Source organism: Polypterus senegalus, chromosome 8, assembly GCF_016835505.1.
Source record: "Polypterus senegalus isolate Bchr_013 chromosome 8, ASM1683550v1, whole genome shotgun sequence".
Classification (NCBI taxonomy): Eukaryota; Metazoa; Chordata; class Cladistia; order Polypteriformes; family Polypteridae; genus Polypterus; species Polypterus senegalus.
Window position 1 is genome coordinate 11,250,016 of NC_053161.1, and position 122,470 is coordinate 11,372,485.

Genomic DNA, 122,470 nt, shown 5'->3' on the forward strand with positions numbered 1-122,470 from the left:
ATCTAATCCATGCGATTTACAGGATGTAAAGGATCTGCTAACATCTTGATGTCAGATACCACAGGACACCATTAGAGACCTTGTGGAATCCATGCCTCAATGGGGTACAGCAGTTTTGGTGGCACAAGGAGAACCTACATAATATTAGGCAGGTGGTTTTAATGCTGTGGCTGATCACTGTATAATTTAACATAATTAAATCTCTTTTAGGGTCACAGCCTACCCCAGCCGCACTGGGCAAAAGGACAGGGTGCCAGTCCATCAAGCACACATTCACACTCACATGTCAACTTAAAAGTCACATGTTAGCCTTACCAGTGTGTATCTGGGGATGAAGTGGGCAAACATGAGCACAGATCTGCAGAGGTGAAAAGACATAAACATCCTGGCAGCTGGAATGGAATCGGTACCGATTTGTGCCGAAGAGATGCTATTGTTAGAAAACACTAAACCCCCACGAACACACACACACATTTTGATTAGGTGTGTCAAGAAGCCACAGGTTTCCTTCTAATTAATTAAATCGTCTCGTTATCTCTTTTCATCTCTCTGCAGCTCCTTTCATGCCGAAGGCCACTCCATCCAAGGGCCATGCTGGATCACATCAGGCAAGAGGCCAATCAGCATACTAAAATAGTGAGCTACCTGGTAGTCTAAGAAAGACAAAGTACTTATTATCCAAGTTGTATTAACATTATTTTGCCAGCACATTTATGTTATGGGAATATTATGTTTAATAACATGAAAAAATGTGTAACTTACTTTCCTGTCTGTTCTGGTACTCTATCAATGTCATTTCCTGGGGTTACAGGAGGCCGTATTTAATTTCAAAGCAATCAACAGTGAACAGACTGGTAAGAGAACACACATGAGCTGTAGCCAGGACCCATGGAGAATGTGCAGAAACCTTCAGTGAAGGACTCCGGAGAAAGTTGTGTGGTGTGAGAACCAGAACAATTTTTGCAGTTTTTTTTTTCCAACATTTTGGTAAGACCCTCTTTATAACTATTTAGTCCTTGTATTTGTATAGCACCTCTTTTTAGGATGAAATACCATTTCAAGGAGGTTTACAGAAGCTGATTTAGCACATGGGTGAGTAAGTCCATACTTTCTACAACTGGACCACAGGCAAGTTAAGTGACTGACTCAGGATTAATGAGGACCCAAAGCCAACAGGCTGCACTCCCTTCATGCAGATTTAACAAAACAAAAAAAAAACCTTAATGGCTGCACAAGAAGAAAGATTTCCTCTGCCAAGTTACCTTTAATTAGACTTCCCTGCTTTGAATACAAAAGCCAAAGACCAGTTTAGCCTAACTTACTGACCTATCTGTTATAACTCTGAGATGTGAGAGGAAAAGCTGAAACCTAGAAAAGAACTTGCATAGACAACCTGCAAATTCATCCAAGGCAGTAATTTGTACCCACAAATCTAGAGTTGTTCCACTGGGCAATCATCATGTTCAACAAATATTGATCATTACAAAAGCTTATTGAACCTGAAAAGAGACAGCAGTTTAAAGTGCAAAAACACAGAAGATTTGTTATCTGTACATTATGAGGGATTACAGTAGGTCAACCATTTGGACTGGCCAGCAGTAGTGTCACATCTGTATGTACGGTAAAATTCTTACTTGTAGGTCGGACTTGATTGCAGGGCAGAGTTTGTTGTCCTTTTCTTGTGCTTTGGTTTATCTGAAACTCATTACAAAAACTGAGATAGGTCTTGTCAGTTCAGGCAAACTACTGCTGGCTTCACTCATTAATGACAGAGGCACACATATACTCATGTGAAATGCTTTATCATCAGGTACAAACTTTACATTTTGTAAGTCCAATTCCTGAAAAGTCACAAACATGTTTAGTTTGAAACATAAGTAGACACAGCACAGTGATTAGTACTGGTGTGACTTATGTTAGGTAGATTGCCCAGAGGGGACTGGGCGGTCTCTTGGTCTGGAACCCCTACAAATTTTATTTTTTTCTCCAGCCTTTGGAGTTTTTTTTTGTTTTTTCTGTCCACCCTGGCCATCGGACCTTACTTATTCTATGTTAATTAATGTTGACTTGTGTTTATTTTTTATTGTGTCTTCTATTTCTCTATTCATTTTGTAAAGCACGTTGAGCTACATTTTTTTGTATGAATATGTGCTATATAAATAAATGTTGATTGATTGATTGTTGGTGTTGATTCACAACTTGAGGAAACTTGGTTCACTTGGTCAATGTAGCTTTTGCATGTTCTCCCTGTGTCTATCTCTTAGTTTTTTCTCCCACATCCCAAAGACTTGCAGGACAGCAAATTCACAATGGTGTATGTGGGTGGTCTGATGACACTGGTTTGTAATGATATTTGTGAAAATGGTTGCTCATTCATCTAAAGAACAAGCTGCCATTTTCAGAAAACACCTCACTGTCGCCTGCTCTAGTCTATTTTAATTAACATCAATCAAGCTCAACTCGCCAATGTAACCGACACAATGTGGGCAAATATAAAATTAGTTTCACATTTCATAATCATGTGAGGAAAGGAAGCAGAAGATTATGAAAAAAAGAATCAGAAAGTGGCATTACTGTTGCATCATCAAGCCAGACTGGAACTGGTTGCCCAGGGTGGTGTGTTAGTTAAAAACTGTTGTAAAGTATTGGCTTTCATTTCCTGGTGGGCTGGGGGAAGGGTGAAGATGAACATTTTTTTTTTTTTTATAACAGTACAATATTAAACAATGACACTGCCATTTTAGGATTTACCAAACTTTGGAATATCAAGTAGACTATCTTGGCCGAAGGCTATTGCAAAGCCACCCGTTATAATTGGTTTTGTCAAACTGAAAAACTGCTGCAAAGCCACCCAAGGCCCCTCAGAATGAGGCCTTTCAGTTGCATTTCAGATAGATTAAACCAAACAAGAAAACACATCTGACTTTAAGAATCTGAGATTATAGCACTGCAGTGGTTCTCAAACTCAGTTCACAAGTCTACTGCAGCTGCAGATTTGTGCTTCAACCCGTTTTTCACAATCAGAAAGTCATTTTACCTCTAGCTGCTCTCATTATCTTGTTTTGTTCTCTTAATTTGCTTTCAGCAGCAAAACCACTAGCAGAGTGACTTGGACAGTTATGGGCCATTTAGTATTATCTGTATTTTCTGCTATAGCTTTAAATGCTTAATTATTTTTTCCAGTTAATGCAAGTTTTTCCCTGCGTAGTCTACTCCCTTAATTGTATCCAAATAATGACAATTAAGAATAAATAAAGCAGACACCCAATCAAACAACACTGAATAATGAAAAGGCTACAATATTTTAATGTCAAAACCATTAGTGGGCTTATTAGTACAAAAATAAACACAACATATGAACAAGCAAAACTGAAATTATGGTGAAGATAAAAACCTTAAAAAAACAGATAAATTATCCCATTGTATGTAAATGCTTGTTATACTGTAATACAAATTTATCAAACTTAAGTTATGCAATTTCTACACTGCCCCCAAAACAGAAAATAGGAAATAACAGCTTCCTTAGTTGGTTTTAACAAAAATCTTTGGCCACAGTGGATCCCAGGACTGAGTTTGAGAACAATTTTACACCACTTACAAATGAACTCTATCCAGCATAGAAACAAAGTGGCGGGGAAATAAATGTAAATTACACATTGATAATATCTGTAGCTATAGAAAATACTGCACAAAAACAAATATTACAGACACAAGAAGGCCTGTTAGAATTCCTACCACAACTACTTGCAGCATGGCTGACGAGGGACAACACTCAAGAGACTTTAGAGGAGAAAGGGGCCGTGATGTTCTTTCAAGACATGAAATTTTAAGACCTGGTGACCTTTTAAATGCTACAGAGGGATTAAGGGTAATGGGACATTTGGGACACCTGGCACTCCTGAAGCCATAAAGTGCCTTCAATGAGAACACAACTCTTGGCTGAGGTGTAAAGAAGTTCTATCCAAAAGCAGAGAGAGAAGCTTAACACAGAAACAGAAGATGAGACAAAGCGAGATGGCAGTACTGATAGGTAGGAAAGTGGAGAAGTCACTCCACCAGACAGGCGGGGCAATTAGCCACAAAGACCAACCCAGCATGCAGTCTGCTTGGTTTAAAACATCTGTCCATGTTATATAAACTACATATTTTATAATTTACTCTGCAAGTCTAAGATTACTCTGGGTGTACATACACACAATAGGGAATTCTATTATTAATTATTATTAATAATTCTATATTAATTATTCTTGCTAAATAATTCTATTTAAAATGTTCAAAATAAAGGTAATGTGGACATGGCATACCAAGGGGGGAAAAACAAGTATGCAGCTCAAGCTTTCCTTATTAAAAAAATAAAATCTGAAGCTGAATGTAGAGGTTCATTTTTTTTTTTTTAAATCTGATTTTTTTATTTTGCAATCCTAAAGTAGATTTTGGCTTCAAAAAGCAGTATGCAGTATATGGCTAGCTTCATATGGGTGTGTGTCAGCGACTGCCACCAACCCCCTAAGATTATGTAATGAAGGCCATGATTTAATTGCTGGAAAAGTCGTGTAATGTGGCATGGCCTAAAGCTGCTTATTTTATCAAAAGAATTTCTAATCTGAACTTTGCTATTGATGATACGCTTTTTTACATTCAAATACTGACAAGCAGAAATCAGTGCAGTTAAAGAAAGAAGAAGTTGTTTGGATTTTAGTTATTTCTTCCAGCCTTCATGCTTTTTGCCATTCTTGTGCAAAGACATCCATCTATACCACCAATATCATACTTGCAATATGAAAACCTGTTTAAGTATTTGGTATGTCTGACTTAAATGTCCGGTTTGTCCAGTTATCATAGACCTTGCAGATGGACGTTTTGACAAAACAATATAAAAAATGAAACAATCACCAATTTACCTTTTTTTTTTTTTATTTATCTACGCCATTCATCTTAAATGAAATGAAGATTAGTGACTGCAGCAGCCATTGTTAGTGCTGAATTAGATGTGGGCTGTGTAACTATTCAGAAGACGACATTGATTTTTAGGGTTTTAAATGCAAGTTATATTTTAATACAAAACAGAAAGGCTTAAGATCACTTGTAGTGCACTTTTTGCATTGTTTTTATAGACATTCAGTTCATGGTTAGCATCATCTTACATACTATTTGCCACCACAAAGAGCTGCATATTTGACTGTTCACCATTAGGTACTATTTCAGCAGTAACCATACACTTAGTTGTGGTTTAGGAAGAACCCAAAAGGACACTGACAGTTGATGCATCATCCCTGTATCTACTTACTAAGTCTGACGTTTGTCACATTTGTTTCTAGAAAATAAAAATCAGGTGCAATGTCTACAACAGAGTTAAAGTGGAGAGGTTAAAATGAACATATAAATGTCAACCATGATCTTTACGAAGGGATACCTTACTTTTTTAGCACAGATAATTAATTCAAAATTTATTTTCAAACACATACACATGTAAACTTTCTTAAAAAGAAAAACATAAGCAATACACAAAAGAAACAACTTAACAACTTTGCCCTGGTCAATAGTAAGCAATCAAATCCCACAACAGCATCTGCAATGATTCTTCTGTTAAGTTTATAACTGGAAATCTACAAAGGCAGCTTCATGTAAAGGCCACCAGTCCTCTGGGAATTACCCATACTTTTCACTACAAAATATTGTAATTATTTAATCTCTTAAAATTGACATGATGTTCCTTGAAAAGAAATAACAGGACCAGAAACAAAATAATTTTTAGTGGAGAGACCAAGTAGTGTCTTCTCCTTTAGGATATGCAACTATAAGGGATATTTGTTAACTGGAGGCCCTGGTACAGAATATCTACATGTACAACATTAAAAGAATGATTGCAGCCTAATGGGTTATAAAGTTATCCAAAACTTTGGTGAGCTTTTATTTTTTTCACACTATGAAACAGGAATTATGAACAACTTATATATATATATATATATATATATATATATATATATATATATATATATATATATATATATATATATATATATATATAGATAAGTCACTTAAAATAGCTTTTTCCACCATTTAGAGTCAAAATGAAATCTGGGATCAAGGCACTGCTCTTCTGCTCCACTTTAATGACTGGTGATAGCTGTGAGTATATAAAGAATCTTAGACTGGTGGAGTGTTAAACTAGATACTCATCGTGATCAGTTAATACTGGATATGGAAATAAAAAAATAAAGTGTTCGGCAAAGAAAGATTTTAAATAAAAAACAGTTCTATTGGTCTAAATGGCACAATTCAACTTTACTAAGTCTGTGTCAAATCAAATGCACTTTTCCACAATTTTGACTGACCACACCACTCAAATAGTCAGAATACACAAAATGCTCCTTAGCACAATCTGTTGTGGTCCTTGGCTTTCTTTAAGACAAATTTCAGCCCAAAGGTGTTTTCAAGTGTTTCGTATTCAGTAAGGAAACTACATTCAGTGCTTACACTGTACTTAAGTTGTCCATATACTGTTTATCGTATTTACAGTTCGGGTCCAGTTGTGCTCAGTCCAGCAAAGAAAGGCACAAAACGAAGCTCTCGCTCTAAACTAGCCACCACTTCACTAAAGGCAGCACACATGAAAACCATTTTCTTCACAGCACTGCCATCTACAGGTCATTTCAATTTCTACTTCTTATCTCTCCTTACGTGCATACACTCTTTCATGCAAAACTTTCAGCTTTGCCAAAATGAGATTTCCCTAAGATAATGTTACCTAACCAGTAATGAAAACTCAAGGAACCAATCTCTACATACTTAACAGTGGAAGTATAATGTCTCTCAGTGGCTTCAACTGGGCCCCACATTCTTCTTTTCCAGATACGGTTGCAGTTAGGTACTGCACAGTGTCAACAAATTGCTTCAAGTAGCACAATACATAAAGGAGAATGGAAAAAAGTGTGTAGGCCAGACCAAATAGTGTTATTTATGGCTCCATATGGCACCAAACTTATGAGCTCATGCAGGGTCCATGCCGATGCCTTAAAAGAGAAGACTCTGGTGCTGGGATTTGCACTGTATCTGTAGTATATGTTGGAGACTCCTCATTCTCTTCTTCCAAGAGGCTTGAATCCAGCATAACAGGGGGTTCTTCAGAGGAAGATTCTATAGCTTAAAAAAAGGAACATGATAATTAAAACAATAGTCATTGAGAAACCAGAGGCTAAATGGTGTAGTATGAATAGTATAACGTACAAATTCTGTCAGTAGAATTATAAATTAATCCAAACCCTGTTCCATTACTATTTCAAGACACATCTGGAAAAAATACATACTCTATATACAATTTCAAGTATTGTAATCAGAATACAAAATATGAATTGCTGCCTATCAGATTATACAGCAATATAAATACAAGAGATGTATTTAACAGTGTGATTTCCCAATATGCAAGTGATGAGATTACTAAAATTAGTAATTCTAATGTGCAGAACTAATTCCTTGGGAACAAATTCTATTGGTGGTTTGTTGTTCTGTTAACTGTGCTGAAGTTTACTGCAAGTACTAAATATCCAAAAATGTAATATGCATTTATTTTAGTACAACACCATAAACTGTACAGTTTGAACAATCAATGGAAATAACAATCAGATTATAAAATTTGGTGATGATGTAATTATCGTATAATTCTGGATTTGTATGTGTCACTGTAACATATAGAATGATGCCGAGTTATTTCCTTAATTATAAAGTGGTAATGCTGCCATTTCTCAAACTGTATAGCTGGTCACATTGCCACCTACGGGTAGCCAGTGAGTTTATTCTATAAAGAACACGAGAAAAGGCAGTTGTGATCTTCTTTACAATATACTTTTGATATATATTTATGAAGCTGTAAGGTTCACTGTGAGTTCCTAACTGTGTAACATGTACAAGAGAACACTCTTTTTATGTGCCTCTTAAATTTGTTGAGCGAGACTGCTCAGATGGATATTTGGCGTATATAGACTCAATGTCATCATGGTATTCTCAATGTCTCTTGCACTTAATCCAAACTGTGATCTGATTGTGATCCCATAAAATTTACAAAATAACATTCACCCAACTGGTAAATAAAAGGAAGTTCACATTAAAAGGAAGAACCCACAAATAAAATAATTAACTATATGTATTTTTAATACCCTTTGTTTTGGGTACTTTTTGTGTAGTGATCAACTGATCAAGCATTCGTATAAAAATGGGTAGAGATATCCTTGGTTACTGATATGCATGCCTAAAATTAAAGGGATGGTTATTCAGTTGGGCACCATTAGGTGTCCATGTTTAAATACATAATATCACCTTTGATCTTAAAGGCAGCAAACCTGACATGATCATGCAGCAATGAGACAATCTGCAGCCTGTAAGTTTAAGGTAAGCACAGCAATGCTTTCCCCATATCACACAAATGCCAATTACATTGGGACAAAGCACTGTAGATTCCTGGTTTCAAAAAACAAAACCGTTCATTATTCATTTATTGGGTACTCTGCTGATGGAGCACTATAAACGGTATACACACCATCTCTCTTAAGCAATAAAGAAGTACTCCAGCACTGTACTATTTCCTAAACATAAACAACCTGAAATATGTCACAAGAATCAAGATTTTGATTGTTCAATGATGATGGTGTCATTTATCTACGTGCCAAATTTTCAATTTAATTAAAAATATGATTGAGTTATGGAAAAAACATGGGAAAATTCAAATGAATGGAGATCACATAAGGTGAAGTATGTAATAAATCCAACACATCATTTTACTTAACCTATTGAAAATGTGACCTTTGTTATTTCACAAACTATGCACCAAACTGCCTTGTAAGGTATTTTGCTGTTAATCCCAGATGTCCTGACATCAGTTCAGGGACAATAGTACAGGCTGTGTGTGGGACAAAAGACTCAAAATCTTGAATTTTTCAAGAAAGAAGCATATATATCTCAGTGACACTTGCTGTTTTATTGGAATGACTTTGGTTCTAATTACCTGAACTGTCATTTTCATGATCATTCATGTTATGTGATCCCATAAGGGAACTAATAGTTTCAGGTACATCTTCATTTTCAGCATCAGTTTTTTCTGAAAGGAATGTAAAATATGATTTGATCATGTCTTACATAGCAACATAACATTAAACAAACACAACAACAGAAAACTATAAAAAATCCTACCTGCTTCATTAACTTGTTCCTGGAAAGATGGCTCAAGACACCCTTCAGCAAGTTCAGAGGCAGCTTCACTTGTGCCAATTTCACAGACATGAGCTAAAACATTACAGTTTTAATTATACTAACTGTATCCATTCAACAACACTGTGCCACACATTTCAGTAATAATTACATAAACTGAGTAACACTGTGTTAATGATTTTTTCTTTTCAGCATAAAACAGCCTAATGAGGTTAAACACCAAATGATTTATATTTTATCCTAGAAAATTAAATTGTATCTAAAGGGAAAAACAAGCAAAACATGACCCTTCTACACCACAGTGCATCTTGACACTATAGTCAGTATTGGCATAAACATAACAGTGCTTATAAAGGAAATTAACTGAACTAACAAAACTGATCAGTATAATACAATAATGCTCTAAGTTTCTAAATAGTGCATTTTTCACAACAGTCTTATCAGAGAAGTTGGCAAATTACATATATAGGAGACCCTAACTGTATACAACACTCACTGCGGTTTCTTGATGGCTGTGTCCTATGTCTGTCATCTCCTCTTCTCTGCTGCTGTTGCAACCTCTCAGCAGCACTCATCTATGCCAAAAAAAAACAGAAGGATGCAGAGTTATGCTTCTGAATTTGACAAACAAATTAATAATTTCAGCAGAATTTTAACAAGATGCATTACAAACAGGTTTAGGCCAAAATGCAATTACCTGTACTGTTTCAGACATGAAAATTCTAGTGGGGCTATACCAAAATGTCCCTTTATATGTGCAATTTTATTGTAATCAACATTCCATACAAATAGATCCATTTTTACAAAAATAGGATTGAAAACAAATCAACCCCAACCCCTGAGAAAGAGAGCATGGCCAGCAGAGTAAAACTTAAAGCTAGTAAAAATAAGTAAATAGATGAATTAATAAGTAAATAAAGATAAATGGAGAAGAAAAAGAAATGGGGAGAGAATCTGCTTCCTCAGTGCTTTAAAAGCTTATTCTAAAATGTTATTGATCAGATCCTGCCATGTTTTGAAAAACTTCTGCACAGATCCTCTAACTGAGAATTTGATTTTTTCCAGTTTCAAATAACATCAGCTGCCCAATGACTTAAAAGAGGTGGGTTAGAATTCTTCCAGTTGAGCAAGATAAGTCTACATGCCAATAGTGAAGTGAAGGCAATCACAGTTTGTTTGTCCTTCTCCATGTTAAGCCCATCTGAAAGTACACCAAACACAGCTGTTAATGGATTAGGAGGGATTGTGACACCAAGGCTGTCTGAAAAGCATTTAAAGATTTTGGTCCAGAATGATGTTAATTTGGTACACAAACAAAACATGTGGCCCAGTGAGGCTGGAACTTGATTGTAATGTTCACAGGTTGGATCTTGCCCTGCAATTGGATCTTTGAAAGAGAGGGACTATGTGTGCAATTTTTGAAGACTTAACTTACCTGAACAGTTTGCTAATGACCAGTGAGATATGCAGGTTCACACAAAAAATAATTCAAATAAAGGGATGCTGGTTCCTGGTCTGTCTGAATTAGCATCATTGTAATATCCTATGACATTGTCATCATCTGACAAAATATAGCCATAGAGCCTTTACGATCATCATCTGCTCAGTAAAAAATATTGGCTATGATCTGCCACAATTGAACCAGCAACAACTCAAGATTAAAGTCAAACAGCCTTGGGCTGAAAAACAAGGAAAGAACGGATACAACTTAAATCAAAGACTCTGGGATAATCTTGTAGTAGGGCTGCTAACCATCGTGCAAGCCAGGTATTTGCAGGACAGCAAGAGGCTGGCAAACTGAAAACAATATTTACATACTTGTTCGTTTTACACTAGAAACCAGTGTTTCTTTGAAAGGAAAAAAAAACCCTCATATTATTGGCTTCTTTTCCAATGAAGAAGCAGCAGCACTACTGTTAAGGCTTCTTTGATGGCTGTTTTCAAGTTTAACACCGTCTGGCTGTCCTCCTTAGCAGTGAGTGAAGATCAAAATGTTGCTTGTAACATCACGCGCTTCTGATATGTTTCCTGGTTTTTTTATTCTGATTACTGTGGCTACCTTTAAAGGAGAAAAATTGTACTGGATTTTCATGTCTCTTCCCTGGCTTGCACTGCATACTCCTAACTGTGAAAAGCATAAACAGGAAGTAGGATTTTAAAAAATTGCCCCTCATTTTAATACGAAGAATAATGGGGCTGCTAATGCAGAAATATAACCAGAAATTACATATTAAGTGACACTAAACCTTTAGCTTTTGATTTTCTGGGATTTCAAGCTCATTTTCTGTCATTTGCTATTCAATTAGTCAGACACTTTTACTTTTTATTACAATTTGTATATGAATTTGAAAAACAAATTAAGTAAACTGCATTAGTCAGTGGATATGTGTTTTAAGTTTCTAATACTTAATATTTTGCTGGAATACTGAAGGAAAATAGAGGAATACAACAGAATGTGATGGGATGGACTACATTATCAACATATTTGAAAAGTGTACATTGTAGTTATTTCTTGAGATAGGTTAGAACAGGAATATATGACAGAAAATTACGCAGCTTTCGAGCTCTCATCACCTTGTAGTTAGGTTGGAATCAGTTTCTTACAAAACAAAAATAGGAAAACACAAACATGAATGATTTTTCTTTTATATATTTCTATTGTCTATTTAGCATCTAAAAGCCAAAAGAAAAAAACAGCTGCACACTGCTGCACTGTGGTCTCACAGCTCCAAAAGTCCTATACTCAAAACTGTGTAACAGTTCTTCATGTGGTTTTTCTCCATGCACTCCAGTTTACTCCCACACTCCAAAGATTGGTATATCAATCTATCTGTTACGGTTTAGCCAGGGTTATTGCCCTGATATATCTTTATTTTTGATGTATTTCATATTTTTTTGTTATTTTGTTCCTTTTTGTTATTTTTTTTATTATGTTTACTTATTTCAATTTCTTGATTTCTTTTATGTAAAAATATTTCCTTGATGATATAATTTGTAAATACTGTGTTTGTATGTGTTGAGTGATGTTCTCTCATATTCCTTGTGCTTTGTGGGTGGTAACCCAAGTGCTGGGGCGACCCCTGCATTACTATTCTTGAGACTCCCCTCTGGCTGTTTGGGCTAGAGGGAAAAGGAGAATTCAGGAGTGGTGCACTTAACTCTTGTGGAGTCATTGTGAGCATTGGGTTTTAGTTAGATTTACTAATTATGATCTTCCTTTTGCTCTGTATCTTGAAATTCTAATCTGGTTATATTTCAGGAATATTCATATAGGACTGCCTTTTAGAAAACTCCTTTTTGTTCCTTCTGAGCATTTTGCTTTATTTCTCAAAAATATTTACATTAATAAAGATTATTTGGTGGACTGTTTCCAGAAGCCAAAGATTTTCTTTTTCCTTCAGAGGTACTTTGAGATAGTATTTTTAAAGCTATAGTCCCTTTAAACATGCAGAGGTTAAAGCAGACTAATAAAGTTGGGGTTTATAGCTATTTGAAACAAGGCCTATTCTAGGCAGGCAGAGGAGGTCTACCCTGGATTGTGAAGCTTTTAGGAGGCATTACACCCTCTGTTGCTATGGTTCCGATTCCAAATCATGACACTACCATCAATTATATACCCAATTAATCTGCAACTGTGGAACTGCAAATGGAGACCAATGAAATTTAAAAAAAAAAAAAAAAAGCTGTACACATTTGAAAAGATATAAACTACGTGGTTCATCTAGGGCAAATACAGTCAAACTCGGTTTTAATGAGCTCGGTTATAACGAAAGAGACATTTTTTTTTAAATATATACCAAATTTGCCCTGTTATAACGAGCGAAATCTCGGTTATTACGAACAACACTTGACCACATCCTGGACTTTTGCAAGCCACTTAGTGGAATAAATTTCAATATGCAATAAATTTTTTTTTTTTTTTATTTATTTATTAATTTTATTACAATCAATACATAGCAATCAAGTTTTACAAAAAAAGAATTATGCTAAGAACAGATCGATCCCCACCCTTGAGAGAGAGAGCAAGCCAAACGGTGTAAAATTTAAGGCTTTTAAAAATACCTAAATCAACAAATTCTCTGTGCTTTATAAAATCATTTCAAAATATTACTGATTAGATCCTGCCATGTTTTGAAAAAAGTCTGCACAGATCCTCTAACTGAGTATTTGATTTTTCCAATTTTAAATAATATAACACATCAGTTTCCCACTGACTTAAAGAGGAGAGTTTGGGTTCTTCCAGTTTATCAGAATAAGTCTGCGTGCCAACAGTGTAGTGAATGCAATCACAATTTGTTTGTCTTTCTCCACTTTAAGACCCTCTGGAAGAACCCCAAACACAGCTGTTAATGGGTTAGGAGGGATTGTGAGTCCAAGACTGTCTGAGAGGTAATTAAAATTTTTGTCCAGAATAATGTTAATTTGGAGCAGGCCCAGAACATGTGACCTAGTGAGGCTGGGGCTTGGTTGCAGCGTTCGCAGGTTGGATCATGCCCTGGAAACATTTTGGAGAGTTTTAGTCGAGACAGATGTGCTTGATATATAATTTTGAGTTGTATAATTGTATGCTTTGCGTATATGGAGCTTGAGTGAATTCTCTGCATTGCTACTTTCCACTCCTTTTCTGATATATTAATTGAGAGGTCATTTTCCCAGTGTCCTCTTGGATCTTTGAAAGGAAGGGATTGTAAAAGGATTTTATATATTGTAGAGATGGAGTCTAACTCCTTGAAATTGAGCAATAATTTTTCCAGCGTGGATGAGGGTGCAAGATGAGGAAAATCTGGAAGGTTCTGTTTAACAAAGTTCCTGATTTGAAGATAGTGAAAGAAATTTGTAGCTGGAATGTTAAATTTGGAATGTAATTGTTCATAGGATGCAAAGACGTTGTCTATATAAAGATCTCTAAGCAAGTTAATTCCAAATTTTTCCAGATATTAAAACTGCATATGTTTGTGAGGGTTGAAAGAGGTGGTTCTTTTGCAGGGGTGCCACAGAAAGAAGCTTCTCCGTCTTAAAATGCTTTCTACATTGGTTCCAGATTCTAAGTGAGTGGAGCACAATTGGGTTATTAGTGTATTGCCGATAGCGTGTGTTTATTGGAGCACAAAGCAAGGAATACAAAGAAGTACTGCAGGATTTTACTTCTATTGCGGTCCAAGCCTGTGTATGTTCTTCTATTTGTGTCCAGGTTCTTATCGACTGTATATTTGCGCCCAGTAATAAAACTGGAAGTTAGGTAGAGCCATGCGCCTTCTGCCTTTTGTCTTTGTAGGGTCGCTCTTTTGATGCGTGGATGTTTAGAATTCCAAATAAATGAGGTTATTGTTGAATCTAATTGCTTAAAGAACGATTTATTAATGTATATTGGTATGTTTTGAAATAAAAAAAGGAGCTTAGGAAGAATATTCATCTTAACAGTGTTAATTCTTCCAGCTAGTGTGAGATGAAGGGTTGACCATCTATGCAAGTCTTGTTTAATTTTTTCCATGCAGACGACGAAATTTTGTTGATAAAGAGCTTTATGTTTACTTGTGATGTTTACCCCGAGGTATTTAAACTGTTCTGCAATGATAAAAGGAAGGGTGTCTAATCTAATATTATATGCTTGCGAATTCACGGAAAGAGTACACTTTTATTCAGATTAATTCTGAGACCAGAGAGCTTTTGAAATTCTGTGAGTGCTGCTAAGACTGCAGGCACAGAATTTTCTGGATCGATATATACAGTACCATGTCATCTGCATATAATGAGATTTTCTGTTCCAGTCCTTCTCTGCTAATCCCCTTTATCTGATCAGTATTTCGACAATGTATTGCCAGTGGTTCAATGGCAATTGCAAACAGCAGTGGTGACAAAGGGCATCCTTGTCTTGTGCCACGTTCTAGTTTAAAGTAGTCTGAGCAAATGTTATTGATGCAAACTGAAGCTTCTGGGTTAGTATACAGTAATTTAATCCATGCACAAATGTTGGGCCAAACCCAAACTTCTCCAAAATAGTAAAAGGTATTTCCATTCAATCATGTGAATGCTTTTCTGCATCCAATGATAATAATATTTCTGGGGTGTTTGATTTAGTTGGTGAGTATATTACATTAAACAGACGTCGAAGATTTGAAGATAAGTGTCGGCCCCTAATAAATCCAGTTTGGTCTTGTGATATTACTGAGGGGAGCACTTTCTCCATCCTTCTAGCTATGATTTTAGAGAGTATTTTAACGTCGTTATTCAGAAGTGAAATTGGTCTGTATGATGCACATTGTAATAAGTCCTTATTTTGTTTTGGGAAGACAGTGATTAGTGCTTGGCGAAAGGTTTGTGGAAGAGATTGGTTATCTCTGGCTTCTGTAAATGTTGCTAATAGGAGGGGAGCTAGCTGAGCGGAGAATTTCTTGTAAAACTCTGCAGGGTAGCCGTCAGGGCCTGCTGCTTTTCCACCTTGGAGTGACTTTATAGCATCCAGTAATTCTGATAATGACAGAGGTTTATCGATATATATATATATAATATGCAATAAATTTCTTATCTATTGCCTGGAACAATGTGACGACTGTTACCATACAGAATTGCTTCAGGAAATCAACATCTGATATTTTTGAAGAAGAGTTATCTCTTCTACATGGATTGAACATGGATGGACGTTATCTACATGGGTTCGCTAAAACAATATTGAAATTAATAATGTAAATTATTAAGACTATCACAAAGAATTGTTTACTAGCGGAATTCCTACTGAAAACGAAATCATAAACGCGTTGCTTCAAAAAGAAGACGACAACGAAGATGACAAGGAGGAAGACGCTGTTGGCATATTGGATTTACCAGAACACACCTTATCAACATTGTTTCATGCTGAAATGCCTACAATAGGTTGATGGCATTTTAAGAAGGGACTGTAGATTACAAAGTTTAAAACAAAAAAGTATTTTGCACTTTCTTAGAAAATAGTACAGTAATCCCTTGCTATATCGCGCTTTGACTTTCGCGGTTTCACTCTATCGCGGATTTTAAATGTAAGCATATCTAAATATATATCATGGATTTTTAAGCTGGTTCGCTTTCTGGACAATGGGTCTTTTAATTTAGGTTACATGCTTCCTCAGTTTGATTGCCCAGTTGATTTCATACAAGGGATGCTATTGGCGGTTGGCTTAAAAGCTACCCAATCAGAGCATGTATTACATATTAACTAAAACTCCTCAATGCTATAAGATATGCTTCCCGCGTGGCGCTTGTTTGCTTCTCTCTATCTTTCTCACTCTCTCTGCCTGACGGAGGGGGTGTGAGCAGAGGGGCTGTTTGCACAGAGGACACGGACGCTCTTCTACAAAATGCCGCTTTATCTTGGTGCTTCTGTATACTTAAAAGCATGTATTGATTTTTTGATTGTTTGCTTTTCTTTGCGCTCTCTCTGACATTCTCTGCTCCTGACGGCGCTCCTTTAAAGATAAGATATGTTTGCTTTCTTTTAATTGTGAGAAAGAACTGTCATCTCTGTCTTGTAATGGAGCAGAGTTTAAACTTTTGACTAAAGGGTGTTATTTCATGTCTAGAGGGCTCTAATAATGTTAACAGTGTGGGAGAGTTTATAAGGGCTTAAAATATACAAAAATAAAACATATGGTTTCTACTTCGTGGATTTTCACCTATCGCGGGGGGGTCTGGAACGCAACCCCCGCGATCAAGGAGGGATTACTGTATACAGTAATCCCTCACTATATCGCGCTTCAACTTTCGCAGATTTTAAATGTAAGCACATCTAAATATATATCACGGATTTTTGCTGGTTCGCGGATTTCTGCGGACAATGGGTCTTTTAATTTATGGTCCATGCTTCCTCAGTTTGTTTGCCCAGTTGATTTCATGCAAGGGACGCTATTGGCGGATAGCTTAGAAGCTACCCAATCAGAGCATGTATTACATATTAACTAAAACTCCTCACTGATATAAGTTATGCTTCCCGCGCGGTGCTTGATTGATTGCTTCTCTCTCTCTCTCTCTGCCTGACGGAGGTAGTGTGAACAGAGGGGCTGTTTGCACAGAGGTTGTTTGCCTAGAAGATAACGGACGCTCCTCTACAAAATGCCGCTTTATCACGGTGCTTCTGCATACTTAAAAGCACGTATTGATTTTTTGATTGTTTGCTTTTCTTAGCGAGCGCTCTCTGACATTTTCTGCTCCTGACAGCGTTCCTTTGAAGAGAAGATATATTTGCATTCTTTTAATTGTGAGAAAGAACTGCCATCTCAGTATTGTCATGGAGCACAGTTTAAACTTTTGACTAAAGGGTGTTATTTCATGTCTGGAGGGCTCTAATAATGTTAACAGTGTGGGAGAGTTAAGGGCTTAAAATATATAAAAATAACCATACAAACATATGGTTTCTACTTCGCGGATTTTCACCTATCGCGGGGTCAAATTCGTGTTTTCCGGTTATAGTGAATTCCGCTAATAACGAGCAAATAGTGTCGGTCCCGTCAAACTCACTATAACCGAGTTTCACTGTAATTGCAAGTTTTATTAATAAAAACTAGATAGCATAAAAGATAGTTCAAAGAAGTCTAAAACACCTCATTGAAGACAAACGAGTGCTTCAAAATCTTGTCAGAGCGTGTGTACAATGATTACTTGCCATGTTTTAATATGAACTTAGAGTACCAAGTCTTTGTAAAAAGGAAAACTTTACATATTTTATTTAATTCCTGATTGCCAGGTACAAATTTACAGTTTAAACACTATTACTTAATAATAGATTCACATAGCTGTACAATGTGTTAATTGCGTTGCCTTGTATTTTCTTATATGTTTTACCTGTTCTTTAGAGCAATATAGTATTTTTTTTACTTTGTCTTTCTTTTCACTGACTGTACTTTAATGGTTCATCTTTAAATAAAAATCCATTTATAGCCTTTACACTTTTAAACTCTTGCTGCTATATCAAAAAGAAAGATACCTTGAATACCTATACAAGACCAATAAGAGTCCAATGGTTACTTTAAGATTTTCAGATAACTAAGTTTTTGTGCCAAGTTTCACTTTTGCTATTGATAACTCACCTGTGCCCTGCGCTGCTCCAGGGGCCAGATTCCTCCCCACATGAACTGAAGGTAGCTGAATAAGACGATGACAGTAAGGAAGATAAAGTTACTGGCCACACCAATAACAGCAGAGGTGACTGGGAAATTGTACAGCAGGTACCTAAAAACAAACAATAAACACAAAAAATTCATATAGAAATAACCAAAATTTTAACTTGTATTTATGCTTCTGAACTGTCACACATCATTGTACTTGTATCTTGTCAATGGATTATGATCAAAACATACACCTTATTTTTAATATTTCTATATAATAGTATTTGCCCAAAACTAAAATTTAAAGCAAAAACTTTGACATTAAATTTGAGTTTGGTTCACATATATTTACAAATGATGATTAGGCATTCTTAACAGGAAGCTGACCCAGACACAAGGTTAAACATCTATGAAGCAAGAAATAAACTTGTGGTGGGATGTGTGTTAAGAGATCTGTAAAGCAGCAGCGCTGACCACTACACCATTCGTATGACTTTCTGCACAGAAACAAGATAAAAATATTAAAGACTGAACAATTCACTTAGGGATTCAGTAGTATAATATTGCATTATGGCACTACTTACACTTAATTTAAATAAGAACATTTGATTCCTAATGTAAAACCTAGTTCCATTTCTTTATACCCAGCTAGTTTTTACGAAAAGCAATTTACACTAGTTGTACGAACAATATTACATATTATTAATAAATCATAATTAAATGCTATTATGTCTGATTTTGTCAAACTACTTATTTTTATTTATTTATTTATTAATCCCCAAGGGGAAATTGTCTTTTCACATGACCTTTGGAGGTCAGAGCACAGTCAGTCATTGTACAGCGCCACCCCGGAGCAATTTTCAGTTTAATGGTCTTGCTCAAGGGCCCAACGGAGTGGGATCTCTTCTGGCAGTAGTGGGATTTAAACTAGCAGCCTTCCAGATATAAGTGAAGATATATTGCCTTGGAGCCACCACTCTGATCTCAATTAAAGACCTCCCTCAACTAAAGAAATTAGGTGGTCGCCAGAGACTTTTTAACAATTATTGGCCAATTTCCAATTTGCCTTTACTTTCTGAAAATTTAAAGAAAATTGTTAACCATACATCTTGAATCCTCTCTCAAAAATATTTACAATCTGGCCCTTACCCTGACCATGACAAAGAAACTGCTTTAATGCATGTTATAAATGATATTCTATTCTTTTCTGATAAAGGATATACCACCATGATTAGAACATTAAAAGACCAATCTGTCTCAGTATTCAAATCATGACTAAGGACTCCTATTCAAATGGCATACTCAATACAGTTAGAGCTACTGCTGAGGTTGCTCATATTGCTTTTTAATAAGTTACAGCAATCATTCTTATTGGCTGGTACAAGGTCTTTCCCAGTTTATTTCTCTTCTCTGTGTTCATGAAGACAGTGTGTTGTCACAAATGATGGATGTCTTCTAAGACTTTTGGTACAAAACTGAAACTGTCATTTGCTCTTGCAGTGATCTATTTTTTGTGATCAAAATACTATTAATATAATCAAAAATGATCATTAAGTAATGACAAGAAATGTCTATGTAAGAAATAATAAACCAAAACAGCAAAGACCAGACCATTGACAAGTAACGAAAAGAAATTTTGATTTTGAATATTGCTAGACAGACCCAAAAAGCCAAGGGAATATTCTGCCATCATGGTATAAATGACTAGATGTCCACAAATGTACAATGGAAGTCTGAAGTGATGATCTCAGATACTTATGAGAACATGTTAATGCCTAAATATTTGAACCACTCACTAACAGTAGCTGTAGAACTATTTACTAAACAAGATCTTATCAAAATTATAACAGGAACAAGTTGAGAGAGAAAAACAATCAATGAGTTGTGGGGGAGACAATAAGCATATCCACAACTGCACTCACATTAATACCGATACATAAGTTGTGGCCATGAAAGGTAAGTAACTGGCCACCTACATCAGTCTGAATTGAGTGCTTATCCTAATAAAGTTACTTATGTTTACAGTCAGGTGGAGATTTTTAATGTTCAGATGACAGCCACAGACTAGCCCCTGATAAAACTGTTAAGAAACCTTCCACTATTAAGAATAAAAAAATAGTATCTAAACTTAAAAGAGAATGTTGGAAGAAGCAAAAATGGAGGAATACTAACAGTCCATTATGAAATAATTTAGGCTCATATCAATAAATCCAAAACATTAGTCCAACCTGACAGACAAGTCTACTTTTTAAAATTGTAAATGCTAATGTGGCAAATTCATGAGCATTATTTTCAGCTACTGATCATCTTTTAACACACACTTCTATCCATGGAGCTGGCTCCTGAAAATTTAGAAAAAAAAAGGTTTTTGTGAATTATTCACTAAATTAGTTCCACCTAAACTTAAATAGAATAATCACTCAGGTGTCGATCTGTGTCCTTGATCTAGTCCCAATAGGGTTTTTCAAAGAAGTTTCTGATAGTCATATTGATAATGTGGTAGAAGTAGTTCAAAGTTCATTAGATACCAGTGTTTTCCTAGAGTACTTAAAGACTTTAGTTCAACTTCTACTTAAAAAAAATAATCTTGATATATTTGTTTTTGACAATTTTTGATATCGTCTCCCACCTGCCTTTTTAAATAAACTTCCAGAAAAATTTGTTTTTCAGCAGCTAAAGGATTACTTTAATAAAAACTCTACTCTAAATAAGACTCTGTCATGTTTTGCAGCAAATCACAGCAAAGAAACTACAAAGGTTATGCATGTGGGTTAACACTGATACAAGCAACATAGCTGTTCTTTTTTTCTCTTGGACTTGAGCACAACATTTGACACCGAACAGTACAATTACTAATTGCTTTAGCCTTAAACTGGTTTCAATCTTAAATAAATGGAAGAAAATACTTTGTAAGTTTTGGCTACTAAATCTCAGAGGTAGAGCAAAGAGCTGTTTTCAACATTACAGAATAGATGAGTAGTAATTTCCTCAAGCAAAAAAAATGAAAAAGTGAAAGTATTAGAAATAAACATGATCAAAATGTAACGAATTCAGAATGCAGCAGCAAGAAGAAAGAAATGCAAGTAAATCTTACCAGTCTTAGCATTGTTACACTGGTTAACTGTTATTTATAATTAATTTTACAATATTTTTAATTATATATAAAGCTCTGAACATTCCAAGATGTGACAGATATTTCAGTCATATTAATGGAAAACATAGAACCAAAAGAACCAGACCCAGCAGGGGCAGTGTGGTGATCAGCACAACCATCACGGTACATAGAAGCACAACAAAGGTCTCAAAACCCCTCCAACACATCCCAGGAAAGTGTTAGGGAAACCAAGAAACCACACAACTGACATCCACCCACCCCACCCCACCCTACCCTACCTCTGACAAAGCCATCAAAGTGAGTTCAAAACTAAACGAAACTGTATATATACTTTAAACATCATGTACATGTTCTTGTTGCATGCCTTTCAGCAAACAATACTTTTTATGTAATGAATAGCACATTGACAACTTACCGTACATAGATAAACTTTAAAATACATTCCATATAGATGTTTCAAACTATGAAGTCATTTTGTATATAAGCTGTGAGATCTAAATGTTAATTTATATAGTGGCATCTGCTGTTCAGGTTTTTTCCTGTTGCTATAACTGACTCCATCCTCTGTTTCTAAACATGTTAGGCAGGAGACTATATCTAGAGAACCATTATATAATGGCTTGAGAATTTTTACTTTTCATTATGCTGATCCCAAAACATCCCAGAAAGACAATCGAAAGTACAGGTTCAACCAACCCTAGTCCAGTATGCTCAGAGGGGAGAAAAAAAACATCTTTTCTGGTCATTGGCTCCTAGAGGAGCCAAATACGAATCCTGAAACTAAGGAATAGGTCATCATAATTTGTATATTAGGAAAGAACACTTACTGGAGGCTGCTGCTGGCATCCCAGAAGTGAATTAAACTCAGCAAATGGTGATTAATAAAGTAAAATAGGCCCACTGTTAACTGTGAAATAGAAAATACCAATGTCTGGATTTCAAGCATTACTAACACATATTAGGTATCATACTGTGCATCTGTACTGTACATCTTTGTGCTTCCATGCCTTTAATTTTATTATTTTATTTATTTTTAGATTATAAGGAGCCATGCTTAGAAGTTGGCCTTTCTTGACATATACAGCCCTGTTCTGTGAAAGTGTCTGTAATCATCAGTGTTCACATTGTGACTTGTGGCTTATAGTTAACCTCCTTGGTACCATGAGTGCAACTTGGGCTTTGAATTCTATATAACTACGGTTAAGCTTGAGTCAGATGTTGGGTGATCGTAATAATACAATTTTAGAGAGTTAAGCCGAATAACTTTCAAGACAGCATTCTTGCGTATCATGAATATTTCAATGCATTCTGACACTTTAAGGAAATTCATTGATATTCATGAGTGTTGCCGAGCTTTCAACCAAAAACAATGGCATATGAAAAGCCATAAATCTAGTTTTAAAACAAACTGAACCACTGCTTGTAACGATCGTCAGATGCTGATACAGACAGTAAACCTAACATCTATTCAGTATATTTCCCATTCTGCAAAGTTTCACTGATGTTTGTGTTTGGTTTCAGCTTCATACTACTGCTGACAATAGTGCACCTGAAACATTTATGGGTAACCACCCCCAGCCTAAATATGCCTGTTGATCACAATTATATGAACTATGTATGATTTGTTTACTATAGTCTGGTGGAGAAAACAGTTGTTGAAATGATCAATTGTGCTGAGCAGTGCCAGAAAAGTCACAGTGAACCATTTACTTATTGCAGTTGCTGGCAGCCAGTCACAGCAGAAGACATGTGGGTGGTTGTCACTCTTCTGATAATGCAGGGCCATATTCAGTAAGCAGGTCCAGAGACACCGATTTTTGGTGAAGATATGAGGGGCATTTTTCACTTCATATGGGCAAGAATCAATATCAAGTTCAACATGTTGTGTGAAACAAGCTTTGGAACCAAGTGGGATGGCAGGTACGGTCAATATGGCATCCCCAGATCAACTGTGTTGTCTTTGGTGCCAGCTGAGTTTGGGGAAGTGAATGTGTCAAGCAAAGTGGTGCAGTTGCTGTGAGGAAAATAGGCAAAATCATTGTAATCGAGTGAAGGACAAGAATGACATTTACTATAAAAAATATCTTTTGACATCTGCTCAAAAAGTGCCTGTGTATTTGTGACTGTTTCAAAACATATAACATAAAGCATATTTACTACATCTGTATCAGTACAACAATGGATACTAGACATAACTTTCTGACTGTGATTATGCTGATGTTTTGGTATTTACATGTTTCTGTTTGACAAAAATTATTATTGTTGAAAAAAAAGTTCAAAACTTTTCTCTCATTTTTCCAGGGGTAAAACAAAGTCATGAATAAAATACAGATTGTGATTTTGAGAATATATATTTACAACATGTCCTGCAGTAGTGTGATTAAATTGTAAATCTATTTTAAAAACAATGCTTTTAGAGCTATTTTGAAATATGGGTTGAAGACATTCTTATGAGTGCTAACTTCACCTAAAGTGTCACATTTTATTTTCTCTTCCCTAAATCTAAATAGGCACTTCTGCTTTTTTATGAATTCAGCAAAAGCTGTCTTTGTGATGTTGCAGGACAGAGCTGAGAATGTGTCTCACTTTCAGTGTCTGCCAAAATTAGAGTTCAATTTCTTAAAACATTTTCAGTTTTTAACTGGATTTCAATTTTAGGAAATAATTTTACTGCGGTGGGCTGGCGCCTTCCCCGGGGTTTGTTTCCTACCTTGTGCCCTATGTTGGCTGGGATTGGCTCCAGGAGACTTCCACGACCCTGTAGTTAGGATATAGCAGGTTGGATAATGGAAATAATTTTAAACAATGATGGTGATAAGGGAGCTGAAGGTTTGGATGAACATTTGGGGTAGTAACCAAAAGAATGAAAACATGCTAAAACTAAGTTTTCTGTATTGCTAATAATATGGCGAGGAACTCAGTAACACTGCAAGGCCATAGAGTATACCTGCTGCTTCTCCAGATCAACTAGAGTGAGATGAGAAATAGTGTGATGAAAAAGTATGACCAATACTGAATGTAAAAGTATACCTTTTTGTAATGTGACATTGTTTTATGTTAAAAAGAATCTTGTGTAAAAAGAGAAAAAAAATGATGCACTCTTGCACATTCTAAGTTTACATAGGACAAAAACAACTGACCAATGAGGACTCAAATGCCTTACATTGGTCTGCCATATTTTCAGGCAGAAAAAAAAAAAAAGGTACAGTATATTGAAGGCTGAGTGCACATGAAAAAAAAAAAAAAAAGACAAAAGTACAGAACATACCGCACTCCAGTGAAATGGGCATGAATCCTCAGCTGAGCCGAATAGATCTGGATACGTCGGGTCTGGATCTCTAGTAACACTCCAGTAGTAGGCACATACTAACAGCAAAGCAGAGAGATGAAAAATATTTACATTCAGGTAATTTCATAGTTTCACAAATTCAATTTGAAAAAATTAATTCTGAGCATCCCACAATACTGTTTGAGCATGATAAACCTTCAAACCATGGCTATTCCAGCCACCAACATCTCAGCCCTATTTAGCATTTAACATTCCGAAATGGAGTAGGAGACAGTTATCTCCAGTGCCATTTTTAAAAACAACAAATAATTGAATTTCTTATGGAAGAATGGTGTTGTACCCATTAATTTTGATTTCAGACAATCTTAGAATTTATGTCAAAAAACAGTGGAGTTGCTCTGGCAGCCTGCAGTGGAAGGAAGTTTATATGTTTATTTCTTTTAAGATAGCTGAACATGTACAGTCATGGCCGAAATTATGGGCACCCCTGGAATTTTCCCAGAAAATGCACAATTTCTCCCAGAAAATTGTTGCAATTACAAATGTTTTGGTATACACGTTTATTTCCTTTATGTGCATTGGAACAACACATAAAAACAGAGCAAAAAAGCCAAATCTGACATCATTTCAAATGGGCTTGACAAAATTATTGGCACCCTCAACTTAATATTTGGTTGCACACCCTTTGGAAAAAATAACTGAAATCAAGCACTTCCTATAACCATCAACAAGCTTGTTACACCTCTCAACTGGAATTTCCGACCACTCTTCTTTTGTAAACTGCTCAAGGTCTCTCAGATTTGAAGGGCGCCTTCTCCCAACTGCAATTTTGAGATCTCTCCATGTGTTCAATCGGATTTAGATCCAGACTCATTGCTGGCCACTTCAGAACTCTCCAGTGCTTTGTCTTCAACCATTTCTGGGTGCTTTTAGAGATATGTTTGGGGTCATTGTCCTGCTGGAACACCCATGACCTCTGACGCAGACCCAGCTTTCTGACACTGGGCCCTACATTGTGCCCCAATATCTTTTGGTAGTCTTCAGATTTCATGATGCCTTGCACACAGTCAAGGCATCCAGTGCCAGAGGTAGCAAACCTTCCACAAAACATCTTAGAACCTCCACCATGTTTGACTGTAGGTACTGTATTCTTTTCTTCGTAGGCCTCAGTAGAATGTTGATCTTTACCAAAAAGCTCTACCTTGGTCTCATCTGTCCACAAGACGTTCGCCCAGAAGGATTTTGGCAAACTCCAGTCTGGCTTTTTTATGTTTCTGTGTCAGCAGTGGGGTCCTCATGGCTCTCTTGCCATAGCATTACATTTCGTCAGATGTCGATGGATAGGTTGAGCTGACACTGTTGCACCCCGAGTCTGCAGAACAGCTTGAATATGTTTTGAAGTTGACTGGGGCTGCTTATCCACCATTCGGACTATCCTTCGTTGCAGTCTTTTATCAATTTTTCTCTTCTGTCCATGTCCAGTGAGATTAGCTACAGTGCCAAGTGTTGTGAACTTCTTGATTATGCTGCGCACAGTGGACAAAGGAACATGAAGATCTCTGGAGATGGACTTGTATCCTTGAGATTGTTGAAATTTTTCCACAATTTTTGTTCTCAAGTCCTCAGACAATTCTCTGCTCTTCTTTCTGTTCTCCATGCTTAGTGTGGCACACTCAGACACACAACAGAAAGGTTGAGTCAACTTTTCTCCATTTTAACAGGCTTCAGGTGTGATGACTATATTGCCAGCATCTGTTTCTTGCCACAGGTGAGTTCAAACAAGCATCATATGTTTGAAATAAAATGATTTACCCACAACTTTCTGTTTTTTGTGTTGTTCCAATGCACATAAAGGAAATTAACATGTGTATACCAAAACATTTGTAATTGCAACAATTTTCTGGGAAAATTCCAGGGGTGCCCATAATTTCGGCCATGACTGTATAACTACAGTTCTTATCTTTTAGCAAATATAAGTTGAAATATGAGAAGAGCACTTCTCTCTAATCCAGACAGAAACATATTTATGAACAAGTACAAAGCCTCTAAATAGAAAGCATCAGCTAGCTCAGTAAAAAGAAAAATATGATTTATGTTTTCAAACATCTAGTCACTGAATACTGGTATTACTTTATAAATATGTGCCTCTTGGCTTTGTGTGTATCTTCTACAGAAATGAAAGTGCACAATTTTAACTTCATGGAAGCAATACCAAATCAGATGCATGCATATATAGTTTTGGGCAAATGTTTTGAGAATGACACAAGTATTGGTTTTCACAAAGTTTGCTGTTTCAGTGTTTTTAGATCTTTTTGTCAGATGTTTCTATGGCATAATGAAGTATAATTACAAGCATTTCATAAGTTATAAGCAGGCAGGTGTGAGTGCATCTGCACGCACAGAGGATCAGCTGGTGTCAGGAAGGGCAGCAAAGAAGCCACTTCTCTTCAAGAAAAATATCAGGGACAGACTGATATTTTCCAAAAGGTACAGATTTGACTGCTGAGGACTGGGGTAAAGTCATTTTCCCTGATGAATCCCCTTTCCGATTGTTTGGGGCATCTGGAAAAAAGATTGTCTGGAGAAGAAAAGGTAAGCACTACCATCAGTCCTGTGTCATGCCAACAGTAAAGCATCCTGAGACCATTCATGTGTGGGATTGCTTCTCAGCCAAGGGAGTGGGCTTACTCACAGTTTTGCCTAAGAACACAGCCTTGAATAAAGAATGGTACCAAAACATTCTCCGAGAGCAACTTCTCCCAACCATCTAAAAACAGTTTGGTAACAAACAATGTATTTTCCAGCATGATGGAGCACCATGCCAAAAGGAAAAAGTGATAACTAAGTGGCTCGGGGAACAAAATATTGAAATTTTGGGTCCATGGCCAGGAAACTCCCCAGATCTTAATCCCATTTAGAACTTGTAGTCACCTCAAGAGGCAAGTGGACAAACAAAAATCCACAAATTCTGACAAACTTCAAGCATTGATTATGCAAGAATGGGCTACCATCAGTCAGGATTTGGCCCAGAAGTTGACTGACAGCATGCCAGGGCAAATTGCAGAGGTCTTGAAAAAGAAGGGTTAACACTGCAAATATTGACTCTTTGCATAAACTTAATGTAATTGTCAATAAAAGCCTTTAACACTTAGGAAATGCTTGTAATAATGAAATATACCAGAGAAGTGTCTGACAAAAATATCTAAAAACACAGAAGAAGCAAACTTTGTAAAAACCAATAATAGTGTCATTCTCAAAACTTTTGGCCATGACAGTACAGTCTTCTGTGTAAACTTTGCTTCTCAGAAACCTGTTCTGACTTACAGTTGATAAAGAAGAACACTTTTTTAAATAACTGACTCCAGCTCACCGAATTCTCCCTGTAATCTCCAAATAGTTCCACCTCCACAATTTGCTTCTGTTCAGACATTCCTGAGAGGAAAAAGGGTGAGAAGACCAGAGTATCCAGAGTCTGTAGAAGGTTGGACTTGTAGTGAAGCATTGCCTGAGAGAGAAGGACAGCAATTGTTTAGAGTAAGTCCAACACTCTAGTATTTCTAAAAGAGCAGTTTTTCATACAGAACATAAGCCTATACCAAAATAAAGCTACATATACAGCACAGTACCTGGTATTGGCATAACTGCCAAATAACTACCTAACAACATTTTAAACACTTGGTTTCCACTAAACTCATTGCTACACTACCGAAGGCACACATTGTTTCTTCAACTATAAAATGTGTTGTAGGTAATCAGTTATACTATGTCACGTTACTTGTATAAAGCCATAAAATACTGGTGAGTATATTTATGCTTAAGTAGTGTTAAGAATATTCACACTTAAGAAAATTAAAAATCAACCCAAATCATGCAAGACACACACTTTGGGAATATTCTCTTAGTTCATATTTATTCCCTAACAAAACAATTTGTGAAGTTAGAACAAGCAATCTATTTGATGAATGTGCAATCACCAAAATACTGCATTTCTTATTAGTTTGTTGTTCAACCAAGAATTACGTTTCTGTAGTTTTTTCCATTTGGAAATTATACTGACAAGGCTTTCTATAGTCTGCATGAATCATTAAGTATAAATTAAGTCACTGATGAAATGAGACTTTAATAATAAAAACAAGGTAATGAAAATTTGACATAAATAAAATAGCAGCATCATACATTTCTGTTATTTATTTTTTGCATGGGTATGTTTCAGAATTAGTCTTTCATTGCATTTGCAAGGCCCATCTATCCAAGATTGCGTGTTATAGGCAGGCTGAATGGCTCAGAACATCTTACTCTGTTTTTACAAGTTCAAAATATTCTGGACAGTAATACTGGATAGTAATAACTGGATATTCTGCACAGGAATACTAAGTCTGATATCATAAAAGCCTCATGAACAAACAATAGAAGACATTTTTTATTTTACATTTTATACATATTTACTAAATTAACTCAAGTGAAAACACCAGGGGCCTCATGCATAACGCCATTATAGTGCGTAGAATTCACACTAAAACATGGCATAAGGACAAAAGCGGAAATGTTTGCACATACAAAAAAATCCATGCATAAATCTGTGCATTCGCCAACTTCCATCTTCTTCCGCTCCATAAATCCCAGTCAGTGTGAAAAGTAACGCACGTGCAGTGCCTGCTGCCACTCCCCAAACTCCTCCCAGAACTACGCCTCTTTGAATATGCAAATCAATATAAATAGTCCTTAAGCTCAGTGTTCTGTGTAAAGGCAATGGCAAAAGCAAGGGGGGAAATAGAAGAATTTCAGCGAACGCCAAGTGGAGGCAAGGAAAAACGTACTATTTGTTGGTTTAAACAGTGGTATAAACAACAAAAGGAAATTGATCGAGTGACAGAGAGTGTCGGAGAAACTTGAAAGCTCAAGTTCACAAAGATGCACAGTGCCCGAAATAAAAAGTTGTCAGTTATTAAAGTCGCCGTGAAAAGGCGAGTTGTAGCCCACTGTCTTAGTGTCATATGAAAGCTTATCAGGGTACGGGGTTGAAGGCACACAGTGGGGAAAAAAAGCAAAAAAATGTCAACTTTAATCTCGAAATTTCCACTTTAATCACATAGTTTATTTTGTCATTAAAGTAGATCATCATAAACTTCATCTAAAAATCGTTTAATTTACTAGTTTCTAAAATCCCATCGTAACTATTGTAGCACATTAAATGTTTTGTTTTGTATTTGATCTTCTATGTGCTCTGTGTGTGTGTGAATCACTACATGCTTCTTAAATGGGCTTTCTCTTCCTCCGACAGGAGACAGAATCCATTACATTCGTGATATTACAGTTCTCTGAATAAATAACATACTGAAATGTATACTTGATATCATTTTCATGATGATAGGAGTTAAACCATGTTATTAAACATGGGAATATGGCAGCGCAGTGATTGTTCATGCCTCATGCAATATGCTTGCTGCACCGTGCGTGACCTTTGATTAAATAATTTATTACAGCAGTACTGTCTCTTTCAAACGTACTAACCCTCAATTCCTGTCCTTACTTTTCTTTCTCCAAATACCAAATTGCCACACAATCATCTCTGTAATAGACATTAAGCCATCTGTAAGCTTAGAACGCCGATTCCTCAAAACTTTGAAGGAACACTGAAATATCTTTGTAGTACAAGTTTCATTATTCTATTCATCTATCCTTCCAGTGTCGCGCCAGCCCCAGCAAGAATACAAAGCGAGGCAGGAACAATCCGTGAACAAAGTGCCAGCTCCATGCTAGCGCTGCAACACCATGTCCTCACATGTTTATTTATTAACAATATAGATTATTTAAATGAAGTTAAAGTTTAATCTGTATAATTGTGGTATTCCTGCTGTGTTCAGTAGAGGGCAGTATGAATGAAAGGAAGAGGGTGAGGAGAAGAGAAAAACTAGAGAGAGGATCGTTGGGTGGTGGTTGAGTTTGTGAATAAAAGAATTTTAAAAAGGAAACTACGTGCTGTTTGTACTGGCTGAATACACAACAATAATAAACATATTTTACTGCATTTCATCTTAAAAATGATTTCGTCATCATATGTAAATACGCACTTTATAAAGTGGCTCAGGTTGTGCAATATTATAACTAAGTTTACAGTGAGGTGATTGTACTAATAAGTACAAACAGTTCTACAAGGAGCTCTTGATTGAGTGCGTTTATAGTTCTTGGGATGAAACTGTTTCTGAACCGCAAGCTCTGTACAGGAAAGGCTCTGAACCGTTTGCCATGTGAGAGCAGTTAAATAGACAGCATGGCTGAGGCAGCGTGTGCTTGATGCTGTATAATTCTCTTTTCGGTCAGCTGCTGTAGAGCTGTGAATCCCCACTCAGATACAGTAATATAAATACTCTGAGTGGTGCAGTAAAAGTAATATGGAAAAAGATGATCCGCTGTGGCAACCCCTAACGGTAGCAGTTGAAAGAAGAAGAAGGAGGCGCAGTGACAGTAACAACGCTAAAGCAGCTATTGTATTTATGTTTGACCATTCTGTGGACCATTATATTGCTACAGGATAATTACAATCAGATGCATTAAACTAATAAACAATATGGGGATAATTTCTGTGTATTTATAAAGCCGCATCAGGGATGTAGGTCTAAAAAAGAAAGGGAAACCACACTCGAACAGTAGCACTGCTTTGACGCTGGGTGCTGCCAGTTTACAAAACTGAGCGGAGAACTTATGTACTCCAGGGTTTTAGCTAGCGTGAAAATGTGTGTGGCTTTACGCCAAGTTTAGCTTTTATACATTGAGATTTGAGCGCGGAAATGGGCTTACACAACATTTTTGTGTGTACGCACCATTTATACATGAGGTCCCTGGAAAGGATAGGTGCAGTACTTTTCAAGATGAAGTTATTTCTTCACAATCATGGTATATAATAACTTGCCACATAAAATTACATTATAAAGTGAAACATATCTTGCACATTTTAAAAAATGAATTCCTGTTCTTGCATTTTAAAATGGAACTAAAGGGTACTCTTATCCTTTAACAGTGACATGTGATGGAGTGGGTCAGCTCTTTGCTCCTTCTTCCATAATCGGAGCCTCTTGAAACAGACATCCATCAGTACCATAACCGAAATGAGCATGGATGATGGGGACAAAAAAATGCAGTTGGAGGGTTTACGTTTTACCGTAGGATTTTGGCATATCATTCATATTACTAAGCTTTCTTGGAAAAATGAAACTGAAGTATCCAGCACCCTTTCACGTATAAATGACTTCCAGAATATCAATAACACCCATAAAATGCTTTACAGAACATATGTTTATTACATACATATATAATTGCTATTTCTGTATAATTATGACTTAGACTGTGTCAACAATTATACAAAACGTTGCTTAAATGTTTACCATTTAAATGGGAATATTTCATAATCCTACTTTAATAAAAAAAAAAAGCGGTTGCAATTTCTAATATTGAGCATTAAAGTTCTTTTTTATGATTGGTGCAATTCTCAAAATGGGACCGAAACATCTGGATAGCTGAGACTGGGAGGGATGACCTCGTAGATCTGAACCCCAACTAGATGCTACTTTATAAATTTGTTCAAAAATATGGAATTTCAACATACAATACCATATGAAAAGGAATGTAATTATCCTTTTTACACATGGCTTGACTGCTTCTCATAAGAACAAACTCCTTGGCAAAAACATTCATGGATTAATATGTATTGGAATGTGGAAAGAAGAATGTCATCTGCACTTATCAAGTTATTTCTACTACTCAACTCAAAAGGGGTTGGAACCAGAGCCACATTAATGCACGAGTCTGGTCCTAAGACGTGCAGGAGGGAGCAACATGGATATAACAAGATTGAAAACTGATTCATATGCAACAAAAAAGACCCAAAATAAATCAACAGAAAGATCTTGTCATCTTTAAGTGAAGAATCTAATAGATGGCAAGAAACTGCAAATGTCAAGCTGATTACGTACAGTATAGATTTACATGCTTCCTTACTGAAGGGGAGTCCTTATTCACCGTGTGCTTTATGTTCAGAATTCCTTGTTTACAGCAGCATCAAACCTGTTACACTTAGACATTTAGAAACACTGTTGCACAGTTGGCATGAAAAAATAACTAAAGAAAGGAACATTTTTGATAAAGAATAAATGGTATACTGTATTTAATAGCCAAGTGCAAAAAGTCTTTCACACTTAGTAAATAAATGTCTTGTTCCCCCAAGGCCATTTCAATGAGTAAAGCTTTGCACAGTGATGAATTTACTTGTCAACTTGAAACAAGAGATACTTATGCAACACATTAACAACTTTGCAAAAGAAATTAAAGCTCAGTTGATTGACTGTGTCTTGTAAAGTGAAAAATGTGCACTCCACTTAAATGAATCAACTGATATAAATGTGTCTACCCAGGTGCTTTTATTTGTGAAATACCGCTTTGATAAATTTCAATTAATACATTTCTTAAAAGAAACTGCATATTGAGGGATCCCAGGTATAACCTTCACACTATAAGGTGGTGCAAACAGAAAAAAAGTTTGAGAACAGCTGGATTAATAGGCCAATTTGAAAAGAGTTCCTAAAGTCAGTTCTATGATATTTATTTGTCCTCTGTGGCATTTTGTCATGTTCTTCCTAATTTAAGTGTCTTGTAACTGTGTGCCTATATGTAGCTTGCAAAGTGAAATGTTGTTTAGGTTTGGACTTAACAATTTTTTTTTGTTTCAGTCTCATTTGATATCAGTTGTCCCCTTGTTTTTTTCATCCTATTACTTTTTTTCCCCAAACTTGTGATGTTTTACCAAACAGTGGTGAGTGTAGGGAGCACAGAAATATCATAGCCTGGGGGCCCCAATTACATTAGTTTGGCCATTGCTGGAACGTACTGTAGATGGATAACAAGAATAAGAATAAAGCCCAATTGAGTAGCACATTTGCACACCTTATTCACCAACTCCCCTCCATCTTTTTTAATCATACTAGGTATATTTTTCTGGGATATGTTTACACAGTAAAAATGAGACCAAACTTTTCTATGTCCATAAATAAAAGGTTTACTTAAACTTATGTGAATTTCCAGAACTCACTCAATGAACTGCCATATTTTCAAAATGCTCCATGCATAACCCAAGCACCATATCATTTCTCTTAAATGTGTCCGTTTTCATTTTTCACTTCTACAATTATTTTAAAAACTTTTAAAATTATCTTTTAAAGATTTTGTTCACATTAATACACTCTAATAGAAAGGAGATAGTTTGAAAGTCAGCTGCTGGAAGATCAGTGATGTTTCATTAACGGGACATGAAAACCAGAAAGGGTGCAGTGACGTGTGTAATAACTCATTTAATGATCTTCTAAGGGAGAAAAAAAAAAATTGGTAGCCAACATGTTGACTTACCAGATGAGAGCGTGTGCCACGTGGGATGAATGACTGAAAAACAGCAGGCACATAAGTTTCTTTTTAGAAGTTTCTATGACAAAACTGACTCAAACAAAGATGCAGAGAATCTAACTTACCGATCGTGAAGTTGATAAGATGACCTGACCTCCATTAGTGTAGCAGGATATCTTCACCATGAACATACCCAGATCCTGGTTCACTGGGGACTCTGGCATTTCTAGCTCAAGTGAGATTCGATAGGGCTGACCATAAATCATTACCTAAGAAAACACAAAATTTCATCCAAGGTTTATCAGAACAAAAACCATGATGCCCTTATTAACACTTGAGGGTAGAGTTATGGTGGGTAATAGATGCAGTGCACAAAGCTTGTAGATGTAGAAACCTTTTTTGCCATTTTTCTAACAAGTTACAGTATATGTGATATACATTGTGTCTATCATTCTATATGTTAAATTTCTGTTGGGCTAAGCTTCATCCTTCTCAAACCTGGACAAAGACGGTAAAGATAGTGAGTGAGTTAGTGAATGAATGAAATGTAGATATAAAAACTGAAATTTTAACAGGGGTTTGATTATACCTATATATAAAAAAACGCACTCTCTATAATAAGTTTAAACTGGTAAAATTTATAAGTTCCTTGCATCTTAAGTATAAAAAGAGAAATATTTACCTATTAAAAGATTACAATTATCTCCATAAAATTTTAACAATACTGTAATAATATAAAAACATCTTTTGAGAACAGCAATCTAATTTCCACTACTCAAAAATTAATTTATATTTTATACAAAGTAGTATATATTCAAAAAAGATAATCTCATAAGAATACCACATCTGGTTTAAAAACCATATAGTCCAAAAAGACACATTAGAGTGCAAAGAACTAATGGCAGTAATGAGCAGCTTACCTTGTTTCCTCCATTCTTTATCAAAGAGATGTTAGCAAAAGGAAAGGAACACAACTCTGACCGAGGAATTTCACAATCTGTCCTGCATGTACAATAAAGTCAAACAACAAAAACAACATTCTATCATTATTCAGTGCATGCAAATTTTTACCAAGTTTTAACTTATTTTCTTTACTAAATCCACATATAAAAGCAGGAAGCGCTTTGGTCATGCTTTCATTATTTGCACTGTTATGTACAGTGGAATGCAAATGTTTAAGCACCCTTGCTTAAAATGTCTGTTATTGTGAATAGTTAAGACAGCAGAAGATGAACTGATCTCCAAAAGGCATAAAGTTAAAGTTTCTTTAATATTTTAAGCAAGACTAAATTTTTATTTCCATCATTCACAGGTATAAAATACCAAAAGAAATAAAAAGGGCATGAAGAAAGTTTGGGTACCCGACATGGTCAGTACTTTGTTAATACCCCTTTGGTGAGTATCACAGCTTGTAAATGCTTTTTGTAGCCAGCGAACAGTCTTCATTTTCACTTGGGTTATTTTCCCCCAAAATCCTAAATCTTCAAGATTCCTGGGCTATCTTACATGCACTGCTCTTTTGATATCTACCCACAGATTTTCAATGATGTTTAGGTCAGGGGACTGCAAGGGCCATAGCAAAACCATCAACTTGGGCCTCTTGTGGTACTCTATTGTAGATTTTGAAGTGTGTTTTGCATTATTATCTTGTTGTAGGACCCATCTTCTTTTTAACTTTAACTATTTTACAGATGATGTGATGCTTGCTTCCAGAAACTGCTGATTATTTATTTGAATGCATTCTTCTACCTACCAATGATAGGTTCCCTGTGCTACTGGCCGCAACACAAGCCCAATGAATGATCGATCCAGGCACATGCATTGCTCAGGTGTGATTTTGGCCCATTCTTCCATACAAACCGTCTTCAAATCTTGAAGGTTCCGGGGGCCTTTTCTATGAACTCTGATCTTCAGTTGTTTCCATAGATTTTTAATTGGATTCAAGTCAGCTGATTGACTGGGCCATTCTAGCAGCTTTTATTTCTTTCTCTGAAACCAATTGAGAGTTTCCTTAGTTGTGTGCCTGGGATCCTTGTATTGCTGAAATGTCCACCCTTGTTTCATCTTTTCATCTTCAGCATTCTGGTAGATGGCAGCAGATTTGTATGAAGAATGTACCGGTACATTTCTTCATTCATCCTTCCTTCAATTATATGAAGTCTACCAGTATTTTCAGATGTTTTTGGGGTGATGTGCTGTGCCATTTCTCCTCCAAACATGGTGCGTGCAATGACATCCAAATAGTTCAATTTTGGCCTCATCTGACCAGACGAAATTCTCCCAGTATTTCATTGGCTCATCCAAATGTTGAGCAGCAAACTTTAAACGAGCTTCAACATGGAGTCTTGCGTGGCGAGCATGCATAGAGGCCATGGCGGTTGAGTGCATTACTTATTGTTTTCTTTGAAACAACTGTACCTGCTAATTCCAGGTCTTTTTGAAGCTCTCTGCGAGTGGTCCTTGGCTCTTGGACATCTCTTCTGATTATTATTTTGAGTCCTCGGACAGAAATCTTGCAAGGAGCACCTGGCTGTGGTCGGTTTATGGTGAAACGATGTTCTTACCACATCCAAAAAATGGCCCCAACAGTGCTCACTGGAACATTCAGAAGTTTAGAATTACACCTGTAACCGGTGCCCGCAGTATGTTTTGCAACAATAAGGTTGTGAAGGTCCTGAGAGAGCTCTTTGCTTTTACCCATCATGAGATGCTTCTTGTGTGACACCTTCGTAATAAGAAACCTTTTTATAGGCCATCAATAGGACTAAACCAGCTGATATTAATTTGCACTGATAGGGGGCAGGATTGGTTTCTAAATACTGACAGATTTCAGCTGGCTTCTTGGCTTTCCATGCCTTTTTGCACCTTCTTTTCTTCATGTGTTAAATAGTTTTTCCCCAATGGCATTATACTTTATTACACGTAACTTAATTTGTGGACTTATTTGTTTTCATTTCTTTGTATGTGTGTATTATTTGGGTTGTTACCAACATCTGGTATAAATGTCATGTCAATAGCCCCATTAGAAATCTATTTAATGTGTAAAACTTTGATGCATTCAATACTTATTTTATTTTCCCCACTGTAGATGTTCTTTTGAAAACATCAGGCACTGAATTTTGTGGCGAGGATGCAGAAATGTTTTTTTTTCTGCTGATTTTACCATAATGGTCATATTTATTCAGGTGTTACTGCACAGTAGAACAGTGCACCGCCACCCCAAAGTCTGCAAAATCTTCATGAAGTTCTTTTGCAGTCAAATGGTTTTTTCTTTTGTTGCTTTTCTAGCATTTCAACAAGTAGTTCTTTCAAAATGTTTTCTTGGTCTTCTGGACCTCAACTTGGCCTCCGCTGTTCATATTAACTGCCATTTATTAACATTATGAACTGAGGAAACAGCTACTTATAATGTTTTGCTATCTTCTTGTAGCTTTCTCCTGCTTTGTGAGCATCAATTATTTTATTTTTCAGAGTGCTAGGCAACTGCTTAGAGGAACCCATGGCTGCTTATTGTTGGGACTGGGGACGGTTTGGGGAGTCAGAAAACTCCCTGTTATGCAAATTGCAAAGCTTTATAAATTCTCAAACAATAACTGTGAACACACCATAGCCCTAACAAGCTAATTAAGGTCTTAGACTTTGGTAAATGTTATCTGAGACCTCAAATATGTTGGGGTGGCCAAACTTTTGCATGGTGCTCCTTTCCTTTTTTCACTGTACAATTGTACAAAACAAAAACAGTACAATAATCTTGCATAAGATGCTGAAAAGAAATGTGTCATCTTTAGCTTAATGCCTTTTGGTGATTAGTTCATCTTCTGCTCACTTAACTATTCCCAGTAAAAGACATTTTAAACAGGAGTGCCCAATCATTTGCATGCTACTGTAGGACATTGCAACTTCAATTAACATAAACACTATCCTTCTGGACCTAGAACTACTTTGTACATTTAACTGAACAACATTACTGAACTCTGAATTAAAGGGCATTAGTTGCTAACAGTTAGTAAACCAAACATCAATTAATGTATTGGTGTAAGAAAATGTGAGAAGAGAAGGAATTCAATATTTAAGCGAATCATGATGTAAAAAATATTTTTAAAAAATAGGTAACATTTTCATGTTGTAAGCCAAAAAACAGAAAAAGCAGCTTCTAAATCCTTTGTATGCATTTGAAGTAGGCACTATATAAATAAAATGTATTATTATTAATATGATTAAGTTATTGCTTTATGAAGATAAACAATTACATATTTCTCTTTGTTTGCCTAATAAGCCTGTAGCCTTAAAAGAGGAGTTGTAATAAAATGGATTAAAATATGCAGTTTGAGTTGTAAACAAGATCCACAGTAACAGATGCTACCAATATTACTGACCTGTAGGCATAATGGACAGGTGTAGTGTAGCTCACAGTGGGCATATAAGAGTAGTAGAAGCTTCCATACAGAAAGACTGACACCCACAGAAGTAGGACCAGCACACATACCAAGATGGCAGCCTGTAGGAGGGTGCGGCGTACCCTTATAAGAGAAAGGCTTGCAGTTTCCTGAAGCCATAAAAGAGTTGGAGTCACACCACTCCCCATGGTGTCAAACAGAAAGCAATTTAACTTTTGAAGTTGGAAAATGGCATAAATTCAGTCCATTTGTTTCTTTGACCTCTTTCTGTTAAACTGTTCACTTTGAATCATCATCATCTGAAAACAACAACAACAAAAAAAAAAAGCATTTATATGGTTAAAACCAAATCTGGAAAATTAAAAAAGAAAAACTTTCAGTAGAATGTTAGTCACTTCACTGTACCTGGATGGACCTGAATTAATGCCTAAACATTTAACTTGATAAAATAATGATTACTAATAAACAATATCTTGGAAAATTACATAAATCATGACATAAATCAATAAAGCTCCAGACTGATAACTAATGTAATTAGGAATCAATTAGTAAGATAAATAAACAGAAATTTAATCTCAAAAGATGATTGGAAATTAAAACATCTAAAACTTGATACTGCACACCAACATTCTTTATAATAAAGCATAATTATATTTTGTACTAAGTAAATTTTCTTGCTTTTATCCTGCTAATTAAATGAGATGTGATGCGAACATCAGTAAGAAGATTTTACAAATGAAATTCATATCTGCTGACCATACTTAACTGGTATAAATTTCAGGTCTACTCTAAAATTTGGACAAGTGTTCATTGTCCATAACTTCCACCCAAAAGGAAAAAAACAAAGCAGCTAAGAAGATGCTTATATGTATTACGATATTCAATTCAATGTAATACTTATTTTTTGATTAGTCATTAACCTAACTACTTTCACATTTAAATAGACTTAAGTGCCTAAACAAACAGCCAGTGCAGTGCATTTTGGGAAAATAAACTTTCACCCATCCAGGACACTAGCTCATCACAAGTAAACTAAATTCCCAATGAAGGGTTCTACAATGACATACTATCCAGCAAAGCACTCTACCATTCCTCTCTGAAATTGGGAAGTAGAAACTTGCTATGAACTTTGAATGCATCCTTGCAAGCTGAAAAAGATTTTTATAATGTGCTAATATAAATGTGATAATATAAAACTCAATTCTGAACCTGGTAGTATTACATCTATTCATTTATCCATTTTCTGATCCCACTTATTACACTTTAGTCAAGATTAATTGGGGACTAATTATAGCTAGTATGAATGAGTATAGGACCAACAATATATATGAACTATATTCCTGCTAACACTCCATTCAGTTCAATAGCCTTGCCGTGACTGCTGTTACTACTTACTACATTAACATCGGAGTTGAGTAACTGAAAAACCTATACTGATGAATCACAGTGTTACCTGCAAAGAGGTAATACACAGTTTAGTATTTTCTAACAGAGAACATACAAAGGTTAATTGATTCTTAATCACTGTATGCCATATGCACCACATGTGTAGAAAAATACATGAACATTTTTACACATACCAAGTAAAATCAGGTTTAATTACACAACCGGGAAGGGGGAATTGTTCCAGAATTAGAAAGTAAACTGTGCTATTGAACTCTTGACAATGCACAGCTGAAAAAGTAGAGCTATTAAAGAGCTGCATGAAAAACAAATTAAGAGAGTCTGCAGTCAAGGTGTGTTATACATTTGTGGGGTTCAAACCAGAAACATACTGTACAATTTTTGACTTCATATAGCAAAGATTCACCTCAGCACTAGCACAAAAAAATGAAGAGAAATATTGATTAATTTCACTTATTCCAGGAAGAGTGTGAAGTATAAAGTGCAGCTAAACAGTGAGGAACTGTCAAAAATTGACACCACTATAACATCATCAATACAATCAATATTGAAAGCAATTGTATTCTGTTGTTGTCTTTTGTGATTTTGAAAAGAAAAAAAAAATCTAACACCCTGAACTTGCAAATTTTCAAAACCAGTATTCTCTACTTGGTACCTCTTTTAAAGATACCTTAAGAGTATATTCACTTAGAAACACACACTGTATTATCATACTCAGGCTGTTGCAACCAAAAGGCTTAAACACCATTTTTGCGGTCACAGGAAAATCTCAGGCTACACTCAGCATCTATTCACACATTATCCTTTGCTGACTCTTGGCTTAGACTCTGCCACAACCATAAAAAATAACAAATACATGAAAAGCAGCATACTGCTACTCTTTTGCCATTAAAAAAAAAAAAAAACTCTTAATGCACTACAGACTTTTAAAGGGTTATAAAAGTTAAAATGGCAACTGGCCACAAAATGTCAAAGCAACTCTATTATGTTATATTACTCAGATTTCCCTTTTAACATAAATTTCAACACTGTAAATTGAAGAATACAGAATTTTATAATTGCATCAGAAAAAAATATGGCAGAAGTCACTCGATTAACTGCCAACAGGAAATCACGCTATCTAAACCTCTTAAACTATCAAAGATTCAGAGAAAATACTTAGCCTCTAAACATCATATCTTTATCACCATGTTGCCATTTTAAATATATTTGTGAGGCAGCACAAGACACAGACAAAAAGAATAACTGCTTTGCAAAGTGATTTGCGTTTGCTCTTAACACATGATCAGTAAAACAGGATTCAGAATCACCTAAATAGGGGATGGACCTGAACTACTACACAGACATTTAACTTCATAAAATAATCATTATTAATGATCAATATCTGGGAAAATGACATAAATCAATAAAGTTCCAGACTGATAACTAATGCAATTAGGCATCAATTAATCAAATAAATAAACAGAAATGTCATCTCAAAAGATGATTGGGAGTTAAAACACCTAAAACTTGATTAATGTAAAAAGGATGTTTTCATTGTAATTAAATGTTTCAACAAAAGACTCTTGTCTGAGGAAAACTACTTTATTTTGAGATATTCTTCATGGAATAGGTGAGGTTCTTTAATTAACTTCAATAAATACTAAAGAAACCTTAGAGTTCAAGATAATACAAAGACACTAATCTTTTGCTAAATGATCCTTAAAAACAAAGATTCTTAAACAAGAGGACTTTTCCAAAAATGAAATAGAATTTAATTATTACTCAGAAGGAATCAGAAGTTCTTTGGTAGAATAGCCCAAACAGAGGTATCTTTAATAGGAAGCTGGAAACCAACTAAGGCGCGAGTTTGCAAAGCAGATAGAACAAAATCTAAATCCAAAGCGACTAAACATGCAAGACAGCAGAAAAGCAGAATTATTGCTCAAAATACAAAAGTGTTTTACCACTTTGCTATCTTTCAATACAACATTAATTTTTTACTCTCTTTTGACCCCTTGGTTCTCTACCTCTCACCAGTGCAGCATTGAAAAAAAACTCTCCTCCCTTTAAACTCCTTTCTGGGGGTCATGGTTCACAGTGAGGAGCAGCCTTGTCTGGCTACAGATGGACTAAGCAAGTTCTACCACAAGCAACCCTAGGTTGAGTGATAGGCTGTGCAGGTACAATTCATAATCGGTGTTTAAGTGCAAGTATAAGTGGATTCTCTAAATGTGTGTGTGTGTGCGTGTGTTAAGTTTAAAAATACATAAGACAGCTTGATTAGAGAGAGAAATATGTCATGGATCCCCAAGGTAAAGTGTTGTGTTAGAGAAGCTGATACATGAAAATCATACCAAATACACTAGGGATGAAAGAATACAAATAAATCCACATAACAGAATTTGAAATTAAAATGACAGGAGGCCCAGTCTTTCTAAACTATAATCTAATTGTGTAAAAACAGTTAGCAAGACAGATTTCCAGCAACATTTCCTGGAGCACCACAGTAGAATCAGCTTGGTGCTGATGGTTTTCCACAGGTTGACCAGAGTTGCAGAGTATGTTAAGCATTGTTCATGAAAGGCAGTACTAGCCATCATCCTTCTCAATGCCAGTACCCCCTCTGTTTCCCTTCCTATTAACCTGTTAAATTACATGGACCTAGCTCTCCTCACAAAATAATGTTGACTCTGGATCTTTCTGTATACAGCTTCTATGTCTGAAGCCCACACTGGGATTACGGCTCAGGTACACCCCAAGGTACAAATGTATCTGGACCACATTAATTCCAACCCCTTCGATGCTGTTGTTCAAGTTTACTGTCTTGGATAAATATTACAATAAAATTTTTACTTGCATGGCTCCTCAGAACAATTTATACCTATTCATCCACACAGTAATCTAATCAGTCAATCATGTGACAGCAGTGCAAAGCATAAATTCGTTCACATACCAGTCAATGGGGAAAAAATGTATTTGTGATTTTAACATTGGCATGATTAACAGCTAAACTCCAGGGATTTTTATGCACAACAGCCTCTAGAGTTTACTCAGAATGGTGTGAAAAACAAAAAAAACATCTACAGTTCTATGAAAGGAAAACACCTTGTTGATAAGAAAGATCAGAGGAGAATGGCCAGATTGGTTCAAGTTGACAGAATGGCTATAGTAACTCAGATAACTAATCTGTACAACTGTGGTGAGCAGAAAAGTGTCTCAGAAAGCACAGCACATTGAACCTTGAGGCAGGCTGGCAACAACAGCAGAAGATCATATCAGGAGTCACTCCTGTCAGCCAGGAACAAAAAGCTGGGGCTGCAGTAGGCACAGGCTCACCAAAACTGGACAGCTTAAGTCTGGAAAACGTAGCCTGGTCTGATCCATCTCAATTCCCACTGAGTTACAGAGATGGTGGGGTCTGAATTTAGGGCCAACAGCATGAATCCAGACACCAAATCTGCCTTTAGGAGGTGGTGGTGTAATGGTGTGGGGAATATTTTCATGGCACACTTTGGGATACCAATCAATAATCACCTGAATGCCACAGCCTATTTGAATATTTTTGCTATCCATGTGCATCAATTCATGGCCACAGTTTACCCATCTTCTAATGGTTACTTCTAGTATGATAATGCACTATATCACACAGCAAAGGTGGTCTCAAACTGGTTTTATGAACACGACAATGAGTTCAACGTTTGACAGCCGCTTTCCCAATCAACAGATCTTAATCTAACTGAACGCCACTGGAATGTGATAGAATGGAAGAATAGCACCAGAAATGTGCAGATGACCAATACTTTATAAAGCAGTTTTTTTTAAACCTAAATACGGTGTTTTTAACTGGTAAACGTACCGAAGTGGTATTGTCAGTGTGAAGATTATTCCATTTATGTCCCGAGTTGAATTAACTAGTTTTACAGTATTTCCTTACACTAGAACATAAAATACATCCATTGTTCATCCCAAAGTCGGTCTACCCGAGTAAAAGCTTAATATTTTACGCTACTCTATATATATATATGTATTTTATCCTTCTGTTCCTCCATCACGTTCTCGGTTTAGGGGTGAGAGAGGCTCACTATAATTTCCCTTAAAAGGTTCAAGAATGTGGTCTAGGTATCTTAATAACTCCAGCTTCTCTTGATATTATCAAGTTATTCAATTGTATTATTATTTTAAGATCTCGTTTCAAAGAAATATATTCAGTCTTCTCTGCCTTTCCCAATAATTGCGTAACGTAGTAAAAATATTTTCTATATTATAAGTTTAGCATCCCCTTCAGTATGCGCTACTTGTCAGTACGCAGCTCACTGCAACTCAAAGTTCAGAAGCCTGCTTTACTCTACACCCATTAAATTCATATTTCTTTCTTTTTTTTTTTTTTGCACAAGTGTGGTCCTTACTTACTGAAAAACTTTATAAAATAGTCCAGGAAAAGTCGCCTCCGAACGTAGTTTACATCTTCGACGACACCTCATCCGTCCCTGCAGCATAAAACAGACCTCTTTTCGCACCGCGCCACTCGCTTCACTAAGCAACATTACTTTCAGGTCCGGTACCCGGCCGTTGCTACGGTGGCTGTCGAAGGCCAAACAGACAGTTTCAGGCCACACCCCTTCTCTGGGCCATGACTCAATCACCTGCCCTAAACTGTATCCCCATTGTATATTCTGGGCTAGTTACAAAACCACCCTGAAATGAGTTTATCGGCGCAAACTCACGGATTAGGAAATTCGTTCTGCCAAAGAGGCACATGTTAGGCGTGCTTATTATATAATACGGTTCATTTTGTTTCTGTTCAGAACCTTTTAGCCCATCTGGGATCAATTCAACCGCACTCCCAGCTTACGACGGTGAAAGAGGCACTGCAAAATGTACTTGTGCAGACTGGGAGGGGCAGGAGAAGAACCTCCGTGATATCAGACTTTTTAATGTGCATCCTCCTCACCCTGTGCTTCGCCCTCCTTTTTCCTGCTTAATGCTTGCTGCAGAAAGGCCTCATGGGAGTAAAAATAAAGGTGAGAAGGAGAGTCAGAGGGAGGCTCACTTCACTGCAGCAGTTGCCATAGAGATTTTCTAGCTACCATTCTGGAGAGACATGGAGGGGGGTGTTTGTCAGGCAGTTGAAATGTAAATGCAGGACAGCACCGCAGTTTTTGAATTTACATGAAACATCTTTTAGTTATTTAATTCTTAGTAGATGAGTATTGACTCTTTCCTTTAAAGATGTGTCTGTGACAGTCGTTTCGAGGATCAAAACAAGGAGTGGTACCCAGCCTAGCAGCCTCCTCCCTCCCTCCCCTTTCAGCACAATGACAATAGTATAGTCCTCGTCTAGTCATTAAGACTCTGGGAGCATCCCCTTGAAGCTGGTTCTGGATCCACTAAATGATTCCGTTTGGCAGTTTGACCAGTTTCCATCCACATTAGGATCTAGGAGAATCCTATAAAAACTTAAACACACACACAAAAAAAAAAGTGTGCGCCAGTAAATAACAGCAAATCTACAACAATAGGGGCAAGTACAGAAGAGCACAAAGAGAAAAGCATCATCTCAGGCTATTTCTGCTTTTTACATCTGAGCTCAGAGAGCTAGGAAGTGCCGTGGAACGAGGAAAACGTAATCACCAAGGTTAGTAGCAGGTTCTGTCCTTCTGTTTATGATATAGTGCCTTTTTATCTCTCTAAGATATAGTGACTTTTGATCTATTTAATTGTATGCATTTGTTGTTTTTAAAAGATCTGCTACAAAAGCACAGGGCACTAGGTGTGGCTCCATCACTCAAGTGCTAGGCCCCAGCCTTTTCGCAAAAAAGGGAACACCACTGACTTGACAGATCTCCATCTGGTGGACATTTACATATCAGGAGATGTTCGGTACATTTGTGCATTATATTTTTAGTTTATTATAAATTTCTTATATGGCAATCATTGTGAGTAGTGAGAAAAGTGCTATATAAATGCAAAGTATTATTATTATTAAATACATGATACTTTTGGAGACACCAATTTACAGACTCATGGAATATGTGATCAAGCATAATTGTTCTAAGATAGAAAAAAGGAAATAGACACTATCCTCTATATATGTTTAGTGTGGTGTTGTTTTAATTAACCTTATGCCTGCCAAATGTGTTATTTAGACAATACAACTCATGGTCAAAGCCCATCTTAGCACCGATTTCAAAGAATAGCAAAATGGCACTGAAATGTGGTCTCAAGTGACCCTTTCACAAAATTAAGGGGCCCGATTATAGTGCGATCCAGTTTACTTGCAGAACTAATATTATATTTGTTATGGCTGGGATGTAAAGAAAGGGCTGGTTTGATCAGATTTCAGTCTGAAAGGCCTTTGTTTTATTTTACAGTGATGTAGGCTCTGTGGGGAGGTGAAGATTAGGTTCAGTTAGAAATCCTCTTAGTTTTACAAAATTTGTGCAAATATTTTGTTTGCACCAAGATGGTGTTTTAGTGAAAGATGTCTAAAACTCCAGGTTGCTTATTTCAGACTGGCCTAAAGTAATTATCTTTGCAAACAGACTTATTCACACAATTAAATGTAAATGACAGTGGCACAGCAGTAGCACTGCTGCCTCACAACAAGAAGACAACAGTTCATATCTCTGGTGTGTGAAGTTTACATGCCCTCCTCATGTCCATATGGTTTTCACCCACAGTCCAAAGACATACAAGGTTAGGTGAACTGGCATTGCTACATGCCAATAGTGAGTGCGAATGGATGAATGCACCTTTGAATGTGCCAATCCTTCTACATAAACCGAATTTTCGCTAAAACACCTGGTATACTTCAGATGCCCTTTGTCCAAATGCTTATTTTTCATTAGTGTTTACCAAAACTACCAATATATCTACTTTACACATGCTCCTCTTTTTCATTTTTTTGGCTGCTCGACACAGTATTCTTTTGATATTACAAAGATCTGTAGGCCAGGACATTTAGCTAAATTGACTCTGTGTGCGTGTGTGTCCTGTCTTATACTAGCACCCTTCCACGGCTGACCCCTGCCATTTGTCCAGTAGTTCCACAATTGGCTCCAGGCCCACAATCCTGAACATTATTAACAGAGCTCAGTAATAGAGGGTTAGATGGATACAGAGACATTTTAGCAGTATAGCATTATCAGATTTAACCTTGTGACAGTGATATTATGGGGATGTTTAGTACAGTCTAATGGCCATGAATCAAAGACTGAAATCATTTTCATCTTTCACCTCGTCCACACCTGAGCAAGATATATAACCAGTTGGCTTAACGTAAAACTAAAGCATTTAAAAAATGGTACATATAAAGTTTCTTTGACATGGCTACAATATAACAAAGGGCCTGACTGATTGGCATGAAGGATAGGCTGCTCACGGTTTTTTGGTATTAGAAATAACTTCCACGTGGAGTTTACATGTTGTCCCAATTTTACATTTTCACATTTACCATAGTTATACATTCGGTCGGGTCACTGGCATTTTATCATTGCCATGGTGGCACTAGCTGGTTCCTACTGTCTGTTACTGGCAGAATAGGTCTCTGCTACTGCAGATTCTAAATTGTACCCAATAGCAATTAATTAGAAATGTATGGGTGATTCTTTTTAACAAATACAAGTAGAGGAACCATCCTCTTCTTTAGGTGTCAAGCATAGTTTTAATCTGTTTAAGATTACTATAAAAAAATCTAATTAATATGAATTGTGAAAGTTGACTGGAAAGTTCTGAGGCTGTATTTATCACTCTGCACTTAAACATTCCTTTTTGAAGCCATCTTTAAGGTACTGTGGGTGCCATAGCTTTTTTTACTTATTCATCAAGTAAACACTTCTTTCTGTCCCATCTTTAAAATACTTAAAACTTCAGAACACTATTTTCCTGTTCATTACCTCTGTTCCATATGCTTGATTCGACATTTCAAAAATTCAGACCACCTCTCCAAAGCTGTACATAAAATTCAATCACAGAAAAAAAAAGTTTGCAATGACCATCACCAAACAGGGATTATACAACTGGGAATGACAAATCAAGAACTAACCGAAAACTGGGCAGCCATCACAAGGCCTTAGCCTTAGCTCTCCCACCACTGTGCAGCCATAAAGCACAAAGGCCATCTTTTCTCAGCCCTTGTACATTATGACCTTACTCTTGCCAATATAAAAAACAAGACAGCTAGCAAAGTATACAAAAACGTTTTCACTATTGCCATGTTTCCATACACCTCGTGATTTCCCCATTGCCCTTCAGAATTAGTTTTTTGGCAGAAAGTGAGCATACAAAGTGATTTGTTACACTGAATGAGGCCTGGAAGACAAAATGCTAAGCTGAATTAAATGCTGCAGTTACCAGTAAGCCAATATATCTTCTCCAAAATCAGTACAGTCATCTGCATCAGCTCTGTTTAAAACACCAGTGAATTCCAGTTTAGTTTTGGATTAGCTTTTGTTTTTTTTAATGTAGCTGCCCATAAAAGCTACCTGCTTTCTTGATTGTTGTTCATTTATCAGGTAAGCTTGCAGTGTTAAATTTAGAGACCTCTACCTTGTTAGTGTAACAATGTGAACAGAGCAAAGAGAAACACACAAAAGTAATTCATCGCTCACTGAATCCAAATGCAACTTTTGTCTAGTACAGAGAGATCATTAAATTATCTTTTGGAAACATATACACCACCTTTGATGTGGAAAAAGAATACAGCTTGTCCAAACTTTGGGTTTTTTAAAATACCATTTTAACAGTTTCCTTTCCAGTTCAAAGTAATGATATTACACTAAATTGGCTCCTCTGAGGAGCCCAGCTGAGGTTAGGTAATCCAAGAATGGTTTGTCCAACATGCTGAAGATTTGTGTGGTGTTTTCTCAGGTTATATATTGTAAATATCGAAGAAAAACAAGAAAGCAAAGTCACTATAAACCACGTTTTTTGTAAAGAACAAAATGGTGATAGTATATGATCTAAACTACACATTAGATCTGAACCTGTCCTATCAGATAAGAACATGGTTTCATGAATCTCACCTAAGATGAGGTAAAATAAAAAGGCTTGTTTTATTACAAGAGAATAGAATTAATGATACAAGGAAATGTGAAGAAAACTCTGACCAATAATGGGGAAACATAGTAGAAAAGGTAACAAAAAATTCTAAGGGTATAAGTCATTGTTGGGATAGGGATTTGGTGTTTTGTAAAGTTAGGTCCGTATGTATTTGGATAGTGACACAATTTTCATAACTTTGGCTCTATATGCCATCACAATGGATTTGAAAGAAATAAATAATTACATGACTGGTTGAATTTCAGCATAAATTCAAAGGGTTTAACAGAAATATAGCATGAGCAATTTAGGAGTGACAGCCACTTTTATACATGGCCCCCCCCCGTTTTCAGGGACTCAAAGTATTTGGACATTTGACTGACAAGCTGATCCATAGCCAGGTGGGAGCAGGTCCCTCATTATTTCATTAACTATTATTAAGTAAGTAGAAGGTCTGGAGTTGATTCCAAGTGTGGAATTTGCATTTGAAAGCTGTCACTGCGATCTTTCAATAGGAGGTCCAAAGAGCTGTCCATGAAAGTAAAATCAGGCCATCATTAGTCAGAGAAAACAAAACAGACCCATCTGAGAGACAGCAGAAACACCAAGAGTGGTCACATCAACCATCTGGCACATTCATAAAGGGAGGGGACACACTGGGGAGCTCAGCAACACCAGAAGGCCTGGACAACCATAGAAGACAAGTGTGCTGGGTGATCACAGAATTCTTTAATTGGTGAGGAAAAACTAGTTCACAACATTTAGCCAGACCAAGAACACTCTCTTGGAGGTTAGACCTATCATTGCCAAAGTCTACAAACAAGTGAAGACTTCATGAAAGTAAAGACAGAGGGTTTACCATAAGGTGCAAACCATTGATAATCCTTAAGCACAGGAAGGACAGATTAGACTTTGTAAGAAATTATATAAATAAATAAAAATAAAAAAAACTATTCCTGTTTTGGAATAGTTATAATTGGACAAATGAAATTAAGATCAATATGTACGAAAATGTACGCTCATCATCTGTAGCATACCACATCATTTGTGAAATACAGTGAAGGCAGCATTGTGGCATGATCATGCATAGGTGCAAATGAAAGTCACTTACTGGTGTTCACTGATGATATGACTGGTGGCAGAGGTAGCAGGAAGAATTATGAAGTGTACAGGGCTATACTGTCTGCTCAGATTCAGCGAAATGCTGCAAAACTGATAGAACGCGTCACAGTACAGATGGAGAATGTGCCAAAACATACTGTGACAGCAGTAGTCAAAGAAGTGTAATATTCTTATGCCCAAGTCAGTCTATTGACCTCAACCCAAATGGACATGCATTTCAATTGCTGAAGACAATACTGATAGCAGAAAGTCCAATAAAGAAGCAGCAACTGAAGACGGCTGCAGTAAAGGCCTGGCAAAGCATCAGTAGGGGGGACAACCCAACATGTGGAGATGGCCATGGGCTCCAGACCTCAGGCAGTCATTGCCTACAAACAAGTTTCAACCAAGTATTGAAAATGATCATGATATTCATGATTGTTATTTTGGCCAAATACTTCTGAGCCCCTGAAAATGGGTATGAGGGGCATGTATAAAAATGGCTGTCTTTTCTAAATGGTTCATACAATGTTTTTGCTGAAAGCCTTAAAATTAAAACTGCAAGTCTACACTTCAATCACATCTTGACTGCTTCACTTTCAATCCATTGTGGTGGCATGCAGTGCCAAAATTATGAAAATTGTATTACTGTCCAAATGCTTATGGACCTGACTGTATGTGTATCACATTAGTAAAGCATAATTGGATTTGTTGTGCTTAGCCAGAATTAAGAGTTTGTCAGTTTCTCATAAGGACATGCCCTCTTAATAAAAGGATATATGTACGTCTGTCTGTGTGTGTGTGTCCACCCAGTTTCTATGTCTCTGTCATTCCAAAAGATAGCGCATCACAAAATTTTTTAGCAATAAAATTAATTACATTTGTCATTTCAATATATGGTGCGTCACACACATCAACACTGCTTTTATGAATCCCATACCTAATGGCATAAAAGGGAGCCATATGCATTGCATGATGCACTGGAAACATTAATGCCAAGGTTTACGTTGATTACTCAATGATTTCAACCCGTTTTGGCACAGTTAGTTATGCAGAAAAGGAGAGCATAAAATTAGACTGCCATTGAACTTGAATAGTTGTTGGCATCTTTTTTTTTTCCCAAATGGAAAAGTTAATATTATGTTTAATGGGAGGGAAAACTTCACTGCATAGTTGCAGGTAACAAAGTTAGACAAATGGTTTCTCCATTGACAACAGGCGTGTGAATAATACTATAAAGTGGCCAGATCAGGCACTACTATATATTAAATGGTATTAAATAAGAAAGGTTTTACTGGAACTCTAACTTGTTCTGAATCTATCTTTAGTAAGCATAGTCACTTCACATGCACATTTACTACAATATATTGCTTTTCGGGAAAGGTACCAACAGCACAGATTGCGTCAAAATAAGCTTTTATTTGACCTGCTTAAAATAGTCTATACTCTCCAGCCCAAACTCAATATGAGCGCTTAATGCAGAAGACTGACTTAGTGAGAGTTGGTTGTGTTTAGATTGAGCATTAGTTGTTAAGAAGATTTACAACACTGTCTATGTAATTGAAATTTTGCACATTCAACAATATCGAATCATCATTTTCTTAATTTGCTTATCCAGGGCAGGGTCATGTGACATCTGAAGTCTTATCAGGAACAAGGATGGAACAACACGTTAGACAGGGCGCCAAACCATCACAGGGTGAAAACATACACACATAAACAACAAGCTCTTAATAAACTTTACTATATTTGTATGAGAAAATAGCTGATACATAAAGTATCGTTCTCAAATATGCTTAATTCAGTTCAATTATCTAGCCCCCCTCATGAGACACAAATCCAGCAAAGAATGTAACGTAAAAGGCATTTTATCACTCTGTTCTCAGTAGCATTTTCAGTAAATGCTGTTAATTTACATATTCATCAACCCATCATTTACATATTCATCAACCCATGTGTATAATGCAGTAAACTATCAGAAACACATTTTACTATTTGCATATTTAAAAGTGGTTATCAATCTTTTTTTAGCTTGCATTTTGTATTTATTCATCGGAGTATGCCCTATCTTTACCACCAAAACGTCTGCAAAGAATTTTGAGACATAACGTATATGCTGCTATATCATCCTACTAGGATTGAATGCTAATATGGGAGAAAGGTCATGAGCTTCAATTTTTAGGTTCCCAGCCACATCAAATGCTATCTGTAGCAATTTGGATCCATTCTCTATTGTAAACACACCCTAACACTGCTACTGTTGTGTAATGCATTTTTACATTTCCTTCTTATATTTTTTATTTAAATTAAAATATGATGAGTGGTGTAGTATGTCTGCCCCAAACTGTTGGTAAGTTCAAATTTTAGCAGTGGGCTTTCTTGTCCAGGTGGTATGATGGGCTGCTGTGGTGTTGCATTTGTTATCTGTACTCAACTCTGGTGCTAAAGGTCTGCAGAGGGAGCAGATTTTCATTTCAGCCAGTTTTGTAATTAGAAACAGGTCTAGCAGATAATACAACTTGGTATTTAATTATATGGTTTGTTACTATTTTCATTATTTCAAGACAAATCTTTATCATACTGTAGAATTTTTGTTTTCTGAAAACATCCATATGTTTTGTGGTCCTGAACCAATTTTGTACCTCTTGGGTCTTTCTCCTCCTCTCTGATATATTTCAAAACATTGTATTAACACAAATACTTCATGACGCATATAAACAGGTTTAAATGGAAGCATTTTAGCTGGAGAGCTGGTGATCTTTTTGTTATTTGCACCTCATTATTATCTGATGGCTGGTTAAGAAAACAGGCAACAATTAAAACCTTAATGCAGGTGTTTAAAAATAAAATACACCGTGAAAGAATTGTAGCAAATAAGTTAACTAAAATTTGGCACAAAAAACATATTGCTTGAGTAGTAAATAAATGGGTTCTAATTACAAATTTGGTTAAACTAAAAACCTACAACTACTGCAGACCCCCAGGACCAGAGTTTACTTACTCCTGCCCTACAGTAAGAAGAATCATTTTGCTGTACTCAGTCTTTAAGGTCGTCATTGCCTTCCATAAACACCTGTGATCAATCTGTGAACACCTCCATTGTGCATTCTAAAACAGTAGAACACTTTCAATAGAGTCTAATTTAAATTTTTAACAAGCAGAGCTCTTTAATTCAATATCTGCCATATGAAAGAAGTATGATTTTCTGCTTTGCACTTGTTTTCTCTCTGAGACATGTTAACACACACGTATAAAGAAGTGAATAAAATTTAACTTTAGGATGTACCTTATGGTTACACTGATTTACAGTTCATCTAGCACATACTACTAACAACCATTTTGTCTACATAGCGATATGAAAGGAGACACTCCTGTGAACAGCACAATGACCATTGGACAGGCCCGTAAGCTTGTTGAACAACTAAAGATTGAAGCAAGCATGTGCAGAATAAAGGTAAGTTCTATATAGCCCTGAATCTATGCCAATTAAATAAACATGCATTGATAAAACTGTTGTGTTTTCTCCATATAAAATGCATTTTTGTTCTGCATTAGTTTCTTTGCTTAGTAGGATGTGGGTAGCTCACACTTGGAAAAATATAATCAGATGTTTCCACAGTACATTTAAATTTATATAAAATGCATATGTCCTTAAAAATTTTATACAAAACAGATATGAAAAAATGTTCACTTTACTGGACCCACCTTTGTTCTGAGATAGCATCAATCAAGCCAAGCCATGTGACATGGAAATTATGCTATTGTACTAGATGATCACAAATAAAAGGTGGCCAGCTGAACACTCCATTTGTGGACCTGGTGAGAATCCTAGGGCTATAAAAAGAGACGTTTAATACTATAGTAAAATAGTTAAAGGCCATCATTTAACATGATCAGTTTTAAAGAGCTGTGCTGGACTGGTGTCCTTTTCAGGGCTTGTTCCTGCCTTGTGCCCCATGCTGGCTGCGATAGGCTTTAGCACCCCTCACATCTAGTTTATAAAATGACTGACTTTTAAAGAGAAGATGCATGTAGAATACCATCACAGATGTTGTCTTTTATTTTGAGAATAATAAAAAGCAGGACAGATTAATGTGCCACATAGTGGTACCTTATGGTAAAATTTACTAGTCATCATTAAGGAGAACATGGCCTATCTTGAGGCAACATGGTTTACAGTCTGATACTGAGAAGTCTGGCTGAGAGTGCACCACTGAATGTTTATCCTGCACAATAACTTTTATTGACAAAATCCAACCCATTAGCAGAATGTCCACAAGCCACATGGGCAAAAGACCACATCTATGAATCCAACTGGGGTCCCTGAATCTGTAATAAAAGGATAGTTAATCACTTTTAAATCATCTTTGAAAAGTAAAATGAAATACTGTTCTTACACCTCTCATTAGATATAGATTTACATCTTGTATTATATATGCTTAATTTGCAATTTTATTTCAGTTTGTGCTTTACATTCAAGACCATTATTTATGTATCAAATACTCTTTTTCATATTTTCTATGTAGGTCTCAAAAGCTGCAGCTGATCTGATGGCCTATTGCGATGCACATGCCTGTGAGGATCCACTTATCACCCCTGTACCTACTTCTGAAAATCCTTTTAGAGAGAAGAAATTCTTCTGTGCCCTCCTATGAATTTACAAAAGAATGACACATCAATAGATGACAGCTCGCTTACAACTCACAAACTCAATCTCAAGTGGTGCTGTCTGTGAGCATAATTAGGTTGATTTTGTTTTAATTCTCACAGTCCCACCTACACCTCACCACCATCATAGGAGTATGATGGGAAACTTTTATATTTCAGTTTTGTGCTTCAATTTTTCATGCAGGAAAATAACAACTACAAAATTCTATTCTATAAAACAAACATTTATTAGCACAAACAAACTTCAGAACACAAGTACACACCATATTCTCAATGACTTTTTGCAAGAACCTCTATATGTAAATCCTTGTAAACAAGGAAGTCATTATTTTCAGATGCATCTTAACATGAGGGGTTGTCCACTTGAATCAGCATTGACCAATTACAATCAAGTGTAATGTGTCTGCTAAGTGGTTTGTATATGTTAGTACAAACCTTATAGAAAAAAAAAAGTAAACTAAAAAAAAAATCTCCCTATAAAAACAAATTTCAAAAGAACAGAATATTGAATTGCAAATGATGTTTAAGTATTGTATCCTTTTTGTTGACTTAAGTCAAAATACAGTATATTTAACTGTAATGATATATATTTTTTACTAACTGGTAAGTGGTATTTGCATTATTTTGGTTTCTTACTGGTTCCTTTAGGCATCCTGTATAAATCAAATGACCCTAGACATAATTGCAGTATCTTACGGTTCTAACACAAGAGTTATTTAAACCTGCTTCTAGTTAATTCACAAATAATACATAAGATAAATCCCAATATGCTTTATTTGATAAGTAAGCCTCCTATATAAAGTATAAGCATTTCTTTTTAAGTATAGCTTGAAAAATGAACTGCCCCCATGTTTATCTACAGTATATGTAAATACAAATTTTACATTTTGTATTTCTGAAAGTCTTCAATATACAATTGCAAAACAGTAACTAAAAATATGAAAGGTTTGTCAGGTGAAATCCTAAAAAAATACTTTCTTCACATTAAAAGAAATACAACTATGATGTGTGCTTTAATGAAAGGTAGCCAAATAATTAACTACATAATAAAAAACTATTATAACTGCTACAAGGCAATGAATATGCTAAACTTTATGTTTTGTATGCCATGATTGTTCAAAAACCTGTTCTTTGAAGAAAGAATGGTCTTTCTGTCAGTGAAATGTAGAGGTACACCCAAAGTCTGCATCAGATGGAAAGAAACAAATTTATACCTTTGTCTACTTAGTCTGGTAAGAATTTAAAGTAATTCCAGGTTTAAAACACAATTTAATTTCAATTGCTAAACAAAATCTAATACATAATGAAATCTCAAAAATAGATCTAATCATAATTCTAAATTATAAGGGATGCACCTAAACATTCCTTAAGAAAAATTTCAGTATGAATTTGTGTTATGCATGTAGTATCCAGTTCTGTTAAAAATTAACAAAATCATTTTTTGCTTATAAGAAATATTTTGGACTTCAATGATTATAGGATATATGACAGAAGACTATACTAATTAAAACTCAGCTATGTACAATAAATCCCAATACTCTTAAAAAATATTTATCATAAACAGTAATTTTCTTATCTGCAGGAAATTGAAAAATATTATACAGTATACCTAACTTTACAAGCTTTAGTGATCATGGGGTCACTTGTTGGGTGGCATTTTATGCATTGTGGACAAAAATATCACTAATGGCATGGATGAGGAAAAGTGGCCAAAAAAAAAAAAACCTGCTATGTTATTTAATTATTTCCTACACTTGTTTGACTTGTTCTACTTTGCCAAACATTTTTGTTATTTTAAATTGTTAATAAAATAAGTTCCTGTGTTATGTGTTGACTATTCAGAAAACAGAAATAAATAATAAAGTTCTTCTGTTCAAAGAACACCTACTGCTGACAAGATCAAACTAAATCTGAGCCTTCTAACAACTTGCTTGTCACTGACCTAGACAGGGACAGGATTACCATTCTTCTTTGTTAGCCTTTACTTTTATTTACAATGTTACAACAGAAGATACAATACATTTTACCATTATTGTTAAAATAAAGTATTCTACGCAGAACTATATGACCGTTTAAAAGTAAAAAATGGGGTCACCTAAACCTTTGAAAAACATTCAGAATCAGAAAAAAAGGCTTAATAGACTAATCTTTCTGAATAATATCACATTACAATCTCATTTGTGGTTTATGGCTGAAGTAAGAAAGTCCCCACTGAATAATAAAAGTATTATTGTAACAGTATATTGTAATAATATGACTGCCATAAAAACTGGAATATGTTAAGCCTTCAATAAAGAAAGACTGTTGACACTGGTTTGGTTTTTATTATTAAATTTTATTTCAATTGAAAGGTTTTCAAAATGATTTTTATGAAAAATAGTTCCTTTTACAAACTAGCATATGGTCATTTGCCAAAAGGCTCTGCAAGAAAGCCATATTTTTTTTTAGTACTTCTCAAAAGAGAATCTGATGAAATATTGGAGTTAGATGCTAAAGTTATTCCCAATAAGCAGCTGAAAGGCTTGAAGTATACTTTTACTTGTATTTCATAAAGGTGGAAACTAACATTTTGATTCTGTTTTTAGAAAGGGAATATGAATTTTACTACAACACTAATGAGCAACAATTTAAATTTCAGATATTTAAAATAAAACTTCATTGTTCATTGACACACATTTAATAAATTGCAAAGAACATTGACACTCTAAATAACATAAAAAGTATTAAACATTCAAAAAACGGACAATCACTACCTCTGGTAGCAGATGATTAGTTTTTCTCAAATGCCAGAGACTGCAAACTGCTCACCATAAATGGGTTTGAATATGTTATATCAATATACAGAAGGAATAAATCAAAATGTGGTGCTTCATCATCTTAATTCCTGCTACTATGTAAATCCAAGTCATTTCATCACATATACAGTGTTCTTTCTTCTGTTTTAGAATAACTTGATCATGGATTCTCGAGACTTGCCAACTCCAATCCATTTAACTATACAAAACAAAAAGAAAGAAAGAAAGGTTACATACATATTCTTTTTCCTTTACTTCGCTAAAATAAAAACACACTCTTGCCAGTGTATGAATAAATTAGAATCTTACAATAACTAACAACTCTTAGTGCCATTTGTCCAAACAAAACTTGAATGGTTTATCATTGATGCATAATACAAATAAAACAAAATCTATGTTAATCTTCTTTTTTCAGCTGCTCCCGTTAGGGGCTGCCACAGCGGATCATCTTCTTCCATATCTTTCTGTCCTCTGCATCTTTGAAGCTTAATACATAGAATTATTTGCCTTGTAACAGAATATTACTATTTTATTGAGAATAGTAGTGCACATTCTTCTAAATTTGACCCGTTAGTTATATAAAAATGAACCAGCTGTTTCTTGGAATTTGAAGGATCACCTGCTTATTTTGTGGTGTAGTTCTAGTAGAAATCCTTTCAATGGAAAAAAAAAAAAAGCCAAGACTTTTGTACCAATACATGCCTACATCTATTTCCTAACTCAGCTGCACCCTTGGAAATCTAATGTAGCTCCTTACATCTACACCCAGCATTTTGTTTCAAGATAAAGATGTAAGTATAGTCAGAATCATGCTACTTGATTTCCTCAACACTTAACAAAACCCAGCCTTTCTTCTTGGGAAATACGTTTAAGGCCATGCTGTCAAAAGCCCATACTGTGTACCAGAACATGGACTAACTGGCTCAATGAGAACAGTTTTTGAGGCTCTAGAAATATGTCAGTGGTGCTGGTCAGCAACACAGGGCACAAATGATTCTAAGTACAGCCTCAATGTACAATCCCATCTGCACAGTGGACTGCATTGGGTAGATAGCAAAGTCATGCTATACAGAAGTGCCAGAACAGGTTCGTCATTTTGAGGAGACTCACACCTTTTGATATGTATAACAAAATGCTAGGTATGTTCCAATAGTCTATAGTTTCTTATGTATTGCACTATTTCACGGTCTCCTGCGGTAGTAACACAGGAATAGAGGAAACCCAACTGCTGAATATACTGAACAGGAAGATCCATTGCACTAAGACAACAATTCTAAACAGGTTAAAGAATGTGGTAAAAAGGGGAATAATGGCAAAAATTAAAGACCATCTTGACTAATACTACCCATCGTCTCCACGACATGTTAACCATGCTTACCATGGCGGAATGCAACAGTGGCTAATTGTTGTTACATTTTGCTCACAGACATAAGATATAACGAACAGAACGACATAGGAACAACATTTGTTTAGGAATATTAAATCCTAAATGTACAGTATGTATATCATGTACACAGTTCTGGGCCCTTCACTTAAATATCAATCAGTTTGTACTTTGCTTTGTACTATTTTGTACCATGACTTTATTTTATTTTGCTGCTCAAGTTATCAAATATCCTGCCTGGGTTCATAAAATAACATTTTCAATTCCACTTAACTCGAATTACAGTTAAAGTTAAAATTTATTATCACGTGTACAGTACAAAAAATTCATGGGGCTTGTAACAGTTCACGTTTACTGAGTACAAGAAACAGCCATGGGCAAGGCACCAGTCCATCACTGGGTTCACAAACACGCTGTCTGCGTTGGCTATTTTGGAACTGCCAGTTAACCTAAACCATGTCATTAGAGTTGTGAGGAAAAACCAGAATACCAGGATGAAACATCAAAATAAGAAGAAACTGTGCAAACTCCACATGGTGCAAGTTAAAGAATTTCCTCAAATAACTCCATTAACAATTACTAAGTCGCTGTTACCAAATGGCCATACAGTATACCAAAAAATTAATTTCTAAATCATCAAAAGCTGCCAAACAATGCACTTTTTGCCTAGCTAAAGAGAACTGGAAGGAAGAATACACTGTTCCCTTGTTTACCCTGTAAACGGAGGGATACAATTTAAAATTGTACATTATGAATAACTTTAAACACTTGTCCATGCTAATATTCTGTACAATTAAGCCAACATTAGATTACATCCATGACTCTCTGTTTTACTGTGGCTACTAAAAAAAACCAAAACATTATATTAGCTGAACCTGAACCGGGGGGGGGAAGCTCCATTAAGTGGTCTTAAGTGTCCACTTGTTCTAAATGATATGGCCACCTTTATTAGTGCATTCTGGTGCATGGATATATTTTAGATCTTTTCCTTCTGCTAAGCACTTTGTTTAAATTGTAAGTATTTTTATATATTATATTAAAATACTACAAGTCAAAGGTTTAATTTCTTCTGCTTTACATAACATTGTTTAAGCTCCAAAAAAAAAAAAAAAAAGATTGGTACTGTTAAATGTGTTTTAGAAAGCTATTGAATCATGGAATGTACTTGCTGTTTAGATTAGATTGTGTATTCTTGCTGAATAAATAATAAAGTAAAATGTTTTGTGTTTGTCGCCCAAAAGCAACTTTAAATTTTACGACAAGAGACTAGAGGATTGTAGGTCACGTGACAGTATGCAAAACCACACAACTAAAAGAGGATGGCCTTACTATTTTACACCAAAAAGGGAAAACAAATACAGCAATAAATTATGTAGTATGGCAAAATGTAAATCCATTTTATTGTATGAAAACCCAGTAAGGGATTTACGATAGCAACAAAAAGCACAAATCGATGAAGATCTGTGTAGTAACTCAAATACTAACCATCAATAATACTTCATACCTGGTACTGACAGGAAATGTTCTATGAAGTGTACATAGTCCTGGGCATTCTTTGGCAAATCTTCAAAGGATCGTACATTCTCTGTATTTGTTTCCCAGCCCGGCAGGGTGACATAATCAACTGTAACCTTATTAAGAACATCCATATTTGCTAGAAAACATTGACAAAACTAGATGTTATTATTTTCTTTTTTTAAAAAACATTAAATCATATTTACTACATGCAAATCTGGTCACATTTACAAATGCACATACAGTATAATAACTTTCACATATGGAAGTGCATTAGTACAGTAAATTTAATATTTTCACTTTAAGAAATAACACAAAACCCTTTCAAAATTGACATTTAAATATATTAAGTGGATTTAGAAAATGGATAAATTCCTGCTTTACTCTTGTGCTGTGATAAACTAACAAAAATGCAGTACCTTTACATGAAACAGTTTTCTTTTTGAAATTTCTGAGTTGCAATCATGAATGTACTCAGTAGTTTGTAACCGGATATAATGCAAGATTTATAAACCACAGTTCATGGTAATGTATCTTAAACTCTTAGTATATTGTATGTTGAGATGTGAAGTGGTGGGATCTACACTGGCAATCGGAATGTTGCCGGTTCGAATCCCGTAAATGCCAAAAGGGACTCTGCTCTGTTGGGCCCTTGAGCAAGGCCCTTAATCTGCAATTGCTGAGCATTTTGAGTAGTGAGAAAAGCGCTGTATAAATGCAAAGTATTATTATTATTTATTACTATCTTAAAATGTATTATTTTTTTAATAGGACTGTTCTGACATTTGCATTTCCTGAATGTCAGCATCAGATGTTTATCTGTTCTCCAAGTGAACACTAGAAAAAGTATTTCTGGGACTATGAATCTGTTTAAACTTACAATCACAGAACTGTAGTCATCTTATAATAAACCTAAACTTTCACTATATGTTCAAACAGTTAAACTAACTCTTCCTTATCCAGGGACACAACAGCTCTAAAATGCACAAATTTATTGTCAATGTCCTGGCAGCCTCTGAACACCTCAACAATTTTTAACTCTATGCTGTCAAAATATTTGTGCTCATGACAGAGCTACATTAGCTAACTGGTGCAAGGACAGGGAACAGGGCAATAAGTATTCCAAAATAAACTCCCATCAATGTTCTTACTAAATTCAGCCAAAATTCATGTTCACTACTGAAGCAAGGAATGGGCCAAATTTTAATGTATCACTATAAACAGGGAAAATTGCAAGGGGGTATAAGGGGTGCTTACATGAGTAGAGTTTTAAAAATATTATCATAATATGTAACTTTTGGTTCATATTAGTGCAAGATTCACTGTAAAAAAGCGGTTTACGTGCCTTAAAGTAGATTGTTACTTTTTTAGCATCAGTTATACTTCCTGATTTTCAGGTAGTTTATTTTCTGGAAATTCATGTTAAGTGGGTTAGAAGGTGGGGCTGTGATGCAACGTCTAAGTGTCACAAAACACCTCTTCAAGTAATATAAGTAAACCTGTCTTTCTTGTCAACGTGGAATAAACCTGACATCACGTTCAAAGAACACCCAAGCATTCTAGAGTATGGTGAACAAATATATGTTGACATTGGGGGAGGATACCAGTCTTTTACTAAAGTCTAAAAATAGTATGATGTTACTGTGCTAAAAAAATCACACTAAAAGGGATATGTATGACGTGATTTTGTGTCATAGTTGGCTAAAGTCGGCAGTATGTCTTTTATGTTCATAGCACATTAGGTGCATCCTAAAATTCATGTGGAGACTGTTTTTGAATGCTGGTGCACCAAGTTGGATCTAATTTCAGGCAACAGTTACATCATGCCCTTCTCAACTAATGTAGATAATAAATTTGACTGCCTCACCGAATTACAGCTTTTGCCTACAAATATGTTTTTGTATCATCTTGGGTTGTGTTTAGCCATGTTACATTTTCAAAACACTATTTCCCCCCAATTTATTTATACTTAGTCAAAACCTGATACTTCAGTTAGTAATAAACAATTCAAATTCTTTCATTGTTAAAATACCATTTTCTACTTCCCTGCAGTGTAGTATTTAAATGTGTCTGATGGTATATGTATTAAATTTGAGGATATTGAATTAGCTATATAATGATGAAAGCCTAATCAGCGTACATCAAAAAACCACATGAGACTAGAGGTAAGATATAATTCTCCAGCTATTCTGACAGACAGAATATCCAAACATCATTCAGCTACAAAATGGAAAAAGAAAATATTACTCAGAAAGGAAGTAAACTCACACAACCTTGCACTGTTCTCCAACCATATTATTTGCTCTACTGAGACGTTTTAAGCATACATCATCATCAGAAAAGGGAAAAGCACTTAATGAAGACAGTATAAAATATTCTGTTACATTCAAAGTTATCTGATTAATGAATTTATATTTTTAAAGGCACTTGACAGTCCAAGTAAATACGACTTTCTTACCCGGAAAATATTCGATCTTCTGATCTCCTATTTTATAAGCTACACCAACTTTGATCTCTTTAAGCACATCAAGAATATCCAGCTTTGTCAGCGCCAAGCTACAAAATGACAAGAATAAAAATGATTTGAGCACATTAGAAATTAAACAAAATGATACAAGTGTTTATATTTTAGTAGAAACTAAAGACATAATAAGATGGAATACCAAAAATCACTGTACTGTATATAGACTACTGATAGCTAAATAAATGATAAACTGACTGAGTTATAACACAGCTGGAAATTGCCCCAGTAACTGGATAGTATTAGTTATCTCATTATTAAAGCTTTTCTCCCTTAAATGAGCTATTTTCAATAGCAGTTCTCATGAATCATTGAGTATTTTCCTATTAAAATATATAACCATACCCTTTCGAACAAATCCATAAGAGTTCTTTCCAGTTATTAAATACATGGGCTCACATACTTCTTCCAACCTAGACTATGAATGTTTATTATTGACAAGAAGAAGCACAACTAAGTATGTTGCATTAGTTTAAACAGATTCTGTCTGTCTATAGCAATAAAATAAAGAGCATATATTAAATATAGCTCTCCTGTTGTATGTACAGTGGTGTTGGCATTACATTAAATGACTTAAAACATCATCAAATTTTCACACCTAAACAAATTAGACGAAAATATCATACTTGGAGATTTATTTATTGAGGAAAATCACCCAGTATTACAAATCTGTGAGTGGCAAAAGTATGTGAACTTTTGCTTTTAGTATTTGGTGTAAACTCTTTTTGCAGCAATAACTGCAACTAAACATTTCCAGTAGGTTTTGAACAGTCCTGCACATTGGCTTGGAGAAATTTTAGCCCATTCCTCCATACTGAACTGCCTCCACTCAGGGATGTTGCTGGGTTTTTCAATATTGGGATATGGTAAGGACTTCGACTTGGCCATTCCAAAACCTTTATTTTACTCTTCTTCAACCACTTTCCAGTAGAACCACTTGTGTGCTTAAGGTTGTTGTCTTGGTGTGTGACCCAGTTTTTCTTGAGATGTAGTCCACGGACAGATGTCCTGACATTTTCCGTTAGAAATATCACTGGTATAATTCAGTATTCATTTTCCAGTCCACAATGGCAAGCTGTCCAGCCTAGACACAAACAAAACAGACCCAAAGCATGATGCTACCACCACAATGTTTCACAGATAGGATGAGGTCCTCATGCTAGAATGCAGTGTTTTTCTTTATCCAAATATAACACTTCTCATTTGAGCCAAAAAGGTCTGTTTTGGTCACTTCTGTCCATAAAACATTACTCCAATAGCTTTCATGCTTGTCCACCTGTTCTTCAGCAGACTGTAGATGGGTAACAATGTTTTTTGGAAAGCAGTGACTTTTTCCTTTCCTGCCATGCACACCACTGTTGTCTAGTGTTCCCCTGATGGTGTACTCATGGACATTAATATTAACTAATGTGAGTTATTCTATTAGTTGCTTGGAAGATACCCTATGTTCTTTTGTGACCTCATGGACAATCACACTCCTTGCCCTTGTAGTGATCTTTGTTTGTCGACCACTCCTGGGGCGAGTAATAATAGTCTTAAACGTCTCCATTTATACACAATCAGTGTGATTGTGGATTGGCGCAGTCCAAACTCTTTAGAAATAGTTTTGTATCCTTTCCCAACATGATAAGCATCAACAATTCTTTTTCTGAGGTCCACTGAAATGTCCTTTACCAGTAGCATGATACACAGATGCTGCACAACCATGTTTGAAGATGAAGCCATTCATAGAACCCTGGTCTTTTAATATAAACAGGATGCCTATTCACACCTATCATCACAGTGATTGACGACCATTGACAACACTTAACTATAATCTCACCTTCAAGTTACCTGCTAGGTTCACTCGCAGATATGATTTTAAATAATTGCCCAAATGATATTTGTCTCATTTGTTTAGCTGTGTTCTCTACCTTTAGGACTTGTGTGAAAATGTGATGATAGTTCAAGTCCTATTTATGCAGGAATACAGAAAATTCTGAAGGGTTCACCAGCTTTCAAGAATTACTGTAACTCAATCTGATGCTTTGTCCTCACATAGCCAAACTTTATAAATTTGATTTAGTCTTATGGTGTTCATATTTATTTTACATAATGTGATTTACTTTAAAGATAGGGGACATATGCTTAATAAAATGTTCTTCTTACGCTGAAAAGCCATTGACCATGTGGGCATATTTGACTAAGACCAGATCCAGCCACCCACATCTCCGCTTGCGACCAGTTGTCACTCCAAACTCAGACCCACGTTTCTGAAGCAAGTCTCCAATCTCCTGAAAACCAGAAAGTAATCAATAAAATAATTTAGTCAAAGCAGAGATAGATTATGATTGCCAGGGAACTATTAAAGGTTGTCAGATTTACAAATAAATATCCAAGGTCATTCCAGGCAATATATCATCACTTACATTGACTTGTTCAGTAGGGAAAGCACCAACTCCAACTCTGGTTGTATAGGCCTTTACAACTCCATACACTTTGCCAACATTTCTAGGAGGTACGCCAAGACCCGTGCACACTCCTCCAACAGTGCAATTTGAAGAAGTAACAAAAGGGTATGTCCCTGAAAAAAAAAGGTAATATTTTATATTATTCTTGTACTGAAAAGAAAAAAAAACATTACTTACAGTAGTACTTAACTTTGAACTTGCATTTTTAAGCTGATGAAATTTCTGTATAAACTGAAGCTGCACCATTAAGGTTCCAAAGGACAGCAGGAAGAATTGTTTTTGACAATCTCTGTATGATTTACATTTGCTAGTGTGTGTATATATCATGTTTATTGTATATTAATATGTGGTGCTCTTAATTAGGTTAACGAGCCTTGCTTTGTCTGCCGTATTTTTTCATTATTGATTTTGCACGGATTGTTACAATATAACTGTGGGTATTCTGTTAGTAATTTTGTAATCTGGTATTATAAAAATCTATACTATCAACTATACACCATATATTTTATCTTCATATTTTTTGTATTACAATACAATTATTACACAAACATTATATTAAACAGACAGACAAGGTTTCAGAGTTGCCCATTTAGTTCAGATTCAACCAATCAGGAATTTTCCAGAGTAATGGAAAAACTTGCATTTTGATCAATGAAAATGAAATAATCTTCTTTTGATAACAGGTAAGCACCAACTGCTCAAAATTGAATAGAGCAAATTTTTGAGCAGATGAAAATGCAATGTGGCAATTTTAGTCTTTTTTACATTTAAAATATTAGGAAAAAACAATAAAGCGGCTCATTCTCGATTGTCTACAAAAAAATCAATTTAAAATTGTTTTCCTTAAGTCAAAATGTAAACTCCATAAAAAGGAAAACAAACTAAGCATTTATATTGTTCTTATTGATCCAAAAATGTGTGACTAGTTAGAGCACACAAATGAGAAAGCCAAGAACTGACGTGAAGAATGAAATATGTAGTAGCTAAAAATAAGTCAGGTAGAAACTATAGCAAATCTAAAAAAGTCAATATCTACCTGTAAACAGTTTTACATTTTGGAGTTAGAAACACCAAAAAATAACTGACTGTTAAAACTAACAGCATCTAAAGAAACAGCTTCAAAATAAATGCAACAAAATTAGTACATACACTCACTACTTTATGTTTAGAAATGCATGACTAAAAAGCATCTATGACTGATTTTGTTTGCCATCATCTGATCACATTCATTTCAAAAACTATAACAAGCATAAAAGACACAAAAAATGTCTTCTACATCACTAAAAAAAAATAAAAAAAATAAAAAAAAAAGATAAGAGTTTAAGACATGCTGATGACAAATAGCATGGGATTGTGGCCTGTATTTGCTAAATTATTATATGCCTAAATCTGAGTACTAATTGTTCACCATGGAAATATTCTCATAAACCACTATTGATTCAACAGTATGCAGCATAACATTCTGATAACCACTTAATCCAATTCAGGGTTCCTGCGGCATGTAGCCCAATTTCAGCACAAGGTAAGAGAGACAAGTGTGGAGAGGGTATCAGCATACACCCTACACAAACACTTTCATAGTTATGATAAAGAGCTCCAAGATCTCTGCTGAAATAATCAGTAACTTCCATTCACAGTGAATAGGATAAAGACACTAGTCTTATCTTGGCAGGTTTCAACCAAAAAAATTTAAAGGCCAAACAACAAGAAGACTAAACCTACTGCCTACTACTTCATCAATCAGCAGGATAACGACTCAGCAATACACTGTGAACAAAGTCTCACACTTTAATTGTTCAATCAATATTTTATAAAGTTCCATTTAAAGTATGCTCAATCACAATGTACATTAAAAAGAAAACAATGTTACAAAACAATGTCACAATTTAAAAAATACAGAGTATGACGACTAATACAAAAAACTGATATTATTAAAGGCAAGACTCATAAATGATTATGGGCTTAATATAGCAAAAGTAGAAGGAACTTCACTGGGAAACCAGAGGGATTTAATTAATAAACAGTCGATGAAATTTGAGGAATTGTGACATATACACAGATCCAGATTGCAAGAGTAAACATACGAGATTTTACCTTTAAAGGCTGCATTGCATTAGTTTATTCCCCATTGTAACCCCAGAGGTTTGATATTCTTTCTATGTCACTTGAAAATATAAGAACTTCCTTAAGATTCACAATAAAAAAATTACTGTTATGAATTACATCATTTCCATGCCTGCAGGATTTTTACTGTAATGTTTTTTAAACCTTACCCTTTACATTAGGCATTACCCATGTAAAATGTTACTATGATACTATTCAATAAAATACAGACAAAAATGTAAGAAAGTAAAATTTTACTGTACTTTAATTAGCATCTGTAGATAATTAATTGATACTTAGTCATTACAAAAACTATACAAAAAAGACTGGATTTAGGGTGAATGCACATTTGCTACTACCTCACCTCAGATGTAAGATAATTACTAAAAGCACATCTACTAATGATCCCTATACAAGTTGAAATACCTATGACAATCAAAAACAGGCCAGGTTAGTGGTAGAAGATCAAGTAATGTCTGCAAGTTTCTCACCATGTTTTTTAATCTAACAAATATTAGAATTTGGCAGATAAAAAAAATCTATTTTTGAAATGAATACATTCAAACAGAATTTTAGACATTTTTAATAAAGCTTACCAAAGTCAATATCAAGAAGTGCAGCATTGGCACCTTCTACCAAGATCTTCTTTGGGGGTCCTTGTAGGGCTGTGTACATGAAATATACACCATCTGTGACTAGAGGTCGAACACGCTCTGCATACATCTGAAAAATGGGAATACATTTTATAAGCACAGAATAGATACATACTGGCTTGCACAACAAGTGTCAAACAGCACCTTCATTTTATATGCAATTAACATTAAATACAAAAAACAGTCATAAAAATTAATATCTGACTTTTAGGGCTTCATAATAAAAGCTCTATCAACAATACATACACCATTAAAATTAAAATACATACATGAAAAAAATAACGAATTCTACGCAGGTCCATATATGCATGTGATGTGCACATATTGGAATCATGTCAATATTTTGGTGTGTGTGTAAGCAAAAGATATAAAGAAATCATGGAAAAAAAGCATGTTCGGTTTAAGCGCCGTTTACAAAATAAAATGCATTAAAGCACAAAAACTTTAGTGTTTTGGTGTGCCAGCAACCCAACACATATGAGGCAAATAAAGTCATAAAAATTATTTTACCATATTTTACGTAGTAAATGATTGTGTATGAAAAGTACAAGGTATACCTTGGGAAAGGCATCCATGCATACTGTATGACTTTCTATCGCCTCACTATCAGGAAACATTTCCTAAAAAATGTTAGCCATGTCTTTGCATGACTTGTATAAATAATACTTATCCATCACAGAGGATTTAAACATTAAAGTTTAGTCACACATGAAGACAAAGATGGTGATATAGTGGAAGTATCACTAGCCTATCAAGAGTCTACACTAGAGCAACTGCCTGCTAATCTACTGACACACTTGAACAGCTCACTAGTGCGGTGGTTATATGCCCCGCAAAAGGTTAAAAAAATTCTTAAGAAAATTACTGGCTTCCTTGCTCTACTTCAGTTCACAATGTTTACTTACTTTCATAAGGCTTTTCAAAGGGGACTCACCCATATATCCAATGTGAAACCTCTTCATACAGTAACAGCACCCAGTCATACAGTATGCTTATTTGATCTGTCTACTTGAAGGCAATTTTTTCAGTCGGCATTTTACAACCATTTCAAGTTTGCAAACTTCTGACAGCTTTATAAATCACAGTAACATGTCTAATATACACAGTGTAATTTACCTTGCTAACTATTTAACGGCAACTCAACACTAATAATTCAATGTGTAAGCAAACGGCTACTACATATTTATACCAGTTGGTGTGCTCGCCAAACATGTAAGGTTATATGTTAATGTTTAAAGTCACTGAACGTGATATTAATGACAGATGTGAGGGTTTTATTGGGGAAATAACAAATCTGTTATTACTGGAATTTACTTTAATATTTTCCATGACTTCAGTACCATTTACTTTTTTTTTTTTTAAGAATTTCATGGACTTTTCAGTAATAGAGTTTGTCTCATTAACTTGAAATACTATACCTTAAGCTGCTCAAGCTCAGTATCTACATCAATATTAAGAGAAGAATACATGGACTGATACTGCCCTGCTAATACACGGAATCTGAAATGTAAAGAAGGAGAAGTCAAATGCATCAGTCAAACCATACAATGGCAGATTATTTTTTACCAACAACACAGCCAATGCATATCAGGATACTTCCAGTAATGAAATTAAATACACTGTTTTGGCATTTATTAAAAAAAAAAAATAAACAGCATTTTACATTTTTTATAACAGGTGGACATACAGGAAGTACATAACAGTGTCAAAATTATTGACAAATTTTGATACAGTACCATTGCTCATTTTCCGTAATATCAATTTTGTCCACATTAAATACACTTTTGAGCGGCAATTCACATTCATATTCTACTCTATACATGGAGCAGCAGCCCCAAACCTCCTCGCATTCACTATTCAAATTTTACATTCGACTTTAAATACACTCAAATTAGCCAAAAATTAACATTCAAATGTTTACAATAATAAAAAATAAATATTTAAATACTGTATATTCTAATGTAGCTTAAATATTTTGGGTGATATGTATACAGTATGTTTGAACTATGTGGGTTTTTTTTGTATTCCTTAGTATTATTATTCCTATTTTACTTTTTAGTTTGAACACTTCAACAAAAAAGGTGCTTATGACTCAAAAAAACAGATACTTTAAAAAAAGCAGCCTACAGCCTTCAGACACTCGTGACACTTGAAAACATGGCCATTCACAATGGCAGAAAATAGTGATGACTTCTGCTTTTTGCTCCTGGAGTCTGCATTCTCAGGTTACCAGTATATTAGGTATCATTTACATTTTAGAGGGGTGGTCTTTTTGAAAGCTGACAGAAAAATTTTGTTAAATGGGTGTTGAAAAATGCTTCTTCTCAGGAAGCACTACTTTATCTAAGACAGCTTAGTGTCTGTACTGTGTTCTTTTAGAAAGAAGTTAAATTCACTATTGAGATCTTATCAATAAATATTGATACAAGCTCAATACAACTGCAGTTTCCTCACACCCAATAATTCTATAAAAAGATATTTAAAAGACAACTTATTAAAAATGTACTCATCCACTTTCTAAAATTGGTCTGAGACTGTTAAACATTTACTTAAGTAGTTTATATTCCTAATATGCTTAAGTGTCAAGCAGAATTTTAAAAGTCCCTTTGAGTGACATTTGGAAAATACTGCTTCAGTGTATTGTAGTGTTTACAAAAGAATGCACTCCTTAATTTACATGGCTTGCATTTTACTGACTTTTGAAATGTATGACATCATCACGTTTTTGAACAAGAATGTTAAAAAATGTGTGGAAAAAGCAGTACTTAGATTACAGTAATATTTACAAAGGAATGCACAAGTTTACTCCAGTGACTAGCCCTTTTACTAACTTATGAAGGCTTAACAATGTCAATGGTTTATGAACAGTATGATTTTCACACTTTTTAAACTGTACTATTGCTGTTTTTAGGTACAGAAAATGTTTTTTTAATAATTTTTATTGAGTTTAATTAGAAACCGATAACATTCCATACAGTGAAGAGAAATTTAACAAATCAAAGCAAAATTTGACCCTCACCCAAGCGAAAGAGAGAGGCCAGCAACCGAAGCTACTCTATAAAAGGCGCAAGAAAAAAATGGCATCCTTTATGGTAAGCTTATTCTAAAATATTATTGATTTGATCCTGCCATATTTTAAAAATGTTTTGAACAGATCCTCTAAGTGAGAATTTAATTTTTTTCAATTTCAAGTAGTATAGAACATCGATTACCCACTAACTTAAGAGTGGTGAGGTGGGATTCTTCCAGTTAAGCAAGGTAAGTCTACGTGCTAGTAGTGTTGTAAATAAAATTACCATTTGTTTGTCCTTCTACATTTTAAGGCCATCTGGGAGTACACCAAAGAGTAATTGTGACGCCAAGGCTGTCTGACAGGCATGCAAATATTTTTGTCCAAAATGTTGTTAATTTGGTGCATGCCCAGAACATGTGGCTTAGTAAGGCTGGAGCTAGACTGCAATGTTCACAGGTTGAATCTTGCTCTGGAAACATTCTGGACAATTTTAAATAAGATAAATACACTTCATAAAAGATTTTAAGTTGAATGACTAAATGTTTTGCACAGACAGCGCTTGGGTGTATTCTGTGCATGGCTGCCCCTTTTCTGAAATATTGAGTGACAGATCCTTTCCTCAATGTACTATGGGGCCTTTGAAAGGAAGAGACTTTAAAATAAAATATTTTTATAAATTGTAGAGATGCTATCACAGTCTTCAAGACTGATAAATAATTCTTCTGGAATAGAACAAGGTGGAAGGTGAGGAAAATTGGGCAGGTTCTGTTTGGCATAGTTTCCAGCTTGAAAGTAGTAGAGGAATTGTGTTGATGTGAAGTTGTATTTGAAGTCTAATTGTTCATAGGATGCAAAGACATTATCTATGTACAATCCTCTATGTTTTTTAAGCCCAGACTTTTTCCAGACATTGAACAGTGTATATGTTTGAGAGGGTGGAAAAAGGTGGTTGTTATGTGGAGGTGCAACAGATAAAAGCTTTTCTGTCTCAAAGTGCTTCCTACACTGGTTCCATATTCTTAAGAGAATGAAGGGTAATTGACTTTTTAGTGTAATGATGGTCGTTTCTACTACCTGGGGCACAGAGCAGGGTATATAAATGAGTACTGCAAGATTTTATTTCTATTGCAGACCAGGCTTATGGACATTCATCATTTTGTGTTAATGTCCAGTGTGTACGCACAAAAAATTGAGATGCACAAAACCGTGTGTAAGCCAACTTCCACGCACTTCAGCTCAATAAATCCCGGTCAGTGTGAAAAGTAACGCATGTGCACAAGCCTGCCGCCCCAACTGACTCCTCCCATAATTTTGCATATTTTAATAGGAAAACAATATACAGTGCATCTGGAAAGTATTCACAGCGTATCACTTTTTCCACATTTTGTTATGTTACAGCCTTATTCCAATATGGATTAAATTTGTTTTTTTCCTCAGAATTCTACACACAACACCCCATAATACCAACGTGAAAAAAGTTTACTTGAGATTTTTGCAAATTTATTAAAAATAAAAAAATTGAGAAAGCACATGTACATAAGTATTCACAGTCTTTGCCATGAAGCTCAAAATTGAGCTCAGGTGCATCCTTTTTCCCCTGATCATCCTTGAGATGTTTCTGCAGCTTAATTGGAGTCCACCTGTGGTAAATTTAGTTGATTGGACATGATTTGGAAAGGCACACACCTGTCTATATAAGGTCCCACAGTTGACAGTTCATGTCAGAGCACAAACCAAGCATGAAGTCAAAGGAATTGTCTGTAGACCTCCGAGACAGGATTGTCTCGAGGCACAAATCTGGGGAAGTTTACAAAAAAATTTCTGCTGCTTTGAAGGTCCCAATGAGCACAGTGGCCTCCATCATCCGTAAGTGGAAGAAGTTCGAAACCACCAGGACTCTTCCTAGAGCTGGCCGGCCATATAAACTGAGCGATCGGGGGAGAAGGGTCTTAGTCAGGGAGGTGACCAAGAACCATATGGTCACTCTGTCAGAGCTCCAAAGGTCTTCTGTGGAGAGAGGAGAACCTTCCAGGAGGACAACCATCTCTGCAGCAATCCACCAATCAGGCCTGTATGGTAGAGTGGCCAGACGGAAGCCACTCCTTAGTAAAAGACACATAGCAGCCCGCCTGGAGTTTGCCAAAAGGCACCTGAAAGACTCTCAGACCATGAGAAACAAAATTCTTCAACTCTTTGGTGTGAATGCCAGGCGTCACGTTTGGAAGAAACCAGGCACCGCTCATCACCAGGCCAATACCATCCCTACAGCGAAGCATGGTGGTGGCAGCATCATGCTGTGGGGATGTTTTTCAGCGGCAGGAACTGGGAAACTAGTCAGGATAAAGGGAAAGATGACTGCAGCTATATACAGATACATCCTGGATGAAAACCTGCTCCAAAGTGCGCTTGACCTCAGACTGGGGCGACGGTTCATCTTTCAGCAGGACAACGACCCTATGCACAAAGCCAAGATATCAAAGGAGTGGCTTCAGGACAACTCTGTGAATGTCCCTGAGTGGTCCAGCCAGAGCCCAGACTTGAATCCGATTGAACATCTCTGGAGAGATTTTAAAATGGCTGTGCACCGACGCTTCTCATCCAACCTGACGGAGCTTGAGAGGTGCTGCAAAGAGGAATGGGCAAAACTGGCCAAGGATAAGTGTGCCAAGCTTGTGGCATCATATTCAAAAAGACTTGAGGCTCTAATTGCTGCCAAAGGTGCATCGACAAAGTATTGAGCAAAGGCTGTGAATACTTATGTACATGTGATTTCTCAGTTTTTTTATTTTTAATAAATTTGCAAAAACCTCAAGTAAACTTTTTTCATGTTGTCATTATGGGGTGTTATGTGTAGAATTCTGAGGAAAAAAATGAATTTAATCCATTTTGGAGTAAGGGTGTAACATAACAAAATGGGGAAAAAGTGATGCGCTGTGAATACTTTCTGGATGCACTGAAAATATCACCTTCCCCGTTCAGTGTTTGGTTAAAAGACAATGGCTAAAGCACGTGAAAAAAAATGTCAGCAAATGCAAAGTGGAGACAAGGAAAAATGTACTATTTGTTGATCTAAGCAGTGCTATAAACAACAAAAGGAAGTCAATTGAGTGATACAGAGTGGCAGAGAAATTCAGAAGTTCAAGATCAGTAAGTTGAATAAAGCCCGAAATAAAAAAAAAAAAAAGAAGTGGTCAGATACCAATGTTAAAAGGTGAGTTGTACCCCACGGTCTCAGTGTCACACTGATGTGTATTAGAAAAGAAAAGAAGGATGAAATGTCCACTTTAATCTTGTAGTTTACTTTTTCATTAAAGTAGAACTTCGTAACCTTCACCTTAAAATAAATGTTAAATTTACTAGAGTTTCTCAGATCCAATCATAACTGAAGTAGCACATTAAATGCTTCGTATTATGTGTTCTGTGTGTGTGAATCACTACAGGCTTTCTCTTACATCAATAGGACACAGAATACATTATATTTATGATATTACAGCTCTCTGAACAATTTAAATATTAGGATGTATACTTGATATTTTCATGATGAAATGAATTAAAGCATGTATTAAACATGGGGGAAGGTGGCACAGTGGTAGTGATAAGCTGGCATCCCGTCCAGAGATTGTTCCTGCCTCCTGCAAGATGCTTGCTGGGATGTGCACGACCCTCGATAAAATAATTTAATGCAGCAATACTCTCTTTCAAACATAACCAACCCGCCATTCCTGTCCTTCCTTTTCTCTCTCTCTCTCCACGTAACCAATTGCCACACAATAAGCTCTTTAATAAATGTAAAACCATCTCTAAGCTTAGAACGCCAATTCTTCAAAACATTTAATGAACATTGAAATAACTTTGTAGTTCATGTTTAATTAATCCATCCATCTATCCATCCAGTACCAGCAAGCATACAGAGTGATGCAGGACCAAATCCTGGACGAGGACACAGCTCATCCCTACCACTGCGCCCACATATTAAATTATTAACAGTATGTATTATGTAAATGAAGTTAAAAATGTGTATAATGTAATATACATACTTTAATGCATTTCATCTTAAAAATGATATTAAGGGCTCCAAGAAGACAGCTTTTGGAAATCTAAATCAACATGAAAGCCAGTCGTCATCATATGTAAATATGCGCTATCATCTATTGAATTTAATTCCTTTATTGTTATTGTATGGTACAATGAGATTCAATATGCAAATCCTTCATAAACTTATTTTCTTTTGAAATAATAATGAAAGTAACAATAATAATTTAAAAAACAATGAAAAAATATACAATATGAAAGCATAAGTACAATATACATATAGTGCAAATGGTCCATAAAGTGGCTCTGGTTGTGCAATATTACAACTGTAGTGCAAGTTTACAGTGAGGTAATTAAAATTCTAAGTACAAACAGTTCTACCGGGAGCACTTGGAGTGATTGAGTGCGTTTACAGCTCTTGTGATGAAGCGGTTTCTGAACGTCGAGGTTCATACAGAAAAGGCTCTGAAGCATTTGCCAAATGGGTGAAGTTCAAACAGAAGTAGTGAGTGGTGCACTGAGAGGAACAACACTTAAGCAGCTATGGTGTTTGGAAAAGTTTGGCCTGTCTGTGGACCATTATATTGTTACAGGATGATTACAATCGGATGTCTTACATTTATAAACAATATGTGGTTAATTTCAGTATATTTGATAAAACCATGTCAGGGATGTGAATCTAGAAAAGAATTGAAAAACAAACAGGAACAGTAGCACTGCTTTGATGCTGGGTGCCGACGGTTTATACATGAGGCCCCAGGTCTTTATAGCTTGTATATTTTATGCCCAGTAATAAAATTGAAAATTGGGTACTGCCATGCCCTTCTGCTTTAGGTTGTTGTAGAGTCGCCCTTTGGAGGCACGCATGTTTCGAATTACAAATAAATTATGATTGAGTCTACTTTCTTAAAAAATAATTTGTTAATGTATATGGTGATGCTTTGAAATAGGAAAAGCAGCCTCAAAAAGATGGTGATCTTAACAATTGTTGATTCTCCCTGCCAACATAAGGTGGAGGGTGGACCATCTAGTCAAGTCTTTTTCCATGCAAACAGCAAAATTTTGTTGAAGAAGAGTTTCATATTTACTTGTAATATTTATCCCTAGATATTTTAAACTGATCTCCTAAGTTAAATAGGAAGGTGTCCAGTCTGATACTATGTGCAAGAGAATTAACTGGAAAAAGCACACATTTATTCAAACTGATTTTAAGCCCAGCTAGCTTTTGAAAATCTGCTAATGATTTTAGGACCTCTGACACAAAATTTTGTGAGTCCAATATATACAATACTCTATCATCTGCATATAGTGATATTTTCTGTTCAAGCCCTCTGAAAATATCCTTTATCTCAGGTGCATTTTGAAAGTATACAGCTAATGGTGCAAAGAGCAAAGGTGATATGGGACATCCTTGTCAAGTACCACATTGTAGTTTACAGTTATCTTGAAATAATGTTGTTAAAATGAACGGAGGCTTTTGGACAAGTATAAAGTAGTTTGATCCATGCACAATTGTTTGGAACCAAAATTTGCCTAATGTGTTGAATAAACAGTCCCATTCAACCATATCAATTTTTTTTTTTTTTTTTAGGTACAGAAATTTTAAAATATCCATCCATCATTAGGTGCTCTTAATTCCTGCTGTGAACATAAAAATATGTTCAGTAAAATTGTAACAGTTGATTTCCTACTTTTTTTCAAACTCTCCAAAGTCTGCTAGAAGGTCACAAATTCTTAAACCTGTCCGAGCTGCCTTGGAAGAATAGGCTGGTCCAATTCCTTTTTTGGTTGTACCTAGGCTGTAACAGAAAGACACATGTCAATAAACATGTAATTACAATATTACTCTGTGGTAAAAAAAAAAATAAATAAAAATAATTGTCAAAGGTATATATTCATCTATAGCTAGTGAAGAAATCCTCATATGTTGCATTAGCAGAAGCAAGATTATCTACGTTGTAGACATTCTATTGCCCAAAATAATTTTAAGTAACAGCAAACAGAAAACTAATCTGTAACAGCAAAATATAAAAAAACAAAAAGGTTTCTCATGTAAAAGTACATTTATTTTTAAGAAGTTCATATACAATGCTGCAAAAAACATTTTCTGAAGTATAAGACTCCAAATAGCCTAATTGATTTACAGCTAAAACCAATATTGAATGTAAAATGTTGAGCTACTGAATAAAAGTGCTTTATATTTAACATCACAAAAGAGCAACAGTACCCTAGTGTAAACTGGAAAACGAACTATTTTGTTCAACATGATTATTAAAGGGGAAAAAAGTGTCTTATTAAAGAAAACAAATCTATTATAAAAGAACATCTTAAGAAGAGACTATTGAAAAAATCTCTTGGCAAGTCATGCGAGAAAAGACTATTGGCAAGAGATTTTTTCAAGTTCTGCCTTCCTCTCAACCATTTTTCAGCCATGTACACGGTCCTCTCACCTCTCATTTGTGTGAATACTTTTGTCAGACTCAGTTCCTGCGCTCTCGGCTCTTATGCATTTTTAGGGTTTCCTCACTTTAAGTTCCCAATAAAAGAAGACTTATTATGTCTTACTGAAGGGTTATCAACAGAAGAAAGAGTACACCGGCAAACCTAACACCGAGAAACGATGAAGTCAAACTAATTAACGCGAAAATTATTGATCAGTTACACAGCAAATTAGTTAAATGCGCATCAATAGATTATGCTGAAACAATTGGTGGTGATGTTGTGGAAGATAAAAACATCAACTTACAAAATCCCATAGAATATTTATAACCGTTAACACCGTCTGGTCTTCCACCGGCCGGATTACTGTTGAAAGAACGATGTATTGTAATATTATTCTGTAATTTATGTCTGAGTGATGGGCTATGCAATAGGACAAGATTAGTTGTATTCAAAAATGGTCGAACAATTTTTAACAGGAGACAAGAAACTTAATGTATTACATCTTCCGCAGATAACATTTGACACCAAAGGAGATCTTGATATGTCATTTGTATTAAAACATTGTACAGTATCCCATTAGAATAGCTTTTGCTATGACAATTAACAAATCACAGGGACAAACATTTGAAAAAGTCAGTTTATTTGAGAGAAAGAAACGATATTCACTCACAGGCAGTTATATGCTGGGTTGTACAGGTTAAAACACGGAATCAAAATTCAATGCGATATTGACAAAAAGTTAATTAAAAAAATGTTTGTACTCAAGTTTTACAGTAAAAGTGGAAGTTTAAAAAGTATTTTTGTATTAATTTCAAAGCTAAACAGAATGAAAATGTATAACACAAAGAATACCTATAAACACAATATGAAACATCATTTTCTTTCAATTTATTACATTTTTCTATTTTTTTTTACTATGGTTAATTACTCGCTGTAATGTAAAATAGTTATATTATTCATATGTAATAATTCCCATGAAAATAATCTGTTTAAATTGTACATCTGTGAGTGGCAGATCTGTGAAGCACCCATTTGGGGTTTGGCGAGCAAAGCAAGCAGGGGGAGAGCCCCCTAGTTTTACATAAAGATAATCTAAAAGACTTTACTTTCCGTCACAGTATGCAAACAGCTATTAGCGAAAGCTAATAAACATAGTCACTGGTTAGTCTTGTCCCAAAGTTCTGTGTGTGCACCATGCCAGTTCAAGTAAGATAGAGTGTGGCTCAAATCTTGGTGTAAGGTAGAAGGGTGTGGGTTTATGGGGCATTGGGACACCATTTGGAACAGATGGAATCTGTTCTGCTGTGACAGGTTACATTTGAACCAGAGGGCATCAATGTATTGGGCAGGGGTATGAGTAGGTTTAACTTTAAATGCAAAAGTAAAATAAGTAATAAATTAAATATAGCTTGCCTTGATGCTAGAAGTATCAAAAATAAAACAAGCGAGTTGGAGTTGTATGAAGCGGAGCATAATTATGATATTATAACAATAACAGAACCTAGATAAATAAAAAAAAGATGAGTATAACAGAGGGATTCACATTTTTAGGAGGCATACACAGAACATAAAAGGAGTTGGACTGTTGTTTATGTCAAACAGAATTTAAATGCAAGTCCTCTTTAGTTGGACGATGAGCACCATCTTAGAGAGGACATCTAGCTTCGTCTGGAAAGCATTAGATAAAGAGGTCTTAATTTAGAAGTGTTATAGACCGCCCAATGCAGACAGAAATTTCAATGCACATCATTTTAGTAGTATTAAAAAGGCACGTTTACAGGGGAATACTGAATATTAACTTGAATAACCTTGCAAATAGCACAGCACAAGTCTAGGAGTTTTTAGAAGTAATCAGTGACTGTTTTTAATACAGTATGTTAAAGCACCAACATGGGGGTAAGCCTGCCTAGATTTATTATTTTGTAATAATCAGGATAGAATTGAGGGTGCAGAGATAATTCAACCACTAGGGTCAAGGGACCATAATATAATACAATTTTCAGTGTTTTGGATGACCATGGATGAAAAGACTAAGACTATTAAGTTTAACTTTGATAGGACAAATTTTGAGCAGATGTGGCATAGTCTAAGGAGGACAGACTGGGATAAGCTTTTAAGTGTACAGACAGTTGTGAAGCATTGGAACAGGTTCAAAAACATTTTACATATAATTCTGGGACAGGTACATACCTAAATTTGAAAATAGTAGGATATTAAAAAACTCTACTGGGTTAATAAAGATTTGAAAAAGAACCTGCAAAGGAAAAAACAGCTGAATAAGATCTATAGGTTTAATAGCTCCATTGTGAACCATAGGGCATATGAGAACATGAGGACAACCATTAAGGATAGTAGGAAGGCTAAAAGGCAGTTAGAGAGTAATATAGTAGATAAGGTGAAAGATTACCCAAAGAGATTTTTTCAGCATTTTAGTAGCAAAGAAAGTTAAGGAGGACATGAAGTGCATCAGGAATACTAAAGGGGAATTAAAAATGCAGACAGTGAAATAACAGATGCTTTAAACTCACTCTAAACTTAAGTTTTCATATGTGAGGAAGCAGATAACCTTCCAGTGGTAAAAGGAACTACTAAGGAGGTATTCAGTGACTTGAAAATTGTAGAGGGAGAAGTTCTGCTTAGATTTAATGGGCTGAAATCAAACAAAATAGTATCAGATAATATTAATCCTCAAATTTTTAAGGAGGTTAGTGAGTACATATATAACCCCATGATGCATATTTTTAGAATACTATTGCACACTGGGGAAATTCCAAAGGACTGGAAAATGGCAAATATTATCCCAATTATAATAAAAGGTTGACCAGGCAGATCTAAGCAACTATAGGTCAGTAAGCTTAATGTGCATCACGGGTAAATTAATGGAAGGACTTATTAAGAGAAAGATTGAGCAACACATGGCAAGAACAGGAGTTTCACAATAGTCAGCATGGGTTCAGAAGAGGAAGGTCATGCTTTACCAACATGCTGGAATTCTCTGAGGAAGCAATAAAAGGATACGATCAAAGTAGAGCACGATATTATTTATCTTGACATTCAGAAAACATCTGAAAAGGTGCCACATGAGAAATTGGGCATTAAACTAAAAGGAGCGGGAGTTTCACATGCAGAGAGTTACAGTGCGAGGTACCCGTCTGTCAGAATTGGCCTCCGTTATACTTAATATAGAGTTGAAATCAGAAGTTTACATACACTTAGGGTGAATTCTTTAAAACTCGCTTTATAACCCCTCCACAGATTTTATACTAATAAACTATAAATTTGGCATATTGTTGAAGACATCTACTTTGTGCAGGGCAAAAGTAATTTTTCCCCAACATCATTCACAGACTGAGTAGTTCACTTTTTAATGACTATACCACAATTCCAGTGGGTCACAAGTTTACATACACTTTGTTAATATTTGATAGCATTGCCTTTAAATTGTTAACTTCAGCCAAACGTTTTGGGTAGTCTTCCACAACCTTCTTACAGTAAGTTGCTGGAATTTTGTCCTATTCCTCCAGACAGAATTGGTGTATCTGGGACAGGTTTGTAGGCCTCCTTACTCACACACGCTTCTTAGTTCTACTCTCAAATATTCAGCTGGCTTGAAGATAGGGCTTTGTGAAGGCCACTCCAATACCTTAACCCTGTTGTCCTTAAGCAATTTTGTCACAACTTTAGAGATATTCTTGGGGTCACTGCTCATTTGGAAGACCCACATGCGAGTGAGCTTCAACTTCCATTCCAAGCCCTTGGGTTGTTGCTGCAGTGTATCTACATAATTGTCCTTCTTCGTTATGCCATCTATTTTGTGAAACGCACCTGTCCCTCCAACAGCAAGGCACCTCCACAACATGATGCTCCCAACACCCCATGCTTGATGGTTGGGATGGTGTCCTTTGCTTGCAAGCCTCACCCTTGTTCCTCCAAGTATAACGATGGTCATTATGGCTAAACAGTTTGATCTTGGATTTATTACACCAGAGGACATTTCTCCAGAAGGTAAGATCTTTGTCCCCATATGCCAGTGCAATCCACAATCTGGCTTTTTTATGACGGTTTTGGAGCCATGGCTTTTTCCTTGTTGTGCAGGCATGTAGGTTATTTCGATATAGGATTAATTTTGCCTGCGGTGGGCTGGCGCCCTGCCTGGGGTTTGTTTCCTGCCTTGTGCCCTGTGTTGGCTGGGATTGGCTCCAGCAGACCCCCATGACCCTGTAGTTAGGATATAGTGGGTTGGATAATGGATGGAATAATTCTGCTGTGGACACAGATACTATTTCCTCCAGAATCTTCACAAGGTCCTTTGCTGCTATTTTGGGATTGATTTGCACTTTTCATGCCAAAGTACATTCTTCTCTAGGAGACAGAATGCATCTCCTTTCTGAGTGGTACGACGGCTGTGTGATCCCATGGTGTTTATATTTACATATTATTATTTGTATAGATAAACATGAAACCTTTAGACGATTGGAAACTGTTCCCAAGGATGAACCAGATTTTTGGAGATCCACCTTTTTTTTTCTGAGGTCTTGGCCGATTTCTTTTCTTTTCCCATTATGTCAAGCAAAGAGGCAGTTAGTTTGATGGTAGGCCTTCACATATATCCATAAGTTGATTCCAATTAGGTTAACTGGCTATCATACCTATAGGTTTGACATTGTTTTCTGGAATTTTCCAAGCTGTTTAAAGGCATAGTTAAAATGTATGTAAACTTGTGACCCACTGGAATTGTGATATAATCAATAAAAAGTTACACTGTCTGTGAACATTGTTGGAAAAAATATTTTTGTCCTGCACAAAGCAGAGGTCTTAAATGACATACCAAATTTATAGTTTGTTAGTAAAAATCTGTGCAAAGGTTATAAAGTGAGTTTTAAATAATTCACCCTAAGTTCATGTAAACTTCATGTAAATGATTTCAACAGGAATATAAGTAGCAAGCTGGTTAGGTTTGCAGATACACAGATAGGTACAGTGGCAGATAATCTGGAATCTGTTGAATCATTACAAGAAGGTACAGCATACAGGCCTGGGCAGATTTGTGGCAGATGAAATTTAATGTAAGTCAATGTAAAGTATTACATGTAGGAAGTAAAAATATTAAATTTGAGGTCTGAAAATTGCAACTACACTTTATGACTTAGGAGTCATAGTGCACCCAACGCTATCAAATGCCAGATAGTGTTCACAAACCATAAAGAACGCTAATAGAATGTTAGGTTATGTAGCACGATGTGTAGAGTAGAAGGCCAAGAAAATTAGCTCAAACATTATGACACACTGGTGAGGCCTTACTTGGAGTATTGTGTACACTTTTGGTCTCCAGACAACAAAAGTGACATAGTAGCCTGGAAAATGTCCAGAGAGTGGATTCTAGGGCTATGGGGGATGAATTATGAGGAAACATTAAAAGACCAAGCCTTTTTAATTCAAGTAACAGAAGATTATGAGGAGACATGATTGAAGTGTTTAAAATTATGAAAGGAATTAGTACAGTGGATCAAGACTTTTATTTTAAAATGAATTAATCATGAACACGGGGACACAGCTGAAAACTTGATAAGGGCAAATTTTGCACAAATGTTAGGAAGTTTTTCTTTGCAAAGAAAAACAAATGCATGGAATAAACTACCAAGATACTAGGACTTTAAAAACTAGACTTGATTTTATTTTAGAAGAATTATGTGCATAGGACTAGCAAGCTCTGTGTGGCTGAATGTTCTAAAGTTTTAATTTAGTTTTTAATTTCAAATGACAAAAGTACCCACCAAATCTCCAGATAACCAGGTCCTATTTAAACATGTGTATATGCAAAATTAACTATTTGTGTTAATAAACTGATTAGAAATAAATGAAAGAGAAAAATGAGGGCCAAGAATTACACCCCTGTCCTGGTCCACAAAACATATAGATAATATTGTTAGAAAATGTATAAAGTGCTAAAGATTTGTCTTCAAAGAGTGAAAGCACTAACAAGCCATATAATTAAACATCAAGTTTCATTAACAGTGAGAACTGGCTTCTTATTGGTTAAACTAGTTAGAACAAAAGCTTGAAGCCAATGAAGCCCTCCAGGGCCATAACTAAGGAATCTTTGGGAGAGACCACATAAGAACTTGAAGAAATAACATTAAATACTCTTCTTCAGTGTTCTTTTTCAATTTTTATAAAATAAAGTTTAAGATTAATATCCTTTCTCATCTATTTCAAAGCATGGCATATGCAATCCTAACAGAGGGTTCTTCACTTAAACATAGACCCTACTACATCACATTAAATGGAAGAAATTCTAATGAATTGCCATTTGTCCTCAAGTCTCAGATCTCATTTTTCTTTTAGAAAGCTGAAATTACTTTTGGTATTTCGTACACTCTCATTTATAAAGATGCAACATTGCTTTCTCAAGTTTTTGGTTTGCTTTATATACCTAGGATTTTTTACAGGATTAGCTTAGTTTAATAATGGCACCTTTCATATTTTACATTACAAAAATGCTAACATTGAGATATGATTAATTTACCTGAGCTAGCAAAAAAAAAATACTATTATAAACATTGGGGATATGAGTTACACTATTGTGTTTATAAACACTGAGCAATTCCATACTTAAGGCATGAAACATCTTAGTGTTCAAAACATTTCAAGAAGTTTGTAAGACTGATTAACAGTACTGTATGCAGAATGCTAGCAGCAGGATTTACAGATAAACAACTTCTGTACTGAAAACCTGCATACTCTCATTCTTTATGTACTTCTGAAAGCATGCAAGGCTCTCCAGAATCCCAATGGTAGCCATATATAGTTTATGTGGATAAAGCCTCTTCAAGATAATTCTGAAACAACAAAGCACAAGGACATCTCAATAGTCCACCTGTCATTTCCCAAATCTGCACCATGAAACGTACAACATTACTCTGTGGTGCAGTAGATGGAATTACCTTTCACCCCATAGTCAAATTTAGCATAGCATCCTAAAGTTATCTTTTTCTTTGTTACAGATGACACTGTTATTTGGCATGTGTTTAATGAAGAAGTCAACTGAAGACCTGTAAGGTGTTTGCTTCTCAAACTTCAGTCTTTGACGTACTTATCCTCTTGTGCAATTGTGTATCCCCTTCCCCCTTCTTTTTCTATCCTGATTAGATCCAGTTTGCACTGTTCTCTTAAGAGAATATTAGACTCCTTTGTATGAAAATCTTTATAGTTTTGTGGCAACCTGACACATGGAATAACTTTCAATTGACAAAAAAGCAACAGAATGATAAATTTCTTTTGAAAGCTGTTTTGCTTTGGCAAACTTTTTGTAACTAAACTTTAGGAATGCCAGTACCTTTCCAACCAACGAAAGACACATTACTTGCTTTACTGAAGAGAGGAAAAGGTTGCAGCTGTGCTAATGAAATTATGAACTTATCCCTTATAACCAAATAGCATTTAAACATGACTAATTAAGAATGAGCTAAGGGATCTTACCATTATAATACTGAAGAACTGACTTCTTTGCAGTCATGTGTAAGCAAAAAAAATGTAAACCAGGCATTAACACCATTATCAATGTCTTGGCTGTATTTTTAAATTAATTTAATTGTATACCAATTAAAAGGGTATGAATTTCTAAAAATGAACAAACTTTTGAATTGAGTATATATTCACTACAAAATAATAACATTAAAAGCTACTGCGTCCATTGAAAACACTAAGAACTAATAATGTATCTCATTTAAATGATTCCACCACTCATCCCTGTTGCTGTTTTTAGTCAAAGAAAGACAACAGTAAAACATAGATTAATAAAATAGGATATAAACGTCTGTTCCATGAAGTTAAAATTAGTAATTATAGAAAGTACCTATTTTATGTCAGTAAACATCTATCACTATGTAAGCATATAAACGGTAACACTAATATAATGTTAAACCAGATTACTGAAAACAACTGTTTGTGGCTTACTTAGTTTGTATTCTGTAAAGGGAACCTATACTGACTGCAGCACCTTTAATAAAGCCAAGGTGACACTGTGGTTGCCAACTGGTTACAACTTTTGTTGTTAAAGCATTGTTGTAATGGGTTAATTTCCAAAGAATTCACTTTAGTTGAATGAAGCATTTTTATCTTGTTAAATACAAACACTTACTGCTGATTGTGTTGATGAGTGTTTTTAAACAACTGGAAACTTTGACAGATAACAGGAAAGACAAACTTTAAAGACGCGGAAAGAAACAGCAGATCACAAACAGGCTAGTCTCGTGGAGCCATATGTGATTCTTAAATGAGAACACACATCCAGGGACACCCCCTTAAAAAGTACATAGTGAACAGCGATGAAATCCTTTGCTGCAAAGACAACACTCTTCCTAAAACACCCACCCCCAATTTCTCCAGTCCGTGTATTTTAAGTCAAGGCTGGGGTTTCAGGGAGAGACCAAAAGATCCTGAACAAAAGACTTGACACTGACAGAAAAGAAAAAGCTAAAATTGCTGTCATTCATTCTCAGCTCAGTAGCACAAGGTACCTTAAGCTTAATTAATTTTCACGTTGTAATGAACACTGTGACAGTGAAGAGAGACAGAGAGATAGACACATAAATGTAGACCACTGCAGCTACTTGGCTCCAAATGTTTCAGAACTGCCTCTGTATGCTATGAATTCTTCCTGTCATTTTAACTATTGTATAACTTTATGACATAAAGGCAGCAAATACAGTTTAGATAAGCATTGTGGTCTATGGATATACAACAAATTAAAACACTGTCACAATTTTCTAATAATGGCATTCTTGCATTTCTAATTAGACAGTAATATTAAATTTCTTTAATTATTAGTTTAGACATGCAGTCAGAAGGTGGATATTGTGTAGCCTCATCTGCGCATCTACAGGTGCTGTTAGGCAGATTAGTTCATTTGGGTGTTTTCAGCACTGAAATCTGCATCTCCTATGGCAATTCATTATAAGCAACACACATTTACATGTCTAATATGGTTTTTTGGAGACTTTTCAACTGGTCATTATAATCAGAAACTTGCTCTGTCAGACAAGGTTAACGAGAGCACCTCTGATCTTTGCAGTTAAAAATATCTGCTCCTACTTTGAGAGCCATCTTCATAAAGGGTTTGATGGGTTTAGAAATGCAACATTAAGTGAGACATCCAATTGTTTCCCAGTTTTACATTATTGATGCCTAATCCTTAGTGTCTTCTGCCAAAAGAATAGCTGGTACATTGAAGAATATGATGCTGCCTTATAGTTAAACATTTTTTCAGTACAGGTATATGACAGCCAAAGTAATTTTCTAATTCTAGATTTGTACTAGCGTTAGCAAATAACAAAATGTGAAATTATAAAAACGGCTGTTTAACAGGAGTTCTGAAATAAAAGATTCATGTAAAACTGAGAAGTTTTATTTCACACAAGCAGCTTTAAAGTTAGGACAGATTAGGAAAATAAAGCATCATGTGTTTCTGACATTTGAAATTTGAATTAGACTTGTCTGTTAAATATTACTCTTCAGTAATATTTTTAACCAACTAATGATGCAAATATAAAATCTTAAAATAGCAAATGTTACACACTTAACAGAGTGGTTCACTCACACACCAGACACTAAAAGCATATTGTTACAAAACCATTTTAAGAGTTAGTTTACATAGAAATATCCTGAACTGTCTTGGAATTCACTAAGTCAGCAGTACATATATAATAAAGTTTAGAATTTTTACATTTAGAATTGATTTTAAGCCATATTTTTCAGTTACAGACAGAAAATGTCAGAATATATAAAATGTGTACATACTATGGTAATTCAAGCAGTTTATGATGATATTGTTCTTAATAACCCTATGCTGAAATCCCCCCAAAAATATAAACCCCATTTGCTGTTACACTGTGGGCATTCCCATCGCAGCCCTGCATTTTGATGGACCAGTATTTTAAAGCAATTGTTACTGCTAGTATTTATAAACTGGATATTTCATAACAGAAAAATGCACAATATTATTAACTTTAATAATGGAGGTACCTTAATAAAAATATATTGAATGGGATACGTTTTTGCTGTGGTACCGAGTATCATAAAATTTCAGTGGTATTGATATCAAATGCAAAAATTCTGTATTTCTGAAATCACTAGTTTGAAGACTCACTTGGAGGAAGGAATATTCTAAGGTTGTGAAACAGAGAGTAGTAATGTAAAAATGCAAATGATTATTTGGCACTGGAGAGGTTCCCCAATCTTTTAAACAGAAGTTAAATAACTATGTAAAGAGATAGATCAGCAGCAAGGTTTCCAGTGTCTTTCTTTACAACTTCACATGTTACAGAATATAATGTATTAAAAAATTATTTAAAAAAAATACCCTTTCCCTTCTAATACTACATTCATGCAAAAAAAAAGTTGGTGCTAAGTTGCACTGTAGTATCTCAATATGCACACGATAAAATAAAATATTTCCCTACATCAATTTACATCGTATTACACCAGATAAGTATTAAAACTCTGAATATATGGTTAATGCACCAGGCAAAGACAAAGAAATTTGTACAAAGTAACAGCTCACTTTTTTCCTGCCTGTTCCTGTCTTTGCTGTTCCTGTGCCCCATCTGCTGCTTGGTGAAAATTAAATACTGATGGAAAAAAAAAAACAAAAGGAAAGGCTTCAGTTGCAATCAAATAACTTACACATATCTCAACTAATAATAATGTCCACTTCCCATGTTCTAGACCATTTTGCTATACCATCCATTCACTTACCGATGTGTGCTCTGTCTGAAATCCTGAGTCGCTCTTCCCAGCCCTCCAAACCTGCACAACAAATACCTGAGCATTAGCACACCAATACAAATGGGTGAATAGACAACGCCAGGAGACTAACAATCAATGCAACATTCTGTATAACTTTGAAAGACTTAAAAAGAAAAATATATAACTTAGAATTTGCACTCAAAATTTCACAATTTTCTAAAAGAGAAATTAAAAAAAAAAAAAAATACCAGAAAACATTCTCAATCCCAACTACTACAAATCTCTCTCTCTCTCTCTATATATATATATATATATATATATATATATATATATATATATATATATATATATATATATATATATATATATATATATATATATATATATATATATATATATATATACATATATATATATATATATATATATATATATATATATATATATATATATATACGTACAGTATAGACAATATTTTTATAAAGGTGAGCAGGATATATACTACAAGTGCCTCAATTTCATTTCGACATTTCATTTATCAGGGGAATTTCATTTCACTGTATGATGTTGCACATTTACTCTTCATTAGCAAGAATTTCATCTTTTCAGGTTATCTTAAATCAAGCCTGTTGTCTTTAGGCCTTTAACACTAGAATTACCAGAGCCTAATCGCTTCTTAATATCATTCACAGCTCTCCACCAGAGTCTTTTGTCATCTAAATGTGCTGATAAAAACAGGCTACACGCAGCCGGCTATTCCATCCCCCCACCGACTTAGAACGTGCACAAACGTCTCCCAGCTCATGCCTTGATTGATTTTCTGGGAGTGAAGTGGAGTTTTAGAGTGGAAATAATAGATCGTTGTTTGGAACACACGCATTTCATGTCTGTTCCGTTTCTACAGTAATCTGTGTAAACACATTGTTAAAACAGAAACATTTTTTATATTCTAGTAGTAGATGACAAAATGTAGGCATAAACTATATAATGTATGAAGCCTGAAGTCCAAATATCAAATAAATACTTTCACAAAAGGTACAAATCTAACACAACAATTGCGCTTTTATTCAAAAATATAACTGCAGAAACAAAAAGCCGCCTTAACATGCAACATTGACACCCATTTATTATGACTACCTCCGTGGTGCAGTAGAATCAGCTGCCGACGGGGAATCAAAAGGTCACGAGTTCGATCCTGCACCTGTCCGTTTTGAGAAGTAAACTGCTCTTAGTCTTCCTATTTTAGAATAAAAACATACATTTGATTTCAGTCTGTAACAGCCGGTGTAATTTATGATACTTGTAAAGGTTAGCTTTGGTTTGTTTTTTTTTGTTTTTTTAGTCAGTTTTATCTCAGCCGTGATCACGAGCTCAAACACACCCCACCCCCGCATCTGACACTGCTGTTTTCATATAGACGCGCTGTAACAGAGGTAAACTCGGCTCCCTTCTACATCAGAGCCAGAATGCACATACCATTGCTTGCATACTAAAGTGTCACCAGGCACTTTTCGTGGCATTACACGCATTTTTGAGCATGCCCTATGCACACTACATGTGACTTTAGGAAGTAAGTAAATAAATAAAGGTAAATTGTGTCATAAAATGATTTCTTCAAAACGTCACATATATCTGTCTCTTTCTTTTTTAAAAATGTGCCTGGTTGTCTCCACACATACCGCTTAGAATTAAGGCCAAAAAGTTCTATCTTGGTCTCATCAGACCAGAGAATCTTATTTCTCACCATCTCAGAGTCCTTCAGGTGTCTTTTAGCAAACTCCATGCGGGCTGTCATGTGTCTTGCCTCTCCTCAGTGTGTGGAGAAAACCAGGCACTGCTCATCACTTGTCCAATACAGTCCCCACAGTGAAGCATGGCAGTGGCAGCATCATGCTGTGGGGGTGTTTTTCAGCTGCAGGGACAGGACGACTAGTTGCAATCGAGGGAAAGATGAATGCGGCCAAGTACAGGGATATCCTGGACAAAAACCTTCTCCAGAGTGCCAAGGACCTCGGACTGGGCCGAAGGTTTACCTTCCAACAAGACAATAACCCTAAGCACACAGCTACATTAACGAAAGAGTGGCTTCACAACAACTCTGTGACTTTTCTTGAATGGCCCAGCCAGAGCCCTGACCTAAGCCCAATTGAGCATCTCTGGAGAGACCTAAAAATGGCTGTCCACCAACGTTTACCATCCAACCTGACAGAACTGGAGAGAATCTGCAAGGAGGAATGGCAGAGGATCCCCAAATCCAGGTGTGAAAAACTTGTTGCATCTTTCCCAAGAAGACTCATGGCTGTATTAGCTGAAAAAGGTGCTTCTACTAAATACTGAGCAAAGGGTCTGAATACTTAGGACCATGTGATATTTCAGTTTTTCTTTTTTAATAAATCTGCAACAATTTCAAAATTATTTTTTGTCTGTCAATATGGGGTGCTGTGTGTACATTAATGAGGGAAAAAATTAATTTAAATGATTTTAGCAAATGGCTGCAATATAACAAAGAGTGAAAAATTGAAGGGGGTCTGAATACTTTCCGTACCCACTGTATGTGTATTCTTGCTCCGATGTAGAAGGGAGCCGAGTTTACCTCTGTTACAGCACGTCTATGTGAAAACACCAGTGTCAGATGCGGGGGTGGGGTGTGTTTGGGCTCGTGAACGCGGCTGAGATAATAAAACTGACTAAAAAAAAACAAACAAAAACCAAAGCTAACCTTTACAAGTATCATAAATTACACCGTCTGTTACAGACTGAAATCAAATGTATGTTTTTATTCTAAAATAGGAAGACTAAGAGCAGTTTACTTCTCAAAACGGAGAGGTACAGGATCGAACTCACAACCTTTTGATTCCCAGTCGGCAGCTGATTCTATTGCGCCACGGAGGCAGTCATAATAAACAGGTGTCAATGTCACATGTTAAGGCGGCTTTTTGTTTCTGCAGTTATGTTTTTGAATAAAAGCGCAATTGTTGTGTTAGATTTGTACCTTTTGTGAAAGTATTTCTTTGATATTTGGACTTCAGGCTTCATACATTATATAGTTTAAGCCTACATTTTGTCATCTACTACTAGAATATAAAAAACGTTTCTGTTTTAACAATGTGTTTACACAGATTACTGTAGAAACGGAACAGACATGAAATGCGTGTGTTCCAAACAACGATCTATTATTTCCACTCTAAAACTCCACTTCACTCCCAGAAAATCAATCAAGGCATGAGCTGGGAGACGTTTGTGCACGTTCTAAGTCGTGGGGGGGTGGAATAGCAGGCTGCTTGCAGCCTGATTTTATCAGCACATTTAGATGACAAAAAACGCTGGTGGAGAGCTGTGAACGATTTTAAAAAGCGATTTAAGATGGGACAGATTTACGAGTTTTTTCATAGGCTCTGGTAATTCTAGTGTTAAATATTTGTTAATAATGTTCACTTGGGAATGCTTGATTCACATTTACTATACAGAATCAAAGTTAATACGCCTCCATTGTCAACATCATGGCAGAAGTGTGATCGCAATGTAAGTATGCTCCACCTGTGTGTTTATTAATTCTGGTTAGCTTGAAAATTAGCTGGGAGAAATGCAACCACATTAACTCAAAAATGAAACAAAGTAATGAATCATCTGATTTGGCAGAAGGCAAGTACACTATGCATGTGAAAACAACTTTTAATTTTGTAACCAAGGAGCTCCAAGAGAGGACTAGTACCATTGCCAAATAGTACCAAATAAAAATGAGTAACAGATCATAAAATAATGACAGATATTATACTTAACATTTTTCTTAATATTTCCTCCACTTTTTCCTTTAAATACATACTGTAGTCCTTTTTAAACACTTAATCTGTAAAGCTTTCTGATCATCCGTACAAATATTAATATTCACTTAGACTTTAGTCATATATTTGTTTCACAGCTATTTTTGGCTAAAACACATTTTACAGGTGAAATCTGGGACTAAAACAACACTGAAAATTTGTTTAAATTTTCCATTTATAGCATCTGGAATTTGCAGTCAGATGATGCTGTTTCATACTACATAAATTTTAGAAAAACAACATTTACACTGCACAATAATAATTTTGAATGTTTAATTCTAGCTAATGAAACTCATCTTCTTGCTTCACAGCTTGTTAAATTAAGACAAGAACACCTTTAGCGAATGTGTGAAGTGTTCATGTCACTAAGTGAGTACCATATGCTAAATGTTGATAGGTTATGTTCCTTAGTATCGATACTTAACATTTTACATAATATAAATGAACAAATAATAATTTAAGTTGCAGGGTATATAACTGTAATCACTCATTTATTTCAAGGCAATTTTTTTATTACAAATAAATGACATATTACATTTATTATAACTGTTTCTGTATAATCAAATTCATAATACGATTTAGATCTGAGTTTGAGGGAATTAGAAATCTAATAGCTAATAATTTTAAGAGTATGCCGAGTTAGCCCTGCTTATTGAATGATTAGTTGACAGGTAAAGGTGGCATTGTTTAGAATGACATTTATAACTATGATTTATTTCCTTGTTTTAATAGAACCACCAATATAGCAAACAGAAATCCACCCTTCATAGCATGCAAATATGCAGTGCTTATAATAGAATGCATGATGATAAAACTAAGGTTGAAAATATGGTTTTATAAAATCATATATTTTAGCAAAGTAGCTTTCAATATTCAAGTAAAAAATGTAACATTACTTTCATTGTAATTGTATAAATATTAAACAATGTATCTGAATTCATAGGCATTTTGAAAACTTTTTGCAGATATTTTAAAAAGTGACATCAGCAATGTGATCAATGTAAAGCTGCATTTTTTTATGTTGAACACAAAAGACTGTTCTGCGTGCACTATGACTTCTAGAGGAACTTAAAGAAGAAACTATTTAGAAAACATAAGAAGTGTCAACACCTCATGTTTAACTTGGATTTTATTTGTGGACCCGACCACGAGACCACGTATTTCACTAGTATTTGGTATTCTATCATAGAAAAAGGCATTATATTGTTTATCTGAATCATTAGGGTAACTTTAATAAAATTAACAGGATTTCTATTTGTACTATGGTACTGAATACAGATATTGAATATTGTGCAATTTCACTGGTATTGGTATTGAATGCAAAAATTCTGGTATTGTGACATCCCTAGTCTGCACATTTGATCATCACAGAGCAGACCAGCACTGTACTTTTCCGGTAGCCTGAAACTCGCTCCATTGGTTATGGATGATATTAATTCATCCCTGTTCTAAACCTGCTTATAATATACCATCACAACATAATTGGCAGTGGTGAACAAAACAGCCGAGATTCTTTTCGCATACATTTCACAAAATCAACGCTAAACTTCATTTCATATTTAATTTCGCAAACCATAAAATGGTGTTTTGGAGATCTACCCAACTCAGTATGTGCTAAACGCATGTGTTATTTGTTGAATAGATGCTTTCAGAAAAAAAAAAAAATCAGTGCCAGGCGTACCCAACCCTGAAGTTAGGAGAACAGATGTTGCAATGGTTTTCTGGACTTAAAATAAAAAAAGCAAGACAAAACGGTAACGCAATTAATCCATCTTCTGGAATGGAACCTGGAATTACAAAACAGGTAATAAAATATATATTTTTCTCCTGGTGAAAAGTAAATTCTCTTTTATTGTTAAAGGTCAGGGATAAATCTAATTAATGAAATACAGCAAATCCGATAACGATTTGATCATTTTCAGGTACTCTTTTATAAACCTGGTGTCTTAATGGCAAGATAATTTCACTTTGCTATCAGGGTTTCATACTACATTACCACTTTCTATAATTTTAATAAAAATAGTTTTAAGTTCTTGTTGAGGCCTGTCTTTCACCATGCCTTGAGCTATGAAAAAGTTTTCTGACGATGGTGTCAGTCTGTGTTCAGATAACAGAATACACTTTATCGTACGCTAAACATTAATACTGATTTAGGAAATCATACCTGTCTACTTTTAGAAATGCCACATTTTTTCAGTACAAGTGGAACTTTGGCATAATTCATTCTGGAAATGCACTCACAATCCAAAGTACCCATATATCAAAGCGAATTTCACCATAAGAAATAATGGAAGCTCAGATGATTCATTCTACAACCCAAAACTATTCATATAAAAATGATGAATACAAAATATTAAGTAAAGTTTCATAAAACAAATTAATCTGCACTTTACCTTTGAAAAGAAACATGGCTGGTGTGAGTTTCTAAATCTTGTGGGGTTCCACCCAACGAGGCGATACGTGTAAGAGCGTTTCCCTAGTAACTGCAGGCTCCCAGCGCTGTAGCAGTTCACCGTAAAAGCCAATCCGAAAAGATCACGGACATGCTATAAGCGCCTGCCATTGATGGAGCATTATAAATGTGCAGGGCACAGTATTACTTGGCCACTAACCTGGCCCCGACCTTGCCCGACTGCTGTGTCTGTGTATAGGAGAGTGGCAGATAGCGCTACAATAAATAACCGTGCTGTTCCTGTTTCAAGCTGAATAAAGATGGTGTCGCTAAAGTAGGCTACTGAGACTCGTGTTTTGGGGTGTAAGACAAAGACTCACATGTTACAACACACACACGGTCACAATGCTATAGTAAACAGTATACGCTCGTACAGATGTTGACTATATGAGTGAGGCACAACGACTAAGCCCGAGAATGGGAGACAATTGCACAAAATCCTGCAGCAAGAGAGAGAAGAACCATCAGCTCAGTTGTGGACACGTGACACTCGGCAGACAAAGCATATATGTACTACTCATATTGCAAGATCTCGCTCGTTTATCAAGTCAAAATTCATTAAAAATTTTAGCTCATCTTGCAAAACACTCTCAAACCAAGTTACTTGCAATCCAAGGTTCCACTTGTATGTGTCTTTGTGTGCAAATCCAACGTGATTACTTCTGAAAAGACACACTAACCCCCGTTGAATCAGAAGCTGGTGTAAACTGGACAACTTTTTATTTTAAATATGCATACTTTTTATAGGTAATATATTTGATTTTCACAACTTTTATTTAAAAAAAACTGTTCAACATCAACAAATCAAATCTTACAGACCAATTAAATAAAATCTATCAAGTACAGGCAGTCCCCGGGTTACATACGAGAAAGGGACTGTAGGTTTGTACTTAAGTTGAATTTGTATGTAATTTGGAACAGGTATATAAATTTAATAAATACTATTGTTGACCGACTGTAACCAAGTGCTCTCTGCCAACGAATGATGGAGTTTCACCCCTCTCTGAACTCTTTATTATTTCTACTTTATTTTCAATGGTGATTGTTTTCTCTTCGTTACTGTATCACCAGCAGTTGCATCAGATTTGTGTTTCTGAGACACTGTTGAAGGGTGAAGACAAAAGATTAAGATAAGCTGTTCTGCACAGCACTGTACAAGCTATCACAACAGGAAGGCACCAGTCGTCAACACGTCTGATATACTGACAAGAGACAACTTCCTGCTATGTACGTAACAGTACAAGAAGGGTTGCTACCGAAAATGAATGGGGGCATCTTAGGGCGGTTCATCACCAGCCCAGCTCACAGTCACCTCCACTACAGTATGCTGTCTGCAGTGCCCGCCCACTGAGAACAAACACGGTGCGGCCAAAGGAGGGTAGTGAATCGCCCCCATTCAATAGGCATCCATCCGATGCACACTACAATGCTACCTCCCGCTGCCCCGTTCACCCTCAATGGCCTCCGTTCAGCCACACCGGGTCACCGCTTGTAGCATTACCAACCACCCACTGAGAACGAACAGGGCAGCCGTGTGTGGTGGGCGGGCTGTGAAACTGCTCGACGCTGGGAGCCGCCCGAGGGACACTACACTGCGCGAGCAGTGAAATTGCCCCCCTCCAGCCTCCATCCAGCCACCGCTTTCGGAATTACCAGCCGCCCACCAAGAACGAACGGGGCAGCCATGTGTGGGGGTGGGCAGTGCAACAGCTTGCCGCCGAGAACCGCCCGAGGGACACTACGCTGCGTGGGCAGTGAAATCTCCCCACTCCAGCCACCGCTTGCAATGATAGAGCAGCAGTTATAGAGGCGCACATGTTGCAGCTGCAGCCCGTTCATAAGTCATAGATCAGATGTCCGTAACCTGGGGACTACCTGTAATACAATGGCAAAGAAAACAACATTACTGTCTCACAGATACAGCATCCTGGCGTAAAATCCAGCGTCCATTCCATGTCTGTATCTTTTACAGATACTACAGTTTACCTCCCAAATCACCAAAGATGTGCTGGTTAGGTAAACCGATTACAGTAGACCCCCGTGAAGACGCGGTTTAGGGTTCGCGGCCTCATTCTTTCGCGGATTTTTCCTTTGAACCTAACTAATAATTGTTAGCGGAAACCTCAAATATCTTCTGCAATTTTTTATGGCTTTTTCGTGGAAATACTGCACTGTAGAGAGAACAGGAAGCAACCATAGAAGAAAACACGGCTTGGGATGGTGAAAGTAGCCAATCCGTGAGCGTTGTACTCTACTAGAATTTGAAACTGTAATTCCCAGCAGTCCCTGAAGTGGCTTTGATTGGTCTTCTGTTCAAGTTGCAGGGGCTGTTGGGGGTCAAAGGATGTCAGCAAAGCTTTTAAAAAGGGGGCTGGTGACCAAAAGAAAAAGTTCCTGTCTCTCTGCCTGCCTTCTGTTGGGTTACCTGTACTTATTCGTTTTGTCTTGGATCGTTTCGTGGTCGGGGTCTGGATTGTCTGCCTGTGTAGATGAGGACTGTAAGTGGATTCGTTGCCATCTTTGTTGTAGTTAATGTATAATAGCCATAAGGGGAACAGGGGTGGTATCATTGTTTCTATTACATTCTTTATTTGCTGTTTTGATTACTGGTTTGCTTTGTTTTTGTCTCTGTGAGTGCATGAGGGTCAGGTCAAGGCTGGGTGCGTCCCTGGAATCTCCACCATAAAACTAAATAAATCCCCGTCTTTTCGACAGTGTGAATCTTATCAGCACCGGACCACTACAGCTTTATTCATTTCTCCTTGCTGCTGATTGACTGCTGCCCTGTGACACATCTCCAGCTGAGTGTTCTCGTGTTTTACATTTTGATTTTAATCCTTAAACTGCTGCAACTGGCTATAGTCGTTTCCCAGTGCCATTTGCCAGCACACAGGAGCCAAGTATATTCAGTAACGTATATTCATTGAACGCTGCAACCGGCTATTGTTGCTTCCCAGTGCAATACACCAGCACGCCGGAGGTGATCAGTCAGTGCCGTACATTCGTTGAGCAGCCAGCTCATGACCACTGCAGCCTCACTGTCTCTGGGATTCAGTAGCTGCACTAGACTAGCCTGCAAGCATCAGCGTTTACCTCTATGTGCTTGCGTGCAGCCAGTTCAAATGCAGATGGCTCGGTGATTTACTGAATTTCATCAATGGTGTCAGTTGCACCTTGTACATATTGTTCCAGTATTTTTTTTTAAATAGATTTTACAGTTCATTAGCAGTGTGCAAAATGATCAGTGTTGCATTAATTGTGATGCTTTTTGCCTGAAAAAAAATGTGTTCCATTAAAAATTTCACTTTTTCTTTGTGAATTGTGACGTTTACTTAAAAAGTGTAGCAAAAAAGTATTTGGCGTCCAGGGATGCATTAACCTCCAAGTATGTGGCAGTTTAAGGGATAAAGCCCCAAGATGCCACCGAAACACCCTGCACCTTCAAGGCTTCTGGCAATAAAAATGCACTTGCATGAATTACAGTACATATAGTGCTAACATCGGTATTTTACATTCTAGCACTGCAGGTGACATATCAGTGCGGTACTGTACAGTATACAGGTTTGCCTTTACATTCTTTTTTTAGGTAATGTATTAAGCACATTAATAATTTGCATTTTTTCACAATTCACGGGTGCTCTAGGAACATAACCTAGTGAATTTTTGGGGTGTACTGTAATTCAAAATCATTCTGTGAGCATGTGTAGGTGTGTGCATGAGTAAGCCCAGTGATGGGCCTTTCCTGCTTTACATCCAGAATTGCCAGGATAGGATATGTCAACAACCCCCCTCCCAAACTGGAACTGGAATAAGTGGGTTTTAGTATGTTGGGTTTTTGAAAAGCAATATTAGAAATACACACCTTTTCCCCTCTTCATGTTTTTGTCTGCCTCCTCAAACAATCCAGGCAAATGAATCACAACACCATTCCCTTTAAAAGAGAAACAGATTGTTCATGTGTTCCAAATATTTACCACCATAAAACCATACAAAACAGGTGAAACAAAGATGGGTAAGAAGACAAATACCATGCACTGCCCATTTACTGGACACAAACTTAAAGAGGTGCAGTCACGTTTTTAATAGTGAAAAGTACTCTTTAATGTGACAGCTTAGTAAAAACTACAGCATAAAATGATGTAGAAGGCTTTGTATTAATTGCCAGAGAAGAGTGGATTGGAGAAGTCACTGGTCTAGTACGGAGCTGGTGGAAAAACTCATACAGAAAAACATTAATATTGCTTTTTAAACAAAACAATGTATACTTACCAATAAAAGACACAGCATTCTTGTTTATTATACCGCTAGGCAACAGATGAAAATTGTATTCCACTGAATCAACCACAACTGTGTGCCCTGCATTGTTGCCACCCTGTAAAAGTAAAGTCTTCAGGTTAATAACAACAGTTCCTAAACAAATTAAGATTTTTGCTCTTATATTCAAATTCTTTTCAAGGCAAGCAAAAACACTATTGTTTTTGTCTGTCTACAACAGGAGTAGGTAAAGTCAGTCCTAGAGGATTGTAGTGACTGTAGGCTTTTGTTAAAATGGAATTTCTTAATGACAAGTCAATTATTGCCATTGAAATACTTATTGCTAAAGCAACATTTTTATGCTTCATTTTATTTGACTTACTTGTTAAGATTTTCCATCATTAATTGCTTATCTTACTGAAAAACAGCTTCATTCACTATAATTACTCTTTGTAAGCAATAAAGATGCAAATGACAAAAGGAACAATTCTCCATCTGACATGTTTCCACTTACATCTGCATATTCCTCATGAACTATGTGGTTTAATTAAAATATCTGTAAGGAAACCAAACTGAAAAAATAAAAAGCCTGGGAATTACTCATTCACTCCAGGATATAAATCAATTGGAAAATTATCTTTGGAAATGAAAAAATCAACAATATGACTTAACAAGTCAGAATGAAATCACTAACAAGCCGTCAATCCTTATGTTTGGCAAAGTTTGGTTTCTAATTAAGCAACAGGGTTGGAACAAACAGTTGCAATCACTACAGCCCTTCAGGACTGTCTGATATACCCCAATCTAACTAATCCTCTATAACATTAAGCTCATAACCCAAAGAGACAATTTTTGGTGAAAAGATGCACAGGTTGCAGTAGCATAATCAAAAACAAGTGATGCTATACCTGTACAGAATATTATTTTAATTAAACAAAGCAAATAAGGTACCTTTACATGGCAAAAATAAAATTATGCAGTTAGTGCTTGTGTAACATTCCATAGTTTGGGCAAAGGCATAAAGAGAAGCAGCTTTACCAATCATGTACCAAACATGGATCCAATACTGATCCGACTGCATATCTGACGTTTCCATGGTACCATAAAGTTAAGCTAGTTGAAAAAAATAAAAGCCTACATACAGTGACTATGCCCAGTACTTTAAACTGTACATTGTTTTTCTGTTCCAAGTATACAGCATAGGAAATAAAATCAATAATTTGGTAAACTACAGTATATTAAATACTACACACATAAAGGCAGCTGATAACTTGTGAAAAATAAGTAAATATTGTTAAAACAAATAAGAAAAGCTCCACAGCCACTGTCTTCATCATATAGATTACTAAACTGCAAAAAATGTTCCAATTATTGCTTGAAATAATCTCCATATATTTAAAAAATGCTTATTATTTTTAAGGCTTGAAACTTAAGCAGAATGCCAGTTTGCAACAAGCATACCTACGTCACTAAATTAATTTAGTAATTTTACACTGAACAAACTATAGAAACAAAACAAAAATTCCAAGTATCATCAAAAAAATCTCATTCAAACAGTACTATGGGAATGTGCCTTTCCAATTTATCTTTTACGCTGAGTTTTCCAAGATGTATTAATAATATTGTAGTAAAAAAAGCATTTATTTTGAACATTCTGAGAATACAAATGGATAATGGACATTTTCACATAGTTTACTTTTTTTCAGAGTTGGTCATTGTTGGGTCTTGAGCCATTTTCGTTACATCTTTTTTTCATGAAAACATGAGATTAAAAATTTTATCAGCCACCATTACAAATTACATGGGTAAGCAGCATACAAAAAAGTATCAGTTTTGGAGTATTCATTTAAGCTGATGTTATATGATTTTGCCAGCAAGTTTAAGTCACAGACGTCATTTATTTAGAATCTTAATTGGGAGCAGTCACGGCACATTCCCGTGACTTACAGTTGTGTAGTCAAACATCCCCAACCAGCTGAACTAGTCTGTGAGTCTCCCCCAAAAAAATCCACCATAGGGGTGGACTTGTGTGTGAATTGACAAGAATTAGGAAAGTAAGTGTTTAGTACAGATAAGCTCGCCATACCTGGAAAGTATTCATACAGCTCTAGCTCTAAAAGGAAGCACATTATTTGCCATTAAAAAAAAAGAGGCAGCCTCAGAATACTACTGAATTGTGAAACTGCGCTTGAAACAGAATCATCTAATTTGTCACCCTTTGAGTGATAGTGGTGTGATTTTTTAATTAATTTTAAGTAAGTAACAAGTAATAAGTAACAATATACAGATAAAAATTTGTAGAGCTTATACAAAAACTTCAGTGTCAATTTAGAAAAAACACCAGGGAATTTTAAAACAGAAAAAAAAACAAAACCTAATAAAACAAGATTCTCAGATGTTTTTATATATTATTGAAATACCATCAGAGTCTTCAAGACTGACTGGTGTTACCTCTGGAACAGAAATGGACGGAGGTCTGGAAAACTGGGTACCGGGAAGTTTCTTTCAACAAATTGTCTACTTTGAAAATAGTGGAAAAATTGTGTTGTTGGAAAGTTAAAATTGAAGTGTAATTGTTCATAAGATAGAACTGTTTATAGATAAAGTATTTACAAGTGTCCTCATTTCAAGTGTTTTTCATAGGTTAAATACTGTGTAGGTTTGTAAAGGTTGAAAAAGGGGATTAGCATGTACAGGACCAACAAAAGCTTCTCTGCTTTGAAGCGCATCCTGCATTGGTTCCATATTCTGAGTGATTTGTGAACAACTGGTTTATTGACAAAAGTATTTCCTCGGGCACAAAGCAGGGCATATAAAGAAGTAGAGCAAGATTTAATTTCCACTGCGGACGAAATTCGTAAAAATGAATTAATTTGTGCAGATTTTCAGATCTTTATAATGTGTATATTTGCTGCCCAGTAATAAAACTGAAAGTAAGGTAGTGCCATGGTACCTTCTGCTTTAGGTCTTTGTAGAAGTAGCCTTTTGAATGCATGGACATCTCAAATTCCTGATAAACAAGGCTATTATTGAGTCTAATTTCTTAAAGAACTATTTGTTGATTTACACAGGGATGTTCTGAAAAAGAAATAGAAGCTTAAGAAGGATGTTCATCTTGACTGTATCGACTCTCCCTGCTAGGGTGAAATGAAGGGTAGATCACCTGTTAATATTCTGTTTAAATTTTTTCAATGCTGTTACCAAAATTGTGTCAAAGACCGTTAGGTTTACTTGTTTATTCCTAGATATTTGAACTGTTAGGCAGAATATATAGTTGTGTAATCCGACATCCTCAACCGATGAGATTAGCAACTGCAGTTGTCAATTTTTAACATCCCTTCCAACTAGAAGTCATATAATGCAATGTTGGCTATAAGTGCACTTTAACCAATATCTCCAAACCCCCAAAAGACGGTGCACCAATATACACAGCACTAAGAATGAGTCTAAGCCTTGCTTTTATTTGCTGTAGATCCCGGAATATAAGCCGACCCCATTTTCTACCTACTAAATTACATGTACTGTATTTGCCGATGACCGGTATTTAAGCCGACCCCCTTCTCCAAGCAAAATTTTCTAAATTTCCTTAAAAGTGTCTCTTCAGGTATATTTATCGGTGAGAATTTGAGACTGCCAGCATTTTTGATGGAAACCAGGAAGTGATTGCGGAGAAGTTTGGTAAAATGAAACCTTTGTGTTGAAACTATATACGCAAATATGGTACATCGGCGGGTGGATTTCCAGAGACTCATAAATTTGATTAACTTAAATAAGCAATACAGTGGACCCTTGACTTACAACCAGCCCTCACGAACGAATTAAGTTCGTAAGTCAAGACTATTTTTCCCATAAGAAATAATGGAAATACCCATAATGCATTCCGAACCTCCCACTGCAACACTTACTTAACCTTTTCATAATAAAAAAGGGTTGTTTAATGTGCATAATTTACCAAAACACCAATAACGTTTCTAATGTACGAACCAAAAAGTTATAAAAAGTGCCTAGCCTTTAAGCTAGGAGCATGGTGCACTTTAGTTGTTTTTGTACTTTTTTTTGCTCGTTTGTGCACGATCGGTTCGGCGAACATCCGCTACACCCGTCAGAACCTTACAGACATCGATGTCCAGAGCCAGACATCTGTTTCGAGTGTTTTTCATCACACGCACAACATCCCAGACAACATAGCGAGACCAGTGGGCTCTCCGTGGATTGTTATCGGGTCTAGGAGACGACGCAGACGGAGGGAAAGGAAGCAGAAGCAGGGCTGCAGATCCAGAGTTATGCTAAGGCTAAAGAAACAACCATACAAGCCCTATACAGAACTTTTTTTTTGCAACTTATTTGCATCTTTTCGCACCATTTGTTTATTTACTTGTGTTCTATACATATTTCTGCACTGAAGGAGCTGCTTTTAATCTCATTGTACATGTGTATAGTGACAATAAAAGGCATTCTATTCTAGAAACAACAATTTCATACTGTACTCACTATTTAATTTGACATCTTTGGGCTGCAGGAAAAGAGGAGGAGGAGAATGAAACGGAAGGTGGTTATTGTTTAGGAGGAGCCTCCTTATGCAAATCTTTTCCTTGTAAAATTGTCGAGATGGTGGATTTCGACATGCTGTACATATTAGCGAGATCGGTCACACGAACAGCACTCTCATATTTCCACACAATTTCCATCTTCGTTTCGATTGTGATTGCTTTCTTTACCTTCATTACCTTCTCTTCCTTCCTTAGCAATTATGTGTCTTGCTTGCATGGTCCTAGTGAATTAAATATATAGGTAAATCACTACAATGACCGAAATTACATCCACAAACACATGTATCTGGGCTCCGACTGACGCTTACTAACACTCTTGGTTGTTTGTTTACAATCGCGCAAGCGGATACACGTGACCGCATTCGGGTCGTAACGCAAGATGTTGGTCGTAAATCAAAACAAAAACCGGCATTGCGCTGGAAATCTTGAATCTGAAACGATACTCGTATAAGCCGACCCCCAAACTCCAAGCCAAAAATCTAGGATGAAATTTTCGGTTTATATTCCGGAATCTACAGTAGAATTCACACTTGCAAAGCCCCATTTTCAGCAGCCATTCCTGATGGTAAACTCCGCTGTGCATATCCTTAATGTGTCATTAGATTAAATTAACTTTTTTAATCCTATGGGGAAATTCAGAATTAAATGCTAGTTGATCATTAGAGAAACCATTGTAATTACATTAGAACCGCTAAAACCTGTTAATTCTGTTCAAATGTGTTGGAAGGTACTACCATCTACCAACCTAAGTTCAGTTGTTTCAGTTGTGGATTCAAAAAGGCCCAAAACAAAAAAAGCTTTCACAGGAACCATGTCAGTCTATTGATTTTTTGCATTCCAGAGTCCGCTTTCACTATTGCAGATGATAGTGGTATTTGGCACATATTTATGGAAGAACCCATCTGAGGACCTGTAAGGTGTTTGTTTCTGAAACTACAGTTTGATGCACTTGTCCTACTACTTAGTTGGCCTTCCTTTTCATAGATAGCTACTGTATGCGATATGAATTAAATTCCTTGAAGGGTGCAAATTTATTTTTAATACTGGTTCATTCCAGGAATTAAATTGATGCACCTTGTATGTGTGTTAAATATATGACGATTTAATTCCTGGAATATCTGTGCAATAGATGCTGCTGTCACCTTCAAAATAATCTCCTTCTGCAGTTATGCATTTAGTTAGAAAGATGTTGCAATTGTTTTGCAACATACCTGGAAGTCAGTTCTGAAATACTCTTTGGGTTCCTTTGTAACATTACACTAGAAGTCAGAAATAACTGCAAATATTCACACTTTTATTGCAGTTTTTATTTTAATTAAGTGCCAGAAATCACAAGGAGCTATTCATAAGCCAGGTAGATGATCCATTTGGTAATTGCTTTCTTAGCCAGGAACTCACAAACACCAAGCACCATCATGGCTTGGGACATTGTCATTTTGGATGATCCTCTTCTGGCATCATTGTTCATAACACCACCACACACAGCTTTGAATCTCTTATGCCACTCAAAACACTTCGGGTTTTAAAAACATCCTCACCATAACTCCACATTCAACAGCATTAACATTTTGATAACATGTGGAATATTACATATCTGGGATTTAAATTGTCACACCTCATATATACATAAATATACACACACATTGCTAATTATAATGACACTTTAAAAATGATGCTTAACGCCTTGTTTTGGAGATCTAAGTTGTGTTACTTCAAGTTTTTACCGAAAACTGGCCATTGGGAAAATGTTTCATTTGTAAACTAGATCAATGTTTTACTGTACAATTAAAGAAATACTGTGACAGAAGGGCCGAGCATAAAACTTAAATAAGAAGCCAGACTAAAGATAGAATGACTTGGCAAAGGATATAAAAGACGACAGACTATAGGTTGCCAAGAAGAGCTAACACAAATGACTGACCTTTCAGCGGTGTCTTATTCTGCAAGTGAGCCAACTCTAGAAACGTCAACCTCTATGACACACTTGCAGGATTCAACATAGGTAATGAACACACAACGGTTGGAGTAGTTATACAAAACAGCTCTTTTTAACCGATTTGCAAATGGTCCAACATGCAGTTTATTCATCCATCGTCCAAACCCACTTTTTTAGCATTATGAATTACTTTTGTTCACCTTCATACTGCAAAGTAAAAGATAGTTTAATTTGTGCCATATTCGTGTTTAAAACGTTTCCAAGGACTAAACATACAAATTATTTGCATGCAACTTCGCGACTAATACTTTATAGTTTTTTGTACATTCCAATGGTGATAAATTTAACTCGTACTAAGCAAGAAACTGCATACGTTATGTGCATTTTAAAAACGATATTAATGAATGTGGAAAGAAGGAAAAAAATAAATAAATAAAAGTCACATAATCGCCTGCACATGGGTTTCGCTCAGATAACACTGACCAGGAAGGCACTGCGAAATCGTGGCGATGACAACGTAATAGGCAGGAAATGCGCCAATTCTAACACGTGCGACGAGACGTATAGAGCGTCCAATTTAAACACTCCATGGGTCGAATTATTGCTTTAAAATAAAAACATTTAACTATAAAGATTCGGTGGGGTATACGATAAAGACAAAACAAAAAGGAGACTTGCTGAAGCTTTAAACACAGCTTCAAAATTGTGTACTGGTATGAGACAGACGCAAATAATTCATTAGAAATATCTATAGATACATAAAAATGCGCACTGCTTACAACGCGACTCTCTTAAAGGCACGTAAACGTGCGACAGTTACCGTTACAAATAGCACGTGTGATCATCTCAGTTTAGCGCGAAGTCTCGATAACTAATGCACACAGGAAATAAACTTTCGTCCCATGTTTCGCACTTCTGTTTAACAAGCTGCAATCTTCCGTCCATTCTAGCCAGTCTGTCGCCTGTCCAGACGAGCAGTTCTGAACGGACAGGCGTCAAGTCAGTCGTCGGGAAGGCTCGAGCGCAGCACCCCATAAACTTACCTGGCAGCGACACACGATGTCCGCATCCATAGCCAATAGGTCCACCACCTTCCCTTTTCCTTCGTCGCCCCATTGTGCACCCAACACCACAGTCACTCGATTTCGGGGTTCCCCAGAGGTGCCCAGCGTTGCTTCTCGGATCTCCCGAAGTCGTTTCGGAGCCGGCTCACCATTTAAAGACGTCTCTGGTCCGTTCGAGACACCTACAGTACCCGCCATGCTGTCCTGCCGCAGAAGTAGAAACTAGGAGAGCGCGGGCCGGGAGCGAGAGAGGGGGCGCGGACATACTGCTCTGTGTCAGCAGTGAACATGGCGGCAGGATGAAAAGGGTCCTTTAACCCTTTACTGCCATTTGTTTCCCTCTCACAGAGTTACTGCCATTAGTTATGTAGGAAATGTGCGATTTCTCTTCTCTTCATTAAGAGTTAACTAGTTTAGACGTTTAAAGTAACGCGCGAACTTCCTTCCTAAGGAAGCGCGGCATTTTCTTTAATAACAAATGACACATGCCTGCACGTATTACTTAGCTGCATGCCACAGTTAATCAAAAATTAAGCTCATAAAAATTGTTTTAAAGATGAATATTTATTTGTATTTGCATTTATGGACGCCATATAAAAATAACTTTTTCATCACAAAATTGAAACGAACTTTAATTAAAACTGAACAAATTACACAATTTATTCACGTATACAATTGTTCTAAATCTATAAAAAATAAAATATTTAGTCAATCTAATATGTTTAAACATATTTGTAAAGAGCGACAATGACAATAAAGATCTATCAATCAAAGACAACGATCCATTGACGTCCCTATAACTTCTCTAGTTTTAGTCCCTGGTACCTTCTTTTCACGTCCTTGAAATCCTCATGAAATCTTCCACTCTGCACTTCACTCACAACTCCAAGCTTTTTTGGGGAAAAATTCCAAATGTAAATCCAAATAGTAAACCTTGGGACTTGTGCTGCAACCCACTTCCTCGCAATTAACTGATAAATACTTTACAGCTTCTTCATAATTTGGATTTTTATTGTTACCTAAAAACACAGAAATTGCTTCTTTGAATGATACCCAAGCCTCTCATTCCAGATTGTTTATCGCACCATCAAATTAAGCACCAGACATCGCTTTAATACGGAGCCCCCTACCTCAGGCGAACCCTAAAAAGAGACTCAATTTTTTGATAGATTTTTGATAAACTGTTCCGATAAACCAAGCTCAGTATAAAGTACTGGTTGGAACACTATCTGGATCCATCAAGTTAGGTGTGATGATGTTTTTGGCACCGCGAGATAGGTTTGGTACATGAGGTGATCGCGCGTTACCGCACCCAAACTTAATTTTTTTTTTCTAGCCGGCCATTCCCACTTAACCCAGCGAAAATTCTTGGGTCTGGTATCTCACTCACAACGAAAACATAGTAATTTTGTATGTCTTATACTGTTAACAGAGACGCTGAGTTTTCAGGTACTCGCATATGAAAAAACGGTGCTCTTTGTGTTAATTTTCTTGAGAAGATGTTCAAGGTTCTCATAGTTTGTTTTTGCAAATGCACGCATTTATTACCGCTATGAATAAGTATTCCTTTTAGGTTTATTTTAGTTAAGTTTATAAGCAGTCTCCATTCTTCTGTATTGTAACTTCTGACACGTTTCTGTACAGTTAACTAAGGATCCATTTTTTGTGAAATATACTGCAAACATTTCGGCACAGTTTTGCTATCAAGACAAAGTTATGTCTGAATATAAGTTTTTATCTTTTAATCAAGACCCCGGGAGCTCTACAATATCTTTGGGAAAGCCTACATTTCTTACTAAAGCATTAAGTTCATCTTGAATGAATGAAGGTGGCTCATTGTTCAAACAAATTGGCACAAATGCTTCACCACCTTAAGTACTTTCTCCTTCTGAGCGAGTTTCCACAGTATTGAGACTGTCAGGTGGTGTAGGGATTGGTACATCATTGACACCTAATAACTGTGTTTTTGAAGAAAAAAAAATCTGATGGAGAAAAATACTTTTCATTTTCAAATTCAACACACAAAAATATACATAAATCATATCAAATAAAACCATTTTTATATATACATGCATTATTGTCTAGTGCCACTGTGCAATTAATTAAAAAAAAGAAGCTTTGCCATTTGCAATATTAGTTATTTCAGTTATTTCTTGGTTCTGTAGCAAAAATGGCGATGAAACATCTACCTCTCTAACATATACTGTATCAAAAGTGATCAAAGAATTTCTTCTGCAATATGATGGTACAGTATATTGATAACTAAAATATCCCTTCATTTTGACCAACTCATTTATCTATTTACTGATGTTATGTTGATGGAACATATCAAAGTAATGTACAAGAAAAGGTCAGTCCATTAAATGAAACACTTCTTCAGCACTGGACCAACTTAACGTTACCAATTAAGCTAATGCTTTCAAATGTGAGTAGCCATCAGAACGTCACTTAAAGAAACAGGGTGAACATGCAAACTCCACATATACTGTGAGCAAGCAGGGAATCAAAAATTAAATAAATAAATCACCCATCAATTCATCCTTCTATTTCTTTAACACACTCATTAAGTTACAAGGTCCAGCAAATGACAGACTCTCTCAGGCAGGAACCAACACAGCTGGGATAAGAGTATAATCAAATGGCATACTACAATAACAACTTATATCAGGTTGATTTAAAGTTGCAAATTAATTAGAACAACTTTTTGCATGAAGGACAAAATTGGGATTCATAATGAAAGCCGACACAAACACAGGACATATATGCAAACTCCATAAAATATGCAACAGTATATAAAAGTGACCTTAAGTCACTGTATATGTACTGGTTCTTAATAATTTCAGTTTAGGAGTTCTCATAAGGAGGCTGCTTTCATTAAAAAAAATTCTTAATTCCAATGAATTTTGCCACTGAATTACATGGCTTGCTAGCTTTCTACTTTTACCACATAAGACATTTCTGCCAGTGTACAATTAAATTTTCTTTGAAACTCAAATAAAAATGACTATTATTTTATGCAAATTAAAAATAATACAATAGCATATTTAAAAGAAATGATAAAAGATAAAAATGTGTGTAATTTACATGGATATTTATGAATATTTACTTATAAGCCTGTCTAAACAAATAGGATATTAGCCAAGATCTGAACACTGAAGGAGTGTTCAAGTCTTGTCCTTCAGTGGAAAGAATTTCCACATATAGGGTGCTTTAATAAGTCAATGATTTATTGCCAGCTGTGGCTTTTTATTTATTTATTTTTTTATTGTAGTAACTACAAGATATCCCGCTTCTTGTAAATCGGAGCAGGCAGAAGGGTATTGTAAATGGTAAACCATGAAAAGATGTATAAGTGATCAGCAAAACGGAATAATCAATAGGAAATATTACAGAAAGCCAATGTAAAACTAACACAAGAGTAATATAAACACATTTTCTTGTCTTTATAACCACTCTGGCTGCTAAATTCTAAACAATTGAAGCTTGTTAAAGGGACACAGAAGTGCAGCCACAGAGCATAACATTATAATAATATAAGTATAAAGTACAACTATAATAATCTCGAAGTAAAACATGTACAGTATATATATATATATATATATATATATATATATATATATATATATGCAGCTTTAGAACCAAGTGATAGCACCCCAGTTTTTCCAAAATTCAGCAAAAGAAAATTGCAACTATTCCAATGTCTACCAGGCATGCTTCTATTTTGGAAATCTGTGTCACTTCAAGTTATTTAACTAATATAATGACCTGAATATCATCCACACTGCAGTAGAAGGTAATGTCATATTTGCAAATTATATTCCCAAGGGCTAACATATACAAAGAGAACGGCAAAGACCTAACCACTGAGCCCTGTGGAACCCCACATTTTACCCTGGTTACTTTAGAGTATTTATTGTTTACATGTGCAAACTGATTGTGGTCATTTAGATAGGATCTAAAACAGAAAAGTGACTGTCCACCAGCAAGTTTTTCTAATGTGTTTAAAAGTGGGTGGGTGGCAAGGTAGGTACTTATCCCCAAGGGGAAATTCACATACTCCAGCAGCAGCATACAGATAAAAACAATAAAAACAATATTAATTAAAGAGTGACAAAAACACCATGGTATACAGGATTAAATGCAGGAGTACAATCTAATAATAAAATCAACCACAGTTTTGTAGCCTGGAGACTGCTACCCCTAAACTAACTACTGAAAAAATAAGCAAGTGAGTTCAAGTAAAATAAACTGAATATGAATGGAACAAACACTGCAACAGCAATACACATCTCTAACTTTCATGCTTATTACTATTGGTAATCTCTGAAACAAAGAGTGCGGAGTCAAACTATCAAAAAAAAAAAAAAGATAAATTATCTTATGAGCAGAGACAACCCACGTAAAAAAATGACTGTATTAAAAAAATAACAGAGACCTTGAGGATTTTTTAAACAATTTATTTTTCACAGTTATTTCCCTGCCTTTCATCCATTCATCAATTGTACTCAATCCTACTTCATTGGGTTGTAGTGTGGTAGACCTCAGAAGCCTTAGGTGCAAGGCAGGGACCAAGTCTATAATAGACGCCAGTCCTTACAAGGCCACATTCACTCACACCCACACTTACTCAATACAGACTTATATAGAGTTATAAATCAACCGAACTTTCACATATTTGTACTTGGGTGGGTTGGGGGGAGGAGGGATGTATACAGAAAGTTCCCAAGTAAAGATCTCTTGAAGTCATATGTCCTGGAATTGTGAGACTGAAGCACTTACCAATATGCCACCTCTATTTGTGATCTTTGTCTGCAAATTCAGAGTGAAACTCTTCACTGAAACTAAGCAAAGTTGTTAATGTTGCAACACACTGGTCCACAAGATGCTAGTAGATTAATTTCTAATTTGCTGTAAAAATCTATTTTATCCAAACAGAGTTAGGTGCAAGTGGCATGGAACAAGTGGCTACACTGCAGAGTTCTTTTTTGCCTCTGATTTACATGTGGCCAGAACACAGTTCTTGGAATAAAAACATTGGCCAGAACTCTGGGTTAATAACTATCACAAAAATGAAACTCAAATAGTTGGTTCATCCATTCAGTTTCCAAACCTGCTTTATCCTAAACTGGGCAGCTGGAGTCAATCCCCACAAGCATAAGGTGTATTGGGATCCTAATTTAAATTCTGAAATTAGAAACCAAAAATTTTAATCAAATCACAAATTTAGTGCGAGATAAAGAACAACATTTGAGTTACACACTGATTATGTTTAGATCAGATTGCATATCTCAAACTTAAGAAATCCTGAGATATTAGAATCAAATATTAACCGCTTATAAGATGTTAGACCCAGAGCATAATATATAGCATAGTGTGACTCAAAGATACACACTAAAACAGGTTGGTAGTATTTGGAAAGATCTGGGTTCTTAAAGAACTAGGTGAATTTCTGAAATATTCAAAATACCCAGAATAAGAAGAAGCACACTATACTATTAGTAAGTAATAAGCATCATCACTTAAGACAGTAAATGAAATCAGCCCAGAACTTGTCTTTGGAATATATAGAACTTGTCTCTGAAGATGGTGAATACATCATTGATGACATTTACCAACACAGAATACCAGGATCACATAACTTAAGAAGTAATATAACACAATGAGGTAGCAAATATCAGCCATTTAAACATACATTTTCTTCATACTTTGATGTACTGCTATAGATGTAATTCTAACCTGCTTAATAAATGTGAATGTGTACTAAAGCCTACACTGCCTTCATCATGTGCAATGCAAAAAAAAACAACCCTGGGTGGAAAGATAGTCCAAGCCAAAACACCTTCACTCATACATGCTGGTGCAATAAAACTAATAGAATGTCTGTGTGATAGTGGAGAGACTTATTTATATTGAAGGTATCCCAATTCGTCCCAGTACTTACAGTTACTCTTCTAGGGGACAGTATGGCCTATTGACTAATTTAATGAACTGTAAACCACAAGGCTGCCTGTTTAATTTAAATCCATAACTCACTTTCGGACAAAACATAATAGTAATCCCACCTTGCTCCTATTATAAAAAAATACAGTAACAGTAATAAACACCAGGGAAATATGTTTATCCTAGAAAGGCACTATTTAAATAAAACAATTATATGTGTAAGAAAACATAGATTAGATTAATTTTCCATGTGTAAAAAAACAAAAATAGAAATGGTAGAAAGGATATATATCTTAAAATGATGTTGCATTTGCAGATTTTTTATAAAGAAACCAAGAAAATAAAAAAGCTGGCTACAGCTGATTCCTTAAGAGAAGTTTGACTTGTATTTTATACCCACATTAGTATTGTTGTTTCAATGTAATTAATTTCATTTTCTGTGATCAACTCATGGACCATAAAAGCATTAATAAAACAACATGGAGTTTTGCAGAACAAGTAACTTTGATCTAAAAACTTACTTCAGAATTTTCAGCAAGTGCTGTGAATAGAAAAAAAGAAATCATAAACAGCAGCTCTTCTGTCATGGAGTAGATGTTCCTCCTCCCAATAAATAGTTGTGATGACGATAAAAGGTCATGGAAAGATCAGATGACAAATATATTTAGGACAAGAATTTTAGATGCCAAAATTATAACATGCTATTTCTAATTTAAATCAAGCTGCCCTAACTGCAGAACCCTTACCATATTAGCTTTACAAATCCTCACTGACCTTGAACAATGGCAAAATGCAGCATGTCCCTTCTCTCCAGTTATTGCATACCTTACCTGCAATATATTGAGTAAATATTAACAGATATTTATTGAAATTCATAACAGTGCTTTAAAGAAATAATATTGGCCATACATATACTTTTATATAACATTTTGTAAAAATAATTTCCACTAACTAGACAAATAGCAGGCATCTTGGTCAGTCTGTCAGTTTGCTGTTCTCTGATCTAAAATACACTGTGTATACACATAAACATTCCTAACATTGTCCAGATGGACGTTACTTGATGCAACAGCACACTAGGTTCTGGCATTTTAAAACTTTCCCTGCCAATTAGTACAAAGCTTCTTAGGGAGCTAAGACACTGTGTACCTGTTTGACTCCAAATTTTGGGTACCATTTTGGCTTTGGTGTTTTGATTTGTATCAGTTTATAGAATGCCCCAAGATATTTACATGTTGTAAAAGTTACAGCTGCAAGGAGCCAGGAGATCCACAAACCAGAACTGGAGCTGTAACCTTAAGCTCGTTCCACCTCCACCCAACAACCATAGAAACACATCTTCAGCTATCCTCAGTGACCACTGTGACATTAAAGTGAACACATTGTTCGAGAAAAACACTACTGTAGTGTTTGAAGTCACTCATCCTATCCTCAATCCATTATGCAAATATTAAAAATTAGTAAAAGGCCAAATTGACCTTTTCATTTTCAGAAGCATGCTTTTGTGTAACAAGGACATTTATTTAAATAGAACATTTTCATATCTGAAAGTGTTTACAATAATACTGGCTAAACAGAGTTACAAAATAGTGTAAAAACTAAACAGATATTTATAATAGGTTATATAAAACAGTCTGTGATGGCCTTGAGCCCTGTGCTAGTTGGAATAAGATACAGCAACCTCTGTGACCCTGGTATCAATTAAGTGCAGTGAAAAATTACATGAAAAAAATATGAAAAAGTAGAGATACAAAATATCCAGCTTAATGACAAAAACTATGTCAGATGGCCAGGGAGGAGAGAATAAAAACCTCCATCATCATGCAATCTCCAAATATCTAAAATCTTTTACAGTATGTTCCCCAGTCAAGATATAATTCACAGTAAATGCAAATGAATGATTTAAACAATTCATATTTATACTATTTTTTTTAACTACTGGTCTAGATTTATATAGGGCAGCATCAAGGATCCAGTTTGCTTGATGTGAATCCTGTTCCTTTATTTGGTTTTCATCTGCATGGAATTTGCACCGTCTTGCTGTATCTGAGAGGGTTTTTCTCCATCACATCCAAATATAAACATTTGGATAATTTGCATTTCCAGACTGGACATGTGTGAGTGTGTGTGGTCCCTATAATGGGCTGACATTCTGTCTGGAGTTGTTTCCAGCCTTGCACCTGATATTGCAGAAAAATTGGCTTAGGCTCCTATGACTCTAAATTGGATTATCAAATTTAGAATGTTACATATTTTAATATACAGTATTAAATATTTGTTAATGGAGACCTTTAAAAGATAATGAAAAAAATCACACATTGCACTGGTATATATGTTTTAGCAAAAGTCAGTCAGTAGTATTTTGCAATCACTAGATAGTAGAATTCCCAAGTCACATGCCTATTCTGACTGCTTCCATCCTTTGTATTGTTATAAGGGCATGAAATAGTAACTTGATTCTAGACAGGAAATGGTGAAAGGATAGCCAAGAAGTATATATCAAGGTCAATGTAAACTTTATTATTCCTTATCTGAAAATTGCCCATGTGTTAATATTAAATAAAAAATGTCAAAAGAAAGACAAAAATAACTGAAAAAATGTTCATATGCACATTACATGCTTAAAATCCATTTCATTTCATGCTGAGCTACTCTTTTTTTTTATCAGAATCAGTTAAATGTCTGTGCTGCAGTGAAACTCTTTCATTAGCAGGAAAACTAAAGCCATACACAGTAAAAGAAAATTACAAACACTCTAATCTAAATCTGCATAAATTGGCAAATTACAAGTATATACCTGAAGTGTGAAGTATAGCAGTTTTTTCAAATCATTAAATGCATAAAAGTAGTAACAGATAATATTTAAGAAAAATACACATATACGCAAACACAGTATTAGGAAAACTAGAGGCAAGGTATGAATGTAGTCAGTTAGACTAATCTCCAATTATCATGTTTCAAATTCAGCATCATGGGCACCAAGCCACAACCACAGTTTTATCATTGCGTGCTGATGTTCACAACTGGCTAAAAGATGTTCCTTCTTTTATTTTCCAATTATCTTGCTCTGTAAAAAAGGGAAAATACATATTATTGAAAATAACTATAAATTTGTCAATAACACACTTTCTATACTGATTTAGGCACTTGGGCAGATTATCCAGCCACCCATCAAATGAAACAGATTTTCCTGTAATTGTACTACTCATGCTAGAAACAATTAATAATACTAGAACCTTAAATCCAATCTAATCTGAAGCATTTCTGGCAGTATTGTGCACAAGATCAGAGGCAAACCTCATGTGGGCCAATTTACAACAATCAACCTCACAGTATGTCTTAGGATATGGAATTAACCTGGCTAAGATTTTAACTTTGGATGTATTAGCTATATGGCAGCAGTGCAAACCAATGTAACACCATGCAACCCAAATGCAACGATCAAATTAAAAAGATTAATAATTCATGTTTGGCAACAGATGTTGAATAAACTTCAGATGAATTAAGGCAGAAAATCCATCCAGCCTTTCAGCATGTGGCAGACTTTTACATGGGTGGTACTAAATTAGCATAAATGAAATTGTCTTTACACAAAAGTAAACAAAGATTCACTGGGAAAATTATTATGAATACATGTTTATGTATGTTATTATCTAATCAACCAATCATGCAGCAGCAGCACAATGCATAAATCATGCAAACACAGGTCCAGAGCTTCAGTTAATGTTCACATTAAACACCAGAATGGAGAAAAAAAATGTAACCTTTGTCATTTTTACTGTATCACGATTGTTGGTGCCAGATAGGCTGGTTTGTGAATTTCTGTAAATGCTGATCTCCTGGGATTTTCACACACACACGGTCCTTAGAGTTTAAACAGAATGGTGTGCTAAACAAAAAGCATCCAGTAAGTGGTAGATCTGCAGACGGAAACACCTTGTTGATGAGAGAGGTCAGAGAAAAATGGCCAGACTGGATCAAGCCTACAGGAAGGCTACAATAATTTAGATAACCATTCCGTACAACTGTGGTGAGTATAAAATCATGTCTGAATACACGTTGTGTCAAACCTTGATGTGGAATGACTACAACAGCAGAACACCACTCAAGTTCTGAACCTATCACCCAAGAACAGAAAGCCGAGGCTGCAGAACAAACAAGCTTGCCCAAATCGGATAGCTGAAGACTGGAAAAACAGCCTGGTCTAACGAATCTGAAGTTCTGGTGAGTCACACAGCAGGATTAGAATTTGGCATCAGCTGCATATACCCATGCAACAAATCTGCCTTATGTCAACACTCCAGGCTGGTGTGCCCATCAATACCAATCAATTACCACTTTCGTACCATTTCCAAATTAAGTATAGTGGCCAATCATGTGCATTTGTTCATGACCACAATTTACCCATCTTCTAATGGAATCTAACAGCATGACAATGCACCATGTCACAAAGTAAAAGTCACTGCTTTCATAAATATGACAAGGAGTTCAGTGTTCTTCAGCAGCCTTCCCAGTCACAGGATATGAACTCAATATAAAGCCTTTGGGATTCACAGCATGAATGTGCAGATGACACATCTGCATCAATTGCATGATGCAATCCTATCAACATGGGCCAGAATCTTAAAGGAATCTTGCAGAATCTATGCCATGAAGAACGGAAGCCATTTTAAGAGCAAATGGAGGTCCTACACGCTATTTGTATATTGTTCTTAATAATTAGCCCAGTGAGTGCATATAATATTCAAAATGCAGAAGGAGGACTGCCTTCTATGGCAACATTATGAGGTATCTACAAATGAAGGGATGTCATGGAGGATTTACAGCACAGTTACAGTATATTAAAAAGTATTCTTGAGCTCCATGATTGTTCTTAGTTATCACATTACTTGCTGTACTTATATGGTATAACTAGTGTGGCATCTTTGACTAGCCGTCTATTTTCAATCCTGCATAATCTAATTCTGGGTAATCAAGGGCAAGTCAACACCACACCCTGAGCAGAGTGTTTGTCACAGGGCACACTTGCACACACACATCAATTTGGCTACAGAGGACACACTATCATTTAAGCGATATAAAGCAGCAAAAACAACTGGGGTGCTTATAGTGTGCAATAGTTATGTCGTATTTCTGAGTGTACTTTTTAATATATATGCAAAAAAATCATACCAGCATTGTTTCCAGCTCCTCAATATCTGCTTTGTCCAACAAGATCCTGATAAAATAAATAATCATCATTAACTTCAACATAATACATCATAAGTCAATAGCATTTTCAACCAGCACTGCTGTGGGTTATGCTGCGTTTCCAAAATGTCACAGTGTAATCACCACAAACCAAGTACTGTACTCATTTTAGTCACTTGTTTGGGCACTGACATTGTACGCATGCGCATTGCGCACACTTCCGGCCATCTAAGAGGTGCACGGCGCGACGTTTAAAAGTCTTAAAATTCCTTGTAATATTACAGGCAAAGCGGAACAACACTGACAATTAGAAATTCACTCATCACGTCAGTTCGGATTAAATTAAAAAAATCCATCCTGTTACACAAGGTATTTAACTCGAGTGCGCTATTTTAGACTAAAAGCCATATTTCTCCCGCCAACAATTTGAACGACAGCTCGATTTCTTACCGCTCAATATAAGTGTTGATATTTCGGACGTTCGTTGTTATACTACTTGTGACTCTCCAAAGTCGCTCCAAAGACTCGTGCAACATCTGTTGGTCGCTCGTATCAGACGAAGGAGACGCAAGAAAACCTGAGCCACGCCGAGCCGAAGTTCGCCGGCTACCACGTATACCTTCTGCCATAGTCAGAATGAGTGTGTTCTGGTCCGTAGCGGCCACCATACAGAGAGGGTTTGACGAAAAGCAGGACGCATCTGGGTCTAAAAGTGTGCTCAATTATCTGGATTCCCCGAACGCTAATAGAATATCTGACATAACGCCATAACTATATTCTTTGTTCAGGAAGCGGCGAAAATGAAGATATTTCTGCATACGTGAAAGTACTAGAATTTGATCTAGACTTGGTTATCACATTGCTCAACATCTGGAACAGTTTTTTCCAGAAGCATACTGCTGAATTCCATTCCCAGCATGTGGTCGCTGCGCCCGTAAGGTGTTTTTTTTTTTTTTTTAAATATAACTCGAGGCACACAACTTTCAGTTTCGCAAACAGACTAACTACAGTTAAGAGATTTAAACAACTAAATGTTTACCTTGTCCATCTGTTTATCTGCTCCTACTTTTAACAGAGGTTTTTTTTTTTTAATATTTTTAAACGGGCGTGTGACGTTAAAATTAAAACTATTTAAAGTTTAATTCCGTAAGTCATGAGTATACTACTTTCGGCTATATCGTTCTTAATAAGAGAGATTTTGTAGCAGTTTATTCAACCAGATTTCCTTTTATAAAAGCATTTTTCTATTCACACCTGCAAAAGGTCTTTTTCCCCCTAAAATAATCCGCCATGCCAAGAATTTTTACTTATCTGAAACATAGCCCAATTGCCAATCGATGTATTCATAAAAAGAAACACAACCACACAAATATTTAGTATTTTCTTTTATTTTTACATTATCCACTGATCTTTACAGCAAGTAAAATGGCAGTTCATTTTTAACAATACCCCCAAAACATTTTCAGAAGAAAAATGTAAATTACACGCAAAGTACAATTTAAATGGGGAAACAATTACAGGTCACATATGTAAACCAGCAAGATCCCTTATCACATATAAATAAATCTACACAAGAAAAAAAATTCATCAAGCATCCACTAGTATTTTGAAGAGGTCTTAAATTTAAAGTTACTTTAGTAGCTGACATTAAATGACTCGCTGCAGAGTTGATAGTGTGTGTTGGAACTAGCAAGTTCCAAATGGTAAATTGTCATCTCAAGTTGATACCTCCCCAAAAACCAAGTGCAAGGGTACTTCACAGGAAAATCAGATGACAGATATTGATACAATAAACTTAGTCTAAATTAAAAGGATTGTGTACTTTAAACAGTGATTACCATTGGCAGCAATCAATAAAATGCTATTGGACAAGACAGACCAAGTTTTGTCCTGGTTTTGTACCAGCAGCATGCATTTCAAGCATCAATTTCTGGACACAACATAACTTTGTGCAGCAGAGACTGCATATTTACTTACCACATTTAGATTATTTATAAAATGAACACACATTTGTTAACAATCAATGGGGGGGGGTGAGAAAATCACTTTATTCTAACCAGACATGGTACATTGCAATCCCTGACATGCACAACACCTCATGCTATAATGCTGCACAGCTGAGGCAGTTTTGGGGTTTGGGTGGGAGCCAACAAAACTGTAGCTGTAAATTTTGAACAAATCATTGGTCATCTTTGACAACCTTTTTACATGGAAACAATTTACAATGCTTTACACAAGTCTCTTCAAAATACTGGAGTCTTTACTGCTTTCTCATACAGTGTGATATGAAACTTTTTGTGCATTTCTCCCTGGAACTAGTCAGCCATCATGCAAGCACTTACAGCATGATGGCCAGCTAGTTCCAGATAAACAAATGGACAGTTTCTGCAGATTCGGACTGGTTATATATTGAAGGAAGACCAAAATTAAAAGTCTAAACAGTGCAACATGTTTCTACATTCTTTATAAATTTACAAAAAAAAAACAAAAAAAACCCTAGCTTGAACTTTGGACTTGCCAATTATTTAAGCCTTCTTGGACAAGAGTTAACCAACCGTTGTAAAAATACAAAACACAACAGTGCAAAGAAACAAAATTTCAGGTGATAAAAAACTGTTTTGGGTTGAACCATTAGTCACAATGTAAAATATACAAGATTGTATGGTATGAAAAATGTAAAGATACAGTGAACAGTGGTTTTGGAAGTTTTCAGATTTTTGTCTATCCCAACCTCTCTCTCCAACCCTATCTGAACTCAGTAGAAAGTTTAAACACACACACACACACACACACACACACACAACACACCAGTTGTACTTCAGTAATTCAGCTCTTAAAGATGAGACGTGTTGCTCCAAAAGTTAAAGGACTAAATATGTACAAGATGAAAACGTATTCTCATACATCTGTCTAGCAAGGAAGAGAACATTCAACAAGATACTACATCAAAGATATAAATTGAACCAACACCTTCAAACAAAAATAAACAGATCACAGGAACTTAAAGCAATTCACATTCAGAACTGTAGGATCAATGCAATTCAACATGCCATGTAAGAACCTGTAGTTGGTTAATTTTTAGAATTACAAGCACAGTGTACCATACTACATTTGGATTCCCATTCTTAATATTTTGTAACAAAATTAGTATTGTCCAACTAGGGAGAGAAAGAGAGAGAGAGAGAGAGAGAGAGAGAGGGGGAGTCAAATTTTAACTTGCTGTCAACATTTTACTTGCTAAACCCGATTTGTTTTTACAGGAGAAACACTTAGTGCAAGAAACATCCTACAAAAAAAAAAAAAAGTATTAAAAATGTAAAATTTAAAGTGGTTTAAAAAATAATACAGCCTCATTTTCTAAGTTAATTAACCAGCCACTGGCTGCTCAAACGACACAAATTCAACATATTTACATTAAAAAAACAAAAAAACTTCATGTTGAAATTTTAAACAAGCTTTCAATCTCTTTAGTGCCTAAATCTTTATACATGCACAACTAATTCTGGACCTGAAACAGTTGTAAAGCACCGCCCACTGATTTGCCACCTATTTGCATTTTAGGACAACCCCACTCATGAAAAGTATAAAAGGGTAACATTTGTTTTCCTGTCAGAACTTGGGGGGGTGGGAGGGGGGAGAAATCGGGGCTTCACAGCACACACACATCCCCCTCTGAAGCAGCTGGAATCTTGATAGTAGTACATCCATGGCTAAAGCTGGTTAGATGTGTATTATATAGTAATTAGTCTTTCATGGTGCCGAGGGCGGTGGAATGAGCAAGAATAATAGGATTGGAGTTAACATATTTTTAATTTCTTTCACTGAGTTAGTGGATCATCTGGAGGAAACAAGGTATACTCAGAGATGCCATTCCAGTCCATTGTACCCTCATATTGCAGCAGCTGCCATCAAGCATAAATAGCCTAGGTCTGCAGGCTTTTGATCCACTTCATACATATATATATATATATATATATATATATATATATATATATATATATATATATATATATATATATATATATACATATACATATATATATATATATATATATACACATATATATATACATATACATATACATATATACATATATATACATATATATACATATATATACATATATATATATATACATATATATACATATATATATATATATATATATATATATATATATATATATATATATATATACACACACACACACTCTTAAATAATAGTAGTAGAGGGGAATCCAACTGACTGGAATGAAACAAATCTACACAATGGATTGGTAATATCTTCAATATTCTTCAAACATAGAAGCTCGGATGGGTGGACATCGAGTTCTCCTTCCCAAAAAATAAACCCCCCCAAAGTGATAATGGCTGTCAGAGCGGAGGATAAGAGGCAATGAAACAAAGCAGACATTCCTATAAAATTAATCACTACTCTTCCAGGTTTATCTGCTTGTTTCTGATCGGCTTCTAACATGGCCCTAAAATTGTGAAGAAAAATATGGAAGTGTATTAAGCATCGAAGAGCACCACTTTTTTCCCCTGTAATCTGACAAAACTTATTCATCTTGGATCATCATACATGTGAGCTCCATTTCACATCCCTGCATAAGTTTAACTATTTGGAATTGCCTTTTTTAAAGTAGTAATTAAAATATGGCCAAAAAAATCAAATAAAATTACAAGACCAAAAATGTCAGAACGGAATGGGACTGGGCCTCCAATAGATAAAACAATGTCTGTAATGTTTTCAGCTTAAGTATAAACCAACCCAGGCTTTAAAAAGTACTACTGAACTTGTCCAGCTGTACAAAGTTAATAAATACTTGAATAAAATAGTACCAAATAGTTTTATACTAAACAAAATACCGTTCGTTTTTTTTGACAAAAACGTAAATTTTGGATACCTTCATTCTGATACAAAAGTAAAATGCACAGAATGTGAAGGG

The 122,470-nt window shown here is 35.8% G+C and overlaps 3 protein-coding genes across 5 annotated transcripts; 1 reads left to right on the forward strand and 2 right to left on the reverse strand.

Moving 5' to 3' along the window:
- Positions 1–4,902: 4,902 nt before the first annotated feature.
- Positions 4,903–44,442, reverse strand: bscl2 (BSCL2 lipid droplet biogenesis associated, seipin). The gene is made up of 11 exons (XM_039760732.1): positions 44,263–44,442; positions 38,446–38,765; positions 34,990–35,071; positions 34,195–34,338; positions 28,050–28,184; positions 24,659–24,756; positions 18,258–18,399; positions 9,698–9,776; positions 9,184–9,276; positions 8,999–9,091; positions 4,903–7,143 (listed from the first exon to the last, which is right to left on the reverse strand). The coding sequence occupies exons 2-11, from the start codon at positions 38,652–38,654 to the stop codon at positions 6,983–6,985; spliced, it is 1,236 nt and encodes a 411-aa protein (XP_039616666.1). The 5' UTR covers positions 38,655–38,765; positions 44,263–44,442; the 3' UTR covers positions 4,903–6,982.
- A 601-nt stretch (positions 44,443–45,043) lies between these two features.
- gng3 (guanine nucleotide binding protein (G protein), gamma 3) lies at positions 45,044–56,384 on the forward strand. Of its 2 annotated transcripts, XM_039760734.1 has the most exons (4): positions 45,044–45,487; positions 45,596–45,732; positions 53,344–53,446; positions 54,519–56,384. In XM_039760734.1, exons 3-4 carry the CDS (start codon positions 53,348–53,350, stop codon positions 54,645–54,647), a joined length of 228 nt encoding a protein of 75 aa, XP_039616668.1. In that variant the 5' UTR covers positions 45,044–45,487; positions 45,596–45,732; positions 53,344–53,347; the 3' UTR covers positions 54,648–56,384. The 2 variants fall into 2 exon arrangements, with proteins under 2 accessions (XP_039616668.1, XP_039616667.1); XM_039760733.1 differs by lacking the exon at positions 45,596–45,732 and having other exon boundaries at positions 45,159–45,487.
- A 590-nt stretch (positions 56,385–56,974) lies between these two features.
- Positions 56,975–112,933, reverse strand: LOC120533778 (adenylosuccinate synthetase isozyme 2-like). Of its 2 annotated transcripts, none has more exons than XM_039760731.1 (13): positions 112,853–112,933; positions 98,857–98,959; positions 98,450–98,518; positions 88,324–88,374; positions 88,130–88,196; positions 76,818–76,925; positions 69,500–69,581; positions 68,025–68,151; positions 65,284–65,438; positions 65,024–65,148; positions 62,813–62,910; positions 60,344–60,493; positions 56,975–57,654 (listed from the first exon to the last, which is right to left on the reverse strand). In XM_039760731.1, exons 1-13 carry the CDS (start codon positions 112,916–112,918, stop codon positions 57,602–57,604), a joined length of 1,254 nt encoding a protein of 417 aa, XP_039616665.1. In that variant the 5' UTR covers positions 112,919–112,933; the 3' UTR covers positions 56,975–57,601. The 2 variants fall into 2 exon arrangements, with proteins under 2 accessions (XP_039616665.1, XP_039616664.1); XM_039760730.1 differs by lacking the exon at positions 112,853–112,933 and adding an exon at positions 106,371–106,661.
- Positions 112,934–122,470: the final 9,537 nt, after the last annotated feature.

What these genes read in the sequence shown, in the direction of transcription:
- LOC120533778 (XM_039760730.1), bottom strand. Translation starts at nt 106,589, where the DNA reads ATGGCGGGTACTGTAGGTGTCTCGAACGGACCAGAGACGTCTTTAAAT. An exon ending in GAATGCTGTGTCTTTTATTG is followed by an intron (nt 98,519 to 98,856) that starts GTAAGTATACAT and finishes TCTCTTTTAAAG; the next exon opens with GGAATGGTGTTGTGATTCAT. An exon ending in CTGAGCTTGAGCAGCTTAAG is followed by an intron (nt 68,152 to 69,499) that starts GTATAGTATTTC and finishes CCCATTTTTCAG; the next exon opens with ATGTATGCAGAGCGTGTTCG.
- bscl2 (XM_039760732.1), bottom strand. Translation starts at nt 38,654, where the DNA reads ATGGGGAGTGGTGTGACTCCAACTCTTTTATGGCTTCAGGAAACTGCA. An exon ending in TCTTATCAACTTCACGATCG is followed by an intron (nt 28,185 to 34,194) that starts GTAAGTTAGATT and finishes CTTCTCTCTCAG; the next exon opens with GCAATGCTTCACTACAAGTC. An exon ending in GGAACAAGTTAATGAAGCAG is followed by an intron (nt 9,092 to 9,183) that starts GTAGGATTTTTT and finishes CATTCCTTTCAG; the next exon opens with AAAAAACTGATGCTGAAAAT.
- gng3 (XM_039760734.1), top strand. Translation starts at nt 53,348, where the DNA reads ATGAAAGGAGACACTCCTGTGAACAGCACAATGACCATTGGACAGGCC. An exon ending in CAAGCATGTGCAGAATAAAG is followed by an intron (nt 53,447 to 54,518) that starts GTAAGTTCTATA and finishes TTTTCTATGTAG; the next exon opens with GTCTCAAAAGCTGCAGCTGA.